Here is a 144,179-nt window from a genome sequence, read left to right as displayed (position 1 = left end):
TATAAAGCAGATATAATATATATACAGCATACTATGATATTAAAATTCATTGGGGGGAATTCCCTGGCGGTCCAGTGGTTAGGACTCCACGCTTTCACTGCCAAGGGCTGGGGTTCAATCCCTGGTTGGGGAACTGAGATTCCCACAAGCTGTGTGGCGTGGCCAAAAAAATTCATTGGGGCACTATTTAAAAAAAAAAAAAGTTTAAAAGGCTTTGGGGCTGGGGTTGATGAAAAAAAGCTTTAAGAAACACTGAATTAGAAGTCAATCTCTCAGTCACATGCATTTCTTCTCCCCACCATCGCTGTGCTATGTCAAAATACCCTGTGGCATTTTTGGCATTTGGAATTTTCATAAGAACATAATGTCTCTAGGACAATACTCCCAGAATAATTAAGATTAAGAAATTTATCATCAGCTCTAAACACATTTAATTATGGCATCTAAGAGGAGACTTATCCTTAGAAACTGACACCAAGTTAGGAAAATCAATTAACATTTTTCTGATCATAATTACAAGTACAATCTTAACAACTATATTAAGAATTACAGGTTTGAGGTTGGCACTGGCAGCTGAAATTCAAAATTGCCACTTAAAATTCAAAATGAAAATCTGCGAAGTCTTTTTAGATAGCATTCCCTTTCTTTACACTATACTGTCACAGGTTACTTTATCCATTTACTATAATATTGTAGTAAGTAAACACTACTTTGCCATGAAGGAAAAAACTGTGATCAGAGATCATAATGTAGTTCTGGAAGACTATACACTTTCACTATACACAGTATATAATAAGGTGCACTCTGTACTGCAGTAACATGCAATGACTTGGTTGTAGAAACATTAATGTAGTTTCTGCTGCATCAGAATTCTGTGTAGGTGTTTACAGTTTGGGGGTCATAAGGATGAAAAGAGCAATTATTTAATGCTTATATAGTAGAGATGTCTGAATGCATAACATACAGTTACCAGTAGGCGTTAACATGGAAATTACAAAAAAACTAAAAATTAAAAAAGAAGATTAACCTATATAAACCTAAGTGTAAGGATGGACTTTATTTTTTAAAAAAAAGTCTTTTAAGGACTACAAATTACAAAGTAAAAGTAGATCACTATGTAGAAACCTAGTGAATACATTTTGTCTGCGCATGAAAGCTTTATCAGTCATTCATTTAACAATTTCACCCCCTTCGCAACGGTATCAGTTATAATGCTCTTCTTCATAAGGTTATTATACCTTTATTTCAAACTGTATTACACGTTATTCCCTCAAGATAAACTTATAAACACCTGATTTTTTAGCTCCTAAGAATGGTACCTCTGAAAGGGGCAATTCCCACTCAGTCTCTGGTGGCATTATTCCAAGCTCATTTCTTTCACCAATCAAAAAAGCTTTCAAAATGTTCACTTTTAACATGAAATCTTTCCACCAAAACGTGTTGCCACATTTTGTTTTCTAATGACTACATATAAAGATGGTTAGCAGCAAGAAAATTAAGATGGAAATGAAAAGGCAGCCATTAAAATAAATGGATCAACTGTACAGAAGAGATATTTGGCTCATGGCAATTTAAAATATTGGCAACGGGGGTAAATTAATAGGCAGATGCTTGAGTCATACATGAATCTGTGAAGAGAATGAAGCTGGCCCAGTATGACCAAGTAGGATAATCATTATCACTGCACTTCATTCTTTGCAACAAATACTCTAAGCCAACAGGAAATATGAGTTATATTTAGAATCCCAATTAGAACATGCTAACCACTTTTCTTTCAACAATTTTCTGGGTTTAGTACAGTCATTTGCTTTACTTACACTGTTTTATGAGTCCTGTCTTACCAATCTAAGTGTATGACAACTGTAAAATACTTTAAATGACAAGGCTTTTCCAAGGTATATTTGAAAATGGCGGTATGAAAAGAATATTCATTTGTTTTGTCTAGAAAGAAGCAGACTGAATGCAGAGGTTTCTCAATGGGTAAAAGCTCAACTTTTTTCTTCCCACCACCTCTGCCACATACAATTTCCCAACACCTCACTTTCAAGTTTGTTCTCCATGGCTTCATTTTAAGGAATGAAAATCAGAGAGCAAACAATTGAGCTCAAGTACATCTGGGGTTAAAAATGCAAGAAAATATTAACATGCAAGCAGTGGTCCAAATACTCAAGATTCATGTTAATGAATCTAATTATTGTATATGAGATTTTCATTGATGAGCAGGGCTTTGGGCATACCAAAATATCACACAAATCACTGCCTTCTGAGACTTTGGATACTTTTACAGTTTAATTTGCAAACAGAATTTTTATAACAAATTATTTTTAACCAAATCATATCTTGAAAACTGTTTATATAGAAAACCCAGGGAAAAAGTGAACTGTTCATTGTGGAAGGCCTTAAATTACATTATTACAGTAGAAAATACAGGAGGTAGAAGATAACTGAAAAGACTAATGCAACATTAGATTCAAATCTATAGCTCCTGTAGCTACTTAAAACATGGTTTTAGAAACTAAATCCAACATTTCCAGTAACCATAGAAACAGTTAAAATAAAATTTGCCATGAAAGCCCTTATATCATGCTTGATATAGGGAGGTAGGAAGATGTAAGAACCAGGACACATGAGACATGACATTTTATCTACAATTCCTGTTTGCTTTACTGAGGGTGTAGTTTCAAATTCAGTCACCTTCTTCAGCTTCAGACTCAGATTCTAGAAAAGGGGAAAAGTGCAGTCAAGCATTACATGGTATCAGAAAGCAAAACTTCCGTTTTATAAACGGAAATTCCTTTATTTAAGGAATTTTATTAATAATGCTCTACTCATATGAGGGGATATTAAATGCATTCATTTGTAAATCTCAAAATTCATAAATATTAACTATTCTCAAAATTTTCTAATTTCCTAAGAATGACAGTATTATGGCCAAGCCATCAAAATACCTGAAGTCTAGTTTTCCTCACCTACTTTAAAGTAGTAAGTTTTTGCAGGTCTGTCATAAATAAACAAAAATCTGTACTCAGGTACAAAATGGTACCTGAATGAAAGAAGGCAACATGTATGGACATACTCTTGGTCACATTAAAATAAGTTGTCAGGCTTTACCAAAAAAGAAAACCTGCCCAAATGAAAAGACTTACCTTCTTCAGCATTTTTGAGCCACTCTACAAACTTTTTCATTTGCTCAAGGAAGACACTTTTCCCCTTGGCAACATGTGCATCTTTATACCACTTCAGAATGGGTTCTTCACTCAGAACTTCAGCTATAAAGAAGAGAGCAACCTTTACATTCGTGGAGTTTTCATACAGTACTTCTCTAACTAAGGCAGAGTTAGAAACCCCCTAAGGCAGCGGTCCTCAACCTTTTTGGCACCAGGGACCGGTTTCACGGAAGACAGATTTTTCCATGGGGGGTGGGGGTGGGAGACATGGTTCAGGCAGTCACGCGAGCGATGGGGAGCGATGGGGAGCGGCAGATGAAGCTTCGCTCGCTCGCCCACTGCTTACCTCCTGCTGTGCGGCCCGGTTCCTGATGGGCCACAGACCGGTAGCGGTCCGCGGTCTGGGGGTTGGGGACCCCCTGCCCTAAGGTGCAAATGCCTTCATGGTAAAAAAAGATCTTACTGCAAAGCAAATATTTTTGTTGCTTACAAAATAAATCTGTATTCAGAACTCTCTCTTAACTGGTTTCTTCAATGAATTAAAATTTAAAGTAGAAAAGATGAAATGAGAACACTATATTAAGAAACTTTTTAGCAACTTGTGGCCAATGTATGAACCTACAAACAGGAAATCAACCTTATTAAACCAGTGATTCTCTCAACTGAAGGCAGTTTTATCCCTTGGGGACATCGGACAATGTTTACAGACATTCTTGGTTGTTACACTGGGGAGAGGTGCTTCTGGCACCTGTTGGGCTGATGCCAGGGATGCTGTTAAACACTCTACAGTGCACAGGACAGTCACCTACAAAATAGTTATCTGGCCCAAAACAGTAGTACCAAGGTTGAGAAATCTTGTGATAAATGATCAGGGATATTTGATAGATAATTCTTTAATTTTTTTTTTTTTTTTTTTTTGAAAATGGTACTGTGATTTTTAAAAGTCCATGTGTTTTACAGATAAAATTAAAAGTTAATTACTAACTTTTCCAGAATTAAATGAAGATTTCTAAGATTTATTTCTAAACAATCTGAGTGGAGGAAGGGGAGGTATAGATACTTTAAAGAAACCTAACCGCAAGCTGATAATCACTGAAGCACAGGGTACTTGGAGTTCATTACCCTATCCTTTAAAACAAACAAACAAACAAAACCTGGGGACGCAGGTATGCAGGTAGACCTCTAAGTTTAAAATATGGGACGCAACAAAATCATCTGTCTGGGGAAGAGGACTGGGGGAGTATAGGAGGCAAAGTTTGAGGCCTCATCAAGAAGGCTTTAGATTTTAACTTGTTAATAAGCTTTAGAGATGTTTTAAAGATAATGCACTCAAAAGTAACTAATTAAATCAGAGACAACTCAGTCCAGTGATTAGAGTAAAATACTTTAGGGTGCTGATGTTCAGAGAACTACTCATTAGAATTATTTTGAGTTTTCTAGGATATTTGTCAAATGTATTCACAAAATTCAAAATTTAAATTACCTTTATAAAAAAGCACCACTATTTTCTGGAAGGCTTTCATGAAATGAATGTTGTCATAGCAATACTCCTGAATCTTCAGTAACAGAGTCAGCTCAGACTGACCTTGAGTTGTAAAGGCAGCAAGTAGAGGGCTGTATTGCTTTTAAAGGGAAGGGAGAAAAGATTGAGTCATTTAGTACAATGACCATCTATTATAAATTCTTAAGACATAACATAACTCATCTTTTATAATCACTGTGAATTATATTCTATTTAGTGGAAGTTAAAAAAGAGTAAAGCAGAAAAATCAAGCATTTAAATCAAAAAAGCAATACTATGCCAAGGATTCCAGATAACTGTGAATACAATGTTAATATTTTAAAGGGAAAAAAAAGAATCCTCCTGTTTTCCAATATTCTCTCAGAAGCAAAGACCAAATTACAGGTTTAATCTACTTTTAAACATGTATTTCTTTTTAACCTGTGAGCCGAAGAAAGCCCAAATCAGACTTTTTAAAAGGCTGTCATCAGTAGTTAACACGTCCTTTGCCTACTTACCGGTGGCTTATCCCCAGGAAGCACAGGATGTGATGAGTCCCCGTAGACAAGTACACCGGCAGTTCACTTACCCCACTTACAGGACTGACGTTTGATCAGGGCACAGGTCTCGTACCTTCAAGTGCTTGATGGCTTGCTCCGCTACAAGCTCCTCCTTTTTGTTCCATTCCACGGTGCTCATTACACTGGACCATATTATTCCGATGACAACTGGTTCTGGGATGTTGTTTTTTTTCATCTCCTCCTTGACATACAAAATTATCTGCAAAAGAATCCAAATTTAGTACAGAAATAAGTTTGATATGTAGATACTACACACGTGAAACTTAGACCTTTCACAAAAGCATAAACACCTTTCCATGCCACTAGCAATGACCAGGAGACCACATATAATCACAGAACTTTTAGAATGAGAAGGTATGGACTTCTAGTTCAAACCCTGTATTACACATAGGCAAACTACCTAGGAAAAGACCAAGATGGAAACAGAAGGTCTGTCTATTGGCTTGCACCTTACAAAAATCCCCAAGTGTTATGATTTCTGGGTACCCATAAGGCAATGAATATGAAAAAGATTGAGGCAAAGCCCCAGCATAACATTCTATAGCTATTATTAAAACTCACTGGTGAAATACTTTAAAGTTTCTCAAATGAGTAAAAATGTTCTTTGCCAGAAACTTAGCCATATAAAGATAGTTTAAATAAGAGTATCTCACATCCTTAAATGGATCACCACGGGACATCTGTTCTTGAAGTTCTTTCTGGAGTTCCTTACGAGCTCCTATGGTTTGCTGATTCCGAACATACTCTGAAAGTTCTTTCAAGCCTGCCTCAGTAAAATACTTTGTGAAGTGTTCAACGCTTTGTTTATTGGCAGGAAAAAGTTCCTGAAAGGAGAATTTAATCTGGTTAAATGGTCTTCAAATCAGATTAAGAAAAACTTTTTCTCTTTTCACAGATTAAAAATGGGAAAGTTGCCTATTAAGCTTTCAAGACTGTGAAGAATGAAAAGTTACAAACCATCAGTCTGTTATCCATGCTCACTTTCCGAAGACTTGCAGCTACCGCATTGATATCTTTTTCATTTATCCATGATTTAAAGAGCTTTACAGCAAAAGCTGCTGAAACCCCTGCAGAAAAACAGAGCTTACTTAACAGAAGTACCTTCCTGGATTTCAATGACTATCTCCCATTTCCTCCCTCTGAGGTTCCACCACACAGGATTATTCACTTTATCCCCAAGCTTACCCCTGAACTTCCCTCTGCCACTGCTTACCATTGCACTCCAATTTCTCTACTCTACCATTTGCTAGTTGTGTACTGTTAGTCAAGTTAAACTGTTTTCTGATGTGTAAAATGACAGTAACAATTCTTACACTTGACAGGGTTGTTGTGAGAATAAAAATAAGGCATGTTAAATAACTCAGTACTCTAAGCAATAAAAAAAAAAAAGTCAGCTTTTAAATTACTGTACAGAATAATTTAACTATGGAAATCACAAAAGGGAACTTATTTTCTTTTTCAGCTTGCCATTTTCCCCATTTTCTCTATTCAAGATGTTCCCAAGTTTCCCAGTTGGGATTAATATCTCTCTGGGTTTCCACAGCATTTCTATTTTTACTTTACAATCAATCACATTTTGTCTAGACCCTGGATATTTGCTGTATGTCTAAAGAAAGTCGTTAAGCCTAAATGCCAAAGGTATACATTAAATAACTAATGAGTTGAAATGAACCAATTAAATTTAAGGATACTAGTTAAAAAACTAAGACTGTCACACAAGTCCAATCTACATAAACTATATCTTAACTTTCATATCAGTTCATCTTTCAGGCTCTTATCTACCCCACCCTCAGCCAACTAAAGATCATCCTTTACTAAAGGTTGATTACCTTCTTTAACCAAATTCTCATTATAAAGGCTATTAAGAATGGATGCGTTAAGTGTTCCATTAGCCAGAAGAACACCAGTCAACATAGCCAGCTTGTTCCTCTCCGACTCTGAAAAACCCTTTAAGAACAGCAGCAGCTATAAAAGTAAATAGTTAAGGGTTAAATGAGCAAATGCATTATATAAATAGAAGCAGTAAAGCATATTATATTGGTTAAAATTGTGGGCTCTGGGGCCTAACCATCCAAAGTTTATATCTTGGTTATAATACTCACTAGCTGAGTGATCTTGGGCAAGATACTTAACCTCTGTCTCAGTCTTCTCATATGTAAATGTGGGTAATAAAACTTGTTTCACAGGGCTTTTGAGAATATTAAATGAGTTAATAATTAAGACAGTGTCTCATATTCATTAAATGTTACTATTAACCTTACCAAATTTTCTGTGCACCTATATGTAGAATATCTAAGACTCAGAGAGCAAGTATGTTAAATTTCTCTTTGTCAATGTGTTTAGCTCTGATCTGCTACTCTCTGTCTTCTAAACAAACCCCACTTGGATTTTAACCCCTTTGCCACTTGTTTGGATATAGAGCTAAGAAACAGTGTACAGCAAATTACAAAATGATATACCCCCAAACTTCATTTCAAAGACAGCCTACCTAAATATCTAAAATTATCTCAAATCAGTGGCAGAATTAGGATTTAACATTCCCTTCTTTGACCTCAACCTTTTGTTTTCCACAAAGCATACTGCTGGTCATACCTTTTTAACTTCATCTTCAAAACCTTTCTCCAGGTATTTGTAGCGCCTGATTAACTTGTTAAAAACCTGTAAGAATAGTAAAGGAACTGAATGATAACCTCATACGTAAAAATGTCAGATTCCCAAAAGATCTAAGTCAGGGCAACTAAGACCTCTCCACATTATCTCCAGAATAGCAAAGAAGTGAACGTTTCATCAGATGTTTAAACCAGCTTGGGAAGCCTGTCAATTCCCAAATCCTACAATATACCAATACTGTTAACACTTTAACCGCCACCCTGCAATAGATTTTATTGCCAAATATCAAAGCATGGACTAATTATTGCTCAAATACAAGTCATTTACCCATTTGTAGGATTTTAACAAAATAGGATCATAAAATATAGTTCTACTTTCCTAATGACATAGACAACAATCCCTAGGTTAGATGCATTTTAATTCTTTGCTTACAGTAACACAAGCATGACTATGTATGCAACTTTCAAATGAGATTGTGACTGATAAAGAAGCTAATCTGCCTATAACTCATTCACCTTTAAAAAGCTATATGCAGAATAATTTAGTGATGAAAATCACGACAGGGAACTGATTTTCCTTTTTCAGCTTGACTTTTTTTCCTAAAAAATGGATTAATTTTAGAGGGACAAATAGGAAAAGGAGAACTGATTCAATTTTTTTCTATTTTGTTTTCCTCAGCACATTTTTAAGTTCCTAAACCATCACACTGCACACCCAGAACACCTCTAAACCTTCAGCTCAGATTCCTTCAACCTGCTACCAGCAGTCTCTTAAAAAAGCAGACTATTCCTTAAACATTGGTTAGATGGATAACAACTAACTGAAATAATTATGTAAAGTTTAATTTACCTGAGCAAATGCTTGCATGGTCTCTAGGTCTTCTTGTGCTGCGAACACACAGACATCTGTACGCATCATGTCATCTGCCAGTGTACCACCTGGGGCTAAGGTATATTTTACAAAAAATTTGCAATGGCCTTCATTTAAAATTAGTAATTATTTCAATCCTACTTTCCTTTAAACTTTAACTTTTTATTTTTATGTTTCAGGTGTACAACATTATAGTTCAACATCTATATATACTAGTCAATCTTATTTTCTGTAAGGATTCTCATTATAAAATAAACTGATAAAAATTCTGAGATGATTTGAAAGCAAAGTCAATTTCTCAGTAGGAACATGGCTGGTTGGTTCAATATGTGTGAACAAAGTGAAAACAATTTATTGCAATAAATAAAATAACCCTCTTCAGCAACCCAGTGAAACTCACTCACTGCATTAATTCAGCAGTGCCAAATCTGTCACTCAAGTGGAGATGTTCAGAGTTGGTTCTGACTTTCCATACAGAAAACCTTTCATAAACTTCCAAAGAGGCTGGGCTATAAAATCCTGCAACTTAGAGACTTTATCTTTTAGATACATTTGTAAGTATTTATGGATAAAATGATGTCTGACGTACACTTTAAAATACAGGGGAGGGGAGATGAAGTCGGTGGGGTAATAGATGAAGTAAGATCGTTAAAAATTGCTGAAGTTGGGTAGCAGATCCTTAGTTTATTACACTATTCTCTCCAGGATATGTCTGAAAATCTCCTTATTAAAAATGATACTTTAAAAAGAATTTTAAAAAGCGGCTTACTGATAGCAGTATTATGAATAGAAAATAGGTATGTTTCCCATTTCTTACTACAAATGATACAATAAAAGAGATATTCATCTGACTAGGCATTAGAACATATGAACATTTAAGTTCCCGTTCCACCACTGAGCAATTGTTTGATCGCATGCAAGCTACTGAAGCCTCTCTAAGCCTCCATCCTGCATGTATACAAGTAGAGTTCTGATTCTATCAGCTTGGCCGAGGTTCAATACACTGTTACTGTGAAAACATTTTGGAATACTTTAAAGAGCCATGGAAATGAAATTACCAGTATCCTTTGAAAATATATAACTAAGTAGCACATTCTATTAAGATAGTCTGAGCCGTTGAGGGTGGAGGCAGGAGTAAATCAGCAGGGCTATGGATAGAAATATAATGTGAGCACATAATGTAACTTTGAATCTTCTAGTAGCCATATTAAAAATAAAAGGTGAGGGGCTTCCCTGGTGGCGCAGTGGTTAAGAATCCGCCTGCCAATGCAGGGGACATAGGTTCAAGCCCTGGGCCGTGAAGATCCCACATGCCACGGACCAACTAAGCCCATGTGCCACAACTACTGAGCCTGTGCTCTAGAGCCCGCAAGCCACAACTACTGAGGCCCCGAGCCACAACTACTGAAGCCCACGTGCCTAGAGCCCGTGCTCTGCAACAAGAGAAGCCACCGCAATAAGAAGCCTGTGCACCGCAACGAAGAGTAGCCCCTGCTCGCCGCAACTAGAGAAAGCCCGTGCACAGCAACGAAGACCCAACGCAGCCAAAAATAAATAAATAAATTTTAAAAAATAAATAAAAGGTGAAATTATTTTGATATACTTTAACCCAACACATCAAAAATATTGATTTTAACATTTCAGTATTCAAAATATTAGAGATATCTTACATTCTTTTTAGCATTGTCTTTAAAATCCAATGTGTATTTTACATTTTCAGTACCTCTGAATTTGTATTAGTCACATTCTAAGTGATTGATAACCACAAGTGGCTAGTGGCTAATACATAGGAGAGTGCAGGATTAGAGTCTTCAGGTACAGAGTTGTCCTGAACTGGTTCCAGGACCGTTGTGGATACCAGAATCTGCAGATGCTCAAGTCCCTTATATGAAAGGGCATAGTATTTACATATAACCTACGCATATCCTTATGTATACTTTAAACAGTCTCTAGGTTACTTATAAAACAGAATACCATGTAAATGCTACATAGTTACTGGAGTATGGGAAATGCAAGTTTTGCTTTTTGGAACATTCTGGACAATCCCCCACCACCACTCCGGGGAATATTTTTGATCCACAGTTGGCTGAATCCATGGATGCGGAACCCTCGGATACGAGGGTTAAATTTATAAAGTATTTGGTAAGACAGAACAAGAGATAGGGATTTCTTCATTAACTGAGAGTGTACAAACACAGGTTGGAAAAATCACTGATGGAAGACATTGTTGGGACTTAATATGTCAGACAAATCTTCCCCAAATGTTATGGTTCTGTAATGGATTTCAAATATAAAGCTAGACAGAGCAAGGCAATTGGCAAATTTACTATAATTTGAGAAGAAAAAAAAAGGGAAAATCCTAAGGGGGTAAAAAAAAAAAAAAAAAAAAGCCACCCTGATTTGATAGGTTTGTCAAATAGTTCATATTCTGGATTCTACACAATCCCCATACAACACACTTCCCACAAGACCCAGACACTTACCCAGCATTCCACCGGCCACCAGAATGTCAAAGAGTGTTTCTGCATATCGGCGGTAATCAAGTTTTGCTCCAGAAGCATCAAGAAACTTTGCTACTGCTTCCAAATCAGTACCAGTTTCAGTTAAGCCTTGAATAATGCAGTCTTGAAACTGAGTAGGGTCAAACCTCTCTTTTTCATCTGGGGGAAAACCCCAAAACATTTAGTTTTAAAAGGCTTACTCAAATGCCATGAAACCACAACCTTATGAAGCTATAACTACTGAATAAGTTAACCACATTCATCACAATTTCATTTATTTCAATAGCTGGAAAAAACAAACACTACCTAGATTACCCAAGACCTGCAACACAAGCAAACACAACAGGAGACTAAACACACGTGCTTTGCAAGTTGCACCTCTACAAGTGCAAGGCAGGACTGCCTATCATAAGAAGTGTGTGGCTTTTCTCCCACTATTTTTTCACACAAGTATAATACTTAGGAGACTAGGCGTCTCCTAAGTGAGCTAAATGAGCTGGTGTGTTCCTACTGCCAGGTTACAATTTCCACCTGGAATACTCTTCCATTGCCTCTGAGCTTTTCTGACATTTAGGATATCTTCTATACCTCAGGTAAACTTCATTCCTGAGTGAAAGGGAGCTCTTGATTTTCTTTAAAAGTGCCCATAACACTTTCTACTTAAAAAAAAAAAATCACTCATGTAATACTTATTAAGGTAATCTTTAGAAAGTACATTTACTGAGTATCCAATACATGACATGTAGCAGTTATGAGTAAGGGCTCTGGATTCAAACTGCCTGATTCAAATCGAGATCACCGGTTAACTGTCTGAATTTGAGCAATTGGCCCCATTCTTCATGTCTGAATTTCCCTATGGTAAAATGGTGATTAAGAGTAGGACCTATCTCATAAGGTTGTTGTGAATATTAAATGACATAAATAAAATATAAAGCACTCTAAAAAGTGCCTTGGGTACATACCTAGCCTTTACTGTGCTGCTGTCACACACTCCAGGGTAGGGTTTGATTTCCCTATCTAGGTTAGATGATATCTTAATTTCTACACAGCACTAGGGTGACCAACTCTTCCCTGTTTGCCTAGGACTTTTTTGTTTTTACAACTGAAAGGATCCGTGTCCTGGGAACTCTATTCAGTCCCAGGCAAACTGGGATGGTTGTTCACCATACCCAGGACCCAGTCATCAAGAACTAGGAGGCCATGAGTGATCTCAATCTGGAACTGGGGAAGTGACACCTCTTCCTGGTCCTAACAACAATAATAAAACTACTTGATACTATATTTACACAAAGGCGGTATCAGTAATCCACATAACTTGAGAATACAGAGTTTTCCATTACTGCAGAATTGCTCTGGTTCCCAACTTCTATGCCTCCTCTTGAGAAAATTTACTGGCTTAAATCTAAATGAATCTGCAAAGACTAGAATCCAATTACTCCTTGGTCTCCCTGCTGTAAGGGGGCAGGCTACAATCAGAGATCATAAAAGATTCTGTAATATATATTTCAAAGTGTCTGCCACTCAGGATAGAAAAACACAATTTATAATGAGTAGCCTACCCAGTTCTCTATTTCCTAAAAGTTTCCTGTAAAATAAGGTCAATATGTGCTTTTGAGCAACAACACTGAAAAGTGTAGGGGTAAAATATTAAACCCAATACAAAATATATCTGAGACCACATCTCATTTAACTGTGTGTCACTAGTGCAGTGCCTTGCTTCAGAATTCAATATTCATCGAAGTACCTGATAATACACAGAAGTAGTTAATATAATTCTCGTAGTTTTCTTACTAAGTCTGTGAGGGAATAGTTTCAAAAGACACTGCAATGTGAACTCTGTTCCATAATTAACTTCCATGGGTTAAAGTCTGATTTTTCTCCCACAAATGTTCACAAAGTTTGGGTGAAACTAGTAGTCACATTAGGAGCTCTCCTTTTATAAATTAACCTTTTCCCTCAAGCAAAAGTTTCCTTAAATGAAATTTAGCTAGTAAAAATGCAGCCCATACTTTTTTTTTTTTAGAGGCACTTTATCTGTACAACAAAAACATCATTCACTAGCCTGCTTAGATACATATATGTTGATACCAAAAGTCTTAAAGGTAGTAGAAATGTTAAGGGTATATCTGAAATGGCAATGAACTAGAAATTCAAGTTCCTTTCGGTACTTTCTCTTTAGGTTTTAATGCTAAGCAATAGCTTGCCAGAGGAACGAAGACATAAAAGTAACTTTGGAAGTCTGAAGAGAGATATTATCAAAATATAAATATTTACCTCTTTTTCTGGTTTTAAAACGCTGGCCTGATAGCGTTGGCTTTTGCTGCTTTTGATTATTCATAAAAGACACCCTAGGGGGAGAAAAATAAGGCCTTAAAAATATCAGTGCCATAACATCCATTTTAAAAACAAAGCATCAGACCCTGGCCTAGTCACATGTAAACCACATAGGACATACACTTCCAGCCTAGCAAGAGACCTGGGGCACGCACACAGAATTACCTTTGCTTGAATTAAACTTAAGTTCAAAACTTGCATTTCTCCCTACACAAAACCCTTTAAAGATGAAATGTGAAGCACACTTTTAAATGACTTTTCAGCGCCACAGCGACTAGTGGCAAATCACCCACCATAAACAGAGTTTAGTCTCTTCCTCTTTAAATTCGCCTACATCTTCCACCACTCTGAGCACCACAGAGGACTCACAGAGATGACCACCACAGTCAGGAGATATCCAAAATACGCATGTCAACTTAAAGACGCTATCAGAGGGCGAATCCCTTCATCCGAGGGGCCTGGTTATGAGAAGCATTACCCTCCTCTGAAGTCGCACCCGTGTCCGCAGCGTCCGCTTGCACCACTCCAGCCTGAGAAAAGGGCTGAGAGCCGGCCTAGTCTCCTCCGCCCCATACCCTACAATACAAGCCGCCTCCCTGGGCACGTGTCTCCCCATCCAACCCTTCCCGTGCCTCCCGCCCAGCAACGGATAACCCACTCCCGCCCAGGAACCCCTTGGGCACGGCGGGTAGCCGTAGGGGCTGCTCCTCGCCCTCAGCCCCCTCTCTACTGACCCCGTTGTTGGCGGTGGCGGCCGCTGCAGCGAGCGGACCACAGGCGCCGAGGCACTTCGCGCCTGGGGCCCAGCCGCCCCGTACATCCGCCCTCCCTCCCGCGAAAGCAGAGGCGGCGGAGGCGGCCGCAGTGGTGGTGGCTGCTCCTCCGCCCCGCCCGCCGAAACCCCCCACGCGTACATCACCCAACAGAGGCCGCGGCCGCTTTGTTACCCAAGCCGGACAGGGCCGCAGGGGGACCTGCCCAGCCCACTGCCTCCGCCTGTGGCGCCGCGGGGCACACTCGGGCCTCACGTTCCGGCCCGGGCAGCCGCCCCTCGGCCTCCCTGCTGAAGCAGCGGCCCCGACCTCTGAATCCCGGCGCCGGATCTGATCCGGCCTCATGCGGCGGCCTCCGCCCGGGCCCATCCAAACCGGGCCGCACAGGACCTGCCGCCTCCCTCATCCTCTGCGCAACGACTACGGGCCGCAACCTCGGCCCGAGACGAGCGGGCCCCGCGCCTCACCGAATTTAAGGCGAAGAGAAAAGAGCCAGAAATCCCGGAGGTGGCGGCAACTGCAGCAGTGTCTCCTCTGCGACCGGAACTAACGAGAGGAGGGGAGGAGGAGGGAAGAGGTGCTACCCCCGCCCGGCCGGTCTCCTATCGCGAGATTTCTTCCTCTGCTGTTCGGTCCGCCCGTCCCTGATGGCCGCTTCGGGGCGTGGGGTGGGAAAGGAGGCAAAGGAAGCGAAGAGGATTTTCAAAGATTCTTTATTCCTCTATTGAATTCCAGATTTCCGGGACACTTAGCCTAGACTAGCCCATCTTTCTTCCATCGCCGTGTCCTCCGGTCTCTTACTTAGTACATGGAGGGGTTAGGAGAACGAATATCCCCCACCACCCCTGCCGGTGTCGAGGAAGTTGGACACGTCCGGCCTGAGTCCCTTCCCCACCGAGCCCCCCCACCCCTCACGCCCCACTAGCGCCGGAAGTCGAAGCCCGAGGGCTGGGGGCGCCCGGGCCCTTCGTGGGCGGAGGCCGAGTTTGTTAAGGGGTCCATACGTGGTCTCTACTCCGGCTGGGCTTGGCAGCATTTGCTCAGGTTAGGTCCGAAGCGGGGCAACATTGCTCTGCGGTGCTGGCTGGGTGGGGTTGTGCACTGCCCCTCTTAGGAGCGAGGAAAATCCAGGTAGGGGTCGGAAGGAAGTTCGGCCCTCCGACTGCGGCCGCCATCCTTGTAGTGGTCTTGGTAGTTCCGTCCTGAGTATGATGGTTGTGGGAACTTGGAGATCATCAGAATCCTCTGGAGGACTTGTTAAAACACCTTGCTGAGCTTCGCCTGAATTAGGTGGATTTGGTGTGGGACCCAAGAATGTGCATTTCTAACAAATTCCCTGTGATGCTTGATGCTGCCAGTCTAGGGACCTCATGTGTGAATCACTGAATTAGAGGATGTATCATTAGAGAGCTGGGGGACGGAAAGTGCGAAAAGCACTGTGGACGTTATAAACCTGTACAAATAACGATGCACAGTGTCTCCAGGATCTAGCCTCATATTTTTGTTCCGTTTGTACCTTAGTTGTTTGCCTCTCCATCTGCTTCCTTACTCTCCTACTACCAGAGAAGCCCTAAAAACAGGGTTTGTCCCTAAAATCACCTTTCTTGGACCCTGCTTCTCCTGCTTATCAAACATTTGGTAAATTAGTTTAATTGATTTATTTTTCCTTAACAATCTGATCTTTGCCCCATGCTCCTCCCAACTTCATGGAAAATTACTTTCTCAGAGTTCTTTCCCAGAATTATTGCCAAATCCAGTGATTCTTTCAATCTTGAGCATTTAGGGTGTTACCCATCTCCTTAAAACTTCACTCCAACTCTCCTGGTTACCTCTGCATAGGCCTTTGTATTTGCTGGCTCATCTTTTTTTTTTTTTTTTTAACATCTTTTTTGGAGTATAATTGCTTTACAATGGTGTGTTAGTTTCTGCTTTATAACAAAGTGAATCGGCTATACATATACATACATCCCCATATCTCCTCCCTCTTGTGTCTCCCTCTCATCCTCCCTATCCCACCCCTCTAGGCGGTCACAAAGCACCCAGCTGATCCCCCTGTGCTATGCGGCTGCTTCCCACTAGCTATCTATTTTACGTTTGGTAGTGTATATAAGTCCATGCCACTCTCTCACTTCGTCCCAGCTTACCCTTCCCCCTCCCCGTGTCCTCAAGTCCATTCTCTACGTCTGCGTCTTTATTCCTGTCCTGCCCCTAGGTTGTTCATAACCAATTTTTTTTCTTAGATTTTTTTTCCTTATGTGTTAGCATACAGTATTTGTTTTTCTCTTTCTGACTTACTTGGCTCATCTTTTTTGTAGTCACACCTTTTATCATCTTTCCTCAGATTTTCTTACGTGGCAGCGTCATACATTCTCAGGGATTTGACTTTTATCTCCATTTAAAAGAGTTCCAAATTTATCTATTGAACAAATATTTGTTGAGTCCAGGCTCTGTGCTCTTTGAGGTTGAGGGAACAGCAGTGGAAAGATCCTGAGGTAGGAGGAAAAACCTGACCTATTGGAGGAACTGACAGGGCTAGTGTGACTGGAGCTTGGTGAGAGATGAGAGAACTGTGGGAGCAGAATGAAGTGGCAAGAGTCAGACCTTTAAGTCTAGCCCCATCCTTTTTCTCAAGCCCCCAATCCACCCTATCTGGTATCTCTCCTGGAATACCAAACTAAACCCTTAATACTATTGATTACTCTTCCCCCAAAATTGCGTTTCTCCCTTCTGAAGTTCTGTTAAAGATATAATGTTTCACTAATAAAAATAATAGCTACTTTAATATAGCAGGTATGTATCATGCATTCTTTTAAGCACTTTCCATATTAACCTCATTTAATCCTCAAAACTACACTATGATCTAGAAACTATTATTAGCCCCATTTTATAGATGGGAAGACTGAGCCATAGAGAGGTCAAGTAACTTGCCCAAGTTTATTGAACTAGTAAGTAAAGAGCTTGTTTGGAGCCCAAGCAGTCTGGCTCCACCATTATAATATACTGCCTTGCCACCAAGATCTTATTTATTTACCCATTCAACAAATATTTATTGAATTAGAGACTTCTAGAGATACAGAAGTCATAACTTAGACCTGTGCACTCACAAAGCTTATCTTCTATATTTGTCACATTTCTTATTTCCATCCTCCTTTCCTGGTACTATCTTGATTTGGGCCTCTATTACCTCTAACTAACTGGGACTTTTGCAATAACTTCCTAACTGTGCTATCTCTTTCTCCACACTTCCAGAGTAATTTTCCCAAATGCAACCAGAATCATTTCTCTTCACAGTTTAAATACCTTGGTTTGTACTTGAGGCCACCTGAGGATAGCTCTGACCAATGTTTTCCACCACTATTTCCCATCACATTGGTGGTTCCTAACTTATTACCATCCATTATGTGGTGTGTAGCAAGCAATTCTTGACAAAAAACTTTATTAAAGTTAGCAAATTATTTTCTTTAAAAATTAAAGCAGATCGAAAGTCATCTATTATAAGATCATTATCATTCATTTGCATTCTGATATATGTTCTTGGAAGTGAGAGAGGGAGTGGGGTTACTAGGAGTTGTATATGGCAAGCAGCCTATTTTATCTATGCTTTTGGGTGCATCCATGGGAGTAGGTGCAGTGGGCTGGCATGGAAAATGGTTATAAACTGCTGTCATGGCAGAGAAAGCTCTTAAACAACTGAACTCTATGTTTTAGTCAGACTGGACACACTGTGTCTTCCCTCTTCTTCAGATGTCCTTTCCTCACTTTCTATTGTCAAAATCCTACTTATTGTTTCAAGCTGTATCTTAAATACTGCCCTTTCCTGTAAGCCTTTCTTAGCCATTGCATCTGATGTGAACACATTCCTTTATTGAACGTTGCACCTTGTACTTTCTTCCTGATATTTGGTCTACTTTTGCATGTGCAATTGTCTTATCTTTTCTCTTAAACTGAAATTCTTGATGGCAATGGCAATTTCTCACTCATTTTAGTGCTGCCTCAATGTATGGCAAGCAACATGCTTTAATATGTATGGAATGAATTTGATAAAGCCAGTACTTATATCACAATCATAGACTTCACTATGGAGGAGAAAGGGTAACAAGCAAGTTCAAGCTGGTTTACTTACAGGAATGCTGGAAGATAGACAAAGGAGGATCTAGTCCCTGGCTATTTTTGTGATTTCACATGAGTCACTTAAGCGCTTTGTAAAATGTGAGTACCAAAGCTTTACATGATAGTTAAGACTCTTCTAACTCTCATAATTGGGGTTCCAGATCTCTTTGTATCCTCATTATTGGTATCCTTGAACTGGTTGGATTTCCTAGCAATATATTCTGCTCCTACTTGATAAATACTGTACTAGTGTAACTGATGACCTTAAGGAGAGGAGGGATAAATCAGATCTTTGAGGAAATGTCTCATAAGACAAGGTCGAGGGCTGCCTCAAATTGGCTTTTGTTTTGTTAGGGCTGCCTCAAATTGGCTTTTGTTTTGTTAGGGCTGCCTCAAATTGGCTTTTGTTTTGTTAGGGCTGCCTCAAATTGGCTTTTGTTTTGTTAGTGCTGTATAAAACTTTGTTATTCAGACTTTCAATGCTCAGTTAAGAATTCTAAACTGGCTAAACTTGCAAACTCCAGCTGTAAATAATAAAGGTTTTGGTAAAATGTTAGCAACATTCGAGACAGTGTTTTTTTTTTTTTAAGTAAGTTTATTTATTTATTTATGGCTGCATTGGGTCTTCGTTGCTGCGTGTGGGCTTTCTCTAGTCGCGGCGAGTGGGGGCTACTCTTCCTTGTGGTGCACCGGCTTCTTGTGTTGCGGAGCGAGGGCTCTAGGCTCGCAGGCTTCAGTAGTTGTGGCTCACGGTCTCAGTAGTTGTGGCGCACGGGCTTAGTTGCTCTGTGGCATGTGGGATCTTCCTGGACCAGGGCTCGAACCCATGTCCCCTGCATTGGCAGGCAGATTCTTAACCCCTGAGCCACCAGGGAAGTCCTTGAGACAGTGTCTTATGATTAAAAGTATTTTGGAACTTTTATCATTGATAGGCCAGATTGGCTTCCCTACTTTGAATTAAGATTTATTTCATGAATGAGCATATTTTATTAATCATTCCTGGCATTCTTCATAATATTTGTATAGGACTGGTATTTCTTTTCAAAATATTTGATAGAATTCATCAGTGAAGCTATATGGACTGGGGCTTTCCTTTATGGGAATATTTTAAATTAATAGTACAATTCCTTTACTTGTTATAGATCTGTTCAGATTTTCTCTTTCTTCATTAGTCAACTTTGGTAATTTGTGTCTTTCTAGGAATTTGTCATTTCATCTAAATTGTCTAATTTGTTGGCATGAAGTTGCTCATAATATTTTATTATAATCATTTTAATATCTGTAAAGGTGGCAGTGAGGTCTCTTGTTTCATTCCTGATTTTGGTAAATTTGTGTCTTCTCTTTTTTTTTCTTGGTCAGTATAGCTAAAGGTTTATCCGTTTGTTGATGTTTTCAAAGAAACAAAAATCTTCTGGTTTCATTGATTTTTCTCTATTTTTTGTTTTATTTCATTCATTTCCACTCTGATCTTTATTCTTTCCTTCCAGACAAGAATGCCACAGAATTCCTGTTCTTATCTGAGGTTTAGCAGTTTTTCATGAATAAACTTCTAAATTTGTTGTTGCCCTTTGGTTGATTTCTAGAGTCCTGAAATGGTAGTTTTGGACAATTCTACCCAGTTTTCTAGTTTTTTTGGAGAGAGGATTTGCTGACCTCTTTACTCTGCCTTTGCTGTGACATCCCCATAGTACTTTTGGATTAAAAATTTTGACCTATTTAGATGAAAGGTGTTAGTTGCAACATGTGAGCTTGATATTGCTTTTAACTTTGGTGGTGGAAATAGATGCTTCTTTTTCAAAGACAAGTAACAATAGGTCTTTATTCCCATAGCTAGGAAGATGCCAAGGGCCTGTTTCAACAAACACATTGCTTCCCTTGGAAAATGATCTGGGAAAAGTATTTATACTCCTATGCTTTGAATAGAAGATTATGGAACACCTGATGAACCTGGCTTAGATACTGTATCATATATACACACACAATCATAAATACATATGTATGTATGCATATATGTATGTGTGTTCTTGACCTAAAACAGACTGCCAGTTATTTCTCCAGTAAAAATAGGTTTATCTGGGATCAACAGATAATTGCAGTTAGTGGTCTGCAACCATAGTGAGACACATGCGAGTCTTGGCACAGCAAGGAAAGGAGAACTCTTTTATACAGGGGAAAAGGAAGTGGGGAGGGCTATAGCAAACAAAGAGTTAATGGCTTTTCACTGGCTGAGTTGTCGTCAGGAAAAAAGAGTTTTCTTATTGGGCTCTGCTCTTGTCCCAGGCCATGAGTGCTCCCCTGGCTGGTCTCCCAACTCTATTTAATTGAGGTTTCCGTTTGTTAATTTTTTACAGTTCCCCCTTTTGATCAAGATCTTTCTTTGAAAGTACTGCTGATCAAGAGTCAGGTTTTCCAGTTTCAATGGCTTTTTGATCATCAATGCCAGGAAGGATCTTTCCTGGGTGTAGTGTCTCATACTGGGGGAAGGTGCACAGATTGGAAACCTATTGAGGTCACATTTGAGGGAGAACTCTCAAGCACTTTTTATTTAATGTCCATATGTTATCAAGATTATAGAGATTGGAGATTATCTGAAGTATTATGTCATCATCAAAGGTTCAGCAACAGACTTCCAACAGGCCTTTTCTGTATCTTGGGAAAACTGTCTCATTAGATGTCATCTGCTTCAATTCTGGAAAATCTTTACTGTCAGGTCACCAGGTGATTTGCAGTTCCAGTCAGAGTTTGGTTCTTTCTTTAGTGTGTCATATGAATCTAAGAGTCTGTTCCCTGGAGTTTGGTGGCACAAGGGTTGGTTAGTAGTACTTGAAGGGGCCCTCTCCAGCAAGGTCTTCTGGAGGTTTCTTTTCCAAAAGACAAAATCTCCAGGTTTCAAGGTGTGATGCTTAAGGTCTTTGTCTTCCGAGAGTACCTGTGAAAAGATTGTCCTACCAAAACATGGTTATTTTTGATAGAAGCAATTAGGCCTTTGCAATATTGGAGTATCTCTCCTTTTATAAGTTGTGGATCAAAAGAGGCAAAAGCCAATTACATTGGGCGTCCTGTGACTCTCTCAAAGTTTATGAGTTCCAGAAGGCGTGGATCGGAGATTTAGAAGGACCAGCTTCAATGCTTTTGGCCAAGGTATTTGGAGGGCCTCTACGGATTTTGCCAATTGAGTTTTAATAGTGCTATTAGTGTGTCTGACTAAATCAGAGGATTGAGGGTGGTAAATACAGTAAAAGTGTTGTAAGACCAACCAAACAGTGCCGACTTGTCGAAGTATCTGACCAGCGGGACTTCCCTGGCAGTCCAGTGGTTAAGACTCTGAGCTTCCACTGCAGGGGGCACGGGTTTGGTCCCTCATCGGGGAACTATGACCCTGCATGCTGTGCGGCATGGCAAAAAAAAAAAAAAAGAAGTACCTGACCAACAGAATGGTTCCTCAATCACTATGAAGTTCAAGAGGAGTTCTCCAGGTTGGGATAAATTTTTCCAAAACTTTAGCCGTAAAGTTTAAAGAATAAACTTTAGCCATAGAAGAGGCAGTAGCCTGTCTCAAGGGAAGGCTTCAGTTCAGTGTGAAAACAAATGGACTGTGACAAAAACATATTTATATCTATGAGATGAAGCAAGTTGTATGAAATCCATTTGCCAGACCTTGAGTGGTCCATTAAGCAATTTAAAATGTCTAAGAGCCAAAATTAATGCACAGAAATATCTTGCATTCCTATACAGTAATGATGAAAAATCTGAAAGAGAAATTAAGGAAACACTCCCATTTACCACTGCAACAAAAAGAATAAAATACCTAGGAATAAATCTACCTAAGGAGACAAAAGACCTGTATGCAGAAAACTATAAGACACTGATGAAAGAAATTAAAGATGATACCAACAGATGGAGAGATATACCATGTTCTTGGATTGGAAGAATCAACATTGTGAAAATGACTATACTACCCAAAACAATCTACAGATTCAATGCAATCCCTGTCAAACTACCAATGGCATTTTTCACAGAACTAGAACAAAGAATTTCACAATTTGTATGGAAACACAAAAGACCCCAAATAGCCAAAGCAATCTTGAGAAAGAAAAACGGAGCTGGAGGAATCAGGCTCCCTGACTTCAGACTATACTACAAAGCTACAGTAATCAAGACAGTATGGTACTGGCACAAAAACAGAAATATAGATCAATGGAACAGGATAGAAAGCCCAGAGATAAACCCATGCACCTATGGTCACTTAATCTATGACAAAGGAGACAAGGATATGCAATGGAGAAAAGAGGGTCTCTTCAATAAGTGGTGCTGGGAAAACTGGACAGCTACATGTAAAAGAATGAAATTAGAACACTTCCTAACACCACACACAAAAATAAACTCAAAATGGATTAAAGACCCAAATGTAAGTCCAGACACTATAAAACTCTTAGAGGAAAACATAGGCAGAACACTCTATGACATAAATCACAGCAAGATCCTTTTTGACCCACCTCCTAGAGAAATGGAAATACAAACAAAAATAAACAAATGGGACCTAATGAAACTTAAAACCTTTTGCACAGCAAAGGAAACCATAAACAAGAAAAAAAGACAACCCTCAGAATGGGAGAAAATATTTGCAAGTGAAGCAACTGACAAAGGATTAATCTCCAAAATATACAAGCAGCTCATGCAGCTCAATATCAAAAAAACAAACAGCCCAATCCAAAAATGGGCCAAAGACCTAAATCAACATTTCTCCAAAGAAGATATACACATTGCCAACAAACACATGAAAGGATGCTCAACATCACTAATTTCATTGGAGAAATGCAAATCAAAACTTCAATGAGGTGTCACCTCACACCGGTCAGAATGACCATCATCAAAAAATCTACAAACAATAAATGCTGGAGAGAGTGTGGAGAAAAGGGAACCCTTTTGCACTGTTGGTGGGAATGTAAATTGATACAGCCACTATGAAGAACACTATGGAGGTTCCTTAAAAAACTAAAAATAGAACTACCATATGACCCAGCAATCCCACTACTGGGCATATACCCTGAGAAAACCATAATTCAAAAAGAGTCATGTACCACAATGTTCATTGCAGCTCTATTTACAATAGCCAGGACATGGAAGCAACCTAAGTGTCCATCGACAGATGAATGGGTAAAGAAGGTGTGGCACACATATACAATGGAATATTTGCCATAAAAAGAAACAAAATTGAGTTACTTGTAGTGAGGTGGATGGAGTTAGAGTCTGTCATACAGAGTGAAGTAAGTCAGAAAGAGAAAAACAAATACCGTATGCTTACACATATATGGAATCTAAAAAAAAAAAAGTTCAGGAATAAAGACGCAGATGTAGAGAATGGACTTGAGGACACGAGGGTGGGGTAAGGGTAAGCTGGGCCGAAGTGAGAGAGTGGCATGGACATATATACACTACCAAATGTAAAATAGATAGCTAGTGGGAAGCAGCCGCATAGTACAGGGAGATCAGCTCGGTTCTTTGTGTCCACCTAGAGGGGTGGGATAGGGAGGGTGAGAGGGAGACGCAAGAGGGAAGAGATATGGGGATATATGTACACGTATAGCTGATTCACTTTGTTGTACAGCAGCAACTAACACAACATTGTGAAGCAATTATACTCCAATAAAGATGTTAAAAAAAAAATGGGTGCAATATGGACAAGAATCCCTGGGTTGTATTTCAGACAAGTGGGACAAGTGAGATAGGCACTTTTTGCAGCTTTGGTGTTTCCCCACCAATACTGATTGATGAATGCTATCACTTTGTCAGTAGACTAATGGTTTAGTGCATGTACAATGGTGAGCAGTGGGAATTTTAGTCTTCGGTAGACCTGGGGTGTTATTTCATCCAAATGAGAGTTTTCTCTTTATCAAACCAACAATTGTTGAATTTTAAATCTCGTCTTTCTTTTTTTTTTTGAGGCTGGCTAACTTCTCTAGCCAGTTTTTCTAAGTTATCATTTGGGGAAGTATCCCTTTGAACCATGACAGAGGTTTGGCTGCTGTTGGTTCCTTTAAGAGCAACATTCCTTGTGGAAATGTCAGCAAGATGATTTCCCTTAGCTTCCAGAGAGTCAAGTTTAGAATGCCTCGGAATCTTAATAATAGGTAAAGAGGCAGGTAAATGTATTGCATCCAATAATGCCTGAACATAGGGGTCATTCTAAATTTCATTTTTGCAGAAATAAGGAAGCCATGTTGCTTCCACAACATTCCAAAATCATGAAAGTGCTTCAAAAGTATATCTAATATCAGTATGAGTATTGGCATTTTTGCCCTTGGCTAAAGTGCAAGCCCGTGTAAGAGTGTATAATTCAGCCTCTTGGCTGAAGTAGTCATGGGTAAAGATACTGCCTCAACAACATCAAAAGGGGTTGCAGTAGCATACCCAGCACATTTGCCATTGTCACCTTTTTTTTTCACTATACATTGTTTAATATAGCAAATATAGAAAATTAGGAAAAAAAGAGAGGCTATGAAAAGCACTATTAACAATCTAAATTTAATGGGCATATGGATTCTCAGAGTCAACAAACTGAAAATCCACAATCTCCTCAAAAATACGTAGAACATTTACAAAAACTGGCCATTGTCACCTTTTAAATAAGAGCCATCATTGGACCGTGAGATGTCAGCGTTACGCAAACGTATTTCCTGCAGATCATCATAGGGAGTCTGGAGGTGACCTGTCAGAATTAAGTAGTGGTGAGGGACTTTGTCAGTGATGGAGGGGAGAAGAGTAGCAGGGTTAAGGTTATTACAAAATAAAAGAACTATGTGAAGAGCAGTTAACAAAAGGATTTCACAGGTGAGGCAGCTGACTGAAAAATGTTGAGTGTGATGAGAATTGAGGAGATCTTCTACTGTATGGGGTATAAAAATGGATAAAGGGGATCCCACAATTATTTTCTTGGTGACCTTAACCAAAAGGCTGTAACAGCTCTAAGGCAAGGGGGTATTCCAGTGCCACACGGTTCTGTTTCTGGTTATAATACCCTATGGGTTAACAGAGGCCCCTGTGTTTTGGGGTGAGTACCCCAAGGACCTTGCCTTCCTTTTCATATACAAAAGGGAATCTGATAATTGGGATGCCCAAAGGGCAGGTGGGCTCATCAAACTCTCCTTTAAGGACTTAAAAGCTATGTTGTCTGATTCTTCCCATAAAATTGGGTCGGGGTTGATGTTCTTTAGTAAAATATACAGAAGTTTGGCCATAAAAGAGAAATTTGGAATTCAATTTCAGCAGTAACCAGCTAGCCTGAGAAAAACCTCACAGTTGGTGCTTAGTTGGGGGTCTGGGAAACTTAGGACATCATGAAGTCTGTTTGGATCTAGATGTAGCCCTTATTCTGATATCTGATGCCCTAAATATCAAACCTGGGTTTGGGCAAACTGCAATTTTTCCTTGGTGACCTTATGTCCCTTTAAGGCTAAAAGCTTTAGCAAGTAGATGCTGTCTTCCTGTGAGGAGGCTTGAGAAGGAGAGCAAAGAAGCAAATCATCCACATATTGCAACAAAGTAGAACCTCAAGGGAACTTTATATCATCCAGAACAGCCTTCAGGATTTGTGAGACTTAGGACTCCGAGTAAAAACCCTGAGGCATTAGTGTCCAGGTGAATTGTTTTTCTTCTCACGTGAAGACAAAATGGTATTGGCTAGCTTCATCAATCAGAATACTAAAGAGTTCGCTGCCTGAATCAATTACCATAAAGAATTTACTCTGGTGGGAATGGGTATTAGTAATGTGTAAGGGTTAGGGACAACAGTGTGTCAAGGGAGAACAATTTTGTTTATTGCTTGGAGGCCCTGGACAAACCTCCACCGTCAGCCCTTGGGTTTTCTCACCAGTAAAATTGGGGTATTACAGGGACTAGTACAAAGGATACTGAGGCCTTGAGCCTTGTAGTCTTTTATTATGGGCTCTGTGCATTGAAGGGCTTCTTTACTTATAGGGTATTGATGAATTCTGTGAGGAGGTTTTGAAGGATCTATTTGAATCTTGATGGGACGTGTGCTGTGAATTTTGCCAATATCGGTTGGAGATTTTGCCCATAAGGAGGATGGTAGCTCCTAATTCAATAGGGACAAATGATCAGTGTTTCCACAATCATTTCTAGTGCCATGAGAGATGGAGCAAATAAAAGACATCATAGGGTCATTTGATTCACCTTGTTGGCTGCTGTGATGACTCAAATTCTAGAATTATTCCCCCTTTTGGGAGCAAGAAATTCTGCCATGATACTTCTCTAAGAAGTTTCAGCCTAATAAATGGATAGAAGAGGAGGAACTAAGGAGAAAAGGGTGTGTATGTCTCAAAGGGTCTGAATGAAAGGGAATCGGTTCAGAGACAGGAATCTCTTTTGGCTTATTAGAGCTTCCCACTATTTGAACTGTTTTAGTACTCCGAAGCAGGGGCTGCTTTATAGTAGTGCGGTTGAGCACTGAGAGTGCGGCTCTGATGTCTGTTAGGACTGGAAGAGATTCATCCCCAACCTGGAGAAATATTTCTCTAAGCCAATTAAGAGGGAGGATTGGGAAGAGCCCCTTTAGTTCCTTGGCAGCCCATCATTGAGAATTGGGAGGCTGCTGGAAAGGCTGGTTGAAGGGCTAAAGGCACCTGAAGTGCTTGAATCTGTAAAATCTCTTTTCCAGTGTCCTAGCTCTTTGTAGTAGTAGCAGAAACTAGGAGAGTTCTGGTCTTATTTAGGGACCTTCAATTGCTGGAGTTGAAGATTAAGAATTTTGGCCGTCTTCCTTATAGGCGAGTGATCTAGAGTGTGAGAGCGCTGGTTTGCCAGATTCACTAAATCTGGAGTGGAAATAATTTTGCATTCCATTCTGGCCTTTTTTACTTGAAGGGAAAGGTGCCAGTTCAGCCCACTAATAAACATAGAGCTAAAACCCACCTGGGTGGAATCAACATCTGAAGGAAAATCAGAATTTTCTTTAAAAATTATCTGAAGTCAACTGTAACAGTCATGAACAGTTTCATCAGATTTTTGTGTGCAAGCCTGAATTTTGTTCCAGTCAACAGGCTTTGGAAAAGCCCTAGGAATTGCTCAGTGAAGTCCCGTAGCGATTGCCCAAGCCTGATAATATAACAAGGTAGTGGGCTGGTTTCCTGTTTGTAATTTTAGAAACCTTTTAGGATTTTTTCAATTAGCAGTTTTCATCCAATAGTGGGCAGACCTTCACTGACAAGCGTATGAACTAGCTGATATAAGTCAGAGAAACCAGATTGATAACTTTGAATGACTATAGTAAATTCCTCAGCAAATCTGTGAGAATCTTTGGTTACTTTGGGAAAATATTTGACTATGGCTCACAGTTCAGCTTTAGTCTAGGGAATATAAGAAGTTAAGGGTTTAGCCCCTGGATCCTCAGCAGGCTTAATTAAAAAAATTTTTTTTTCTTTTAATTAATTAATTATTTTATTTTTGGCTGCATTGGGTCTTCGTTTCTGTGCGAGGGCTTTTTCGACTTGCAGCGTGCGGGGACCACTCTTCACAGGCTCCAGACGCGCAGGCTCAGCAGCTGTGGCCCACGGGCCTAGTTGCTCCCCGGCATGTGGGATCCTCCCAGACCAGGGCTCGAACCCGTGTCCCCTGCACTGGCAGGCAGACTCTCAACCACTGCGCCACCAGGGAAGCCCAAGTAGGCTTAATTTTAAAGGGACAGGTTCTGATAAGTTCAGAGGAAAAGGAGTGGGGAGAGTTTCAGAGAAAAAGGTAAGTTCAGAGAGAGAATAGTATGGAGGAACTGAGGGCATTGAAGGAAGGGAGGAAGATGGCACTGGAGGTGGAGCCTGAGACAAAGACGCTGAGGAAGAAGAGCCTGAGGCTTTGGGAACCATTTTTCTTTTAATTATTTGTTTATTTCCCTCAGTTAATCTTAAAATCTTATTTTGCAGAGAGGTAATTTTACATTCAGAAACCTCAAAATAACAATCAAAATAGGCATTCCATTCAGTTCTGGAAGTTTTAGAGCTATTGTAATATAAATTCGTTTTAAGAAAATTAAGTTTGGGGATTTCAAAAGTTCCCCATAATGGCCATTGATATTCTATTTTTTATTTTTGGCTTCACGAGTGGCTTTCGGCATCCTAGTTCCCTGACCAGGGATCGAATCTGGGCCCTGGCAGTGAGAGCGCAGAGTCCTAACCACTGGACTGCCAGGGAATTACCATTATTTTAAATTGCCTTTGGTCAAGTCAGTCCATTTAGTCAGAAATGTGCATGAGGAAGAACAATGGGTTTTAAACATGAAATCAGCCGGAGTCCCTCTCTAGGGTGCGGCATCCTCAAAATATTTGATAACTGGGGTATCATTTCTCAGAGGTTTTTCTCCAGAGTAAAATAATAATTTTTAAAAAAATTTATTATATTTAATAATATATATATATTTATTGAAGTATAGTTGATTTACAATGTTGTGCTAATTTCTGCTGTACAGCAAAGTGATTCAGTTATACATACACATATATTCTTTTTTATATTCTTTTCCATTATGGTTTATCACAGGATATTGTATATAGTTCCCTGTGCTATACAGTAGGACCTTGTTGTTTATCCATTCTATATATAATAGTTTGCATCTGCTAACCCTAAATTCCCACTCCATCCCTCCTTCATCCCCCTACCCTTTGGCAATCACAAGTCTGTTCTCTATGTCTGTGAGTCTGTTTCTGTTTCATAGATAAGTTCATTTGTGTCATATTTTAGATTCCACATATAAGTGATATATGGTATTTGTCTTTCTCCTTCTGACTTATTTCACTTAGTATGATAATCTCTACATCCGTCCATGTTGCTGCAAATGGCATTATTTCATTCTTTTTTATGGCTGAGTAGTATTCCATTGTCTATATGTACCACATCTTCTTTATCCATTCATCTATTGATGGACATTTAGGTTGTGTCCATGCCTTGGCTATTGTAAATAGTGCTACTATGAACACTGGGGTGTATGTATCTTTTTGATTATGGTTTTGTCTGGATATATGCCCAGAAATGGGATTGCTGGATCATATGGCAACTCTATTTTTAGTTTTTTTTTTTTTTAAATAGCTACTTTATTTATTTATTTATTTATTTATTTATTTATTTATTTTTGACTGTGTTGGGTCTTCGTTTCGTGTGAGGGCTTTCTCTAGTTGCGGCGAGTGGGGGCCACTCTTCATCGTGGTGTGGGGGCCACTCTTCGTCGCGGTGCGTGGGCCTTTCACTATCGCGGCCCCTCCCGTTGTGGGGCACAGGCTCCAGACGCGCAGGCTCAGTAGTTGTGGCTCACGGGCCCAGTTGCTCCGTGGCATGTGGGATCTTCCCAGACCAGGGCTCGAACCCGTGTCCCCTGCATTAGTAGGCAGATTCTCAACCACTGCGCCACCAGGAAAGCCACTATTTTTAGTTTTTTGATGAACATCTATACTGTTTTCTACAGTGGCTGCACCAACTTACATTCCTACCAATAGCATTTCCCATACCCTCTCCAGCATTTGTTATTTGTAGACTTTTAAATGATGGCCATTCTGACCAGTGTGAGGTGGTACCTCATTATAGTTTCAATTTGCATTTCTCTAATAATTAGCAAAGTTGAGCATCTTCTCATGTGCCTATTGGCCATCTGTATGTCTTCTTTGGAGTAATGTCTATTTAGATCTTCTGCCCATTTTTTGATTGGGTTGTTTTTTGTTGTTGTTGAGTTATATGAACGGTTTGTATATTTCAGAAATTAAGCCCTTGTCAGTTGCATCATTTGCAAATATTTTCTCCTATTCCATAGGTTGTCTTTTCATTTTGTTTATAGTTTCCTTTGCCGTGCAAAAGTTTGTAAGTTTTGGGGTTTTTTTGGCTGCACTGCATGGCTGTGGGATCTCAGTTCCCTGACCAGGGATTGAACCCAGGCCATGGCAGTGAAAGCCTGGAATCCTAACCACTAGGCCACCAGGGAACTCCCCATTTGTTTAGTTTTGCTTTTATTTCTATTGCCTTGGGAGACTGACCTAAGAAAAAATTGGTACGATTTATGTCAGAGAATGTTTTGCCTACTTCTAGGAGTTTTATGGTGTCATGTCTTATATTTAGGTCTTTAAGCCATTTTGAGTTTATTTTTCTGTATGGTGTTGAGGGTGTGTTCTAACTTCATTGTTTTACATGTGGCTGTCCAACTTTCCCAATACCACTTGCTGAAGAGACTGTCTTTTCCCCATTGTATATTCTTGCCTCCTTTGTCGAAGATTAATTGACTTTAGGTGTGTGGGTTTATTTCTGGGCTCTCTATTCTGTTCCATTGATCCATACGTCTGTTTTTGTGCCAATATCATGCTGTTTTGATTACTGAAGCTTTGTAGAATTGTCTGAAGTCTGGGAGGGTTATGCCTCCTGCTTTGTTCTTTTTCCTCAGGATTGCTTTGGCAATTCTGGGTCTTTTATGATTCCATATACATTTTGGGATTATTTGTTCTAGTTCTGTGAGAAATGTCATGGATAATTTGATAGGGATTGCATTAAATCTGTAGATTGCTTTGGGTTGTAGGACCATTTAAACACTATTAATTCTTCCAATCCAAGAGCGTGGGATATCTTTCCATTTCTAAAAGAATATTTTTCAACAGCTCAAACAACTCAATTCAAATAGCTTAAACAGTCAGATATCTCAAACAACTTATAGCTCAAACAGCCTTCAGGCCTAATACCAGTCAGTTCTAAGGAAACAGCTTGATCCCTGAGGAGCCAGGCTGAAGACTTCTCAGCCAGTTCCCATAGAACAGCCCCTATTCCAATGGAATAGGTAGACAGCTGAATTGACACAGTTTCAGTGAAACAGCTCCTGTTGCAGTAGTAATGGGCCAAAGGCTTCTCAGCCAGCTTCAGTTGAAACAGTCTGATCTCAGACTCAGAATAAAGTGCCAAATGAGTACTCACATACAGAACAAGGCCTTAACCAGAAAGGACAAAACCTTAAAATAGATCCTGAATAAGTCCTGGAGAGCTTCTAGTGCAAAGAGGCTGGAAGCCTGAGTCCAAGAGAAAGACATACCTTCAAACTTCAGGGTCAGCAAGAAAAGCAGTGAGCTCACTGGGCTTAATTGTGGTTACTGCACCTGTTGGCTCATCTGCCCCAGAGCCATCGAGGATCTTCTCTGGCCCCCATATGGGTTACCAAAATATTGACCTAAAGCAAATAGACTGGCAGGTATTTCTCCAGCGAAAATGGGTTTATTCAGGATCAGCAAACACACTCTATTATTTAGATTTTTTTTTTTTTTTTTTTTAAATGGGAATTATTTATTTATTTATTTATTTATTTTGGCTGTGTTGGGTCTTCATTTCTGTGCGAGGGCTTTCTCTAGTTGCGGCAAGTGGGGGCCACTCTTCATCGCGGTGCACGGGCCTCTCACTATCGCGGCCTCTCTTCTTGCGGAGCACAGGCTCCAGACGCGCAGGCTCAGTAATTGTGGCTCACGGGCCTAGTTGCTCCGCGGCATATGGGATCCTCCCAGACCAGGGCTCGAACCCGTGTCCCCTGCATTAGCAGGCGGACTCTCAACCACTGCGCCACCAGGGAAGCCCTATTTAGATTTTTGAGGCTTAGGGATTCAAGAAACCTGGCATTCAATCTCTCCACATAGGACTGATGATAGGTTAAGGTGGAAACTCTTTGTTCTTGTAAACTGTTTATTCAGAAAGTAGTTTGAGGTGACTTGCTAAGTAAGTAATATTATGGATGACCACAATATCTACATTCTAAGTTATATAACATTCAAGGTGTTTATTAATAAAACAAAAAAGAACCTAACAAAGTTAACTGTGATAGCATATGGTATAATTGTTAGCTATAGGATTATTTAGGAAGGACTGTTTATTGCTTATTAATTCATATCCTTTGGTATATTAAAATGCAAAGGAAATCTTTTCCTTGTTCCTAAAGAACAAAAAATCTTACTGATAACCCAGATTTAAATGTTTCTGTGTTAGAAAATTATCTCAAATGTATGTTGAACTGTTGCTTGACATATTTACATGGCCGTCTTTCTTTGATGTCTTTTTATAAACCAAATTTTACTTTATGGAGGCCTCTGTGTGATGTAAAGTTATTTACCAAAAATAAAAAGGCAACTAAGCTAAATAGAACTGCTTTATTATTATTATTATTATTATTCAAAGTAGTAGTAGTAGCAGCAGCAGCAGTGTACTACTACTCTTACTAGTAGTAGTCACTACTACTACTGCTACGAATTGGTGTGTTCTACTACTATTAATATTAATACACTGGTCATAGTAGACCTTACATTTATAGAGGATGTTAAAGTTTACAAAATATTTTCACATGCATTTAATTTTATTTTTTATTTATTTTTAAAATATTTATCGATTTATTTATTTATTTATTTATTTATTTATTTATTTATTTATTTAGGCTGTGCCGGGTCTTAGCTGTGGCACGCAGGATCTTTTAGTTTTGGCGGGATCTAGTTCCCGGACCAGGGATCGAACCCAGGCCCCCTGTATTGGGAGCTTGGAGTCTTACCCACTGGACCACCAGGGAAATCCCTCACATGCATTTTATAACTTTCCACAGAAACTTTCTGAGTAAGAAGGACTGCTTTACTTTCAAAGTAAGCTGACAATGATTGTTATTCTTCCGAAAGAAGGCCATGGACTACTGTTAAGTAAATTTAATATCAATTTAGCTGGTGAGAAAAAAGTAGAACCTTTTTTCTTAAGATGCGTTTCAGGTTCTACTCTTAAAATGCAGTATTAAAACTGTCTTGGAGGATTTCCCAGGTCTTTCTGGTATAAGAGTAGTTTTCTTTTAAAACATAGCTTACTTTTTCAGAACCTGACCAGTTGCAGGAGCTGTAGCCTCAGGGGACATTATACAATAAGGCTTACCCACAACAGAGACTCTTAGCACTAGGTGACTTGTTATAGGAAATGTTAAAGTGAAATTCTCCATCAGTTCTCTATACCTATTTCTTAGCATTCAGTTCACATTTTAAAATACAAAAATGCCATGAAGAATTTTCAGAAGCCAAGTAAAAAGGTTAAATAACATTAAGAACTTTGGTGTTTTCTAATTCAGAAAGACAAATGCACCCCAATGTTCACTGCAGCATTATTTACAATCACCAAGGTATGGAAGCAACCTAAGTATCCATCAATAGGTGAATGGATAAAGAAGATGTGAGATATAGATATATATGTATATATATATATATATATATATACACACACACACACACACATGGAATATTACTCAGCCATAAAAAAGAATGAAATTCTGCCATTTGCAACAACATGGTTGAAACTAGAGGGTATTATGCTTAGTGAAATAAGGCAGACAGAAAGACAAATACTGTATGTTATCACTCATATGTGGAATCTAAAAAGAAAACAAATGAATGACTATAACAAAACAGAAACAAACTCACAGATGTAGAGAGCAAAGCAGTGGTTACCAGTTGGGAGAGTGAAGTGGTGGGGAGGGGCAGGATAGGGGTAGGGGGCTAGAAGATACAAACTAAATATGTATAAAATAAATAAGCAACAAGGATATATTGTACAGTACAGGGAAATATGGCCATTATTTTATGATAACATTTTTTTAATAAATTTATTTTATTTATGTATTTATTTTGGCTGCTTTGGGTCTTCGTTGCTGTGTGAGGTCTTTCTCTAGTTGTGGCGAGTGGGGGCCACCCCTCGCCACAATGTGCGGGCTCCTCACTGCAGTGGCCTCTCTTGTTGCAGAGCACGGGCTCTAGGCATGCGGGCTTCAGTAGTTGCGGCACGTGGGCTCAGTAGTTGTGGCTCGTGGGCTCTAGAGTGCAGGCTCAGCAGTTGTGGCGCACGGACCTAGCCGCTCTGCAGCATGTGGGATCTTCCCAGACTAGGGCTCAAACCCGTGTCCCCTGCATTGGCAGGCAGACCCCCAACCACTGCGCCACCAGGGAAGTCCCTTTATGATAACTTTAAATAGAATATAACCTGGGACTTCGCTGGTGGTCCAGTGGTTAAGAATCTGCCTTCCAATGCAGGGGACGCAGATTCAATCCCTGGTCGGGGAACTAAGATCCCACAAGCCACAGGGCAACTAAGCCCACACACCACAACTACTGAGCCTTCGCGCCACAACTAGAGAGAAGCCTGCGTGCTGCAATGAAGAGCCCCCATGCCGCAACAAAAGATCCCGCATGCTGCGGTGAAGATCCTGTGTGCTGCAACTAAGACCTGATGCAGCCAAAAATAAATAAATAAAATAAAAAATTTTTAAAAAGAGCTATGGACAGATAATTAGAAAAAAAGTAGAGTATAACCTATAAAAATATCAAATCACTATGTTGTACACATGAAACTAAGGTAATATTGTAAAATCAACTATACTTCAATTTTAAAAATTCACATTAAAGTGAAAAAAAAGGAACTTTGGTGTTTTATGGCATTTTGAGAATCAGTTGCCTAGAAAGAAAAAAAAACAAAACAAAAACAAGCAACAGATTTGTCTTTGAGAAATGCATTCGCTGAGAACACATTAGGAAGCTCTCTGCTTTTTCTAGGCAGAAAAGAGGTAACAACAAAATGTTCTAAGCCCTCCATTTTTATTTCCTGATTCAATAAATATCCAGTAAATACTAATTGTATGTCTGGTGTGCTGTAATGGAGAGCTGAAGACAGTAAATCATGGTACTTATGATTTGCGTTGTCCAGTGAGGGACATAGTAAGGACAAGCACAATACCATTGTGAATGTGCAGATGTAGAGGTTTGTACTGGATGCCATTGGAATGTGGAGGAGGGAGTGACCAAATCCACCGTTGGGAAGGAAGGGATTCCCAAAGAATCCTGAGTAGGAGATATTTGAGGTGGGTCTTGAAGGAAGAGAAGAGGTTGGTTTGATGGAGAAATAGAGCCAAGAAGCAGCACGTGGAAAAGCCTGAAATGTGATGATAGCTGCCAGATTCTAAGAGCAGGAAGCAGCTTGGTGTGTCTAGTGTAGAGTGTGCGTGTATCTGTGTCTGTGTATGTAGGATGAAGGGTGACAGAGATGAGGTGGGATTGAGAAGGACCTAGGAGGCTATGCTAAAGAGTTTGGTCTTAATCTGTGTTCCATTTTCTGTGTAGTAATTTACTTTAAAATACTTTAGAAATTTAGTATAAACTATATGATGTATTTAAACATAAATTAACTTTTATCTATACCCTAGATATAGTCAACTTGTGTAGTAAATTTGCATTTGAAGAATCCAAATCATGAATTTGCGCTTCAAAACTGGTTCCCTAAACATTTCAGGGCTTCCTTGGTGGCACAGTGGTTAAGAATCCACCTGCCAATGCAGGAGACACGGGTTCGAGCCCTTGTCCGGGAAGATCCCACATGCCATGGAGCAACTAAGCCCGTGCGCCACAACTACTGAGCCTGTGCTCTAGAACCCCGAGCCACAACTAATGAAGCCCGCGTGCCTAGAGCTCGTGCTCCGCTACAAGAGAGGCCACCGCAGTGAGAAGCCCACGCACTGCAATGAAGAGTAGCCCCCGCTCACTGCAACTAGAGAAAGCCTGTGCACAGCAACGAAGATCCAATGCAGCCAAAACTAAAAAATAAATTTAAATAAATAAATAAATAAATTTATATTAAAAAAAATTTCAAATAATTTTCTAAAACTCCATCTTAAGGTTTTGTTAACTGGCATAGGGGATGATAGAAATAAGATAACATAGTTGTTTAGAAAGATAACCTGGCCCTATGACCCTTATCTGAAGAAGGTGGAGGGATCCAGCAGGCAGTGCTGGGGTCCCTATTGGTTCTGAGTGCCTTCTTCCCAGAGGATGCTGTCACTTGTCCAACTGGAAGGTTAGATGATTCTGCCATCAGAGTGTTGTGCCCACTCAAAGTGAACCTGCCATGTGAGACGTTTGACCTAACCCTTAACTGGTGGAGTCAGCCAATATTTATTAAAAGAATCTGTCGATTGTTGTATTTGTCAATTGCCCAATTGCTTTAGATCAGTTTGTGACAATCTGGTCAACTGTGGAGACCACTGGAGATTATCAAAGTAAGCCACAAGCAGACCGTTAACATTTTAGAAAGATCACTCTGGGGGAAGGGAGGTGTGGTGGGCTAGGAGGTGACACCCCATAGTATTCTATTTTAACTAGGGCGATATATACCTCTTACAATGTGTTTTGTATAATTGCTTCTCTATAGATTTTTAAGCTACCTAGATTCTGGCAATACCACTTTGGGGTGGTGTATCAGGATAGGGTAGGGGTGGGCAGCCAGATAGCGTAATTTTGAAAAAGCTCTTTACATAGTTCTGATATGTTCACCCTTGCTTCTTCCAGGTGCTTAAGGGAGTGGGGAGAAGAGCCTCAGGGCAGGAGAGGGGACAGAGTTTTGTTGTTGCTGTGGTTTTGTTTGTATGTACATTGTATCTCCTCAATGTTTATACATTGTGAGCAACTTGAGAATAGGATGTTGAAATATTAAGCCCCTAAACTTTGATTCATCTAGTCTTTGGTTAAAAATATAAATAAACTATTGTCACAATGGTGTTTGACAGGCCTGAGGAGGAAAAAATCAAGTACTTTGCATTTTCAATATACTGATTTGGATAAGCCTTGGAGAACATTTATATGCCAGCAATTTCTTGAGCACGAGGAACTAAGATACTGAACAAGTGGAAAAAGGTCTTGCTGGTATTGGTACAGGCTCTGCTCTTGTAATATTTGCTAAAAAAAGGAAGAAGTTCCTCCTTAGTTATACTTTTTTTTTTAAATTAATTAATTAATTTATTTATTTTTGGCTGTGTTGGGTCTTCGTTTCTGTGCGAGGGCTTTCTCTAGTTGCAACGAGCGGGGGCCACTCTTCATCGCGGTGCGCGGGCCTCTCACTGTCGCAGCCTCTCTTGTTGCGGAGCACAGGCTCCAGACGCGCAGGCTCAGTAGTTGTGGCTCACGGGCGTAGTTGCTCCGCGGCATGTGGGATCTTCCCAGACCAGGGCTCGAACCCGTGTCCCGTGCATTGGCAGGCAGATTCTCAACCACTGCGCCACCAGGGAAACCCCTTAGTTGTACATTTAATGTTAATTACATTGGGCTTGTTCAAAGTTAAGACAAAGTTCCGTGCATCTTCTCTCTGGAACGTAATTGTCTACTGGTTACATTTAGTCAATAAATTATATTTGTTGTAGGATATGAAATTTATTCATTTAAATTGTAAATGAACTGTGTTCATCAATTTCATCACTATATAAATTGTGTAGCCTCTTCTGACATACAGCAAAATCTCAGAGTCCTGCGTCTGTTTGCTTTTCCTTGCTAGCCGTGTATCAGTGTCTAACTTTAAAAATATTAAACCATGACTCATATAATGTACAGTGAGCAAGGTCAAAGATATAGTCAATGAGGGAGCCAAGATGAAAACACAAGTTCAAAGGAAGATATGAGAAACTGATACAGAAGAAAAGAATGCCAGAATAAGATTACACAGTTAGACCAAAACAAAACAAAACAAAAACAAACAAACAAAAACAAAACAAAAAACAAAACAAAAAACCAAAACCAAAAATCAAAACAAAACTGGTGAATGTCCTACAGGGCAAAAAAACCCCTGAAACCTTTGGGGTTATCTTTTCCACTATACAGAAATCATTTGCTGTTTGTCAATGTTCTACAAGTTAACACCTGTATTAGTTTGCTATTGCTGCTGTAATAAATCACCACACACCTGGTGGCTTAAAATAATACAGATTTATTATCTTACAGTTTTGGAGGTCATATGTCCAAAATGGGTCACACTGGGCTAAAATCAAAGTGTCAGCAATGCTGTGTTCCTTCTGGAGAGTCTAGGGGCGAACCCATTTCCTTGCCTTTTCCAGCTTCTAGAGACAGCCTACCTCAAGCTGTATCTTTTCAGAGGATGAACCCTAATAAATAGTAGATACATAAAGTTCCATTTCCCTAGAGCAGTACTGTCCAATATAACTTTCTGGGATGACGAATATGGTCTCCTCTATGCTGTTCAATATTGTACCCACCAGCCACTCATGGCTATTGAGTACTTGAAAGGTGGCTAGGGTAACTAGGGAACTGATTTTTTTATTTAATTAATTAAAATTAAAATCTAAATAAGCCACATGTGGCTTACGGCCACCATATTGGACAGGGCATCCCTAGAGCATCAGATTACTCATTAATGGGTTTATTAGTTCTGGAGTATGACCTTGAAACCTCCCACAGGATTTTTTCCCCTTATTTCCAAGTTTTGGAAAAATTTTTAACATGTGCAAGTAACATAAATAGTGACTCCAACAGATTAAAATCAATAACAATGTAGCCTGATTTCTCTGTTAAAGAACTAGTTTCTTTATTTTTACCTTCCTTAGATCTCCTGGCTCATGAATACCTGAGTTACACAGTATAGGTTTCACAACTATGGAAACTTTCTGTTTGAATAGAGCATATTTGTTTGCTCTTCCTTAGTCAAACATGTGTTAAGTATCAGTTTGAGATAGACCCTGTGGTAAAGGATGAGTAAAATACAGTCCCTGCCACCACAGTGGACCCATTGTCTAGAAAGGGAGGATACACGTGTAGACAAATAGTTGGTGGGAGAGAAAGAAGAACCAGGTACAATAGGGCATAAAGGAGGAAAGGTCACATCCACCCCAAACTGTACCTGTTAGCCTCAGCAAGAAGGCTTATTGGCATGGTGGGTTGAATAGTGTCACCCCAAATTCATGTCTACCTGGAACCTCAGAATGTGACTTTGTTTGGAAATAGGGTCTTTGCAAATGTAATTAGTTAAGATTAGAGGTCATACTGGATTAGGGTTGTCCCAAATCCAATGATTGCTGTTTTAATAAGAGAAAGAGAGAGAGAGTTGGACACAGACACACAGGGAAGAAGGCCATATGATGATGGAGGAAGAGATTGGAGTGATGCAGCTACAAGCCAAGGAAGACCAGGAGCCTCCAGAAGAGGCAAGGAGGGATTCTTCCCTAGAACCCATGGCCTTGCCAACACCTTGATTTCAGACTTCTAGCTTCCAGAACTGTGAGGAAATAAATAGTTAAGCCATTCAGTTTGTGGTCATTTGCTACAACAACCCTAGGAAAGTAATACTTTTTTTTTTTTTTTGGCTGCGCCGTGCAACTTGTGGGATCTTAGTTCCCTGATCAGGGATTGAACCCGATCAGGGAAAGCGCCGAGTCCTAATCACTGGATCACCAGGGAATTCCTTTTTTTTTTTTTTTAAGGAGAGTAATACAATTGGAAAGATACTCTGTAGCTCACAGAACTGAGTGCTGAGCTGAAGAAGCCAGGCTTCAGATGTGTAGGAACGGGGGCACCTCCGAGGATCTCAGCTGCAGAGCTCGTGTGCTCTCCATGCCTGGCCCGGCCATCCAGGCAATCTGCGCCAGGGGCCTTTTAACCTTGTGTACCTCACTCGAGAGTCTGACTCTCATCAGAGAAACTCTGATCTGGCTTATCCAGCCCTCCTGGAACACATGGAGTGGAGGACAGGTAACTTCTCAAAGGAAAAGACCCCAGTCAGATAAAATGACAGATGACCACTATGCCAATGTTAGCACCATCCTTTTTGGAAGAAGAAACTGTCCTGTTGGATGCTACTCATTTAGCCAGGGAAGGGTGGGTGGTTACAGATGTTGAGAAAGATTATCCTGGCAGCTCTGTGCAGAACGGTTTGCAGCAAGAGCAGCTAGACAGCTGGTGACGTAAGCCAGAGTGAAGTTAAGGGAGCATGGGGGCGTCTCCTGCTGCCACGTCTGTGCCAAGGAAAGAACGCTCTCGTTTTGCAATCTGTGGTTTCTTAACATTGACTCATTCAGTGTTGTGTAGGGAGGCTGAGAGATGCCTTTATTTTCTATCGCCAATTATTTCTGCCTATTGTTTTACTTCTTTTTGGTATCTTGAAAGTCAGAAAGCCTACCTTTTTGCTACTTGTCTACCCAGTTATATGAGATGATCAAGTGTTTTTACTGTTCCAGGGTGGAGCTCAGAGCGGATTGTTTTTCCTTTACGTGAGAGAAAACCCACCCAGAGAAGCCAGGCTCCGAAGGCAAGTGTACAAATGCCTCCTGTGCACCCAAGACCCAAGGGGGAAGAACATAGAGCCCAGATGAGTGTCAAGGGTTACAATTTCTCACTATTATGGGCACCAAGGTACTGCTGACATGGAAAAGGGGGAGGAATTGTCTAGACGGAGAAAGGGGGAACAGCATCTCGCTCAGTGGGTCCAGCAGGTGTAAAAGGCAGGAACCACGTGCTTGTCCTGCTGCCTTAGACTCCCCCTGACGTGCTGACATTTGGCCTTTGTGTCCCATTGATCTGTGGGGCTAGTCGGGAGTAGCTCTAATCTTGACAACAGTGACTGGGCATTCTGGGACCAGCTATTCCTGAAGGAAAGAAAAAAGTAAAAAGTAGCTAATAAAAGTGGTTATACTCTGTGCTTGTGTAAGAATTGGCTGGATGGGATGGTGGTATGAGAGTCTTTACACTGTATAACTTTTCATATTTTTTTAACTGTGTGAATGTATTACTTATTTAAAAAATTTAGTAAGTTTTATTCTTTAACAAGGCTTATAGAGCCCAAAGAACTGGTTTTTAGTATGTGGCTTCAAATACGTCTTTTTGAAAAAGTATTTTATTCATATCCATGCTATCCTGATCTTAGTGCATCAACTCACATGAATAATTTTTATTCAGACCCCTCTGTTCTTAGTGCTTTATAGTTCTCAACCGTGACAAACGGAAAATCAACACCCAGTAACCATCCTTAGCCCTAATGCACCAAATTAAAATAAAAATTATATTCACCATCATTTAAAATGATACAAACGATAAAAACACACAAATTTCTCACATTCATATTAGATTACACAGTTAAGGATTTTTTTTAAAGAGCCAAAACATTTTTTCTTTATGACTTTCAACTTCTTTTACCCTGGCTACTCCCACTCAGTTCCCCAGTTCTTCGGCTCTTGTGTGCAAAAATCTTGTGTAATTTTTTGTCCTGCCCGTGACCCTCCTGCTTCTGTCTCCTTGCTCTTTGTGCTCCTGCCCCACTTCCTCCCGTGGACCCCTGTGGCCCGGTGAGGCCTCCAGTCAGCCTGTGGACGGCTATGTCCCGGTCGCTTCAGTCAGACACACTCATGGCCTTCAGCAGGCCCTCAGCCTCCTCCAGACTGACTACATGCCCAGTCTCTGCCTTCCTCCCCAGTCACCCGGTGCTCCCAGCTCGGCCTCACCTCCTCTGTGCACTCATTCCGGGAGTCACTGCAGATGAGGCTTGGTGAGCCCGATAGTGTGGATTCTGGCTGACAGGGTGTCATTTTCCCCTCTCACTTTCCGGTCAAATAAGGCCTAATTCATATGCTGGTTTCTACTTCTCTGAAGGTCTCTAAAATGCAGATTAGTAGAATTTGATGGATCCTGCATGTTTGTTGTTTTTTTAATGATAAGTATTTTTTAAAGTTTTTTATTTATTAAAAAAATTTTTTTTGGCTGCATTGGATCTTTGTTGCTGCACGCGGGCTTTCTCTAGTTGCAGCGAGCGGGGCTACTCTTGGTTGCGGTGCACATGCTTCTCATTGCGGAGGCTTCTCTTGTTGCGGAGCACGGGCTCTAGGAGAGCAGGCTTCAGTAGTTGTGGCACATGGGCTTCAGTAGTTGTAGCACGCAGGCTTCAGTAGGTGTGGCTCACGGGCTCTAGAGTGCAGGCTCAGTAGCTGTGGCTCACAGGCTTAGTTGCTCCGCGGCACGTGGGATCTTCCTGGACCAGGGCTCGAACCCGTGTCCCCTGCATTGGCAGGCAGATTCTTAACCACTGCGCCACCAGGGAAGTCCCAAACCTGCATGTTTTAACTACAACACAAAGGTGATTACAATTTAGAATTCTTTTGCTCCATGTTACCCACTTCAGTATGTGGGAAAATGAGCAATTATGTATTTCTGAAACTGATACCAGATTGTATGTTTTTCATAAACAAATTTTAAAAAATAAAATGTTTTGTGATAATGTTATGAAAACGTTTTTACATTGCTTTTCCCCTCCAAATTCCAAAAGAATGTTAACCAGTTGAATAGCTGACCTACATGAGGAAAATACTCCTTTGCTGTCAGATGCAATGCACGGACCCATAGCTACTCCACAGTAAAAACAAAACAATACACAGACCCACAGCTACTCCACAGTAAAAACAAAACAATACAAAACCTTTAGAACTGTTGTCATGTCCTTACTTGTGGCCACTGAATCAAACACAGCCCTGGGAAAAGTAATCACATGTTCATCTACTGAGAAGTATCTTTCATTCTAGGATTGTAATCTGTATTCCTAGTTCAGTTAGATTGTATGGATACACAAAGGAAAATTTTGCTTTCACAGCAATATTTACATGATATCTTCAGAAATAAATCAGCATTACATTCCTTGCTGTGACTATCACAGTATTTGGTGGCCTCTAGGCTAGAAAGTCTAAGTAAGTAATTTGTAAATTTGTAGATAACGATTCATTTTGTCAATATAATCAGACCTGAATAATGTTTCTGGATTTTGTGTCATTTTCTTTCCTCTCCACAATGTAAGAATATCAGTTTGGAGTCCAGTTAGGATTAACAAGCCATCTTTTCACTTGTGAAAAACTGAAACGCCTGGGAAAAAAGGAAAAGATAATTATAAAAGTGTACAAATCTCTAAACTTTTGTGTGTGAGAACAATAAATAGTTGAAAAAATGGATTGCAAGCTTTACAGATTTGAATAAGTACATTTAGGTAGTTACTTATTCTCCCTTGCCTTCCATGTCTTCATTTATAAAATAAGAATCAGAGAGATCATATAAAATGAGATCAGAGGTTTTTACACTTTTTTAGCAGAGGTTTAAAATGTTATGGGGAACAACAAACATATATGATTTTAGTGTGGAATAAATTTAATAAGGGCAATGTTTAACACTAGCTTATAAAGCAAATACATAAGAAAGTTATGCTACTTTGAAGAGTGCAAAAATTGGAAATTGCAGGTAAAGGATGACAGTTAAAGACTCAGAACGCAATTTCTATTTGCATTTTTAAAAAAAAATTTTTAAATTTATTTATATATTTATGGCTGTGTTGGGTCTTCGTTTCTGTGCGAGGGCTTTCTCCAGTTGCGGCAAGCGGGGGCCACTCCTCATCACGGTGCGCGGGACTCTCACTGTCGCGGCCTCTCTTGTTGCGGAGCACAGGCTCCAGACGCGCAGGCTCAGTAATTGTGGCTCATGGGCCCAGTTGCTCCGCGGCACGTGGGATCTTCCCAGACCAGGGCTCGAACCCGTGTCCCCTGCATTGGCAGGCAGATTCTCAACCACTGCGCCACCAGGGAAGCCCTGCATTTTGTTTTAATTGCATAGCACGGAGAAAATTCTGACACATAGAAATAGTTGTAAGTGGTAAAGTGGCAAGAGGTTTTTTTTTGGGGGGGGGTTTGTTTCATTTCATTTTTTTTTTATATTTGTCTTGCAATCTGAGGATGGTCTTTATTTTAAAGTCTGTACAAAAACTCAACAACCTGTTCATTCATTAGTGGTCTCTGATTTGTTAAAATATGGCATTTAGCACATCTGAGTGTGTGTGTGTGTGTGTGTAGCTGTCCTTTATTGAGTACTAGTGTCAGGCATAATACTTGCACTTCATATACCTTGCTTTATGTAGGAATTAGAGTGGACTCGCCATCACATCCATACCTGGGTGTATGTTGTTAAATTACTATTTTATAATAATTTAAAACAAAATTTTAAACGTTGCCTATTTTGATTTTTGTGGTTGGTATTGTGAGAGGAGAAACAAAAGTCTCATTTATTTAGTCTGATTTAGCAAAACTATCAATACAAGTTCTCATCTGACAAAGCACAATGGAATTAAACATACATATGTTAGCCCACAACTTGTGGGTTGTTTTAGACATTTAATTGGAAAACTAGTGTTTGATGAAAAAACTTTGTTTTCTTTGAATCTATAATGTTGTTCTCTTTTGCTTTCAGTTTTTCTAATGTTGCCCATTAAGTGTGCAGAAAAGCAGAAGTTTAATTTTCTAACAACGAAAATACTTGTTCCTTTTTATCAGCATATATTTCCCAGGTAGTTTTGGTGGCCACTCTCCAAAGTCCTCAATGCTTTGTATTTTGTGCTAAGCAGCAGTACAAAATTGTAGCAGTTGAACTCAATGAATACAAATAGACAACTCTTCCAAATAGCACTGGTTAATTACAAGTGCAGTAATCAATAGATTTTAATTTGATGTTTTGCACTCAAGTTGTAAGTGACTCTCGAAAGAATCAGGGAGTAGGATCTTTAAAATATCTTAATCCACAGCATTTCCATTTAAAATTTTATTTTAAAATAAAAAGAAAAACTGAATGTTGGGTAAAACACCCTGACTTTCCTTTGTCAGCATCCAAAGCCATTCACATTTAGTGCTGAAGGATTGAAATGTTGGATAAGATTTGAAAAGGAAACTTGATTTACACAGTTGTGCAATCCTAAGATTCCACAGAGCACAGCTTGAAAGCCACTGGACTAGCTGATCTTGTCATTTTGAGTAATAATCTTTCAGCTTATTGATCTTACCTTTTAGGAAATGACTGCAGTGTTATGCTATAGCAATAGACCAGGGTTTAAATGTCTTAGGATCGTTTCTTGGGATCTAAGAAAGAAAGCAAATTAAATACTTAATATTGTAATACGATTGCAATATTTCACCAGGAAAATGATATCAAATCCGTAGGTTTTGAAAAATTTTTCTGATGGGAGGTGGCAGGATTTTCCTGGGGAACGGGACTGTACCACTCCTTTCAAGTGACAACTCTGAAAAGACAGTGGGTCAGTGTTGTCATCTCTGCTACCGGTAATGTTGCTAATTAAGAGCGCACTTGGATTCGTTACCTATCTTCTCTGCTTCTCAGATGTGAATCCCAAAGAGAATTATAAATCCTATGAAAACGTTTGGGGGAGGAGAACAGGAAGGGGAATGTGGTTAGGCTGAGTGTTGCTTGGAGCCTTTAAACCCAGACTCCTTTGCAGTGATCCGAGAACAGCCCTGTCTACACATTTAGCCAACTGATTTGTGTGGTACACACAAATCTTCCTTGTGGTCCTCAACTCCTGTCTCTGCTGGGAATTCTCCCTCTAAGGTTTGGCCGAAAAGCAGAACACGCAGGAGGTACATTCCCCGCCTCTGCTGCTGTCACGTTTTTTGCTTGCAGAGTTGACTTTTAGTTACAAAGGTGTTAAAAACATAAAAAAACTTCCCATAAATAATGAAAAGTTATGAAGATTCCGGAAAGCTTGTCTCCTGATATTTAGTTCACAAAAATACAAAAAGACGACAACAAACACAAATAAAAACACAGCCCGACCCCCAGGATACCTTTACAAGTTTTATTCTTACTGTCTGCTCTTAATCTGTATTGAAACGTAAATGGAGGGCTAGTTTGCCCTCCTCAAAGGGACTTCCCTTATTCTCTACCTAACTGCTTCGTTGGGAGTTACTTGGCTCTCTTTATTGAGAATCAGCCTGTTCCACCTGGGCTGGGCTGGATGCAGGACAAAGCTCCTCAGTCTCATCTGAGGTAGATTCAGGTCAACTCTTCTGCTAAAGGTGATGGCAATTTTTAGTCTCTTCTAAAACCTGCTTCCTATTCTTCTCACTAGACCTGGTTTCCTGGGGTACCCTTCTACTTTGGGACTCAGATCAATACTTATTCTCTAGCTACCCCAGCCTTCTTGGGTCTCATCCACTCCCTAGCTCCTTGAGTGAGGACACAACTTTCCTTTTTCTCAAGGATCCCAGCTCTGGGACTTAAACTGCTCTTCACTGGCCCTGGCTGATGTTCCCTTTAACTTCTCCCTTGTTTGGGGCCATCATTCCCTTCCTCCTTCCTCCTCTTTCTCCCTGGTTGGTTCCTTTTTTTTTTTTTTTTTAAATAAATAAATAAATAAATAAATAAATAAATATATATATATATATGTATGTATGTATGTAAATTTATTTATTTATTTTTGGCTGTGTTGGGTCTTCGTTGCTGCGCGTGGGATTTCTCTCTAGTTGCAGCAAGCGGGGGCTACTCTTCATTGCATTGCGTGGGCTTCTCATTGCGGTGGCTTCTCTTGTTGCGGAGCACAGGCTCTAGGTGCGCAGGCTTCAGTAGTTGTGGCATGCGGGCTCAGTAGTTCTGGCTCGCGGGCTCTCAGAGCACAGGCTCAGTAGTTGTGGCGCATGGGCTTAGTTGCTCTGCGGCATGTGGGATCTTCCTTGACCAGGGATCGAACCTGTGTCCCCTGCATTGGCAGGCGGATTCTTAACTGCTGCGCCACTAGGAAAGTCTCATCCTGGTTGGTTCTTGATAGCTATGATTAAGGCAATATATCACTATGGCTGTCAAGACTGATTCCACTTTTAGTTAAATCTTCTGAGATACATCTGTGCCCAGTCTCACTGGTTTCAAGGCCTAGTGTCATCAATCCAGGATTGTTAATCATCCTCATTGTGCAGTAAAGGATGAATTCAGGAGGCTCCATTGTCCCAACTCTGCACATTCCTAAGAAAGGGTTAGCCCTTGACCAGCTCATGGGAGATAACACCTCAGCCCTCAAAATATCCTGCCTTATGGGAGTGTCTTTGTTTACCTGAGGCCTTGGGCCATGTGATATCACTTGACCTCTGGAAGGCCTGGACACTGAATGACTAAGGTCAGCTATGCAGGTGACCTCTGTCTATGTGACTGATCACTAATAAAACTCCTGGACACCAAGGCTCAGCTGAGCTTCCCTGGCTGGCAATACTTTGTGTATCTTCTCCCACATTGTTGCTGGGAAAAGTAGGTGCTATCTGTGTGACTCCACTGGAAGAAGACAACTGGAAGCCTCACCTGGTCTCTCCTGGACTTTGCCCTATGTGCCTTTGCCTTTGCTGATGTTAATCTGTATCCTTTCACTGTAATAAGCCATCACCATGAATATAACAGCTTTCTGAGTTCTGTGAGTCCATCATTGAAACATCGAAACTGAAGATAGCCTTGGGGACTTCTGACTCAATCATCATCATCATCAATGTATATTGACCATTTACTATGTGTGACAACTGCTAAATGCTTTTCATGGTTCTTATTCAAACCTTATAACAATGCTGTAAAGAAACTAGAATTATTCTCTCCACAAACGTCTCCCCTCATTTTATAAAGAAACTAAATGATCAGAGAGGTTAAATAAATCATCAAAGGTAGGGCTGGGATTGCAACCCAGGTCCCTTTGGCTCCAGGGCCATGTCTTAATCACAAAGCTAAAAAAGTGTGTCATAACTCCTTTCCCTGACCTGATAAGATGGCTACCTTTTTCCTTTTTCCCATTCCGCATCACTTATTCCCTCCCTGGTTCCACATTAAATATGTTTATTCCAGGATGCCTCCAGCTTTACCAGACTAAAGGAGTAACCTTCCAGAGACCAGGTAGGAGAATTTTTAGATGCAAAAATATACATTCGCTGGGACTCCCCTGGTGGCGCAGTGGTTAAGACTCCGAGCTCCCAAGGCAGGCGGCCTGGGTTCGATTCCTGGTCAGGGAACTAGATCCCACATGCATGCCACAACTAAGGAGTCCGCCTACTGCAACTAAGACCCAGCACAACCAAATACAAATAAATAAATAAATAAATATTTAAAAAAAAAAATATATATATATACATTCACTAACAGTATCAGATAATCCCCTTCAGTAGTAAGAAAGGTCACTGTGTGAGCTGTCACCACATATTGCATCCTGGAATAAGCATGTTCAACGTGAGACCAGTTTCACAACAAAACCTCTTACAAGACAGTGTGAGAGGTAGGAGGAGGATGTGGTGAAGAATGGGCGAGTGCACACCTGAGTGTGTGTGCATGTAGGTGTATGTAGGTGTGTGTGCATGTGTGTCCCACCCGTCTGCGTGTGTGTGCATCTCATGGGAGCAGGACCACAGGCTCGGTGTTCTGAGGAAGGCGCTGCAGCAGCCTCCGCTCTGAGTCTCCTGAGTCTGTGCTGCATCTCACAGAATCCATGTGACTGAGGTACGTTCGTGCTGCCTTAAGGGCCTGCCAATTGTCTGTGGCTCAGCTTTCAGCAGAACAGGCTGGAGACTGCGTGTTTCTGCACGTTATCGGGGTAGGTTCCAAAACCGTAAGGAAAAAGGATGCAGGCTTGTAGGACTGTCAGGACATCTCCCCCTGCCCGGAGGAATGCAAGGCTGTGTATGCACAGGATATGGGGTTGGGGACGAGTGTTTGGGGTCAAACCAGCCAAGGACAGTGCAGGTAAAGCAGGCTGGCCACAGCACAGGAAATGTTCACATGCCTTTCCTCTTTCATCTGGCAGGAAGGGCTTCCTTTACTGCACTGAACAGGTGGCACTTTGAATGCTGCCAGCTCTCAGAGTCTGTGTACCTAGAAATGCAAAAGAGGCAGGGAGGGAAAATGAGACATGGGTGCTAGTGATGTAGAGGGAGGAGAGCAGGTGGAAGGAGGCTGTTTTAGGGTTTTCCTTTTTTTTTAGTTTTTTTTTTAATTGAAGTATAAATTGATTTACAATGTTTTATTAGTTTCAGGTGTACAACATAGTGACTCAATATTTTTATAGATTATACTCCATTTAAGGTTATTACAAAATAGTGGCTATATTTCCCTGTACCGTATAATATATTCTTGTTGCTTATTTATTTTATACATAGTAGTTTGTGTCTCTTAATCTTAATGCCCCTCCCCCAGGCCCTCTCCCCATTGGTAGGTTTTAGGTTTTCAAAGTGGGGAAGGTAAATGTCTTTAGAAACAAGACACTCGCCAACATTATAGAATAACAGGGCAGAACAAGTTCTCCAAAGCAGTATTTTTCTAATTTTTAAGGTTGTGGAACCCTTCATGTCTCTGAATCCTAAAGATTTTTAAAAAAATGAAATCCTTGTTTCTAAGGAAGGTCCTAATTTGAAAGTGTTAATTAGGCATTTTCTGTATACCTTTAAAGGAAATTTCATTTTTATTCTTGTGGAATTTTAAATGACTACACAAAATACATTTTCCAGTAAATACATTTTTCTTTCTCCCATCACCAAAAAGGAAATTTTGTATAGAAATGATATTTCTTGTGGTATCTGTTTAAGCCAGGCTGCTCTGTTGGGCTCAGAGCAGAAACTATCACCAGCAACACTGTTCTGACCAAGAGTTAACCACCTAAGAAAGGGATTAGAGCAAAAATCAACAACTCTGATCAAGGTTACCAAAGCCACACTGGTAAAAAAAAACAAACAACTTTTGATATGATTATTCAAACTGCAGGAATTTTTATAACAAAAATGCTCCAGCCTGCTTACATATGTCTGCTTTTCCTTGATGCTTAAAGTCAATTACCCGTGAAAAAGAGGCTGCTAAATCTTAAGGGCTGTTTCTTCTGCCCTCAGCAGTTCAACTTGATTTAATGTGGAAAATTCTTTTTAAGCCTTTGGGAGAGGCATATTTTGAAAAACGTCATTAACAGTTACAGGTATTAGGTGGAGACCTTAACTGTAATATTTACATGGTGACTTGTATTTACACAGTATTTTTACATGCATTATTTTACTTAATTCCAAAGGAAAAATACTGAACGTCTGACCCTGATTTCTGTTTAAGAAGTAGCTATATGCTGGTTTTTATTTACCTTATGATTATAAGAAGCTTGTTATAAGAGGAGGTTTGGGACTTTCCAATGCTCATGTTCTAGTACACAGACCTGACCGTCTCACCTTCTTACTTGTCAGAACAAATTCTTTTGACAAAAGTATTCAAAGGCCAAATACAAATAGTGTTAGTATCTATATTTCTCAAAAAAAATTTTTTTTTCATAGTACAATATTGTATGCCAGTGTGAAGCATTATATATCTCAACTAAAAAACCACATTGGAGTTCGACCAAATGTAAATGCTAATACAGGCTCAGATTTGCTCCAAGGTGCTTTAAAGAAACTGGTCTGTGTCAAGAGCCAGGCTATAACAATTTCAGGAGGCCTGTTGTGTGAATGAACTGTAGTTTCGAAAGATCTGAAGCAGTAGACCTGCACTGTGATAGGGGCTAGTTGCCAGGAAACTGCTGATTGGATAAGGACTATCCGGGTTTCACCCTGATGATGTGAAGATAAAGTTGCTTGACCACATATTTCTACTTCATTTATCTCTCTGCCACGGAGAACAACAACTGCAGCCTTTCAGTTACAAGTTTTTTTCCACCAGGGAGTCAAGATCAGAAACTTATGAAGAAGGCCATTTTTGAGGACTACTTAGTCCCAGGCTACTTTGAATCCATTGAAACTGCCACAGGGCCTTTGCACTAGCTGTTCTCTGCCTGGAACACACCATTACCAGCTTTAGGCTTGCTCCCCCACTTCATACAGGCCTCGGCTCAAATGTAAATACTCCAGAGAAAACTTCTCTAATAATCTAAAATAATCTTTCTATCACAAGCTAGCCCCCTACTCTTCTATTTTGCTTCACAGTATTTATCACCACCTGAAATTGTGTGTTTCTTTATTTGTTTACTGTCTGGTTTCCCCAACAGAATGTAGGTTCCATATGGCAGAGATTGACTATCTCACTATTTTTTTAGTTACCAGCAGTGCCTGGTACATGGAAAGGGCTGAATAAGTATGCTAGATGAATGAATAATCGCATGATAAATGATCAAAGCTGGGGCCACATCTCATACCCCTTTGACTGTAAGAAAAGGTTAAGTTAGAACAGTTTGTTCTATTGACACACAGGGATAACCCACAGTTAGGCAAGCGCTTATAATTTACAGTAATTGTTTGTCTTCCCCCTCTGCTATACCATAAACAACTAGAGAGAAGGCGCCTTTGAGTCTAGTTCACCACTATACTCTTCGTACCTCAAACTATGCGAGAAGGAAAGTATCATTTAATTTGATTTGATTAAGATATGAATTTGATTGAAGATATGAAATTTGATTAAGATATGAAAGGTGAGTAGGGGGTTAGCCAGATGAGGAAAAGCAAGAAAATGGTTCCACGCAGTGGGAAGGGCTGGTGGAGGCCTCTGTCCTTGACATGAGGAACAGATAGAAAGCAAACGTAACGAATGTGGAGAGACAGGGTGGGGTAGGGAACCCCGTGTGGCTGGAGAAGTGGGTGGGGGCCGGCCATGCTGGACTTCGCAGGTTTATAGGTTTGGCAGGGCGATGTAAACAGGTTTATCTTTATCCCAAGATCAATGGGAACATTTTCGCCTGTGTACATGCTAGAGTGACATGATCATATTTGTCACACCACGTTGCAGTGGATGTAAGGAGACCAGTTAGGAGGCTGCTTTGACACAGGCTAGAGAGATGGTAGTTGGACTTAGAGTCTCTAGAAAATAAGCTTCTTGAAGGTAGAGATCACTCTCTGTTTCATTCACTGCTGTATTCCCAGCACCCAGATCAATTCCTGGCACCTATTAGATACTCAGCAAATGTTTGTTTAATGAATGAGTGACATAGTGGTTAGAAATGGAGGAAATAGACTGGTGGAAAAGATTGTTAGGGGCATGGTGAAGGACTAGCTACTGAGTATGAGGGAGAGAAATGTCAGGCCAAGTCCAGGGTTTCTGGTTTGTGTTACTATATGGATGAAGGAGTATTGACATTTCCTGTGACAGGAAGTGGCAGAAGAATCTATGTTTTGTGTGTTTCTGGTTCTCTCTGTTAAACTAAGAGTCAGGACTTCCTCCTCTTTGTCTCTCTTGGGAGGCCCCACTCAAGGCTGGCTTCTGGCTGTCCTCTCCTCTCTTGGTGTACAGCTGAGGAGAGGGGATCTGCAGGCCAGAACAGAGAAACGCTTGGCTCACTGAAGTCTTGTCAAGGATTTGAAGAAGCCTATATTCTCATTGATTCAAATATATGTGAGGTCAGTGGAATGGCTAGGAATATTGTGGGTCAGGATGAGAATGAAAGATAAATGGTCTTTCTCAACATGTTCTAAGTAACCTTAATAACAAGAGGCTTATTATTAAGAAGTTAAAACTTCTGCCCTGCTCTTGCCTCCAAAACTTATTCCAGTGGCTATAAATAAAGATTATGAGTTTTGGGGATAAACAGCTTTGGCCAGGTATTTTCTTTTTGGGTTTAAGCAACTATATTTTTGAGTGATATTGCATGGGAAAATTATCTTCTCAATCCAGACTTCCTGTGGATGAAGGCTCAACTGAGTAACTCCCAATTAAACTGTTCAAATCTTTTTAAACATTTATGTCAGGGATATCCCAATTTTGTAAAATGAATACATAAAGAAGATATTTTGTACATATAAACCTGTAAGAATTAAAATATGGTTAAAAATGTGTTTATGTGTGTGTGTGTATGTATGTGTATATATATATCACCAAAAATGGTTATGGCCATTTCTGGTGAGTGGGATTATGGGTGATTTTAACTCTCATCTTATTCTTTTCAGCGTTTTCTAATTTTTCCATAATGGACATGTGTGACTTTTATGAAGATAAAAAATACTTGTTACAAAAATGAGGTTTATAATATGAAATATAGATTATAACATAAGAGGTGATATTTAGAGGCCATGCATCCATTTATGAGTATTTTAGAAAATGGTAGATTACTCTCACATTGACTCTGAGCATTTGATTGGTGGGTGTACAAATTAGTAGATGATTTATATCCATGAAGACATTTAACTAATCTTATCAAGAAACCATCAGACTGGGGAGAAAATATGGCCTCGTTACATGGACCAGGTAGCCGATAGGCTGAGTTTCAAACAGTGAATGAAATCAAAGTGATTCACTTCTTATCGTTGCATGTGACAGAGTGACTTTGCCAGACCGTTGGACTATGAAAAATGGCCTGAAATCTTGGAAACAAAGGAATTAATTTTCTGAAAGCAGGGACAACTGAGGACTGAAAAATGTTGAGCCCAGGCAAGAAAGGAAGAGTAGAAGTATCTTTCTGTTGTGTTGTGTTTTTTGGGTTCCCTAACCTGCCCCATTCCAGAAAAGGATATTTATTACTGCCAAAGACAATCAAGAACTTTTGTTTAAAGGTCAGAAGTGCTTGTGCTTTTGGGGGTGAAGATCACACGATTCTGCAGTTACCATGTCACTGGTGCTGCTGGGAATAGGCAGACATGGCTCTCCAGGCCAAAATCAGCCCAGAGAAGGAGCTCCGGAGTGGAGGAAGGCTGATTCCCTGGTCTTGGCCATCTGAGGAGGGACTGGCCCAAGGCAGGTGATGGGGATTCTTTCTGTGGTCAGTGCAATCAGCTGAGCGTCAGCCTGAGGGGACAGAGAAAAATCCTGGGTGCTCAGTATTACTGGAGTCCAAGAAATGCTGAGTCAGATCTGGAGATGGGAAGAGGACCGGACCATGTAGGGGAAGGAAATGAGTAATTATGACATATTCCTTTAAGCAATATTCCTAAATCCTGGGTCACTTGATTCTTTCACTCTACGGCTGGCTGTTTTGAAGAGGTCAGTTAAGTATTTGGGCTTCTTTTAATATAGATATGAAAATACACATTTCTTTTAAGAAGTAGAGAATCAATTCTTTTCTCTCTAGGAGGCAATATACTTCTACTGGAGCCAGACGGTCTGGGCTTGAATCTTGACCTTGGGTAAATTACTATACCTTAGTTTCCTCAATAGTAAAATGAAGAAAATCATCATAGTTACCTGATAAGAGTTGTAGGAATGAGTAATGAGATAATCTGTAAAATATTGAGTGCAGTGCTCAGTCAATGCAAACTACTGTTATTGTTGATATTAAGAAGCTATGAAGGAATCCACACAGGGTGGGCTCAGTGACCTACCCAACGCTGTGTGTCTGCCACGGTCAGCAGGTTGGCGTTGCTGTGTGCATGTGTATCTAGCAGATGGCTCCTGAGTCCTCGCCCCCAGGCTGGGAGGCACTGTCATGAAATGGAATGAAGTAGAAAAGCAGCAGCGGGTCATGAGATAACATGTTTCCTAAATGAAGGACAGACTGTGTGTACTCTATATTTGTATAGGAAACATGGAAAGTGGCATTATCAAATACTTCTCCATGATCTGGGTTATTTTTTGTGTTTGTTTTTGTTGAAGAATTGGATAGATTAGGTAGGACAGAGGGAGGGAATGCTTAGAACAGTTTTGTGAAATCAGTCAGTTATTTCACATTTAGCTATTAGTTTTTGAGGCATCATAAATTATCCTACTACAGGATTGCCCAGATGATCAAATTACATAACAGATAGGGAAATGCTTTTTATAAAGTTAAAATTACGACATGTACTAAAGGTATTTGTGTGATTTATTTTTATCATCTTGTACTTTGATTAGCTTATATCTTATAATGTGCTCTTATAATTTGATTAGACACACATGAGTTTTTAAATTTACCTGAGTGGTCTAAGGAGCAGGAAGTAGAAAAATCACCTTTTAGGAAAATAAACAGTAATTCCATACCATCTCTGTGAACCTATCTGCACAGGCCATTCGAACCCATTCTGGGGTCGCTGGGCTCTTCACTGTGAAGTCCTCAGCTATGTCTCCTTCTCTGTGTGCTGAGCCACAGCGTCAGTGATGGTGAAGAACACCGATGACCCCAGGAACACCCCAGACACTCCCAGACGCTGCAAAAAAACACATTTGTTTTAGAAGCTTCTATTACTAAACCACAAGCCACTGTAGGTGAGGGACAGATCTTTTTCACCATTGTATCCCCAACTCCTAGCACAGTGTCTTGCACACAGTAATTTCCAATAATTGTTTGTTGACTGACTGACTGACTGACTGAATGAAGCTTGAGTACTCAAAAATCCTAGTATTGCCTGAACTTCCCTTTTCAAAAATCCTGTGTGGGTTAAATCTTCGTTCTATAGGAAAGGGGTGTGTGTGTGTGTGTTGGGTGAGGGGAGGATACCCTATTTTAAAAAGCACATTCAGTGGACTGAACTGGACAACTTCATGAGCCGCATTATGACTCCAGGGTCAGCGGAGGCAAGGTACTCTAGAGGAAAGAGTACACACTTTGGTACCAGATGATGAGTTGCAGGCTTAGCATCTGTAAGGAACAGTAAGGTAATGTAAATGAATGATGTGGGCAGATGAAGGACAATAAGGAATAGTGGGAATTGTGGTGTAGTAGTGATAACTCTGTGGCCTGTCTAAAGGGGCAGCTGTTCTTCAGCTCTAGCTAATTGTTGTTTTTCAGGAATGTAGTCCAAATTACCAGAACATCCAATTTTTCAAGAGAATTTAGAAATTCGTATTTTAGTGTGTGATTCCCTGACCTTTGAAAACACTGCAGGCTAGATTCTACCAGTGGGCCCCCAATCTGCAACCCCTGAGCTGGAGAGATGGAGTCTGTATCCTGGCCCTTACTCCCTGTGTTTCTCTGGGTGAGATCACCTCTCTGAGCCCCTGTTCCTTTATCAGTGAAATTTAGGCAATGATACCTACTTTACAGGGTGTCATGAGGTTCAGGAAGTGCAAAAGCACCTAGCACAGTGCCTGGTACCTGGTAGGTTCCTCTTATTATTACACAGTGCACTCCATGAAGGCACCTGCAAACCCATGGTTTCCCTGAATGCCTGCCTGTAAGTGACTGGCCACAAACACAGGGACTCAAGGACCTGCTTATTACTTTCGTCGAACTGAAAGCTGGGCTCTGAGCTTCCTTTTGCCTTTTCCCTTTTGAGTGATTTCCAACCCAGCGAGGATCCGAAAGTGCTGCTGATTGTTTTTCCTTTCAAATTTGTGCCCCACCCCCATACCTTCACCCTCATTACCATATGCCCAGAGGCAGTTTCTGGGCTGAAAGTGGGATCCAGTTTGGAAATGGTAAAATTCCAGCAGATATATGTGAACTCATTTTTAAAAAGCTATCAATTTGCTACCCCTAGTAAGAAGTCACCCAAAAGATTTTAAAGAAAAATTTAACAATGCATCTCAAACCTAAATGAAGTTTCTACTCCAAGGGTAGTTTTCACATAATCTGCATACAGCAGTGAAAACAAATTCTGACCTTTAATTCGCAATTTCACTACTTTAGCAATTACTCAGGGTTGGTGTCTTTGTTTCCTGGCAGTATTGACATTTTGGGCCAGATAATTTCTTGTTGGGTACTGTCTGGTGCATCGAAGGCCGTTTAGCAGCATTCCTGGCCTCTACCCACTAGTAGTAATATTTTCCCCCAGTTGTGACAACCAGAAATGTCTCCAGACATTTGCTAGATGTTCCCTGTGGGAGCCAAATATCCCCCCTCCCCCAGTTGAGAAACGCTGCTTTAGATCCATTTCTCAGTATGACTGAGGACTCTGGGCCCCTCAGAGGTGAGTGGTTTGCTTAACATCATAGGGAATTGGTAGAGCTGGGCAGGAATCCAGGTCTTCTGAGCCCTCAGTCCGGGATTCTGTCCATGTTGCCGCTGCTTTCTAAGATTTCTGTAGCATCCTGCCTTCAATCCCATTTAATATTTCAGTCTTCAGGTTCTTAAGTAAGAATGGCTTAAGTGAAAATGTTATTCTATCAAATCAAAGCTTCTTGCTGAATTTTAGAGTTTTCAGTGAAGAAGAATATTAATAAATAAAATCCCAGGATTGCCATTGGGCAGATCATTTATCTTCTCTGAATCTCACTTTTCTCTAGGTGATTCATCTCCAAATTGTAACAGTTTATCGGGATTGGGTCCTGATAACCGTTGACCTTTATCTTGTATTTCATCCACCTGCGCTCATTTACCAAGCTACCTGATCCATCACATTGCGCAGTAGTAGGTTTGGATGCTTACCTTGGATGAATAGATGGTTAGTGGGGTTTGTGATGATGGCAACAAGGAGACATTAAACTCCTCTGGGACATCGCTGATGGTTGGAATTCTGTACTCATCTGGGCCTCGAGAGTACAGGACACCTTCTGGGGGATATTTCACCTCTTCAGTGGTATAAAGGCCCATTCCCTGAATAAATGAACCTTCAATCTGAAGGGAAAATGTCAAGCTCTGTGACATTGTGTGGTTTTTAGAAGGCCTTTACATACCCCACAATGGCTCTCAGGAAGCGGCACCCATCTTGGTGGGCCAGCACCTACCTGCCCAATATCAGTGGCCGGATTTAGACTGCAACATGCATCCATGACGATGTCTGTTCTGATTTTCTGCCAAAGTTAAAAATTACCTGACCATGAGAACTTGAATTAAAAATACTATTTTAATGTTTATTCAAATGGTCCCAATTTATTCCAGGACTCGGGCTGGTTAATTAGTACTGCATTGAACCCCATCAACATTACAGGCGACAAGACATCTGCTAAGCTCTTCAAATTTAGTGCTAGGACTGTCAATGACCCCAGAAGGTCTTCTGCATTCGTGGTTTTGATTCCTCTCAAGTGACTCCAAAGCCACGGCATGTTGATGTGTTTGAGCATCTCTTAGTAAATAATTGAGCCTGATTGTTCATCTGATTCTTAGCCTGGATTTGTTCTAATATAATCATGAGCTCATCTAGTTCTCATAATGGTTCACTGTAGGTGGTACTATTGCCGTTTTATTGAGGAAATCAGGTAGCCACAGCGGCTTGTATGAATTTGGGGATTTGCAAGATCTTGGGTGTATTAAGGGCGAATGTTGAGACCAATTTACTTCCTTCCCTGAGAAAAATCACACTAATCTGGCCCTTCTGTTGTGTCACTGGGCATGTGCATGCAGGCTGTGAAGGAGCCACAGAAAGCCCTATATGCCTGTGGTCTATCTCAGGAATATCTCTGGGCTTTCCTTCTCCCCAACGTCCGGTGCTTGTTCCAACATCATCATTCACTGTTTAGGCCCAATACCTGGGCTCCTACTTTCTAGCTCTTTGAATGGGAAATTCTCTTTTGATTCAACCATTGGCCTCTCAGACAACCTACTATGGGCACTGAGACCAGCCTTCGTCCATTCTCAACCTGGATAGGGCACGAGATTAGACACACCCCAGAGTGAGTTTTCAACTTATTTCCATGTTGAAACCTGGTGTATGTTGCATTATAGGTATTGGAAAATGGGAAGAGATGGCTGTGCACTAGCTGAATCTTCAGATGGTTTAGTTCAACAACCACAAATAGCCATCAGCAATAAGGCCTGTCATTTTATTTCTCTGATTCCTCTTTAAAATAAGTTTTGGGCTTCCCTGGTGGCGCAGTGGTTGAGAATCTGCCTGCCAATGTAGGGGACACGGGTTCGAGCCCTGGGCTGGGAAGATCCCACATGCCGCGGAGCAGCTGGGCCCGTGAGCCACAACTACTGAGCCTGCGCGTCTGGAGCTTGTGCTCCGCAACGGGAGGGGCCGCGATAGTGAGAGGCCCGCGCACCGCAATGAGGAGTGGCCCCCGCTCGCCGCACTAAAGAAAGCCCTTGCACAGAAACGAAGACCCAACACAGCCAAAAATAAATAAATAACAAATAAAAATAAAGGAATTCCTTTAAAGAAAAAAAATAAGTTTTGCCTCTTCAAAGAATAAACTATTTCAAGGGACCAAAGTGATACTGAAATGACTGAACCTTAAGCCATAATAAGGAAGGCACAGGGAAGACCAAATCTTAACTTTTCTGGCACCCCAAATTCTGGAAGATCTCCATGAGGTTCATTTCTTCCGGGATTTCTACCAGGACCCTCAGGTGGAATTGCCAGATAAAATAAGTATGTCCCATATAGTGCATGGAGCATATTTATACCAGAAAATGGTTTGTTGTTTATCTGGAATTCAAATTTAACTGGGAGTCCTATATTTTTATTTGCTAAATCTGGCAACATCCCCTTTAAGGTGGAGGATCAGACAGCTAGTTGATTTCTAAAAACAGCTTCCCACCTAGTGTAGAGCCTCAAATGGGTTACAGGGGTGCCAAGATACTGACACAGGCTTTCGGAGGTCCTGGGGCAGGGCACCCAGGCTGGTCGCCTGCCAACATGGCTTCCTTGTTTGCAACAGTATGCTGTGCAAATATTATCATTGTCTATGTGTGCCAGGATGTGAAAAACATCCAGAAACACAAGTTTTAAAATAATCATGTGAGTAATCTGTGATCCTAATTTCATGAGTTTACTTCTTCACAATGATCTAGAATGAAGATGGAGACATAATATTAATGTGTCCTAAGGATAAACTTGAGTGGAATGTGAGGGCAGCTGCTCTCCAGACATCCCTTCATTTATTGTATTTTTATCTTATTTATGTAATATTTAAGCAGTGGGCAAGTTAACCAACAATGGGGCAATAAAAGACATTTTGATAAAATTTATAGGTCAGTATTTGCAAAGTCCTTCCCATTTTTACATGAACTGACCATTTCTATTTTGGGGCAAGATGGTTCAAGGTGATGTTAGAATAATTAGTGTATGGAATTTAGATGTGTCATCGGTCCATCCTGTAAATTTCCTATACTTTGGATTATACTATATTCTATTTAAGGTTTCTGTAATCTCTCTGTTTCTAGAATGGTACCTGGGGTTTATCCTTTATGGTGGAAGTTATTAGTTTTTGGTTAAATATGACTCCCTATCTCCAATAAGGTTTTTTTTTTTTGGATGCTCAATTAAATAGTAAACACAAAAATTATTTTAATTACCTGCCCTTCCCTCTCCCCCAGTCTATTTCTTTAGGACCAGTAGTACCTTTGGGATAATTGACTTTGGGGGGATATCACATTGCTATGTGCTTTCAAAACTTTTACTCAAGACAATTTACTAAATTACCTAGTCAGATAGATAACTTGACCTTCCTTTAGGAATAGACCCATTTTTTGAAAAAAAAAAAAAAAAACTTTGGAAAGTAATTTTGTCTGAAATGGAATAAAAAATTTAATGCATTTTAGGCTGTCATGAGCAATTCCTTCTGTACTTCTTTCTGAGTGGAAATTCAGGATAAAGCTGAATTTCTAGACATTCCCATGGAATTGAAAGAATCTTGTCCTTATTGTACAAGTATTACATAATGAAATTGGGCTATTAGTGTAAACATAATTTTGTTGCTGTTGTTTTTACTTGCTAAGAGGAAAGTTGTCAAATGACTTACCTTGTGAGCTCCTGTCAGGCGGTCAGTTTCAACCTCGGAACAGGCTGCTTCATAGACATAGTAGGAAAAAGGGTCTCCTTTTCCTTTCTCCCAGTCCACGAAGGCCTTGTAGCCCCTGATGGAAGAAATAAAGCCCTTTAGCTTGGGAGGGGGGCGCAAACAATGTTGATTTGTTTTAAATTTACCAAAGTTTTAATGACAGCATTTGATTTGATTGATGTTCATTGCGACTGCTTTTAAGTTACCCATATTTACAGTCTAGCTCCTTACAGCAACACTAACACTTGCCTCCATTTTTAAAGAGGATATGCTTTGTGCTGCAGTTAGGATGCCAAAAAGAGAGAAGCCAACAATCTGTTCCGGTCCAGACCTCACAGGGTGTCTGCATCTTGAGGGTTTAAGGTTTGACTTTTAGATCTGCACGTTGAAAACCTCAATTGATTTTTATTAGGGTTCCCAGAGGGACCCCCTAGATTGTGCTAACCAAACTCATAGGGGACTGATGGTAATTCAGGGCTGGTGAGAAAGGGCCGGTAATTCGATGTGTTTATTAATGGAAGATGGACCCAGCTAGAGGGCTGATTTGCCCTCTTCTTGGATAACTGAACTCAAGTATTTGGAACTTATTACGTGCAGGGCACTGGGCTGGCCATTACCTCCTTTCTTCATAAGGATTTTCTATACGTGTGTTTGTGTGTGTGTGTGTGTGGGTGGGTGTGTGGTTTGTTGGATTGTTTCATTTGATTGTAAAACTAATGTCATACACTTCCTGCGTTTGACAATCAGCTCCCCTCTTTGTGCCTCATTTAATTAACGTGCATCTACTGAGGGCCTCCCACTGCCTGGCACTGCACCCAGGATGCCTGGTGATGACCGTCCTATCCATCCTATCCATCCCTCCATCTCTTTTGCTTTGTTACCAACAATAGAACCCATTCTAATATTTTTTTCTCCTCAGCTAATACACTAACAATTTCCTTCTGACTGAGTTCAGAAGTCTAAATTAAGCATCCTATCCATCTCTCTTGCCCAGCAAGGAGCTTCAAAATAGAAAAGTTTTATGGTAAAGAGAGGGAGATGTGTAAAATTGAGTTGCAACTTATTTCTAATGATATTACTACTCATAGTAAAGAATAGTAAATAACGATTAGACGTATCGTAAGTCATGTTTATTTATTTTTTTACCAAATAGGGGTATTTTTATTATTTAATATTTCTTTGGACATAGCTCAAAGGCCTATTCAAAGTCATGGAATTTGGGGGCCCAGAAGGAACCTTAAGGATCACATAATAAAAACTTATTTTACGGGCTTCCCTGGTGGCGCAGTGGTTAAGAGTCCGCCTGCCAAGGGGACACGGGTTCGAGCCCTGGTCCAGGAAGATCCCACATGCCGCGGAGCAACTAAGCCCGTGCGCCACAACTACTGAGCCTGTGCTCTAGAGCCCACGAGCCACAACTACTGAGCCCATGAGTCACACTACTGAAGCCCGCGCGCCTAGAGCCCGTGCTCCGCAACAAGAGAAGCCACCGCAATAAGAAGCCTGCACACCGGAACAAAGAGTAGCACCCACTCATTGCAACTAGAGAAAGCCCGTGCACAGCAACAAAGACCCAACACAGCCAAAAATAGTAAATAAATAAAAATAAAATTTATAAAAAAAAAAAACCAACTTATTTTACAAATGAAGGAACTGAGGCCCAGAGTGATTTGATGGCCTCATAATTTCTTAGCCAAGTCAAGGCATTATTGTAATTTTTACCTGGAGGATCCAGTGGCTGAAAGACTGACTCTTTGTTCAAAAGCAGTTTCTATGTGCAGAATGGGCATATTTAGTCAGAATAAAATAAACATACCATCTGATAGGTGAGAAGGAAAATATTCTGTGTATCAGAATTGACATCTGACAATTGTTACTGGTGCTTTGTTACCAATAATAGAACCTATCCTAATATTTTTTTCTCCTCAGCTAGTGCACTAACAGTTTCCTTCGATTGAGTTCAGAAATCTAAATTAAGCAAGTAAAATAGAATCTTGCTGCACATCTGTGATGTAGGGGCTTAGTTCACAAGATATTTGGAGCTTCATTTCTAAGTGTTAGAACTCTGGTAAGTGTGTGTGCAAGTGTGAGATAATTGTTCTAATGAAATAAGATATAGGACATTGTAAAGTTGGATTAAACAAGTCTTTTCCCTTGAGATATATTCAGTAGCAATTAGGCATTTTAGTTTTCTTCCTCCCTCCCCAAATATCACATTTTTATGGCTTAGGAAGGCTCAGTCTTTTCTTTCTTATTTAAGAAAGAAAAGAGGTAAGGCCTCTGGTAATTCTTCATACACTTCTGTTCCTCCTCTCAGCGATGCGGTTCCCTGTGCTCTCTCTCCACTCATACCTGGGACACATCATGGAGCAGCTGTATCAACCTGGTGATCCTGCCGTTTCACAGAAATCCACTCCTAGGTCTGACTCTACGTGGTGCGTGTGTGCACTACCACGGCGCTCTCAGCACAGGTTTGGATTGCTTTCTCGTTTGTAGTAACAGACAGAGTGGAACACTTACCCAGTCTTTGCAGGTACCTTCTGGATTTTTCTTAATGATGGGCTCAAGGTGTTTCAGAAGAATCTGACAAGCATTCTTGAAGGAGTAAAGAAGTGAATCCTCATTAGAGAAGAGCGTGGTGGTTAGGATTTGAAAGAATATTGGTTGACAATTGATCAGTTCAGTGAATGCTTTTGGGGTGCCTGATACTGACACATTGGGAATGCAGAGGCGATACCAACACAGCCCCTGATCATGAGGAGAGTATCAGTTATAGAGGGTGTTTTCTCTTCCTCACTCACTTCCTGTGAAACTATGGGCTCAGCTGAATTTCTACTCTCAGATCCCCTTTCTAAGAATATTCATGTTCTTAATTCCTTCTTCTTTTTTTTTCTACATTTTGGATTTATACCTTCTTTTGTATTTTCCAGCCATTAAGATCTATGGAACAAAACATCCTATTTTCATTCAAGTTTGTGCTCTTTAGTCTGTAACAATGACACGCCAGTATCCCTCTGGGTCTGAAATATTGTTCAACTGTCTGTCCAGTCTTTTGTCTGTTCATCCATCTGTCATCAAACTACTGCAGTGAAGGCCTTGGCTTTGAGTGTGAAGTGAGAAAATAATTAAATTTGTTTCTGTAATAACCTAGATCCACAAAGTTTATGATCCTTTTTTTTTAAGATTTTTTTAAAAAATTTATTATTTATTTATTTATGGCTGTGTTGGGTCTTCGTTTCTGTGCGAGGGCTTTCTCCAGTTGCGACGAGCGGGGGCCACTCTTCATCGCAGTGCGCGGGCCTCTCACCGTCGCGGCCTCTCTTGTTGCAGAGCACAGGCTCCAGACGCGCAGGCTCAGTAATTGTGGCTCACGGGCCTAGTTGCTCCGCGGCATGTGGGATCTTCCCAGACCAGGGCTTGAACCCGTGTCCCCTGCATTGGCAGGCAGATTCTCAACCACTGCACCACCAGGGAAGCACACGAGTTTATGATCCTTGATATAGAAACCCCAAACCCTAGAAGATGGATTAATGCCTAGTCTGGGCTGACAACTTCCATACACACAGAGCAGTTCCTATTTTGTGTTTGATTCTACCTAAAATTGGACCTCATGAATTTGAGGTTTCCCACCTTGTTCTGAGCAAAAACAGTCTGTTTTTTGAGCCCCTAGGAGGTGTCTCCACAAAGATAAGATGGATTTGAAAGTGGTTCCTCTTGGTAGCATATAAGTGCAGTGTCCTGGGAGTGAGGCTGTATGCCTCCCAAGAATGTCCCAGTGGAAAAAGTGGACAGTTTATAACAGAAACATGACAAATAGATATTACTTCAAAAGTACATGCAGTCAGATCTTTGAATTAGGAATATGAAGTCATGGTTCTATTTTGAACTAGTGAAAATTTAGCAGTCTTTTTTTACATTAGTTAGAAAAATAAGTACAAAGAAAAAGGATGAGTACTCTGGTAGAACTCTACTAATGCAGACACTTTAATTGCACCATACCTACCTGGCTGGGGTTCTGTCTGCCTACCTGCCTGAAAGAACTTGTTTGTGTCAAGGGAAACTTGCACAGGTCTGCATTACTTGGTACCCAGATTTCTTTGTTCTGTGTCTACCAGGGACACAGAAAATTTGTTCACCAAAATCCATTCCCCCCTTCTTCCATAGTAGCTGGGCCATGGTTTCCCACTGCTCTACATTCCCCCAACCTCCCCTGTTGTTGGACATGGCCTGAGACTGGTTCTGCTAATGGCTGATGAGGGGAAGTGACTTGCATCCCTCCCAAGTCTGGCCTCCATGTTCTTTCCCTTCAGATCACCCAAGTGATGATGCTTAGGGCAACCTTGAAAGCCATGTGTTGAAGATGAAGGAATTGCCATCACACTCTGGATGCTCGAATGACTGAATATTCCCTCTGGATTGTGTGCAAGAAAGAACTTTTGTTGTGTTGGAGCCATTATAGTCTGGGTCTATTTGTCACCTCAGTTTAGCCTACTCCAACTAACACCCTCTCCTGGCATTTTGGTGATCCCAAGCCTATGTTCAGTGACACAGATAACTTCTCTGAAGCCAACCACTGTGACTATATCCAGCTCAGAAAACCAGAGATGTGGAGAAAGCACCCAGGGAAAGACAGACAGGAGGAAGCACCTGCACGGCTCTGCCATTGACATCTGAGCCGATGGATGCTGCTGTAGCAATTGTATTAGGTACCATGGCTGTACTTGTTTCACAGATGTGCATGTACGACATGGGTATTTTTAATTCACGGCTGCCCACCTATGAGAAAAAGAAATAATTTCAAGTCTGGTAAGGACTTCTATGAAGACTTGAGTCATTATTTTTCTTAATTAAAATATTACTATTTTTATTACATCCACAATATCCTTTAAAGCCTAAAATAATGTGTCTTTTAAGAATTAAAACTACTTTTTAGTAGGGCCTCATGCTAATTTTTAAAGTGTTTTCTTGGTAATATCCCACAGCAGTTCTTCTATTCAAAGTTAGTGCATTTAGGATGTTAAGGATTTCCTTTTTTCTAAATTTTACATGTGTAGAGAATAGGCCAAGTTGAGATTATTCCCATTTACTTAGTGGCAGTGGCAGGAAGAGAGACAGAGATTAGATTGACTGACTCAGTTTGGTCTTAAGTCTGTTGGTATTGGTTATCAGATGAACTTGGAAGGACACTGAGGGCCTGTCTTCTTTCTTGCCCTCATTCCCACCTTAATTTTAGCTTCTTCCCTCTTTTCTTCTATTTGTTCCCACTTGCTTATACTCCTCTAGTATGTGCTATTCACTTTTTCCTTTTCTGTGCTTTTCCTTCCATTTCTCTAGCAGACACATGTGGAAATTAAGATATTTAATCAAGAAAAAATGAAAAAGAAAGAAAGGGAGAGAAGGAAGGAAAAGAAAAAAGCACTGTTTTGGCCGATACTGTGTTTTAGTTTTTGCAAAAACACTTTCTCTAGATGTTTGCAGGTATGTACCTGTTCATACTTGCCAATCTTCAGACTAATACGGTTCAGTGATTAAGTTTCTCCAGAAAGATGCAAAATGAGAAAAAAAGGACAATTTGATGAATTCTTGGTGATGAAAATCCAAAAGGAATTTATTGGTCCACATAACTGGGAAGGATGGAGGAGCTAGTATCACATATATCTGTATCTAGGGGCTTTGTGGTCTCATCTGGATTCTCCCACAGCCTCTCATATTTGCTTTTCTTTCTACGATGGCCATGTCATTTTCAACCGTAGACAGATTTCATCCATGGCACAGAATTGCCTCTGACAACCACTGGCCTATAGCATAGTAGCTAAACTACCATAAGGGAAAAATAGTTCCTTTCTCCTAACATCTACACATCAGTTCCAGGAAAGGACGTTGATTGGCCTTGCTTGGCCATGTGTCTTCTTCCTGGACCAATCCCTGCAGCCAGCAGGGTTCAGGAACTCTGATTGGCCAGACCAGAGTCCTGTGCCTATATATCTGTGGCAGGCATTGGGGCCAGGAGGGGGATGAGGTTAAAAGGTACCAGAATTGAGGAGTCCTTCAGAACTATATGGAATGTGGGAGGGGTATTCCAAAGGAGCTAAGGGTCTGGATAGTAAAAAGCTGCAGATGTGCACTGTAACAATTAGTAAATTAGTAATTAGTAAATTACTAGTAAATTAGTCATAAAGTTACATTTATTCAATTTAAAGGATTATTCTTTTTTTTTATCCTGGGATTATATCTTCCTACTTTGGGTATATGTGTGTGTGTTAAGATATCCTTTAAAAATTATAGGATGATGACAGTTGATGAAATACTTGTCCTTGCTTCTCAAAACAATACATTAGCCACCTGACATTATTGTCCAAACTTTAAAAATTATACATACTGGTCTCAAAATAGAAAAGTTGAGAAACCCCTACTCTAGGTAAGCCTGCACGGTGTACCCACCACAGTGTTCTGGGGACACATCAATGGTGTTTTCACTAAGAACCATCTCCGTCCATAAACCTGGGCCAAGCTCCAGGAGTATCTGCACACGTGTAGGATTTCCACTACCTCAGCCATTCTATTTCATATGTAAGAAGATTTTCCAACTAAATAGTCAAGATCTTAGGGTTTGCATACAGGGAGTCATCACTGACTCTAAAATTAGTGCCAAATGTCTGTCATGTCAACAGTGTATAGAGAGATGAATTTTATTTGTCTCACCTGTAGCATTTTGGTGTGAATAACTTGTCCCAGTTCGTTGACTCCGTGTGTGACCAATATGGACCCGTCGGTGTAGATATGAACCAGTGCAGCTGCCTAGAGAAACAACCCGGAGGGCACAGCTTAGTGCAAGTCAGCGTTTAGGGAGGTTCAGTGTCAGAAATGAGGTGGTGCAACACCAGTTGCATGGAGCGGGGAGGGGCAGACAGGCAAGCTTTCCTGGTAGGATTCTGAAGCTTAGCTCTGTTTTGTGCTAAAGTTGCCTATAAAGAATATTCCTACTTAGGAAACTGGCTTCAGTAGGAGCCCCTTTGGGTACCTCGGGAGTTGTGCGTATTGGTTCCAACTATTTGAAAGTCATCCCTCTGCTTAAATTCTCTGGCTGACCACTCAACCAGCTCCTTAAACATTTGTAAGTGCTTGCACAGGTTATGTGGCAACCTGTGCTCAGCTCGACATGTAAAGAGGAATAAGACGTGGTTCTTCCTCAAATAGCTCACAGCATAGTGGGGGGAGCAGGCTGGAGAGCAAGTCATTATTGTGTGGAATGTTCCGTGAGATAATGGATGTGGCGGAAGGGGCCCTGAGAGAACAGATCCAGCTGCTTCTGGGGAGCCCGGGAAGCGTTCCCCCAAATGACCACTGAATGGAATCATGGAGGGAAGAAGGGTTCACCACTGGGCAAGGTGGGTGAAAACTCCCTATTGTCTGTAAGGGAAAGCCCGGCTCCTTACCGCAATACGAGGCCCTTTGGGATTTGGTCTCTTGAACTTTCCCAGATTCATCCCTGTCTTTTCCCTCCTTGCTTCCAAGTCTGGCCTGACAGCTGCTCCTTCCTGACCTGTGCTCTTGCTGATGCTGTTCTCTCTTCCTGGCCTGCTCCCCAGCCTTCAGACCCACACCCCCAGTCTCTATTCTGTGAAAATTTCCTTGAATGCTTCTCATGCCCCTCTGGGAAGGATCAATGACCCCTTCCTCTGCACTTCCTCTTACAGGGGTGTACTGGGTTGAATAGTGTCCCCTCCTACACCCCAAATTCATGTCCACCTAGAACCTCAGAACGTAACTTTATTTGGAAATGGAGTCTTTGCAGGTGTAATTAGTTAAGATGAGGTCATCGTGGATTAGGGCGGGCCCACTAGGACATTGGCTAGCGTCCTTATAAGAAGGTCACGTGAAGATGGAGGCCACCGTAAGCTGGAAGAGGCAAGGAAGTATTCTTCCCAGGAGACTTCAGAAGGAACATGGCCTTGCTGACACCTGTAGTTTGAACTTCTAGCCTCCAGAACTGTGAGGGAATAAATCTGTTGTTTTAAGCCACCAAGCTTGTGGTACTTTGTTACAGCAGCCATAGGAAAGAAATACTGGGGTGACAGGCTCTCCTGTGAGTCTCTCAGAGGAGGGGCCCCTGGTCTTGTTCATCTCTGAGTCCTGCAGAGAACTTTGAGCAGGTCTGAATCACAGAGACACTAAATACATGTTTGTTGAATTGGACAAATGGAACTGTGGTATTTTTCTTTCCAGGAGGAGGAGGAGGAATTGGGACTTTATTCGTGTCTGGAGATGCCCGGAAGCCCAGGGTGGCTTGGAGGCACTCCGGGGCATCAAGGCTTGTAGGTGCGAATAATAGTATTTATTCACTGTGGGCCTTTGGCTCCCTCTGAGGAGAGTACTTCTCATACCAAATTTAGAGAGTAGGTGTTCCAGCTTTGTGAGTCATTGGCTGACCTGGAATAACACACTTCAACTCCCAGCCAGATGATTCTTGGGTGTGTCAATTTAGAACTCTGTGGGGAAGCTGGAGGCCTTTCAAATGGAGACAAAGTCAGCCCTTGATTTAAAGATTTTTTTTTTTTTTTTTTTTGGTGCAAGATGAGAAGCTGTCTCCCATGGATGATGGTAGAGAGTAGGCTATGGTTTAGGTGAAAGGTGGCCATGCAAGTGAGGGGAGATGTGGTATAATAAAAAGTAAATGTGTGGCACAAGGATATATTATACAATATGGGGAATATAGCCAATATTTTATAGTAACTAAAAATGGTTTATAACCTTTAAAATTGTGAATCACTACATTGTATACCTGTAACTTATATAATATTGTGCAGCAACCATACGTCAATAAAAAAATAATAAAACCCAAAAAAGATGTGGTCTTTGGCCCTGGTTCTTGGCACAGAACTCCCAAAACTCTTGGAATTTACTGTCTTCTGTATGCTAATGGGATGGTTCATGGAGGGAGCCTAGATAACTTCAGGATGGGTGCTCATTACTAGAACAACAAAGTACATGGTCAGAGGGTGCCATCTTTCAGCCCTATCTCCCAGTCTCCAGGGAGGGGAGAGCAGTTCAATCACCAATGGTCAATAATGTAATCAACGACACCTATATAATGAAGTCCATTGTCAACCCCCACCCCCCACCCCCACCCCAAGTGACAAGGTTCTGGGAGCTTCTGGGTTGGTGAACACATCCACAAGCTGGAGGCAGCATGCCTGGATGAAGAGGGCATTGGAAGCTCGGCTCCCCTTCTCCCATCCCTTGCCCTGCGCATCTCTTCCATTTGGCTCTTCTTGGGTTGTAGCCTTTGTAATAAACTGGTAATAATCATAGTAAAGTGCTTTCCTGAGTTCTGTGAGCTGTTCTATGGCATTATCAAACCTGAGGATGGGTAGTGGAAACCCCTGAATTTGTATTTGTCTGGGCAGAAGTGTACATAGTATGGGTACCCTGTTTGCACTGGCATCTGAAGTGGGGACCATCCCATAGGACTCAGTCCTTGATCTGTGGGTTCTGCGCCAACTCTGGGTAGTTAGTGCCGGAACTGAATTGTTGGACACCCAGTTGGTGTTGGGGAATTGGTGGAGGACAGACAGAACTTGGTGTCAGAGAGGAAAACCACACTGGCAGCTATCCAGGATCTCTTATACCCCGGCTGTTGATTCAGTCCAGACTTGTAGACGTGACGGTTAACCTCCTTGTGTCTCTTTATAAAATGGGCACTCTGGACCCAAACAGGAATGTGATCCAGGAGTCCAGGGAGTCCTACCCACCAGAGGAGCCACAGCCCTGAGAGATGTGTCTGAGATCTCCTGTGGAGGGGCTTAGGGCTGCCCTGGATAGCACACAGCGTTCCAGGAACGCTGCCAAATCCTACATTCAGCATCTCATTGAATCCTCGTCAGTCCTAGGAGAAAGGGTTATTATTCTCATTTTATAATTGGGGAAGCTGAGGCTCGGAGAGCTTGAATAACCTGCTTAGTATCACACAGCTAATAAGTGGCAGGGCCAAGGATTTCTCAGGTCCATCTGGCTCCAGTTGATTAGGGATTTGGGGCAACTGCTTTATTCCCTAAGAGGGATTCCCTTTGACAGGGCAGCTTTTGTGTTTGTGTGTGTGTGTGTGTGTGTGTGTGTGTGTGTGTTTGTGTGTGTGCTGGCTGCCAGTAGCTGAGTATAAGTGGAAGAATGCTTTCAGTGATACGCACAAGGGAGATCTAATGCACTTTCAGATTTGGAGTTTAGATTTAGATCTAGATCTAATGCAGGTAAGATTTTCCAGTTGCTGAGTTTCTGCTTTTGGTGGACAGCAATGGGGAGGCAGCAGCCTTTCCCAGTTTTCTCACATCCTTCCTGTATATGACCCATTGGGATTGCTGGGAAACTCGTCTGTACCAGTCTTTGTGCTGTTCAAAGGTCCCATCCCTATGCCGCCCTTCCTCCTCCCTTCTGGATGGGCCTCTGAATGACTTGCCTCTTCTTTCACAAATCTACCTGGGAGGATATTTGGACCCTCCCACCCCCATTCCACCCCCGCAGAATTGACACAGATTCCCAGGAGAGGTGGCTAGGAGAACAGCCAGCCTGTCAACGGCAAGATGGAATGACTTCTCCGCCACAGACTTAGGGGCATGGAAGAGTGCTGCAGGGTCTGGGGCACAGAGCAGGCGAAGCCCATTCTTGCCCAAGCCGTGAGACCTCCAAGCTCAGAAAGCATGGCACCATGGGCCTCGTGGGCTCCTGTCCCCTTTTGGAACAGCGGGGGTTCAGTAGGGGTCAACGCTCCATCATGGCAGTTTTGCTTCTGTGGATCTCATGCTTGCTGATGCCGTTTTCTGCCATTGAGGTGTTTTTCTACTGCCCTGTGTTGAAAGTGCTTGCAGATGGGGGACTGCTCAGGAGAGTTCTGTACACTTCTCCCAGGGGCTGGGGGAGGGGGCTCAGTACCCTGGGAAATGTGACATTCTTCCCAAGTCGGAGAGCCGCAGTGTGTCTGAACGAGGGTTACTTCCCACACATACAAGACTTACCTGATGATATCTTGTTGCAGCAAATCCGACTTAAAACTTCATGGGGATCATAGCAATGCCTCTCTTCTTCCAGTAATTCTTCTTAGTGAATTCTTCTTATTGCATTCTTCTGTTGTGAAAGACATTGTGAAATGTCTTGTCCAGACATTCATTCCAACATCTTATCAGTGTTTCAGGGTTGAATGCTTGTTTGTAGATGGTTTTATCAACTGTTCTGCCTATGCTTTTCTCCCTAATCTGAAGTGGGTGGGAAATTGAGTCAATAGTTATGATAAGACAGAAAATGATTGCAAAATAGAGACTTGTAAAGCCTCCCCACTAAAGCATAAACTTCAGTGGGGAGAAGACAGGGTCTTTCTTCTTTTTCTCTGAATAGCATGTGTTTTTGCAGAAATAATTGGGGGGGGGGTGGTATTTCTCCTGTCTTCTTCAACGCACCAATCGGGGTCTCTCTCTCCTGGAAGTGGAAGATAGAGGTAGTAACTGATCTTTGAAGGGCAGTGGGATGAAGGGGCTGAAGGGGGCAGATTTTCCTTTTTTTCCTACAAGGTTCAGAGGGGGGAGCAGTGTTGGTAGACGGGATATGAAAGCAAGGATTTATTGTCATAACTGAAGACTTGTTTTGCTAGAGAGGAAGAGCACTGCAGTTAGTGACAAATAGCAGATCTTCTCTAAGCCTTCCAATTGCCTTTGGAATGTGTGGTCAAATCTTTTAAAAAATGTATTTAAATATAGGTGTGTCATGTCCTAGAAACTTGCAATATCTGACAAAGAAGAAGGGGAGCCCGCTGAGATATGCTCAGGGTTTTTCATCATCCGCAACCACTCTGATGACAATAAAGGAATTAGGATTATCAGCAGTTACACTGGCATACTACTACCTAGTTTATGAAACCAAATATTAACAAATTTATTTAATTCTTGCGGAAACTCTGTGAGGTGAGTCATATTGTCCTCATTTTGTAGATAAAGAAACTGAGCCACAAAGAGGCTGCCTCTCATTGTTCAAGTGTTCCACTGGCCCAGATTACCTTTCCATTCCCTGTGCTATTATTCTTCAAGGCCTACCCCAGTGCCATCTTCTCCAGAAAGTTCTGCTTGACTCCCCTCCCCCAAGCCAATGTGATGTTTTTCTCCTTTGTACCCATAGAACACTTTATGTGACTTCTCTTAGGATAACTACCGTCTTCCTTGTTCAATATTTAGGTGTTCCCCTGTGTGTAGGAAGTACCCCAACAATCACAATTCACAGACCTGGTGGTCCTCCCTGTTGAATTTAAGGACAAAGGGGTTCGAAGACATGGAGAGTCTTTGCTGGAGCAGAAGGTCTATACTGGGGAAACAGGGGATAGAAGTGGAAAAAGCAGGCTGGGATTTGCTTGGAATGTGTGAGGAGTGGAAGAGTGTTATCAACAATTATCTCAGTTGCCAGTGGCTGCCTCTCTTTGGTCTGGCATATCGTACATACTGTGTACCTTCTAGGATCTAGCATAAAATAATATTTTTGGAGGGCATTCTTTTGGCAATACCTCTCAAAAGTTTTCAAGTGCACCAGCAATTCCACTTCTGTAAGTTTATCCTACAGATATGCACAATAGAGCAAAGATACAACCTTGGTACCTCTGTACCAATACCATTTTAATAGCAAAAAATGGGTAACAACCTGAATGTGTATCAATAGTGGAGTGGCTAAATAAATTATGGTACATTCATATTACACAGAAGTATTCAGTCATGAAAATGAATGAAGTAGATCATTTTACTGACATGGGAAGATGGCCATGGCATATTAAGTAGAAAAAGTAGGTGCACAATTACGTGTTTATTATGGTCTCATTTTGGTAAATAAGCACATATGTGCACGTTTGCATCATATGTCAGCGTTTATGTAATTGTGTATGAATACAGATGGGTGGGTAAACATAGAGAAAGGGCTAGAACAATAAACATGGAACTGTTAACAATGGTTACCCTCAACCAATATGGATGGGGGATGAAAGGATGTTCACTTTTTACTTTTTTTTTAATAAATTTATTTATTTATTTTTGGCTGTGTTGGGTCTTCGTTTCTGTGCAAGGGCTTTCTCCAGTTGCGGCGAGTGGGGGCCGCTCTTCATCGCGGTGCGCGGGCCTCTCACTGTCGCGGAGCACAGGCTCCAGACGCGCAGGTTCAGTAGTTGTGGCTCACGGGCTTAGTTGCTCCGTGGCACGTGGGATCCTCCCAGACCAGGGCTCGAACCCGTGTCCCCTGCATTGGCAGGCAGATTCTTAACCACTGCGCCACCAGGGAAGCCCCACTTTTTACTTTAATAACTTCAGTATGGTTTGAATTTTAAAAAGAGTAATTCCTTTCGTACAAATTAAAAAAAGAAAGAAAAGGAGAAATCGTTGCATAAGGAAGGAGACCAATAGGCGGAGGTGAGTTCTTTTAGGTAGCCCCTAATTTATCTTGAATTCTGAGCCAGGGCTAATTTGTACGGTTCTTCTGGGGTGTTTCCTTGGGTAGCTGGTTTCACACCTCATCTGATTCTTCAACAACCTTGGTTATGACTTCGATTACAACCTTACCTTCTCTGGCGGAAGGCCACATTTGGCTGCCACAGCTGTGATGCAAGATTCCGCTACCAGGGTTCCCTGTGGGAAGCCAAATCCGCGAAAGGCCATGTCAGATGGTAAATTTGTCAGGCATGCATGGCCCTGGAACCTGAGGTTGGGGATTTTATATATGCATTTTTCAGCTTCAGTATAAGAAATTCTATTACCTAAAGTAAAAGGAGATATTCACATAATACTGGACAACATTTTTTTTTTTTCTTTTCTCTAAAAGTCAAGTACAGAGTTGAACCGCTTGTGGAACTAGGTAAGTACTTGAAGAAAGTGCTCCACAAAGACTCATATAGAAATTCTGGGGCTTCCCTGGTGGCACAGTGGTTAAGAATCCGCCTGCCAATGCAGGGGACACGGGTTCGAGCCCTGGTCCAGGAAGATCCCACATGCCGCAGAGCAACTAAGCCCATGTGCCACAACTACTGAGCCTGTGCTCTAGAGCCTGCGAGCCACAACTACTGAGCCCGCGTGCTACAACTACTGAAGCCTGCGCGCCTAGAACCCGTGCTCCACAACAAGAGAAGCCACCACAATGAGAAGCCCACGCACCGCAATGAAGAGTAGTCCCTGCTCGCCACAACTAGAGAAAGCCCATGCACAGCAACAAAGACCCAATGCAGCCAAAATAAATAAATAAATAAATAAATAAATAAATAAATAAATAAATAAATAAATAAATAAATAAATAAAAAAGAAAGAAAGAAATTCTGCATTCTGTTTACAAACCAGGATGGTGCTGGTTTCTGATGCACATACCTGCTCCGAGTCATCCAGCGTGCACCCTCCATGAATGAAGCACTCAATGTCTAGAGCTTTGATTCGCCCGTTGTTCATGAATCCCACCTGTCACCAAATGATGGACATTTTACGATATGTTTAGAATTTAATGCTAAGCTTGAGCCGCAGCCCAGCTCCTCCACGGGCAGGACTGAAGACAGACCACCCCCGTTTACTCTGTGATGGACCACATCTGGACATTCTCTTGTTTTTCAGTGCTTGGCTGACAAAGACCTCCTCTGACCTGAATTTTGCTGAGCCCTTTCCTTTCAACGTGTAATTTTCTGGCTTCACAGTCAGTATGGAATTCTAAAGTTCTTACTTGTCTCCCAGCATATAATTGCTACCCTCTTCCTCCTTGTTCTTGGAAGATTTTCCTTCACTTTTTACTGGTTTTCCTTCTAATTTAGTCTGTGGTTTTCCCCCTTGCGGAAAAGTCTCTGGGATTCCAGAGTGCATTGGAATGAATCACAGTGCATCTTTTTACAGGAAAGCCTCTGAGGTCGGGGAATGGACATGGGAATGACTGCTCTCATTTAACTGAGCTAGTGAAGCACTTTGTCACTGATGAAGCATGTAACAAATGTGAGCTCGTGCTGCTGTTACTACCGGGCAGCTTGCATTTTTCTCAAGTTGCCATTCCCCTCCCGCCCACCTGGATCGTTTTGTCTGCACAGCCCAGGTTGAAAAGAAAAATTCCCACTCCCTAGTGTAGTTCTACCAAAAAAGAATTGGCCTTGGTCCCTTTGCCTTTCTGAAATCAGGGATAAATACATTGATGGAACCATTTACCTATATGGTTATCATCTACTCCAAGGGAACTGTTGGATAGTAAATCAGAGAAGTTAGGAAATGGAGCAAAATGTACAAATTTAAAATTTATGGTAATTCCAAAATCCTTGAAAGGTTTATATCGAACAGCTTAAGAATCTCTCTGCTCCCTCATTTATGGTACTATTTTGCTGAGCAAACCTTTCTTCATGAAAACTTCAGCCTAGCATTTGTCAAAATTACCAAATGACAAAATCAGACAGAAAATCTAGCTATGTGTATGCTATAAGCAATTCCCAAATGAAGCATGTTTGATATAGAAGCATTACATCAGAACTGTCCTAACACTCAATCACAAATTTGAAAAGTAGTATTGTTGTCAACCAGATCCCAGCAATTATTTTTAATAGTGTTTACGCTATAGTTGCATAAAAATGCAATGAATGTGGTTTGAGACAATTTAAGTTATTTCACTAGTTAGTTGATTCTTTTTTCCTATTTGCAAAAAGCTTTTGTGGCGCTTTCATAACCATTCGGTGGAAACACTTGTAAAAAATAATTTTGCAGTTAAAACGGTCAAATTGTTTCCAAACAGTTTCTACTGCAAAATAATATTTTTACAGTCAAGAAGTTTTGGTACAACAATGTCTGTAGTTTCTTTCTTTCTTTCTTTCTCTTTGTCTTTGAGGAGCCACTAACATAAATCCCATTCCTTCAATAGTGGTTTTTTTTTATTTTTATAAATTTATTTATTTATTTTTGGCTGTGTTAGGTCTTCGTTTCTGTGCGAGGGCTTTCTCTAGTTGCGGCGAGCGGGGGCCACTCTTCATCGCGGTGCGCGGGCCTCTCACTGTCGCGGCCTCTCTTGTTGTGGAGCACAGGCTCCAGACGTGCAGGCTCAGTAGTTGTGGCTCACGGGCCCAGTTGCTCCGCGGCATGTGGGATCTTCCCAGACCAGGGCTCGAAACTGTGTCCCCTGTATTGGCAGGCAGATTCTCAACCACTGCACCACCAGGGAAGCCCCAATAGTGTTTTTTTTTTTTTTTTTTTATCATTATTGGAAATTATTTTTATCATTTAGCTTCTTCATAATTTTACAACAAATTTACTAAAAGTTCCTCATAAAATGTTATTATGAGTATTCAAACACACAGCATCCATTTTAATATTGTAGGTGCTAAGATGATTGTTTTTAGAATTTAGCAAAATCAAAATAATAGAAAAGGATAAACCATTCAAATAAAATGAGGTACTTTAATATTTTCATCTTTAATACTTACTTTATATTTTCCAAATAATGGGTGTCTTCTCCCAGTTATTAACATATCATCTTCACAATCAAGAACAAGACGAATGGGGTGACCAGTTCTAAAGAAACAAATCTTAGATTCTTCATCCATCCCACCCATCCATCCATCCATCCATCCACCCATCTACCATCCACCCACCTATTTATCCATCCCCTCATTTAACTATTTACCCACCCATCCATCTATCCACCTTTCTACCCATCCATCTACCATCCACCCTCCCACCAAAAATCCAACCATTTATTTAACCACCCACCCATCACTTATATATATTCACTGAGTGCATATGATATGCTAGGCACTGATATGAATTGATGTATGGCTAAATTACTATTATCTCTGTGTTCTAGAACTCATTGTTTGACGAACTAGCCAAAAGGGATTAATGTCACATGTCAGTTAACTTGTGTTCTCATGGCTTCAAATTTGACCCTCACCTAGATCCAACCATTTTGCATATCCCCGCCACTAGTTACAGAGGCGAAAGAGTGTGAACAGGTAAATCAAACTTAACAACACAACTGGAAAAACAAGGCCAAGCACACGGCCTAGGAAGTCTGGATTAGAATCTTCATTTTCAGCTATGAATGCTACTATGTTAGCTAAGTTGGGCCCTTGGGTAGTGAGGAAGTCCAGGCTTTCTGTTTCTCTAGGGAAGAGGTTCCCAGACTTTGAAGTGCAGATGAATCATCTGGAGTGCTGGTGAAATGCAGATTCCTGAGCCTTAGCACTAGGACTCTGATTCGATAGGTTGGGAGGAGCCCTAGAATCTGCATTTTCCTCAGTGATTCTGATGCAGGTGTCTTCAGGTACATGTTGAAAACCACGACTCTACCACAGGGTTTTATGGTCCTCTTTAATGATGAGGACCACCTGGAGTATCAGTTAAATGTACAGTTTCCACGTCCATCCCCTGGTGATTCTGATTCAGTGGGTCTGGGATGGGGAGGCAAGAATTTCTATGAGCCCAGGAGACTCTTAGTATCAGCAGTTTGGGAACACTGCTCTGGCATGGCAGGTGTTGTAGCTTAAGGCACTGGTTCCCACACTTGGCTGCACAGTGGAATCACTGGGGAAGTTTTAAAATAGACTGATGCCTGGGTCAATATGGGGAAGCCTAGGTACTGGGATTTAAATGCTCCCAGATGATTCTGATGTGCAGTCGTGTTTGAGAAGTCTTGAATGCACAAAGCTTGGTGGGAATATGATGAATTAATTATCCCTTGCTGACTCCTTGGTGGGTGTGAATACAAAGAGTTTCATTATGGAAAAAACTGGGGATGGATTTCAGATTCCACCTTTTCCCCACCTGTCATTGCAAAATGAGACACATATCTGAGTGCTTTGGGACCCTTGAACTACATGGAAGTTGTCAAAGGAAGCAGGACCTTTGAAATTTGCAGGCTGACTGGGGCTTTGACATAGTAACAAAACAAAACAAAAAACAGCCATAAAAAATGAACGAGGAATAACCATTGTAAAGCAATTATACTCCAATAAAAATGTTACCAAAAAAAAAATGAACGAGGAATAGAAAAGCCAGCGCCATGAACAGCATGAACAGTGAAGGAGCAAGACTTCCGGCTGAGGTCAGCCCAGGAGCTGTCTTTGGGGATGTCATGTGTCCATTGAGCACACATTGGAGAGCAAGCCCTTCCCAGGAGCAGTGAGGGAGAGCGTGGGAGCCTTTTTTTCCTCACCTGACTCTGTCTTCAGCTGAGGGTAGGAAGGAAAATGGGGGAGCAGCCTTCCCCCTTGACACTCCACTTGGGCAGGTGACTTGCCCCACTCCTAAATGGGTCACCTTCCCTGAAGCTCGGGGACGGGGCCGCGTCAGCTCTGGAGGTGTTCAACTTATAATACCACTTTTCCTTTATAGAGCAAATTCGCCTATTCAAAGTTCTATGTGCATTTGACTTTTCCAGTAGCTCTAGGAGGGTGGGTGTTATCTACAATTATAAAGAAAAAGAGACAGGAGGCTGAGTTGCCCAAGGACACTCAGGTGGTTATGACAGCAGCCCAAGTGACTCTCAGGCCACTGATTTGCCCTCAGCTCTGTGCATTTTACGCCCTCCCATGTCCCCAGGCGCACTTACGTGATAGTGCCCACAGCTGCAGTAGCCCCGATACAGCTGGTCCTCCTACCTTCCCGCCTAAACCTCCACCCACTCGTTTTACATGACAGGTGATTCTGTTGATGGGATGTTTAAAGTAGAGGACACTGTCTTCTGTAAAACATAGATAACGGGAAAGGTTTACAAGAGTGAAATGGTAAAGAAGGTTTTTGCTTCCTGAAACATCACAGCAGAATTCATCTACATCTACTGTCAGTAAAAAACAAAGAAAGAAACAACTGAGATAGTCTGAATCTGTCCTTCAGAGCTCTACTGAATTTATAAACATTGTTAATCTCCAGCAGACTTTCCAGCAGAAAAATGGTACTTTCCTAAAGGGAAACTGTCCTGGATTCCTGTCAGAACCTGGATCTTAGACAAACACCTACCCCTAAAGTCCCAGCAAGGTGAAAGCCAGTGAACACATGACAATCTACTAAAGAAGAAGAGATGTTTGCAGCTAAACCCTGGAGCACTTTATGACTGGGGAAATGAAAATGTGCTATGAAGTGATGTGTTTACTCCAAAGGTTACCTGTAGTGATTATTTTAGGGAAAAATCAAGTACGGAAATAATTAAGTGTTGTCATCCAATCACAATCACATTTAAGCACGAAGCCCATGAATGTACACCTCAAACTGAAAATGGCTATGGCAGTTCTTTCATTTACTTGACAAGACCAGAAAACATCAGAAAAGGGTCTGGGGTCTTAGCTGCTCTGCTGATGTCCAATACTTGGATTCTAAGATTCTGCAGGTAAAATGGTGGCCAGCTGTGAGGCTGTGGCGGTGGAAGGCCATGACACAATTAGGAAGCTGGGGGTGATCCTGGACCTCACCTGCACGTGGGCTGGATCCTGTGCTGACACGTAAATGTCCAGTTCTTTGTCCTCTGTCTTTGGAATAACAAGCACTCACTGTGTTTCCATGTAAAAATGTTCCTGTCCTCCAACATGGATTTCTCCTGTCAAGGGCAAGCACAGGGAAATGCCTGAAGTTGTATGCTGGTTGGGGAATTCAAAAGCAAGTGAGACGTGCACCGGCCAGCTGGATTTGTCCTGACCAAGGCATTGATGGATCAGGCATTTGTCCTGTGACAACTGAGGCCATCTGTTTCAGAGACTGCGGCTCTGGATAACAAGTTGAAAGTGTCTGCTTCCGTTCTTCACTCTGTCCTTGACTAATCAAAGTCTTAGGAATTTTTCTTCTGTTTATTCTATTGCTCCCTACCCCCAACCCCCAAAGCAACACATAAGCCAATTTGAAAGGAAGCGAGAGAAGAGAACTTCGGCAAAATGCCAAGACTTTAGAAGATGGTCTTTCTGAGAGGAAATCACATGTTCTCAATGTCTGCTTCAGAAGAACGTTGTGCAAAGATTCTGTGAAACATCCTGAGGCACTTACCTTCAACAATTTGATCGACTTTTTCAAATGTCTCCTCAATGTTTCCTTGTTCAAGTTTTTTTTTCAGGGCACAAGAATGAGTTGTGTTTTATGGCATCCTGAGTGACAGGAAGAAAAAGAGCTAATTCTTTTGACTGTTTTCTTCCAATGGCAATTTGTTCTTACCCAAAAGCCAGTAAACTCCCGAAAATCACCATCTGCTAAGACACACAAAGGAGTCAGGGAAGCAAGAGAGCACATACTAGAGTAGCAGACTCCCCGCAGAGACGAGATGTCAGAGGAAATACCTTCTAAATTGCAGAAAAAACCAACAAGGATTAGAGAAACGTTTAGAATTGAGATCTGGGGACACCGTGATGGTCCAGGATGATAAGTTCTCATTTCTCATTTTCAGTGTAGATCTCCAGGGAACAGGTGATAGATCCAAATGCAGTAAGAGTGAGGCTCAGGGCCCTCCCTTTTTCCCCTCTTCTGGAAGAAAAATACTCGTGTCAGACGTAGGGAGCTCACATATAGGATGGAGACCATGTTAATGGGGGAGGACTCAAGTCCTAACACATCTCTTGGGCAAGAAAGCCCAACAGACACAGTAGGCAGTTTGTTCATTTCTCTGTGTATTTGGCGTATCTCATAAGGGCCTTTCTAGCCCTTTGCTCTAGGGGTGTTTTTTGGACGATTACATGAACTGACTCACACATGAAGACTGGAAGCCATTCTGTCCTGTGGTTCTGTGGGTTGACCTAGGACAGCTGATCCTTGCTTAACCTTTAGATCCAGGTGTTTTCCACACTTGACAATGGCCCCTGACTCCTGCATTCTCACTTGCCAATGGCCTTAAGTCCATCGCCTTTCTTGCTAATGACGATAATGGGAATAATGAAAGCAGCTAATATTTATTGAGTGCGTGTTTTGTGTCAAACACTGTACAATATACAGTGTATTTACATGTATTCTCACATGAATTCTATTATTCTCTCCATTTTCCAGATGAAGAAACTGGGCTTAAGGAGGTTAAAATAACTTTCTCAAAGTCACGCTTCAAATAAGTGATAGAGGCAGCTTTCAAGCCTGGCTTAATTTTCAGAAGCATCTTGCCTAATAATGAATCCTGGATTTCTCAAAGCAGCAGAAAATGAAGAATATAGTTGAAATTTTCATTTTTTGCTAAACCGAGATCTCAATATGTCACCGTAGTACATGTGGAAGTATGTTTATTGCCGTCCCATAAATGTGTCCTAGGGTAGTATAATCTTATTATAATATATGCTATATTTATCAAGTACTAACTATCAACATGTGCCAGGCACTGTTCTAAGTGCTTTGCACATATTAACTCATTTAGTCTTACAACAACTCGATGAGGTAGGTATTATTATTATTACCTTCATTTTACAAATGAGGAAACCATGGCACAGACAGGTTAAGAAACTTGCCCAAGGTCACACAGTTAGGAAGTGGTGTAGCCAGGATTCAAACTTGGCAGTTTGGTTTTAGAACCTGTGCTTTTAACTAGTACCCTATACTGCCTCTCATATATATAGTCACGTTAATGAATGAATGGATTAATGAGTATTGGTATATATGACTGTTCTTTTAGCTACTTTTCTTTTTTTTTAATTAATTAATTTTTTATTTTATTTACTTAGTTTTGGCTGTGTTGGGTCTTCGTTGCTGCACGTGGGCTTTCTCTAGTTGTGGCGAGCGGGGGCTACTCTTTGTTGCTGTGCGCAGGCTTCTCATTGCGGTGGCTTTTCTCTTGTTGCGGACCACGAGATCTAGGCATGCGGGCTTCAGTAGTTGTGGCTCTTGGGCTCTAGAGGGCAGGCTCAGTAGTTGTGGCGCATGGGCTTAGTTGCTCCGTGGCATGTGGGATCTTCCCAGACCAGGGATCAAACCCATGTTCCCTGCGTTGGCAGGCGGATTCTTAACCACTGTGCCACCAGGGAAGTCCTACCTACTTTTCTTCGCAAAAGAATTTTTTTGCTGATGGTGGACAGTCCTAATCGGAGGGAACTCTAGATCTCTAAACATTCCAAGTCCCAGGATATTTCATGAGTGTGTCCTTTGGGTGTCATTTCCCCCTTGAGGAAATGGGATTGGAATTAAAATTTCATGAAACCCTTGTTAGGATCCTAGTACAACCCTAGGAAGGGGGGTGAGCCAAGAACAATGGCTTGGACTTCTTGCAAACTTGACGAAATGGGAATTTGGAACAGAGTTGATTTGGTTTAGAAAGAACAAGAAACATGACCTCCTTAACACTTTGAATATTGAGCAAGTTGTACCTTCTAGGCACATTTTAAAAATGTTCAAATGGTTCACTAGGGCCTTTGAAAAAATTTTATTTTCTTTCACCAGCAAAGAAATAAATAAGCTTTTCTCAACTTAATTGCTATGATCTTATCTTTCATTGAATTAGGACATGCAAACCCCTGTCCACATCTCACTTTTCTAATCTAAATTCATTATTTTTGCTGGAAGTAGCATTTTCATTCCATCATCTAGACCCAGAAATGAGAGTGGAAATTTCTGTGGAATTTCATCATGAAAGTCCCACTGCTTTTGGGCTCTACCTTGAAAAGATTATTGTTCCCAATATCCATTCTCACTATTTTCAAGTAATAGAATCCCCAATTTCTAGTGAATACCTGGCCACCTAGAATACAGTCTACATTTCCCAGATCCCCTTTCTAGGTATGTTGGTGTGGCATGTGACTAGTTTCTACCCAAGGAGAGGTAGGAAGGTTATGTGCAGCTTCTGGAAGGGTCCTTAAGGGGAGGGGATATGCTCTTCTTCATCACCTCATTCTCTCTGCTGACTGAAATGTGGACTCAATGGCCAGAGTTCAGTAGCCATTGTGGACCAAAGTGTGATCTGGAGAATGGAAACCACACAGGACGGAGCGACTATATACAAGGAGGCCAGACCCCTGACACTTAGAAACACATATAAGCCCGGGACTGGCCATTTCTAGATTTTCTGAATGTGAGAGAGAAAGAAACTTCTATTTTTCTCCTGTTTCTTGGAGCCAAAGCTAATTTTAATTCATATAAGTAATATCTTCCAGAGAAAGCTGATTTTTCCAGAGCAAGCCAGTGACAAAAAAAAAAAAAAAAAAAAAAAAAAAGTAGAGCCCTGAATTAGTCTCACATTGAGAAGTTTGCAAAGGAACTTTTGATTCTACAACCTTACAGGAGAGATCAGGCAGCCTGCTTACCTCAGTGGTGAAGATTATGGGCTCCAGTTCTTCACAGGTTACCTTTATCTTTTTGTGTGCTTTGCCTGTACATCTGTCTCTGCAACCACAGCACAGATGATCTGGCCCAGGCAGAGTACCTGCGGAAAGTACATCCATGAAGCAGGTGGAAAATTCTGGGTAGAAGTACTGTTAGTGCAAGCTTACCAATGGCTGGTGTTTTAGTTATCATTGTTGACCAATAATAACCACATGTGACTACATGTGCTTGGCTAAAAAAAATTTCTTTTAAATTTTAATTTAAAAATTAATTAAAATCATACAGATGCTTCTACTGGCCATTTTACTCAGTGAATGTAAGGCCCAGAGTGGATGTGAGATTGGCTGTGACCTGAATCTGCTGCATCCTCTGTCAAGGGTCGTCCGCGAGTGTTGCCTTCATGGAGTCATTTTAGAGTTTAAAGATAAGGAGAGTATTTTTTGTACAATGTGATTCCTGTGCTTCCCCCCACCCCACAACCCCAAAATTCATATGTTGAGGGGCTGACCCCCAAGGTGACTGTATTGGAGATAAGGCCTTTAAAGAGGTAACGAAGGTGAAATGAGGTCCTAAGGGTGGAGCTCTAATCCAATATGACTGGTGTCCTTATAAGAAGAGGTAGGGACAAAAAAAAAAAAAGAAGAAGAAGAAGAAGAGGTAGGGACACCAGGGAGGCTCATACACAGAGAAAAGGCCATGTGAGGACAAGGAGAAGGTGGCCATCTGCAAGCTGGGAAGAGTGGCCTCAGGAGAAACCTGCCAACACCTTGATCTTAGACTTCTAGCCTCTAGAACTGTGAGAAGACACATTTCACTTTTTTAAGCTATCCAGTCTGTGGTGCTGGGTGGACCAAAAGGTTCGTTCAGTTTTTTTCCGTAAGATGGCTCTAGTAGTGCTTAGCTGTCTTTAACTTCATTTGAAACAATTTTGTTAGAGTCTATGTGACAGCCATTGAAAGTTCTTTATCCAGCATGGGGATGTCATCACAAAATACGGCTTCATCTGTGGCATGTTTAAGGCCTGGTAGGTGCATGATGGGGCGTCCGACTGGATCTTGGAGGGGTTGGTGAGAATCCACACTCTACAGAGAAAGACAAGAGTTTCCCTGGAAAACTTTAATCTTCAGAAGTGACCTGGCCGATTACCAACACTCCTGATTCAGGATTGAGAAATCAGACGGTCACCCTCAGGCAACAAACACTGGAGTGGGTCAGATGAGCGTGGCAATTTAATGTTGTAACTAGACTGGGGAATTGTCATTTCAGTTATGCGGCAATACTTTAGACAGGGCCAATGTTTTGACAAAATTGTGAAGTAGGTGAATGGGCACTCTGGCTTCCCCTTTTGGCATGTTCTTTTCCCAAGTGGTGTCCCGTACCCCTTTATTCTGGAATTCAGAGGGTCTCCCTGTCCTGCTTTCTTACTTTTCCAATGATCAGTGTGTTTACACATTAAGTGACCATGATGATGAGGCCTAGAGTGCTATAATTCCTAAGGATGCGGGACCAAAATCTAAGCCAAAAGCCTGCTTATCGGCAGGAGCAGGGCCTCTGGTGGGAGACTGGGGGCACATGGCAATGGAGTCTATCCAGATCTGGTCTAAGGTGCCTCGGCTGCCCTTGTGATATTTTTGTGCACAAAAATATCACTGGCAGTATAAGTAAATGGATGAATTGGGAAATTGGGATTGACATATATACACTATTGATACTATGTATAAAATAGATAACTAATGAGAAGCTACAGTGTATAGCACAGGGAACTCTACTCAGTGCTCTGTGGTGACCTAAATGGGAAGGAAATCCAAAAAAGAGGGGATATATCTATATGTATAGCTGATTCACTTTGCTGTACTGTAGAAACTAACACAACATTGTAAAGCAACTATACTCTAATAAAAACTAAAAAGTAAAGGGAGCAAGTGTTTATTCTGGAACTCTTCTCAGGGAAGATCTATGTGTGGACTATGTGTGGAGATCGGGTGGCAGGAGGCGCTGTGCTCTAACAGATAAGAATAGATACTTTCTAAATTGTTCTTCAAGAAGAGGGGGTTCCGTTACTTGCAGGGCTCTTGTTTTGCTGACTGGAGATTAAACATTTGCAATCAGGGCTGGAGGCTGAACCTTGCTACTGTCCTGCTCTGTCCTTCCCCCCGCTCCTGGCTTAGCTGCTCTTCAAAGAAATGCCCAAAGAACAGCAGTTTGAAGACACTCTCAATTATTAGTCAGATGGTCAAACTGTTTCAGGTGGGTTTGGCCCTGAGCGCATCCAGCGGTAGCTCAGGCCTGATCTTAGATCCAGCCTCTCCCTGGATCGGCCTGAACAAAGGGCCAATGTGCTAGCAAAAACTAGAAAGTTAGAAGGGAAAATCACAACTTTGAAGCACTTGCTTGTTCACACAGCTACAGCTGTCTCTTAGTTTCTCTCGGTTTCCATTAAATTAAACTCACTGACCTGGTACCTTTGGACTCCCTGGGGTACTGTGACCGGGAAGTCTTCTAGAGCACTTAGGAATCAGTGTGAAATTTCAGGATAACGGCGTCTGTTCTGAAAGACGATTCAAAACAATAAAGATAAGCTGATTAGTCTATGATTAAACTGGGCTTTGAAAGTGACTTGGCTTAAGTAGCCAAGAAACCGTAAGGTTCGGGTAGCCTGGGTGACGCAAATCCACATCACCTCCCAGGATCCACTTCTGTGAATGTTCCTTGCCCTCCCTCCCTTTCCACATAAGGAAGACCTGGACTGACTGTTTGAATCTGATCCTCAAGTCAGTCTAAGGAGAGAGAGGCCTGTCAGCAAGCTGGGCAGAGGCAGGAGGAGAAGCAGGAAAATCTGGGGTTGGAAAAGCCATTCTAGAATGAGCTGGGGTGGTTCATTGTACACAAAAGAGCCCAAATCCTGCTTATTTTCCTCAGCAACTCAGTTTTTCCGGGAGAGCAGCAAAACTGGGAAGGCTCTCTGGGTGTCACTGAAACACATCAAGGGTCTTGATTAAGAAATTCAATGGCAGCAAGAGTTATTCTAGTCACCTTTCTTTTCTTTCTTTTTTTATTTTGGCCGCGCTGCACAGCTTGCGGATCTTCATTCCCCAACCAGGGATCAAACCCGGGCCCCCTGCAGTGAAAGCACAGAGTCTTAACCACTGGACCGCCAGGGGAGTCCTGTGAGGGTCTTCATCTGAATGAATGAAAACCAGACAGTTTAGGAACACTGGGCTGTTGGCGTGGGGTGTGACTGGGGAACAGGGGTGCAAGTTAGGGTGAGAGTTGTAGTCACAGGGGAGGAAAGATAGATTCGAAAGAGAGAGGGGGGAGGGGGAGAGAGAGAGGGAGAAAGAGAGTGAAAATATTTTGCTTTGGTAACTTATTCCAGAAGTTTATAACGAGAAATTCTGAAAAGAAGCTACTTAAATATTAGCATATAAACCTTTTTGGGTTTTTTTTTTGAATTTAGTTTTATTTATTTTTTTATACAGCAGGTTCTTATTAGTCATCCATTTTATACACATCAGTGTATACGTGTCAATCCCAATCTCCCAATTCATCCCACCACCACCCAACCTTTTAGTTTTTTTGAAAAATAAAATTTTGTTTTACATTTCATATTGAATATAAAATTCTAGAATAGGCAAAACTAATCTATAGTGTCACAAAGCAGATCAGGGGTTGCCTGGGGGCAGGGGTGGGAGGATTGACAGCAGAGGGGCAAAAGGGCACTTTTTGGGGCGATGGAAATACCCTATCTCTTGTTTGAGGTGGTGGTGACGCCAGTTTACACAATTGTCAAAACTCTCTGAGTTTAAATAGGTGCATTTTGTTCTATGTAATTATACTTCAATAAAGTTGATTTTAAAAAAATTGCACATAGGAGGTAGGGGCCCCGTCATGTTTCCCAGCTCAGGGCATGTGGTAAACACCTGTGCACTGAAGACAGTCTGGCATCCTGAGCCTCACGCAGTAGCCCTTCAGGGCTGAGTTCCGGAAGAAGGGATGGCTGGGAACTGACAGGCTGCCCACAACACAGTTTGCAAAAGTAGTGGGGAAGGCGGGAGCTTACGCTGCCAGGAGCACGTAAAAGCCAGAGCACTTACAGGCACAGAGAACAGCTCTACTAGCTTCTCCTGTTCCTGCAGAACTTGTAGGTAGAATTTGAAGAAGAAGCTGGCCACCAGAGTCCTCTTGAACGCCACCCTCCCACCTGGAGCCCAGCCTGGGAGGGAGACTTCGTCCAGGAGCAGCCTGCAGGCCTCATCCAGCAGCAGCTCACCCCAGCGCCTGGAGAAGGGCAGCCTCAGTGACTACTGGCACGTGCTAGATGTTGGATGGTGGTGGCGGTTCAGACGCCCCAGAGTCTCATTTTATGAGTTGGATGGGCACTTAGAAATCACCTAAACAAGCCATTCAGGAAAACTGAGGCCTGGGAGGCTGCACTGAGTAGTAGCCTGAACATGCTGGAACCAGGCATTAAATAAATAGACCATTAGGGTCAATTCCATTATGAACTGGACAGGACTCAGACTTGGACACTGCCTTTACTGAGGAAGAAATAGAGTGCCCCCGAGCAGTGGGAGTGGTAGGTACCACTTGGATGCTGCCTTGTGTGGGTTTGCTGGAATGTTGATGTGCACAAGAGCACTGGGGCTGAACACAGTCCTGGGCCATATTTGTTGTATTCCTCACCCAAAGAGTGGCACCTAATTAATCAAAGTCAAATAAGGTTGGATCCATTTAGCAAAATTACAGAAAGAACAAGCAATGATTCTACATATAGGAGTTTCCATCTTCCCACTTGTTTTTTTTTTTTTTTTTGATGTCAAGCTTCACCATCAGTGTCCAGGGTTTGTTGCTTACCTCCCTAGGAGCTGCTGGCAGGATTTTTGTACACTGACTGTGGCAGCCCCGACCCCTGCGTAGGCGATGCTCAGGTCCTCGACGGTGTCTGTGCCCTCTTTGAAGAGGACTCGCCTGCCAGCATTCACATGGGCCAAGGCATTTTGCTGGCACTGAGCCTGTCAGAAGGCTGACACAAATTCCCACTGTGGAGACAAAAGCCATTTGGAGTTATTTGATATGTTAAAGCTAAGAGCAAGTTTTCTGCTTCTTGGTGCCACTAATTAATCACTTAGACTCAATCTAAATGGACACAAAGGACGCTTGGCACAATTTGAGGACAATTTGGCTGCCTGTTCGTTCAAAGAGAGAATGATGTCCTCCCAAAGGTCCATCTCCAACCCCCCATACCCTCAATGAACAGGGATCACTGCACACTTTCCCCCTGAGGCCAGAATGCCTCTGCACAAAATGCCTGGAGCATTTCCACATGCTCTTATTTCCGGGCGCCATTAACTCCAGTCTCCAGTTCCCTTTGTCCCCTGTGAGGATGGAGGAGGCTTCTCAACACAGGTGCTTTTAAATGTGACGTGCTGCAAGTGTGAAAGAGACCCACCGAATTTCTTGGTTTGTAGATGCCATCACTTTTCCATTTTGCAAAGTTCATAAAGGCGTTGAATAGAACTTTCCAACAGTGGACTAGGGACTCTTCTATCTGAGACAAGAGTCAGGATGGTGATAGCTGCCCCCCTTACCCTTGGCACCATGACCACTGGTGTGCTGACATAGGGTTAACGGAGATGGCCGGTGCCTCGAGTGTGTTTCCATCTGTGTGGCCACTGAGGGTGCTGTGTTTGGTCAGCTTGTTTTTCTGTCTGGGGCCCTTACCCAGATGCACACTGGCTCGGGAACAGATCTCAAAGTTTCCATTCCCAAGGAAAAATAAATGAAGGTCATATGTGGCTCAAAGCATGACTTAATATAAGACTTCCTAAATGACCAAGGTGACTCCTGGCTTGGGATCACTGTGTGTGTGTATGAAGTATTGCCCCTCTTGGCAAGACTGTCCTCTGGGATTCAGGTACAGTTTGGGGGAGAAACACGGGGAACAGGGAGTGAGGACAGAGGGCCCCTTCGGTAGCTGGCTGGGTGACCACATCTCCCCCAGGGCTGGTGCGTGAGGCACTCCTGTTTCTCTGAACTGTTGGGGTCAGCTCCACGGGGGTGGGGGAGCGCGGAGGTCCGGCCGCAGCCTCTGCCTCCTTTGGGTCAGGTGGAGAAGCTCATTCTGCAGCAGCAGAACTTGAATTTCCGCCTCCCAGCGTTGATATTAGACACGAGGGGGCGTGGAAGCACCTCCGCGGGCCGGGCAGGCGCCACCCCACAGCTGAAGCAACGACCGCAGGGGCTCACCCGGAGCTGAAAGGGTTGCTGGAAGCCTTGGTGCCGCATCAGGCTACAGAGGACAGGAAATAGGTTCTCAGAGCAACCTTAGTTTCCTTCCATCTGTTCTGAAATTTCTACAGATGACTGGACTCAGTTATGCAAAGAGAAAAACAACTCTCAAAAGTGACCAGCAGAATTCTTACCTTTTGAGAGTGGGGAATATACGCAGACTCCGAAATTCCCTCCGGCTCCAGGTCTGCACTTGCCAGCCCAGCAAGAAAATGTTCGCTTAGAGCAATCTGTTGAGGAACATGACATTTCTGCACAGGTGCAACAGGAATGCGAGATTATTCTGTACTCTTAAATGTCAGCAGCGGAGAAGAAAAGGTCACCTTTCTCTGCGAGGAGCAGCGCAGGGATCTGAGCGCGCGGTGGACCAGGGCCCCTTGTCCCTTCCACAGGGAGGGGTGGCAGCAGCTGCATGACATTTACTCTTGTTAGTGCACGTGCCGTGTGAACTGGGTCTCTTCCTGTCCCCAAGGCCTGTCAGGCCTGTTTTCATCTTTCAGCAGAGGCTGGTTAACTAAATCTAGCTCGTTCAATACTGTGATCAAGGTAAGGGCGTAACTTAAGCTGAGATGTGGTTCGTTTCCATTATTAACAGAGCTCAAATCATTGGATTTGCCTTTTGTTCTTGCCACCGCTGTTGGCCTCTAAGCGGGATACCCACACCTTGAAAGCAAAGTGAACAATTGACAAAACCTCCTTTCAGCCCCATTGTCACCACATGGTGGTCAGAGAAGTCCCCTCTGGCTTTAAAAAGTGGTTGTGGCTCCACAGAGGAGATGTGGTGAGGAGATCGGGCGGCAGTGCACGGAATCTGACGTGGGTTCCGCGCCAGGCGCAGCAGCGGTGTGCTGATTGGAAGGCAGGCAGCAGGGGGACCCCAAAGGAGCCCCTGTGGACCTTTCCCTCCCTGCTACTGGCCTCACCGGAGCGGGCTGAGCTCGGGCTGGAGGTGGCTTTGGCAGAGCTGGGAAAGCAGAGACCTTAAGCCAAAGGTAACGACCAACACGCCAGCAGAACACAGCTAGTCCTAGTCCTAGCGTAGAAGGCCCCATGGGGGCCGGGCCATCCTTGCTATCCTGATGCCCCAGAGCCTGCTTCTCCCTTAGTCTTTGGGGGTTGAGCTAAGGTCGTCCTGGACTGCAGGCCTGGAGGACTCAGCAAAGCAGTTGACTGGGCCAGGCAGGGGTGAGGCCTTTCCTCTCCTCTCCCCTGGGTGGGTCCCACACAAAGCTGAATGAGGGCATGAGAGCTTGTCCTCTGCCAGTAGGTCTCTCCCAACACTTCTCAGTTCCCACCCACCAGGGACAGCATTGTGTTAGCCAGCAATCCCCTGGGGAGGGTTACAATGCCTGTAATATAAGTCCTGGTTGGCCACACCCCGAAGTCCACAAGGGGCAGTGTGAGTGCTCCCCTGCACCCAGTGCCTGGGCCCATGTGACAGCCGGTAGGAGGGTATTTGATGGGTGAGGGAGGGGGAGGAACAAGGGAAGCGGGGAGTTAGAAGCCCTGGGGAGGCACTGATGGAGAAGAGACAAGCATGCCCATTTGGAAATCAGGCAGACTGGGTTTCCATCCCATGCCCACCTCTATAAGCGACCTCTGCTGGGTGGTTGGACACATTAGACGTGACGTGTGTAAAGTATCCAGCAGAGCCTGGCACAAAGTCAGCACCCAGTAAACGGGAGTGCTAACATCCTTGTAGCAGTGGAGGCAGTGTGAAGGCTGAGCACTTCGGTGGAGACAAGTGTGGTATAGCACGGAGCGCCCCAAGGGAGCGTCCCTCTCAGCCAGCATGTAAAATTAGTCATCGCCTTCCTCCTGCTCCCAGGGGCCCCACGATGTCCCCAGCGTGTCCTCACTAGATCTGTGGCTTCTCACACAGCAACTGGCGGGGGGGGGGGGGCGGTGGGCATGAAGAGAAGGAGGTACTGGTCCTCAGGCCACAGAGAGCCCTCACGTCAGCCTCCGATACCGCCCCAGGCTGACGCGGGCTAACTGAGCTGTGGTCCAGGCTGGGTGCTGTGTGTGTGTGGCAGGTGGTGCAGAAGGAAGCGTCAGCCACCGCTTGCATCAGTGTGCCTCCTGCCAGGAGCCTGAGCTTCCCATGGTGGATGGAGAGCCAGAGACCTAGGCTCTGATATAGCAATTCTTTAAAAAGAGACAAAAACTTTTCAGGTGCTGTTCAGAGTGTTCTGGGGTAGCTTACCTTCTGATATCAGATTGAGGGTAGTGTTGCCCACAGCCAGAATTGGATTCAGATCTGAATAGCAATGCCGGCTTATAATGTGTCCCCCTAAGGACTAAGGAGAGAGAGTTACAGCCTCGTCATTCGATCCTTCAAATCCGAGAGCCATAGGCACCTGCTTATGGTCTTCTCTGGTAGTGAAAGGGTCAAGGGGAGTCTCAGTGTGCCCTGCAGATGGGACTCAGTTCAGACCACGTGGGAGGCTCCCACCCACCTGCGACTTTGGATCGGGTGAGGAATGGATGGTAACAAACACTCCACGGCATTTGGTATGTTCCACCTGTTGTCTAACCCCTTCACACGTATTTACCCGATCCTCACAACAACCCAGTGAGATGATGCAATTATCCCCCCTTTACAGATGAAGACACTGGGGCACAGAGAAATGATGAAACTTGATCAAGGTCTCCCAGCTAGGAAGGGGCAGGACTGGGATTCACGTGAGCGAGGCTCAGCAGCCAATTCTGAACCACCCCTACTTAGCTGGTGCAGGTGGCCACAGTGCTGGCCACAGAGGTGCCGTCCTGCCTTGGGATCGCAGCCTCATCTCACGGCCTCTGAACTTGCTGGACTTCCCGTGGGCTGCGTTGAGGTGCTGGGCATCCACATCACTGAGGGACAGTTGCCCTTTTCCTCTTGGGAGATTCCGCTTGGATCTGGTTGAGGCTGTAGCATCTCAGAACGCGGCAGGGAAATGACTGGCCCGTCCACTCAACGCTCTCCTTCCCGTGTAGTGATGGAATCTACAGGGACAACCTGGGCTGTGTAGACCCGGGCTGGAACATGGGTGAGGACAGGGAACCCCAGCTCCTCTATGAACAGCTCAGTTTTAAAGTTCTTGTTTCCACTGAGTGGAAATCTGCATTCCTGGATTCTCACCTATTGGTCATACTTCTACCCTTTGTGATCATATGAAATACGTCACGCGTCTCCTTGGGAGTCTAGAAATATTTGAAGGCAGCTCTCATGGTCCCTCTGATTGTCCCCACCCCCGCCATTCCTCTTTCTGATGTGGTTTTCAACCCCCCAACTCTCCTGCCACCATCTCCTTGCCAGGCTCCAGGGTTTGAGTCAGAGTTCTTGACAGTGAGTGGGAACACTTTGGAATCACTTGAAGAGATTTTTCAAAGGAAACATGTTCTCCCTCCATTCCCTGTATCCCAAGGATTTCTAATACACCATTTGGGGTACGTAAGGGAAGGAGCGTGTGTACTTTGAAAACTTACTTCAGCTTTCTTCTGAGGTCAAAGACAACCAGACCTTGAAGTGTGATTCCCTGATCTGAGCATTATTCTTCAGCTGTGATCTGAACAGTCTGAGGTAGAGGAGACTACCCTCCTTATTTTAGGTATTATACTTCTGTTAACGCAGCCTAAGACTAAATTAGCTTCTTTGAAGGTCTTATCACAGAATTAGCACTCGTATTCCTACTTGGCTTATTCTGTTGAACTTGACTTAGAGTCTTCTTTGAAATATGTTATTAAATAATGTTTGTTAAATATTGAATATTTATTTATTGTGCCTGTCGTTTCAATCTGCTGAGACCCTGTTGCACACTGATTCTGCCAATGCCTATTTCAACATTTCGGTGAGGTTAAGAAATAGGTGCAGTGGGCCTCGTGATTGGCCTGGAGGACTTACGGCCATATTCCAGATCTGCTGGCCCGCCAGGCTCTTCAGGTGCTTCAGGAATGCTTGGCATATCTAGGTCTTCTCCGGGAACTCGGATACCCTTTCAGCCCAGATGTTCTTGACCCGGGCCAGACTGCAGGCAGCACCTATTGTCAGTCCTGGAAAGCACATTGTTTTTACAGGTGATGTGGGAGGAGCAGCTGGATTGTAATCATGGCTCCAGGGCCTTGGTGTCCAGCTTGTGCGGTGGCTCTCGACACTGGCTGCTCAGAGAATCACCAGAACTCAAACAGCACAGATGCCCCACTCCCACGTCAATCAAATCAGAATCTCTGGGTGCAGGGCTTTATCAAAGTCTCCCCAGGGAGTTCTCCTGGGCAGCCAGGGTTGGGAACCCCTGGGTTGGTCTACACACGTTGAATGAACGCAAGAAAACAGAGGCTAGAGAGAAGGGATGACAGTAAAAACTAGCAGGTGGCAGACTCTACTAGAACTTTCCGTGACCCCCTCCTGACTGACCACAGTGAAGCTATGCAAAGCTGTTTTGTGATTAAGGAGGATAAATATGATGGCATGAAAACAATCAAAGGTCTTTCAATTTCCTAGGTCATTGTCTAAAATCAATAATGCTTTTACTGTTGACTTGCACCTCTACAGGTAGCCTTGATATTCAAAACCGTCAACAACCAGTTCCAGGAGGGGCACCGGCCAATCAGAATGAACACAGCTCATGCAAGGAGCTGCCCTAGGTATTATGTTGGTTGTTGTTAGGTGTGGGGATGTTGGGGGTTCCCAGGGAGGGGCTTGGGGGGCAGGAGCAATGGAAGAGCATCCATCTAGGGGGATCAGGACAATGCTATTTGCTGGCTGGCAAGGAAGTAATTCAGAATTTAAAAACCGTTGCAGCCATACTCATGAGTATTGGCAGGATATTAGCACTGGCTTTGGGCTTCTCTGTAGTAGGGATGTAAAGGGTTCAGATCAATCTTTGAAAATGAAGAAGTCACCCAAACCATCAGGAGGTGACTTAGCTGGACTTTAAAAATTAATCTCTCTGGGGTTTGTAGAATGAATCACTAACACGTAGAGTCTGATTTGACATCATTTCCAAGGCTGGGTTCTAACCACAGTTAGTCTGTTTTTTAACAGGTTGTGGGCTGGGCTTTGATTTTTCTCTTGTGGATTAATCGTGGAGAATATTTCACCCTCCCACATAACTTTATTTTCATCAATATTAACAATGTACTTGGCACAATACTTCCCCCACCCCTGCCAACATACACGCACAACACCCCCTGCTGCTTCAATGATCATAGCTAACCTAATTGATTAGGGGAACCACTAGTTGCTCCTTATTATCTGTATGCTAAGCAAATCTTGCCTAAAAGTAACTAAACTTCTCCTCTGCCCTGGAGCGTCTCTCAACTTAGAGTCCTCACCCTGTTTCTGCTTCAGCATCTCATACAAGGCACTCCGTAACACGGGATCCCATCCCAGACCCACCAGGGGTGGTCTATTGCTTCCCATCACTATAAGTTCCAATAAAGCTTGGTCTTTAACTTCTGCAAAATCCTGCCTTCCCTTTGCCTGCAGGAGCACTGGGAAGACCAAGCTTGTTTCCTATCATACAGTTCCTCCTACCCTATAGACCCAGAGCCTTATTCGTAGGGAAGAAATCAGAGACAAAGACATTATTATTATTATTATTAATATCTTTTTAAGGTCAGGAGCATCACACAGACCAGTATGATCATCCCTTATTTGACATAGAATAGGGCAGTTCAGCCCTAGGGGAGAGTAAAATGCCAGCTGTTGCTACTGCCTGGGTTCTCAGAAGTATGGATTTCAAACTCAGGCTGAGGCCAGACAATCCATTTTGGGGCTTTAGTTTGGCTCTTTCCATCGCTCACATTACCCCCTCACTTTGTGCCAGGCATGACATAGCTGTACCGAGGAAATTCTATTTACTGTATTTCCATTCATATTTTATTCCATCTTTGGTCACAAAACCTAGCCTATATTTCAACAGAGTTGAAAAGAGCCTTATCTTTGTTTGAGTCTCAGAACATGGATTTTGTTTGAACTCCATGCTTCTCAGAGTTTGTGGGTCTATGGGTTAAAGGTGCAGCGACTTTCTGGAGCACTTATTATACTAAAGATTTTGAGGAAAAAGAAGTGTACAGAGCCAAGCGTGTATGTGACTTGGATTAGCACACAAAATTTAAACAAACATAAGCTGTCACAGAAACTGATTTCCTGGGAGATTGCTGGTGGTGGTGGAGGGTACATCTGACTCCCACGTATCCCTCCCCCCACCAGTGTCCTTCATTCTTCTGGGCCTTAGAAAAAGTTTGGGAATCCTGGGAAAGGTCCCTGGAGGCCACTAGAGATTACTCACACTTAAAGTTTAAGGGGCCCCCAAGGAAAGTGCACTGTTTGTTTCCTCAGATTTTAGAATCTGGCTCTACATTGCCTGCAGAGTCCAAACTGATAAATAGCCAACTGGACAGGCCGTGGGGTGGGCCTGGGGGCCAGGGAATGGCAGTAAAGACAAGAGTTCTGGATTGGAAGTGGGAGATGTGTGGCTTGGTGACCCGCCACTAGCCAGTCTGGGGACCTTGGGCAAGTTCACTTTCCTTGAGTCCTGGCCCTGGCGGAGGTAGATATAGGGGCTCAGTGGGATGGAGAAAGTCTTCCCCCTTCTTCAAACAGAGCAACTTATTTTCATTTACTAAGATTTGTTTGAGGACAGGGTTGTGGTGCTGAAGACAAGTTTGAAAACCGTGGGCTAAACGATGCCTGGGGTGAAGATGAGGGGAAGGGTTTTCGGGTCTTGACCGTCTGCTTAAGCTACCTGACTGTACTCCAAAACCACCCATTTTACTATTCCCTCTTTCTCTTCTCTCCAACCCCAAGATTTCAGATAAATCTAATCACGTTCTCCTCCTCTTCTGAGTGGTATGCAGGTGTGCTACCTGAGTTGTCCCAAGGCCGAAGCTGTGAAGCTGTGGTGCTGGGCAAAACCAGGAAGGGTCCCTTTCCTAGCAAGTGGGTGGGGTGAGGCCAGGGAAGGGCAGGCTTGCTGGTCTGCAGCACGGTCGAAGTCTGGCTGATGATGGTTGAGGCCGGGAAGGTAGGACTCCTGGATGGCAGTGATACAGCCGAGGTGGGTCCCCTCCCCTGCCCACCACCAACCTCCAAAAACATACGGTGGCCTGCCAGTCAGTCTGGACTAAAGCTTTCAGTTCAGTCAACCTCCCTGTTGCCTGAGTTAAGGAAGTCATTATTACCACTGCCTCCCAAATTCAAGTTTCTGACCCACTCGTTTGTTCGTTTTTTGCATTAAGTTATTTGTCAGTAACTTAGCACATATATGCATGTATCTGGGACAGGCACATATATGCTAGGAGATCTGGGGGATGAGGGAAGGACTAAAATAAGGTTCCTTTTGCCAAAGGGTTTGCAGTGCATCTTGAAGGCAAAGTCTTGCATGTTTCCTTCCTACTCTGTGGGTGCCAGCTTGCCTGATGCAGTATCTGTACATAAGGGGCCCTTAAGGATGTTGCAAGTGACTGGGGGTGTTTTCCCGGGCAGGTTTTTGTCTCACTTGGCCTTTTGCCGTTGTCCCCATGAGACAAGTAGCATTTGAGCGCCAGACACTACATCGCCTACTTTCCTCCTGCGAACACCCTCCCTCCCTGGAATTGACCATCCAACCATTGGAGAGTGCCAGTTCTCTCTTGCTGTCTTCCCATTAAAGTGACACTGCAAGACTGTGGCTTTTTTTTTAATTTATTTTTTTGGCTGTGTTGGGTCTTTGTTGCTGCGCACGGGCTTCTCATTGCGGTGGCTTCTCTTGTTGCGGAGCATGGGCTCTAGGCGCGCAGGGTTCAGTAGTTGCAGCACGCGGGCTCAGTAGTTGTGGCTCACGGGCTCTAGAGCACAGCCTCAATAGTTGTGGCGCATGGGCTTAGTTGCTCTGCGGCATGTAGGATCTTCCCGGACCAGGGCTCAAACCCGTGTCCCCTGCATTGGCAGGCGGATTCTCAACCACTGTGCCACCAGGGAAGTCCCAAGACCATGGCTTTTTATAGGCAAGAATCCTGCAGCTGACTGCAAGGTCTTGAATGACGTTATCCAAGTACCTCATATTCTGTGCAAAGCTTTTGACAGTAAAGTTTCATGGTGGGGATGTCATATCACATCAGAAAAATGATGAAGAATTAGAAACAGGCCAGACAAGATAAATGTATGAGGAGGTTCTAAAGTATATAGCAAGTGTTAAGTTTAGTGCAGGAATCGGTTCATTGATATTTTATGAAGGACACCTGGAACTCACCATCCCTTGTTTTAGACACCATAATCAGCTCAGAAATCCTAGCAGGAGAGAGGAGAACTGGGTGAAAATGTCCTTGGGATTTCAATGCAGGTCCTGAAAGTAAATGCATTATATACTCTAGAGAGAGTTAGGAAAGAGAAAATGCAGTTTTTTGGCATTGAGAGTTTCTCATAAAAATATTCAGATGCTAATTTTAAAAACTGGCAATAAATGTGTATAGATGTGAAGGCAGTGGTCATACACCCTGCCAAGCAATTTTATAGCACAGGCCCTCCTGGTATATGTGTTTATTTATACTCTCTACATGTGTATCAAAATAGGAAATAAAATGGATGAGAGGTTCTTAGAAAACCCTTGCGTGTGGGCACCAGGAGACACATACAAAGACATTTGTAATAGCAGAAACTTGGAGAACACTCCACCTCCTTGAGCAATAGAATGGATGAGCAAATTGTGCCCTGGACACACGATGGAATCCAGCACAGTTACACGCACCAACGTGGGCGAATCTCAGCTCAAGAATGTTGAACGCACAAAGCAAATTGCAGAAGAATAATACCATGTCGGTCTATTTATGTGAAGTTCAAAAATATGCAAAACTAAGGGACGTGGTGCTTAGTTACTCAAATATATGGGGTAAAATTGTAAAAATGAGGAAGAGACTGACCGACATCATATTCAGGCTAATGAGTGCCTCCGAGAAGAAGGCGAGGGGAGGGCCTGTGGTTTGGGAGGGCCCACGGGGCATTCAAAGTTCTTGGTAAAGCTCTGGTTCTTAAACGGGGTGTGGTGATAACTGGTTGTGCATTGTTAATATATCCATACCTATTTTATAAAATTCTATTTTATTTAACAAAAACAAAGTTAAAAAGGACAAAGTAAATTAAATGATAAACAGTCCTCTAATACATTTTTTCCCACACCTCAAGAGGTTACACTGCATACTCCCAGGGTATATGTACCTCCAATTTTGGAGACCATTTTACTATAATAATATGATATTTGTATTATACTTTAATATTGTATATATAATTTATATATGAGTCTATATAGCACATATATGCTAGTATACAAAAATATATAGTAGATATAAAAATACTATGTTATATAAATAATTATTATATAATATACCATATAGTAGTACATTTTATGATACATTATTATAACATTTTTATTTAAAAAATGAGGTTTTTATCCTTAAAAAGTAGTGTTTGTAGACTGTGAGCAGAGTGGAGGACAGGAAGTCCAGCTCGGCACAAATGGTGGAGTGAGAAGCGTTGCAATCACTCACCCAGTGAGGTGTTGCCCAGGATGAGAGGGCCTTCCAGGTGTTTTGCTTTCAGCTCCAGGAGGTCCTTGAGGGTCCCAGGGGAGATCCAGGTGACGCTCTTTCCATGAAAGGCCAGGGTTCGTTTTTCTGGGTTCTCTGCCATTCTCTACGTGCAAATAACAAGGTGTGTGCACCTGTGCACACCTGTATTCCTGGGTTATGATAGATCCTAGGTGGAGGTATGTTCCTCTAGAGAGATTTCAGAAGCTCTGGGGTCCCCTTGACCAAAAAGACACTCACTACACCCATTGGCTAAGGCCTGAATTTCCATAATTAGATATTTACTCCTTTAGCTTAAGCCTTGATAATGTGTAGTTCTTTGGAGGAAAACGACAATATGAGCTGGCATCTGTCACTGACCCTTCAGTGTAGATTAATTCAACATAATTTAGTATCATGGCCTTAAAAATCATAATTATACTAATACTCCTAAATTAGAATCTTCGGCTTTTCCTCTGAAATCCTGAACGAGTACTCAGTGTCTCTCCTTAGATGTGTAATAGGCATCTTAAATTTAACGTGTCCAAAACTGAGCTCCTCATGTCCCATCCCCCTCCAAGCCCCGGAAAAGGATCCCCCAAAGGCAAAAGGCCCTGCTCCTCCGGAGGTCTTCCCCTTCTCCCCTTCTCCACTCCCCTTTCCAGCTGCCCAAAGCCCTGGAGTCAGCAGTGACTCCTCTCTCTCTCGCACACTCTACAGCAGCGGTCCCCAACCTTTCTGGCACCAGGGACTGGTTTCATGGAAGACAACTTTTCCACGGACAAGGTGGTGGGGGGATGCTTCAGGCGGTAATGCAATGCGAGAGACGGTTCAGACAGTAATGTGAGCGATGGGGAGCAATGGGGAGCGGCAGGTGAAGCTTGCTTGCCCGCCGCTTACCTTCTGCTGTGCTGCCCTGTGCCTAACAGGCTGCGGCCCGGTATCTGTCCACGGCCGGGGGGGTTGGGGACCGCTCCCCTACATCACATTCATCAGGAAATCTTGTTGGCTCTTCTTCCAAAATGTATCCAGAATCCACTCCCTCCTCACCACCTGCATGCTGGCCGCCTGGTCCAGCACCACCATCCTCAGGATGACATTAGTGCCCTGATGGGCTCACTGCTCCTTCCCTCGCCCCCTCCGCAGGCTATTCCCATCCCAGCATCCAAAACGACCCCGGATCCCATTACAAGGTTAATAGGAGCGTACCCCTCTTCTGTCCAACCTCTCTGATAGCTTCTCATCTCAGGCAGAGTAAAAGCCAAGTAGTCTAAGTTCAGCATGGCCTGCCCACCGCCCGCCCCGCCGCTTTCTGATCTCCCTGGTTCAGGGCGCTCCAGCCAGGCTGGCCCCTGCTCCGTCCCTTGGTCAGGCCAGGAGTTCTCCCCTCCTTGACACCTTTGCACTTGCTGCCCCACTGCCTGGACTGCTCTTCCCCCATGTATCCTCGTGGCCTGTTCCCTCCCCTCTTTCAGGACTTTCTTCAAATGTTACCTTCTCAGAGAAGATTTCTCTGGCCGGATATTTAAAGTTGCAACCCCCTGCATCATCCTATCCCCTTTCTCTGTTTTATTTTGTTCTCCTTCTCACTTGCTAACACACTCTATAACTTATCTATTACCTTGCTCATTGTCTGTCTTTGCCACCAGATTACAAACTCCTTGGGGTCAGGTCTGTGCGAGTTTTGTTCCCTGTTGTGTATTCAGTACCCCAAACAGTGCCTGGCACATTGCTGAATGATGAATATTTGTTGAATGCATGAGTAAACACATCAGAGTCTTTCAGAAATAGGCATTTTATGGAATGGGACCACTGGATATTAGAGAGGAAAGATAGAGATGCTGACAGAGGGAAGGCTGAGGTATCAGGAGGCCCTGGAAGTGCCCCTTGAGGTCAACATCTGGAAAAAGACTGGAAAGGCCAAGTTAGAAGCTGAGAAAAACTGGATTGCTTGGGACAGTCAATAGGGACACACTGCAGATGACAATGATGGGAGTCATGATGAAATCGCTTTAAAAAGTAGCCTCAGCTGAGGCTTCGGGGAAAGTGTGCAGGGCAACAGGCAGGGCTTGGTGAGCAGGACAGGGACAGGCATACTGATCTGATCAAGCATTTCCACAATTTGATAATTTCACAGGACGGAAAGTGTGGTTTTAGAAAACTGAGCTTATAACCAGTGGCATTGAAACAAGCACATAAAACACCCAACTCATCTTACCAAGAGTTCTGGGGGAAATATGAGCTCCTGGGTAGGGTCCAAGGGCTGGAACTCCTCTTTTGCAAACAGCTCCATGCAAATCTTTATAAAGGGCAGAAGAAGATGGTTCTGTCAGCCCTGCTCAACTGGAAACAGCATTGTAATTCTTCACATTAATTAGGCAAAATGAACGTAGTAATAACTATCTGATTCTCCTTGTATGGGAAAATAGTTCAAACCAAATAGTTTTAAATAAGAATCTTGTTGTAAGAGAAATACTGATTTGACACTGATGTGATGTTAAAGAAAAGAGTATTCTATTAAATAGTTCAAACAGTACCCTGCGAAACACCAAGACAGCCTATGAAAAACAATCACAGGTCAAATAAGTTTGGGAAACCCTCTCCACTGTGCCCCAACCTCTATCCCCTCACCTGTCAAGTCAGGATTCAAAACTCTGAGAAGTCCTATTGTTTAAGTAAAAAAATGACTCTAAACATACAGACCCATGTGTAAACACACACACACACACACATACCACTTGCTTTAATAACAATAGTTAACATTTATGGGGTGCTTATGTTCCAAGTACTTTTACACGTATTAATAATTTACTTAATCCTCACAACAATTGTACAAAGAAAGTAAATTATCAACTCCACTTTACCTATTAGGAAACTAAAGCACAGTGAAAAGTTACCCAAACTGGTATCTTGTCTGAGTCAAACATATTTTAGCTTTGGAAACACTTATTCCCAGGAAACCTTCCTAAAGAGAAAGACAAATTGGGAGGGAACTGTGGGATGCAGGGCTAGAGGGCTGTGTAGTGGGGAAGAGCATGGGAGATAGATAGGGAGACAGACAGGTCTAGGTTCCTTCTCAGTTCTGCCATGACTTGGCTCTCTGACCTTCTCAATGGAAAGATACTTAACCTCTCTGAAGATTAAATAGAAATAATGCCTATTTTGAAGGGTAATTGTGACAAGTAAGTGAAACGACCTGACATTTGTCCAATACTCCCCTGCCTTTTTTCCTGTCTCTCTAAAGTCTTCCCAGGTTGCAGAAGGAAAACTTGCAGTTGTTCCTTGTGTAGGTTAGGACCTCAGACTGAAGCATAACCGGCCAACATCTGAAGGATCAGTTTTTGTGTAAGTTGGAATTAGAAGTGTAGGCAGTACCTGAGGTCAATAATGTGGTGTATATCTAAAGCCTAGAAGCAAGATAGTGTCTGAGAATTAAAATGTAAAACAAACAAAATGAATCAGAGCTGAGGAATTAAAGTTCCCCTAAACAGGGACCAGGCCAAGACTTTACACTTACCCCATGGAAGATATTAACATAGCTTCAAGAGAAGGGAGTGTCATGGGGCAGACACCTGCCATCCAGCAGGTCTACCTGATGGATGGAGGGGCATCTTCTATGATGTTACCCTTAAGATTATCCAACTGCTCTGCATCCATGGTCACCAAGCCACCTTCCCCTTATAATGTGGCTTCCTGTGTGTCTTTTCGTATAGGGAAAGGACATGTGGCTCAGTGATCATAAGATCCACCTTAAAATTGTGTTTCTCTTTATAAGGAATATTGGGGCACAGTCCAGTTTAAATATGTTCTTCTGCATTTGGTTAACGTGATCCAGGTGGACCCCAGAGCGCAATCATTGCCCAGATTGAATTCCCGGGGTGTTAAGGATAGAAACAGATACGGCAGGGAATGACGGGCTCAGTTTTGTCTAAGGCCAACTGTGTTCTCTTAGTTTTCCGTGTCTACAGGGAGGAGACGCTATTTTTCCTATATTCGAAGTAGGAATTCTCTCTAAGTAATTCCTTTAAGAGCTTGGCCGTGGGTCTTTTTTGGAAACTAGCATCTCTCAGAGAGCAAAGCCGGAGACTGGGGTGTTTCAGGCTGGACTTCGCAGCTGTGGGAGCCATGAACTCGCCATGTATCTTGGACAGGCTCCTCAGCCTTCCTGACGTTGCAGTGCCCTCCCTCTGCAAAGGAGCAGATGGTGATAGAGGCCAGCTCTGCACGAGTAGGGCCAGGCAAGGCTGGGACTCATCATAGCTGGGCTAGGTCTTTTTTCTCTTGTCTGAGTGGGTTTATATTTTATTGTTTCAGCCTTCCAGAGAGTGAAGGGGGAAATCAGAGCGTGGGCTTTGAATCACCACTTTACTCAGATCCCAAATGAAAAGTGCCTTATTCGTGCCTGCACTTTGGACGTTTGTAAGTAAAGCGGAGAGTGACCATCAAAACTCACAAGCACAGTTGCAGCACTAGCCGACATTAAGCGATACTCTCAGGAAGAGGACAAACAAAGGGGCTCACGTCACTTTTCCTGTCGAGCGAGGAAGAATCTTTTTCCCCCTGATCCAGGCAGCATTTTCCTGTTCCTTTCTGTTGACAGCCATTTGACTCCTAGGATAGTGAAATGCCTTGAGATGAAAAACTTTTTTTTTTTTTTTTTAAACATCTTTATTGAAGTATAATTGCCTTACAATGGTGTGTTAGCTTCTGCTTTATAACAAAGTGAATCAGTTATACATATACAATATGTTCCCATTTCTCTTCCCTCTTGCATCTCCCTCCCTCCCACCCTCCCCATCCCACCCCTCTAGGTGGTCACAAAGCACCGAGCTGATCTCCCTGTGCTATGCGGCTGCTTCCCACTAGTTATCTATTTTACATTTGGTAGTGTATATATGTCCATGACACTCTCTTACCCTGTCACATCTCACCCCACCCCCTCCCCATAGCCTCAAGTCCATTCTCTAGTAGGTCTGTGTCTTTATTCGAGATGAAAAACTTTTTAACATGTAAATGGGTGTGTGCCTTGAAGGGTTTGACAATTTAAATGAGGCTCCAAACTTTTAAAGTCACTTTTGGTGGTTTCTACTGGAATAGGCATAATCACAAGATCTTTCATTTTTTTAACTTTTTTTAAAAATACAGTGATACAGATAAATATATAGAGTATATAATACACACACAGTATATATTATATAGCTTAAAAAATAATAAAGAATATGGAGAACCATAAAAGAAATAAACTATCATTACTCTATTCCACTGATAATATTTTTATGTAATATATATTTGTACTATAGTTATAGTACAATATACTTTTTACTTTGGCTTTTAGTTCATTTATTTGCCTATCATTAAAAAGCCTTTAAAATATAATTTTGCTGATTGCATAATAGTCCATCTTCTGGCTATTCCATAATATAGTTGTAAAATTTGCTATTGATGTATACTTAGTGGTTTTTTTTTTTACATTTTATAATTACAAATAACATAATGAACATTTCTGTTCATTACATGTACAGCTTTGTGTACATCTCTGAATTTTTTCTTAGGTCAATTCCTAGTTGTAGAATCAATTGATAAGATGCTTTTCACAGCAATAATAGTTTATCCATTCTCTAGTACATACAAGACTCAACAACATTGAGTATTATCATTTATAAAGGGACCTTAAAAAGAAAAAAAAAGAAAGACAAAAAAAAAGAAAAAAGAAAACCATTTTGGAACCAGATCTCCCCAACATTTGCGATCTGCATGGGACTGACTGGGAATGAATGGACAGTCAATGAATTTTAAAGCAGGTTTCCACTTGCTGGTTCTTTCATTTCCCATTTTCTCCAAGCTTACCTCTTGTACCTTCCTCCTCAAATAGTCTCTCCTAAGTCTCTAGTAAAATACTTTCTTCCAGATACTTCAGTTCTCTGTCTCTGCACAAATGTCTCAGGCTGGCATTTGTGCAGAGGCAGCTTCTTCTCTGTCCAAGAAGCAAAACCAGCTGAGCGAAGCCAGTAGCGCTTCCTCTCTCACTCAGAACTCTGAGCGCCCTCACGATGGACCATGAGTGAATGATAACAGAAGAAGCCAGTCTTCTCTTGCCTAGCAGATAGGAGCCTTGGGTATTCCCACCGGGGCTAGGTTCCTTTCACTCATTAAGGTCCCTGGGGCCAGTTGGCTGCAGGGTGGGTCTTTGACTGTATTTTTGCTTTTATCCCCAGAGTCTGTGCCTGGAAGGATAGATAACATCCACATTCCAGAGGGAGAGAAGTTGCCTTTAACTTCCTTTATTTGTATTTCACAAGTGTTTTCCTATTCACACCAGCAATTTGATGGGTTTACAAGATATTCATTTTCTCAGCTTGTCACCTGCTGGCTCCCTCATGTGGCAGTAGAAGATGGGACACTCACTGGGGACCTGGCTGGCTCTGGAGAGTGGGACACACCTGCTGGTCCATTTCCAGGCCCTCATCCACTGTTTGTGGAGTTGAGGCAAGAATATAAATGGAGGCCCCCGGCCTGTGGCCTGCTGCCCTTCCCTCCCCACCCTGGCTCTGTTCTGTACCGTGAAGGGCCTCACACACTTGTGAGCCAGCCTGCATGTCCAAGCTCTGTCTACTCGCTCCCCAAACAGCTAGTCTTTGGCCTCAGGGTGCACATGCTGGCTGTTATGATCTTCCCGAGGAAGATGGACTTGGGGAAGAGACTTGTGCCTGGGAATGGGGTCAAGAATGTATCTGGAGCACAGTCTAGCAAAGGATGAAGGCTCGAGGCCAACAAGTCACTTTGGCCACGTGGCCTCCTGAGATTGGCTGGAGGAGGACCAGAGAGGGGCTCTCCAAAGTTTGGCATCCCCCTTGCTTGGGTCTAAGGGCAGTACTGCCCACATCCATCCTGCCCTCTGTAGAGGGTGATCAGATGTACTTGTCTGGTTTCCCTGGCAAACACTATTCATAGTGTGGAAAGCATCCTCAATACAGTAGTAACTATTTGCTGAGTTCTTACTAAGTGCCAAGGAAGACTTTGTTATGAGCCTGCAATTTCTCATTTGATTTTCACAGCAGCCTAGTGTGATATCGCTATCTGGTGGGGGAAACTCCCTGCACTCTGGTACTTGGGGTGAATTTTGGATTCCACTCTAGATTTTTGGCTTCTTTATCTGCTCACACTTTCCCAGCTGGTCTGGATTCTTGGAACTAACCTTGCCTCCCCAAAGCAAATTCCATGTCTTTGCTTGTCTCCTTGGGTTTCCTTGAGCCCTCCTACATGTCCTGTCCTGAGGCCTTGCTGAACTAGCCACGGAAGATGTCTGGCTGGCTGGCTAGACCACCGAGCTTCCCAGTGGTGTGATGTAGAGCATCAAAGTTGGTGTAGCGTTCACCCTTCTCTCAACAAAGAGCTCAAACTCCCGTGAGTTAGTTGGAGCTAACTCAGTTGGTCTTCCTTATGGTCTTTTTAGATGGTCTAAAAAACTCACCTCCTGTGCTCCCAGCCTGGACCAGCTGTCACTGTCACTCTTGCTCTGTAGGTTGCCCCCATAGTCCCCTACTCACCAAACAAAAGGTCCCTCCACTTGCAAGAACTGGCCGATACCCAGTGCAGTGGCATAGATTACCTAATCAGAGAAGAAGAAAAGTTATCAGTATTCTTTATTTTTACTGATTTTTAATTTATTTTTCTTTAGAAAATTGAAACAAACACAGGTGTTTTGTTTTGTTTTTGAGAAAATTTAAATAGCCACTAGGCTGTTCACTGCTTTTTTTCTTCTTCTTAGATAATTATCCATCCCACGACCTCAATTCCAGTTTTATTCTCTGTTCTAAAGAACGTGATAGTCTATATGGTGAGCTCAGTTGCATCCATCTATTAAATTATTCATTCATTCAACATGTATCTATTGACAGCAACTGTATTTCAGATACCATGTAAGATGCAAGAGATCCCAAAACAAGAAAATGTGGCCATTTCTAAGGCACCATACGAGTGAAGTGTCATGCCTTGGACAGGTTGTTAGTAGTGCCCCTCAGTGGATTTTAGGTCACTGCATCAGAATTTCTGCTATTTGTTTAAAATGCAGCTCTCTGGCCTTTCTCCAATTCTCCTAAATCAGAATGTCTGGGTCCCAGTGGAGGAATCTGCATTTAAGAGGTCTGCGGGTAATTCTATTGCATGGTAAAGTGTAAGAAACCCAGGTTTCCAAGGATGAAGGCATGGGGGAGGGTGGGATGGAGGAGGGTCAGTGTGGAATCGAGTTCATCGGGGGAGACTTCACAAAGAAGCTTGGGTTGAAGGATGAGAAAGCAATGGATTGGTGGAGAGCAGGGGAGGGGTATTCGGGGTTCACAGCGCAGCACAAGTAAAGGTGCAGAAGTGGAAACATGCGGAGGATTGAGGGTTGAGAGGAGACTGGCCAGCAGGGACTCATGTAGCTGAGGAGGAAGAATGAGCTTGGGAGGGCAGCTGTTGGACTTCTCTGAATGCCGGGTGAAGGAGGGTAGGCGTGGCCACATGAGGGGTAAGGAGCTGCTGAAGGACCTCAAATAGTGGAAGGACCTAAGGAAGGCAGGGTTTTAGGTGACTTGATCTGATTTTCTGCAACGGAGCAGAGAGAGTAAAGGAAGTCCACCGGCAACTGGCAGATTAGGAGAGTGTGTGATGCTCACCCTTCAGGCCTCAATCTAAGGACTTGTATATCTATTGTGTAACAGATGTCTGGTTTAGGGATTGTTGACACCTGAACGTGAGCTTTATTGATCCTGCAAAAGGGATATGTTTATGAACTCCTCTTTATTTATTTATTTGGCTGTGCTGCGCCGCTTGTGGGATCTTAGTTGCCCAACCAGGGATTGAACCCAGACCCTCAGCAGTGAATGCAGAGTCCTAACCACTGGACCGCCAAGGAATTCCCATGAACTCTTTAGTAACTTAAACCCATTGCAAATTTTAAAGGATCACTTCGATAGGTGAAGGGCTGTGTTATGGGTGAATCGTGTCCCCCCCCAAAAGATACGTTGACGTTCTAACCTCTGGAACCTGTGACTGTGACCTTATTTGGAAATCTGCTGTGATGCAGATGTAATCAAGATAAGATGAGGTCCTACTGGATTAGGGTAGGCCTTAATCCAGTGACTGGATTGTAAGAAGAGGGAAATTTGGACACAGTCACACAGGGGAGAAGGCCGCGAGAAGATGGAGGCAGAGACGGGAGTGATGAATCTCTAAGTCAAGGAACGCCAGGACTGCTGTCCACCACCAGGAGCTACGAAGAGGCAAGGAAGAGTCCTCTTCTAGAGCCTTGATTTCAGACTCTTCACCTCCAGAACTGCAAGAGAAGGAATTCCTGCTGTTTTAACACCCCCAGTTTGAGGTGCTCTGTTATGACAGCCCGAATGAAGGCAGCCACATAAGTCACTGGGTAGAAAGGCAGGGTGTCAAGATGCGGGTGTGGGCCACGCGTGCTCTTTAGTTCTGTGCAGCAAGTGCTCTGATAAGCAGATACACTTTGACATTCTTCTCTGCTCCTGGGTGAAAGCAGCTACTTCGGAAACAGCCGAGGGGTCCCTGAACGGGGCTGGGGTGGCATTGTGGGTGGGGAGGAGCAGGCTGACGCATGACCCCACCTGGCTTTGGCGGGCAGTGGGCTTGTTCAAGTCAGACCTCCCCCCCAGGGCTGCCAGCAGCTGCTCCTCTGAAGGCTGCGGGTGGCTCTTGAGCAGCGTGTACATGGGCATCACCATCCCTGGGGTGCAGATCCTGCACCGGGTGCCATGGCTCTTGGCAATCCTCTCCTGGAAGGACACAGGCATGGTCACAGGCCCTGCCTTCCTGCTGCCACTGCCTCCTGCCAGGGTCCACATCCTGTGTCTCTCTTGTCATGGTGGAACCCTCTCCCTGAGCAGTGCACCCTCCCCTTGGGCAGAGTGGGCCGGCATCCCCTTTCCTTCTGGAGGAGGTGACCTGGAAGCCGTGTTCTAGCATTACGATTACTTCTCAAGCGCGAATGCCCAGATCCTTCTAATTGGGAATTAACACGCAACCTCCATTCCCAGAGTGAGTAGAATTCTCCAGAAATCAGTAATTATAAGGAAAGCGTGTGTAATTTCAAAAACAGTTTTCTTGAGCACCCCCATATCTTTCCCAGCCTGGTTCTGAGCATGGGGTCACCTCTTTCTGATTAACTTGGAGACTCTCCACTGTGGACCTCATGTTGCTTTCTTTAAATTCTTCTGGTGTGGCTCAAAAGGAGTTCTGCTTTCAAAGGTCCACGATTTTGGTCTGTGTTCTAGATCCTTGCTATTTAAAGTGCAGTCCGTGTACCAGTGGTGTTGGTTCCACCTGCGGTCTTTTAGGAAATGCAGAACCTCAGGCCTCTGCTCCAAACTTCTTGACTCATAATCTGCATTTTTAACAAGCTCCCAGCTGATTGATTCTTGAGCACATTAAAGCCTTGCTCTGGATTCAGAATGTAGTATAATTCCAGGATTTGGGCTTATTGGCCTTGGGGAGAACATCCTCTCTGACTTTCTCAGAGACTCTAGTAAACTCTGCTGGGTCTTTTGCCTTTGTTGACCTTCCTGGAATTGACTCTTATGTGGTTAAATCCAGACTCCTTCTTCCTGGAAGGCCTTGCAGTGTTAATGGGTCTGGACCTATAACTCTCCAAACCCCCGTGACAATGACAGAGGAACTGGTGTGTTTATACCAGTGCATGTCACAGTACTCTTAAAACTCCACGCCAGAGGGAATAATCCTGAATTTTACCCTGTTATCCTCAGAGATGTTTTATTCTATGCACAATGCTCTTTGTGCAATATTTATTTTGCCTCACAGTCTAATTGGCATTAATCAATGTTTTGATCATGCTGTTATTGTTCAAGCAGAAAAAGTAAGAAGAAAGATGATCAGCTAATGAAATGTAGATGGATTTCTAGCTTTCTTTTAAATCACTTAACAGATATTATTATCTTGACCAATATGCATCCAAAGCTTCTACTTACTGGACCACAACCTAGAAGCCCCAGGAGGCACAGTCAACACAGCGTTGATTACAAAGATAGAGTTAAGAAATAAGAAATTTAAGATGTGCTTTTACCTGCACGGGGTGAAGCCTCATTTTGATGCTTCCAACACCTTTCACAGTGGTGACAGCAGCCCCATACAGAGAGCAGATGGGCGCCAGGCACACGGTGACAGGGAAGCGTCTTATATGAGAAGCACAAGGAAAATCCAAAGGAGCAACACAGTTCTGCCCTGTGGGGAATGTGGGAACCAAGAAGGGCAGCAGACACCACCCCCTCTCCCTGTCACTCAGCCTAGAGCATGGGGACCTGGAGGAGTGACTGGGAGGGAGAGTTTAGAGTCCTCTCTGCCGACTCTGTATTATCTATAAGAATTGGGATCCTTAGGGGGAATGTGGGCATTCTGAACCTCAGAAACACTTTCCAAGCCTAGAACAGACCCACCTGGGTCTGGTCTCAGTGGGAATGGACTCGTGTCATCAGGAACACGGTTGGATGTCAACTAGTGAACATTAGCACATTGATCCCTTAACAGGTAAAAGGCGCACCTTTGTCTTTTAACCGTATTTGATAATTTTTTTGCTTGTTCATTTTAAACTCTCTGTATAAGGTCATTCAGCAGAGTTGGAAGGCCTGTGTCCTGAGGCCATTTCTTGATTTCTTGGGCCAGTGGATTTGGGAGCAGCCCAAGTCCTGGAATCTGGCCCTTAATGAAAGGCTGGAATCATGGCCCAGATCCAGCCCAACAGTAGAAAGAGCATTAGTGTCAGAGCCAGAAAACATGGGCTCAAGTTGTTGTTCTACATACTAGTTGCATGACCTTGAACAAGTCACTTCATCCTTCTGACATCAGTTTCCTCATCTGTAAAATGAATGCTTGGCCTAAATTGCGGTTTCTTTCTTTCTTTCTTTCTTTCTTTGGCCGCACCGTGCGCATGCGGGATCTGCGGTATGTGGGATCTGCAGTATGCAGGATCTTCCCTGACCAGGGGTCAAACCCACGCTCCTGCAGTGGAAGCACAGAGTCTTAACCTCTGGACCACCAGGGAGGTCCCTTAATTGGGGATTCTTAACCTGGGATGCATCGATGGGCCTTGGGAGGTCCACGATCTCCCGGAAATTGTGTGCAAAACGTTATTAGTTTTTTAAAAGCTCATAGATTTTTGTCAGCTTCTCAGAGGGGTCTAAGACCTAGAGAGGGTTAGATTCACAAAGCTGGAAGGTCTTTGAGATCTTCGTCAGCTGTGAGATGAGGGTGCAAGCCTGGCCTCTGGGCATCTGGGCAGATACCTTATCTCCTGGGACGCGGGGTCTCGCTTAGACACTATCACGGTGCAGGCACCACAGCCTCCTCTTCCGCAGGCATACTTGGTTCCTATCAGGTGCACTGGGAAGGGTGGTCAAGGAAAGACTCCCAGGTGGACACGTCGCCTCCATTAGAGCTGCCTTCCTAGGGTGTCACTAACGAGGAAAGTCTCCTTTGTGGGGTGAGGTGCAGATCTGAGAAGACATTCGCCTGCCCGCAGGCCTCAGTCAAGGCCACTCTGTATCTTCCTAGCTTTGTGACACTGGACATAGGAACCTCTCCCTGCCTGTTTCCTCGCTTGCAAAGAGGGAAAGGCAATACCTACTTTATCTTCGCAGGCTTAGCATAAGCATCTTGTAGGATAACAGAAGTAAAAGCCCTTGGAAAAATCCTAGTTCATTATAGGTATTCTTCTGGGTTCCAATCATGTAATTGGAAGAGAAACACTTATTTTAGCAGTTTAATGTATTGCTAGTTTTGCCCAGTAGTTTGTACTGCATTTGAAACCAAGTCAGTGAGCCTTCAGAGGAAACTCCCGTCCTTATTTTCCTATCCCACCTGGAGTGTCCCTCTGCTCCTGCTTGGTCCAGGTCCAATGCCAAGGCTCAGCCTCCGCTCCTCTCTTTAGTCATACTTCTCCCTGATTGTGGCCCATTTCCACACAGTTTATGGATTGGACGTAATTAACTAGACTGGCTAAGAAGGCTTTGGAATCTTTGGCTTTTTTTTTTTTTAAAGCCATATGGCTTGCTCATCTAAATTAAGTCATAACCATAAATGCTTATCAGAGAGGTGTGTGAATGAGTGGAGTGGGCTGGGTGTCACTGGAGAGCTTGTGCCCCATTTTAGACGGAGGATGACAGACAGGTCCCACTCAGCTCTAAGCAAGACTGCTGCCAGGCAGGAAGGACTATCTTCCCATTTTTCATGAGAAATTCCTATTTTTTTTAAAAAAAATGAGATTTCCTAATCTTCAAACATTGACAACGAATTAAAAACTATGTGGGCTTTTAAACAAAACTTGTAATTTCTGTCTTTTTTTTTTTTTTTGGCTTCTCTGAGAGATCCATTAGATTTACCAATTAAAATATGTTTGCCATTATGAAGACCTAAATTTCAGAATATAGAATGGTGGGGAAAATCTGTTGTGAGAAAACAGATGTAGAGAAAGGTAATCTTCTCCTATGACATGTGCTCTTCCTGAATCTGGAGAATTTCGTTTTCTTCCAGGGAAGAGTACATGCAGCACAAACCTCTATTATATAACCACCCTCTTGGGGATCTGGAAGGCATTTAAAGGAATAATTAGTGCTGAAAGAAAGAGCTTAGCTTCTATTTCATGGCTATTAAATCAAGATATAAGAAGCTCTGGGGAAACTTTATCCTCTCCAAATAGCTCAATTAACTTAATATCCTTAGAACCATTGCCAAAAGCAAGTAGAGAGCAAGGGCCACGTGACCTGGCTGTGTGGGGATGGAGAGGTTTGATTATTTCTCATAATTGTAGCTGGCCTATGTTTTAAGGGAAACACAGACACGGCCAAGACTTTGATCAAAAGGGTCCAGTTCTTTCATAGGAAAGTCAGCAGGGTGACTTCTGGGTCCACATTCCTCTCAATTACCTGCATTGGAAACAGAAAAGAGAATATTATGGGAATTGAATGGGTGACCCAGAGGAATGCCTGTCATGGCCTGCTTGGTTTATGGACTGGGGTATATTAGGCCTGATTTCATTTGCCTCTTTTTTTGTGCTCTACAGGCAAACAACTTTTACACACATTTATGGAGTACAAGACACACCAAGCATCTGTGGCAACAGTGCTCTTATATGTGATTAGAGTTGGGAACTACCACTGTGTAAAGATGCCCCTGTGTTTTCCTTTAAGAGTTTTATAGTGTCTCATCTTACATTTAGGTCTTTAGTCCATTTGGAGTTTATATTTGTATATGGTGTTAGGGAGTGTTCTAATTTCATTCTTTTACATGTAGCTGTCCAGTTTTCCCAGCACCACTTATTGAAGAAGTTTTCTTTTCTCCATTGTATGTTCTTGCCTCCTTTGTTGTAAATTAGGTGACCATAGGTGCGTGGGTTTATCTCTGGGCTTTCTATCCTGTACCATTGATCTATATTTCTGTTTTTGTGCCAGTACCATACTGTCTTGATTACTGTAGCTTTGTAGTATAGTTTGAAGTCAGGGAGCCTGATTCCTTCAGCTCTGTTTTTCTTTCTCAAGATTGCTTTGGCTATTCAGGGTCTTTTGTGTTTCTATACGAATTGTAAAATTTTTTGTTCTAGTTCTATGAAGAATGCCATTGGTAGTTTGATAGGGATTGCAATGAATCTGTAGATTGCTTTGGTTAGCTAGTGGGAAGCAGCAGCATAGCACAGGGAAATCAGCTTGGTGCTTTGTGATGACCTAGAGGGGTGGGATAGGGTGGGTGGGAGGGAGGCTCAGAAGGGAGGGGATATGGGGATATAGGTATGTGTATGGCTGATTCACTTGTTGTACAACAGAAACTAACACAGCTTTGTGAAGCAATTATACTCCAATAGAGAGCTATTAAAAAAAAAAATGCCCCTGGCACTTAAATTCTTCACGTTTGCTCCACTATCTAATTTTGTGGAGTCTTTGAACCCAGTCTTTTGTACTCTTGAAATACTTCAAATTGGGGAAGGACTTGGATGCTCTGTGTGTGTGTGTGTGTGTGTGTGTGTGTGTGTGTGTGTGTGTGTATGTAAGTGTGAAGGGTCCTTGAGGGAAGAAGGTTTCTATTCTGGCACCTCTGAGACACCTCCTGTGGGGCGTATGTTTGATAACATCAGGGATCCTAAGACTTGGTGGCAGAAAGGGGAGGTGAGGGAGTTGCTACCATCCTGGAGCAGTCCCTGAATGTGCCACTAGCAGCGTGGCCAATGGTGAACCTTGTGGCCCGAGCTCAGGACCCAGGGAGGCTCTGGGGGAACACTAGAATTCCTCCCTCCCTCACCTTGAAAAGTGCGGGATTTGGCACTCTAAAGCCATGGAGGGAGCTTCTTTGCTGCTTCTTTCCCATTTGCTTATTTCCTTTCACTTTTTCTTTGGGTGTCCTGTAAACACCTCCAGCCATTTTGTTGCAACAGAGGAAAGGAAGCTACAGTGGGCCATTCATGTTTGGTTCTTCTTTCTCCCCAGAAGAAAAACATGAACTTGTGTAGACCTCAAAGAATAAAATAGTACAGGAAGATGCTTCCAAGTTGAGATATTACAATTCAAGAGCTTTCTGGATCTCTAGGGGCTGCTATCAATGAAAGAAGCAGCCCTCATCTGCCTGCCCTTACTTTCATCCCAGGTCTTTTGAATATTTATTTATTTATTTGGTTGCACAGGGTCTTAGTGGTGGCATCCAGGCTCCTTAGTTGCGGCATGCATGTGGGATCTATTTCCCTGACCAGGGATTGAACCCTGTCCCCCAGCATTGGGAGCGTGCAGTCTTAACCACTGTGCCACCAGGGAAGTCCCCCAGGTCTTTTGAAAGCACTTAATGAGAAAGTGGTTGGATAATATTTTTATAATCTAGCTGATTCCACCCCTACCACACAACCTGTGTTTCCTCTAACCCTTGACTTATTCCCTGTCCGGGCTGCAGCCACTTTATTCTGGGCTCATGACTCAGAAGGGATGCGGGACAGAAAATAGAGGAAGGAGCCTCCAAAGCCCAGGCCAGTGGAACAAGTGAGTAAGGACTCAGCTTGTAAGTGAGAGTTTTGGAAGAATGTTTGGTGGCTGCTGGCGGTGGAGACTGGCTACAGGAGAGAGAGTTAAAAAGAAAGTCATGAGAAGGTAGAGGCCCTGCTCTGTCTCCTTCCTTGGGCCAAGCCCCCACGTGGGGCAGGTGTGGAGGTACCTGACCAAATTCCAGCTAAGCTCATGGGATGGGAAGGTGGAGGGGCCCTGGAGGAGAGGTGGCAAGACCCCAGAGAAGCTGCATGCCTTGGAGCACAGAATGGTCCCTTGAGAGACGCATGAGAGGAACAGGCCTGGCAGAAGGCACTGAGGGTTAACTAGTGGCCTGTGTGGACTGATGGTGAGGCCTGGAGGGGTGGCTGCCAAGGAAAAGTGTTGTAGAGTTTCCTCCTACAATTCAACTGCAACTCAGGGAAAGAGGGGGCCTGGAAATTGACTGCAATTACACGTCAACTAATTCTGTATAATGGAGACTCAACAGAAAAATTAAGTTCAAAAAAAAAAAAAAAAAAGAGCGCTCCATTCTTATCCTCCTGAGTTTGAGAATCGGTATATGCTGCTAGAATAGAGGGCCTCCGGTTTATCAGGCCCAGTGCTAAGGGCCTCGTATAAGAAGTTAAGAGGTTCCTAATCAATGAAAGAAGCATCTCTCTCTTAATCTTTACAATAGCCCTAAAGACGGGCACCCTGAGGCTCAGGGAGGTGAAGTAACTTGTAGAAGCTTGTCCAGTAAAAGGCAGAGCTGACTTGGAACCAAAGCTGTCTGACACCGAGGCATGTGCCATTATCCCCAGTGCTTTACTGCCTCCCCACATTCCCAGAGGCCGAGCCTGGGCGGACTGGATAACAGGCCAAATTAGCCTGGTTCCCAGCCTCTGGCTTCTTGTCCCTGATTGGAGCGGTCTCAACCCAAACAGGCCACAAGTGCTCCCCTCACATTAGAAGTTTCCTGTTGTCTCTGCAAACTATGGTAGTGACACCCAACCCTTACCTTCCACCCATTCACAAAGAAAACCAACTCATCCGATCTCGATGGGCAAGGCATTGCACCCGTAGATAAAGGTTCACCTTACAGCTCCAAATGGGAATGCTCTTTGGCACCAGCTGCAGAAATGAGCAGAAAGGATTTAGGTCCAAGCAACTGAAATCTCTCCCTGTGTGGAAGCAGACAGCCTGGAGCCCCAGAGAGCAGGGCAGGTGGTGGAGACTCCCTTGCTTTGTGGCCTTTTAAGTCAAGGTCACCTGTGTGGCCCTGCCTCCTAGCTCATGCCTCACTTTGCCTTCCACCAATCCTGGCTTTGAAGCTTGCTCGTGAATAGCCCACACCTCTTTGTGCTTCCTCGGAAGTTGGAGGGCTTCAGTGTGAAAACCGTAAACAACTGTCTAAACTTAAACCCACTCTACATGCTGCTTCCGCCCCAGGGGCGTGTCCTGGATGGACTTCCTCCTTCTCATGGAGAGCTAGCAGTGGGCCTTCAGAGACCTCCCACTTGCCCCAACGTTTTTCTTATTCTAGCTGCAGAAATGTCTCCTCATAGGAAATTGCATGGACAAGTCCAATCTGTGCCCTGAAGTGGAGGTGTAGGGTGTTGCATCCACTCAGCACCTTGACGCCCTTCCTCCTTCCTCCTGGCCCACAGGATTATTCCACTGGAAAATAGTGATCCAGTCTAGGTAACCACTCAACAGATAAATAAACTGGGACCCACCTCTCTGAGCGCAGCTTCACCTCTTTCTCCCTTGGTTGTCGTCTCTGCCACACTGGCCTTTCCCTGCTTCTTGAATGTGCTGAGTTCGTTCCTGTCCTAGGCCTTGGTGCATGTTACCCGTTCCGCCTTGACTTCTCTTCTCTCAGATGCTGGCATGCCTGTGCCTTCTGGATACTTGGGTCTGAGCTCTTCCCTGACCACCCCGTCTGAAGGAGCATGTCCATCACTCTCCTAACAGCTCTGTTTCGTTCTCTTCATGGCACTCAGTCCTACCTGACATGGATGCTTCTTCACCTGTTATTTGCTTTCTCCACTAGAATGTAAGCTCCCTGAGGGCAGCACTGTATCCCAGGCCTGGAATGGTGCCGAGCACAGAATAGATGCCCAAAGAGTACCTGTTAAGTGACCAAAGAAGGCTCTTCCATACTGAAGTGATAGCAACCCTGTTCCTGTCCGGCTGTGGTTGTTTGTCCTTGTATCTTCCCTCCTTCTCTATTTACCATAAAAAAGCAGCATCAAACCTCCCTTCACTGCTCTCTCTCATTCCAAAAGCATCTGCAGATCCAACCAATTGCTTCTTTACTTTCTACTTAATAAACCAGGAAACCAGTCTCTAATCTGCTACTAATAGTTGTTGGCTTATCAATGTTCGTATCTCATTTTCCCAATTAGGTAATAAGCTCCTGGAGGTTAAGCAGCTGGTTGTTTCCCCCACCATGAAGCAGTAAATGTTGAGTCAGATTTTAAAGAAAGGACAGACATTGGCCAAGAAAGGAAGGACATTTTAAGCAGCAAAATTGAAAATAGCAGGGAAAGGAGATACAGAATCTAATTCCTTGTGTAGCCTTGAGAAAAAGCATAGAAGCTAAACCAAGCAAGGTATGTGTGGGTGACAGTGGGTAACATCAACTGGCTTTAGCAGACTTTATCTTTACAAGTAATAAAAATATATAGTTATTGAAAAGAAGGGAGATATATGCATAATACATACATCTACATGCATAAACAGATCAAAAAACAAAAAACCCTACCCACCGATCTGGAACATCTGAATTCCTTGGGGTGTTTCTATGGTGAAGTCTTCTAGAGCACTCATGAACTGGAAACAACCTAAATGTCCAAAAATAAGATATAGATCAAATAACAGCACAACTATCTATAAACATGCCATGCAACCATTATGTCATGATGTCACTGGAGAATATTTAATGACATTGAAAGATGTTTATGTTACTAAGCGAAATAAGCAAGCAATACTAAACGCACACGTACCTGTACATAAAGAAGGGTTTAGAAGGATACACAGTAAAATATTAATAATGGTTATGTATAGGCGATGGGATTACAGATGATTTTCTCTTCCTTTTTGTCTTATTTATATTTTCAAAATATTAAAGTAGGTCTTATTTTAATAAGAAAATTTTCTTTGAAATAGAAAAAGGGGGCTTCCCTGGTGGCGCAGTGGTTGAGAATCTGCCTGCCAGTGCAGGGGACACGGGTTCGAGCCCTGGTCCAGGAAGATCCCACATGCCGCAGAGCAACTAGGCCCGTGCGCCACAACTACTGAGCCTGCGTGTCTGGAGCCTGTGCTCCGCAACAAGAGAGGCCACGATAGTGAGAGGCCTGCGCACCGCGATGAAGAGTGGCCCCCGCTTGCCGCAACTAGAGAAAGCCCTAGCACAGGAACGAAGACCCAACATAGCAATCAATCAATCAATCCATCAATCTTTAAAAAAAAAATGTGAAGAAATAGAAAAAGATATAATTTACTTACTGAAGGCTCTTCACTACTATAAATCAATTTGATGTTGCATATTAGCATTTGTCACACAAATTATAAGGCAAATGGAGTAACAAGGCTGTCCCCTTCTCAGCTCAGGAGTGAAGGAGGGCGAGGGAAGGAGAGAGACAAGAAGGGCCAGGAGAAAGCCGTTGGAGGCCGGGAAGTGTCACCCTTTATGCCCCACACTCGACACTCTCTGTGTATTATCAAAACTAGGCTGGGGAGGTCCTTCATGTGCAGCCTCATGCCCAGAACGCCAAGGCATCCAGAGACCCAGAGAAGTCAGTTACCACTTTATTCAGTCCTTGCCTCACTTTGAGGTAGAATTTTAAGAGTAAGCTGATGATGAGGGCTCGCCTATATTCTACCAGGCCACCCTCAGCTGCTGGTGGGATGTAAATCTCATCCAGGACCGCTCGGCAAGCATCACTCAGCATTCGTTTGTCCCATTGCCACTACTAGTAGGAAAGACTGTAAACATTTCACAGAAGAAGCAGAGACAGACACTAATCTAATAGAGCAAGAAGAGATAGAGGGCAATCTGTATCCATCTTTGAAGTCTACACAAAATATCCTCAAATATCTCAATAGCTTTCTTTAGAATCTGATGCAGTGGTTCCCAAATTTTCCTACCAAGTCCTCCTTTTTTAATATTTTTTTTAAAAATTTAATTTTTTTTTTTTTTTTTTTTTGAGTTTTTTTTTTTTTTTTTATTCACACACACACACACTGTATTTTATTTTTACAAGACATAAATAGACTGACACCAAGCATTGTACATGGATGACCACAACAAAAGCAACAATGATTGCAATTACCAAACATGAAACACACTCATACTATGTCATAATATTGACATTCAGTCCAGTAATCCTCCACTGTAACAGCTCCTTTACTTTGCAGTGAAAATTGATTTGTATATTCTTTGCCTCTGAGTCCTTGTGGGATTTTTTTTTTTTTTAATTCAGACAGAAAGTCACAAAAATTATACTCATCCTCATCAGTTCACTCAGTCCCATGTAATTAATTTTTTTTTCATCTTGATCTTTTGTTAGCACTTTTATGAGTTCATCAGTTTTTCATTAGAGTTCTGAAAATGCTTATTCATTCAGTTCAGCAGTACAGTCAGTTACCAGAAACCTGTACTTGTCAGAGTCTTTTCCATGAATTTCTTGAAGATGAAACCCTTTTATAGGAACATATTTGCAAAATCATCAGAGTACACCCAGAACTGTCTGTAAATGACAAAAGACTTAAAAATGACCACAGTTAAAGATTTGATGAAAGTTCATAATAATGCAGTTGACAAGAAAATTAGTTATTTCTGAGATATACATTTTAAAGTAATAACTAGGATTATTACTTATAACATTATACCAGAACATATAAGATTTTTAGAAATTTCATGTAATGTCTGAAACATTTATATTAACATATTTCCATACATATTTCCATACAAATACAAATATAAGATTTTTAGAAATTTCATGTAATGTCTGAAACATTTATATTAACATATTTCCATACATATTTCCATACAAATACAAATATAAGATTTTTAGAAATTTCATGTAATGTCTGAAACCTTTATATTAACATATTTCCATACAAATAACCCAATGAAAGTTTAGTATTAGTTGTTTTGTTTGTTTTTTTATACTGCAGGTTCTTATTAGGCATCAGTTTCATACACATCAGTGTATACATGTCAATCCCAATTGCCCAATCCAGCACACCACCATCCCCACCTCACCGCAGTTTTCCCCCCTTGGTGTCCATATGACCATTCTCTACATTTGTGTCTCAATAAAATTTTAATTTTTAATTGAGATGTAACTGACATATAACATTACATTAATTTCAGGCATATAATGTAATGATGTGATATTTGTATATATTGTGAAATGATCACCACAGTAAGTCTAGTTAATATCCGTCACCACGCATTGTTACTAAATTTCTTTTCCTGTGATGAGAACTTTTAAGATCTAGTTTTTCAGCAACTTTCAAAAATACAGTACTGTATTATTAAGTATAGTCACCATGCTCTACACTACATCCCTGTAACATTTATTTTATAGCTGGAAGTGTGTACTTGTTTAACGCCCTCCACTCATTTTGCACTCCATCTTCCACCCCACCCCACCCCACCTATGGAACCACCAATCTGTTCTCTGTATGAATGAGCTCAGTTTTGGTTTTGTTTTGTTTTAGATTCCAAATGTAAGTGAGACCATACAGTATCTGTTTTTCTCTGCATCATACTTAGCATAATGCCTTCAAGGTCCATCCATGTTGCCACAAATGGCAAGATTTCCTTCTTTTATTATGGCTGAATAATATTCCATTATCCATATATATTTCCTTTATACATTCATCCATCAATGGACACTTAGGTTGCTTCCGTTATCTTGGCTATTGTAAATAACGGTGCAATCAACATGGGATTGCTTATGTCTTTTGAGTCAGTGTTTTCATCTTCTTTGGATAAATACCCAGAAGTGGAACTGTTGGATCATATGGTAGTTCTATTTTTAATTTTTTGAGGAACAACTATACTGTTTTCCAAAGTGGCTGCACCAGTTTATATTCCCACCAAACAGTGTATAAGGGTTTCCTTTTCTCCACTCATGTTATTTCTTGTCTTTCTGATAATAGTTATTCTAACATGTGAGGTGATAGCTCATTGTGGTTTTGACATGCATTGTGATTAGTGATGTTGAGCATCTTTTCATGCACTTGTTGGCCATCTATATGTTTTCTTTGGAAAAGTGTCAATTCAAATCCTCTTCCCATTTTTAAATTGGATTTTTTTTTTTATTATTTTTAATGTCATGGCCTGGGAATGTTGATTTACCTCAAATAGCTTGGATGAGAAAAACTACTAAAATCTGGGACTTTGTCTTGTTCACTGCTATATCTCCAGCAACTAGACCACACCTGGCACATACACTACACAGGTAATGACTGGTAAATGACTGAATTATTGATGATATTTGCAACATTTTTCACGAATGAAAGTTTCTATATAAATGCTTTGAAAGCATTTATTTTACTTATTTTAGTATCTGAGAAAAAACTTGCACTAAGTTCTAATTGTTGACAATGAATATGATGGGTGGATAAAAATTACTGTAAAAGCACTAGTTAGAAGAACTTCAAAAACTTACCGTCCAAATGCTGGAAATAATGAGAATGACAGGAGGAAGGCCAATTAACCTTTTGGAATATTTCATCTTCTTTAAGCTCTTTAAGGACATCTTTAGCTCTCTTAGGACACAGTATTGGAAACATTTACTTATTTTTCAGGTTAATTAAAAGTGGAATTTTGAAGATAATATCTACTTATATTATCTTAGATTAATTTGTGCATTAATCTTATTATAGAAACTGCAACAAAAGAATCATTATATCTTGAAGGAGGTGGGTTTTTGGGCGATTTTTATTTTCTTTGTACTTTTTTGCAGTGCTTAAATTTTCTGCCATCTCTCCACTGATCTATGCTGATCTCAACTGCCTACCCTCACCTTTAACAACACCAGGGTGGGGCTCTCCCCGTCACCAGAACTACTCCAGCTTTTTGTCCACTCATTTCCTGTCTGACATGATTAGTTTTTTCCTATTTCAAGCCCTTCCTCTTAGATGTAGAGACCTTTGAAGACCGGACGCTGTATCTTTTAAATCCTTGGTAGTCTTTGGAGTTTAGCACTGTGCCTGGCATGTAGAGTGGTAGGTAGTTAATAAATAAATAATTGTATTTAAAATATTTGGTTAATAAATATTGGTTGACTAGGAAGTATCTTTATGGTAACGAACTTTCAGTTTACCAGAAACTTGCTGTAGATGATGTTGACTATAGTTTTACTCAATCTTGGCTAAGTTGCATCTTTGTCTGAAACCCCAAATTCAACTCTTCACACAAAGGGCTCTCCTTTTGCAGGGCTAATGTACCCTTTAGGCAGAGAGATAAGGCTCATGGAAATGTGTTCATTTCTTTTAAAAATCAAAAGAAAAAAGTGGGTATAATAATAATGCATATATAACACTTAAGGCAGCCTGGATTATATTTATCCTTATACTGACACAGTCATTTATATTTTTTACTTTATTTTATCTTTTACGGAGGAAGGGACTCACGAAGCAAAGTGCCTAGGGCCCACGAAGTCATACCATGGCCCTGATATGAAAGCAAATCCGATGGTCACCTGGGAATGCACCCCTTCCTATGAGCAGTCCCAGAGGGCTTTCTGCAGCAGCTGGTTGGATATGGAGAGGACACCTCTCCCTTGGAAGCCTGTCTGCAACCCACCGCTCAGGGCGAGCTGGGCTTCCCTGTGGTGGGCGGCAGGTTAGGGAGCACTTATCTGAGTAGAGTGTGGAATATACACAGATAATACAACCTCTTCCGACTTGAGGCTGACTTCAGGTGATTTCTTGAGGAAATGGCTGTCTAAAGGAATCTGCCGTTCTCCTTCTATTAGAGAAAATGACCTTGATTAGGATGAATTTATCAAATTGGAGAATATTCCGCAAGGGACAGACGTAAAGAGAGAGTGCAGCTGGGAGCCAGAGATGTGGGTTCTCGGTCCCACTCCCAGGCTGGGTTGGCTGATGCAGGTTATGGAAACTCTGGGGCTTCCGGTTCCTCTTGCAGAATGGTAAGGTTGGACCCAATACGCTGACAATCTTTTCTGGTTCTTATCGCCCATTATACACCACACAACATTTTGGCTTCAAAGAACTTTAAAGCTATTTGGAAACAACCTAGTACAATGTAGATTCACAAATAGGAAATGGGTACAATGGTTACAGTGTATTTCACAAACCAGAAAACTGAGGCCCAGAGTCCAGAGAGGTTAGGCGACCTGTCCAAAGAGCTAGATATGGGACGAATGGCAGAGGTAGGATGCCTGATATATAGCTTTTTTTCCCCTTAAACAGTTTACCATGCTCTCTTTTTTGATCCACCATAATTTTTAAAATTTGATTTTAATCAAAGAGAGGGTAGCATATCAATAGACCCATGAGTGATATGCATTTGTCTTTATTTCTTTAAGTTTAAATCATTTTCCCTTGGCAAAGCTCAAGTTATCTTTGACTAAAGAGAGAAGTAATGAGTAATAAGCCCCACAAACTTGATTTTGTTTAAAATGAAAAGTACTATAAGGAAAATTTTCACCTTTATGAAGCTCCAAAATGAAATATGCCATAAGACTTTAAAATCACATATATACATCTCATTAAATTTTCCTTTAACTGCTTTGATACTAAAATTTGGACTGTGCATAAATGTGGCCAAATAGTTCAGAAAAATTTTCAGGTGCAGTAACTTATCTGATCTACAAGATAGAGAACATCTGGAGAACAGGATGATTGATCTCGGTTTTATCCTTACATTTGAGGTAATGTGGATATAGCCTATACATATTTGGTGAGTCTAAGTTAGATATATTTGGGTTCCTAGTTCCTAGTTTGTAGAAGGAGCTACATAAGTGATATGATGATTATAAAATAAAATGCCGAAAGCTTGGTCTCTTACCTTTAGATATCAGATTGATGGTAGCATTTCCTGCTGCTGAAATGGGATTTAGGTCAGAAGATTTAGGCCTGCTCACCACATGTCCTAAAGTCTAAATAAATATTGCAGTGATAATATGATATCATTGCATTTTTTAAGCTACACTTAGTTATTTGACAAATAAGGAATTATGTATATAGAGATCTTGTGTAAGTTTTAAAAATTCCCTTCTTTGCTTCGTAGAAAGATCTGGCAAACTTTGGGGGCAGCTAAATATAGTTAGATAACACATTGTGCAAGATTCCGACCCCCCTGACCCCAGTTCAAACTTATTGCTTGAGAAAATATTGGTTTTCCATGTGCAACGAGGAGAAAAATTTCTTTGAGAGCTGACCCTAGCATGAGTGTCCAATAACATGGGGGAGAGTGGAGATTGGAGCCCGAGGAAACTCTAAAGACCCGGGATATGTAGATTCACATTCAGATGTGTGCTGTGCTGCTGTGCAATGCAATTCTTCTTGTTGTCACAAACTGTCAATAAAGCTGCTTTGATACAGCCTTGAATGAGGACCTTTGAGGGGAGTTAAGGGGGTAAGGCTATGTCAAAAGGAACAATGTGGTGCAGAAAAAGGGACAAAAGATGCAGAAGGGGAAAACATATGAGGACCTTTGAGGGGAGTTAAGGGGGTAAGGCTATGTCAAAAGGAACAATGTGGTGCAGAAAAAGGGACAAAAGATGCAGAAGGGGAAAACATATGATCGAAAGTTACTTAAGCCCTTTGATTCTATATCTTCTGAAAATTGACAGAAACAGGGCCAGAGACAATCAGGAGAAATGCCCTCCACCAAATCCTGCTGAACTATCCACCCTGCGTGGAATGGGTAGGAGTTCCCACCAATTACTCTTAAATCTTAAAAAATGAGGAAACCTCACCAAGTTAGAAAACTGGGGCACGTCCAAATTAGACACCCAAGATACACATGTTTGGAAACTGACCTCAGTGCAAAGGTCTAAAAGGAGAACTAGCAAAAAAAAAGAGTATTTAGGAAATGTAGGCTCTTATTTACTATACCTTGGCTAAGACATATTTCATAGACTGTCAGAGCTGCACACAGTCTTAGAGATGGTCCATTTAGTTGAACCTTAATTCTTAAAATGAAGAAAGAGTGGCTTAAAGAGGTCAAGTGGCTTTTCGAAGATCATGGCACTCATAGATGACAGGCTGGGATTAGAATTTAGGCACAGTCAGACTCCAGTACCATAATCTGGTGATATAATATGCCACTTCTCACTTTGGACACACACGTACACACAGTGTGATACCTCTCACTTTGGGCACATACACACACACTCATACCCATCTTGTAGAGGCTTGTTTGATATTAACTTGAGATTCTTCTTCAGAGTAATGTTTGCTAGCCTGAACAGAACTGTATGCCTGTGTATAAATGTGGCTTATTTCATATAACACTAGAGAATATACCGCCATGCTCCTAATCTGGGCTCCAGCAAGCGTTCTCAGGTGCTGCAGGGGAGCATGGTAGGTCTTTGTCTTCTCCTTTGGTTGCTCAGAAACAATAAAATGTAAGGCATCATTCAACTGAGCCAGGCTGTATCCTACACCTATTGTCACCCCTGAAAGTAAGGTCGTGGAATATAAACTTAAAGTGGATGGTAACGAGATGCATGGGCTGCTTGGAAACACTCTTTCAAATATATCTTCTCTTTTCATATTAACTTAGAAAGACAGAAAACAAAGATAAAGATATTTTTGGCAATTTGCTTTATTCTCAAATATTAAGTACCCGGCTTGGTACTTAATATTTTTCTCAGTCATGTAAACAGTTATATATGCCTTACATTTTAGCACAACTCAACCACAGATATCTGAAATTCATTACATTGTTTATTCCCAATTTAGTGCTTTCCTGAATAAATTGATCAAACGTGAAATTTTCAGCCAAGGTCCTATAAGACTTTTAAAAGATCATTACACCTAAATGGGAGTTGACCTGCAAATCTGCATTACCCATTTGCCCTTTTTCCGTAGTCATGTCTTCCTATTGTTTCCTTATCAGAACAAGAACAGACAGCTGTCCGAACCTTGGGTCGGTTTCATTTGCCCGTGTGCTTACAGGGAGTGCTTTGAGTAGTGATGTCATCTAGCTCATGCATCATCAATGGGGGCAATACTGACCCCGAGGTGGTGAAAAAAGTCTTACTCTTTTTATGTATAAAGCCCTGATACACATACAGATATACAGTCTATCTGTGGTGTTAAAATTTCATGGAGGGATGATTAGAGAAAAAATGTCTGTCACTCCTTAGAGAGGCAATAATTAAAAGGTAGAGAAATACTGATCTAGTTCTGCAGGCTCTACCTGCCCAGTCCCTCCACCTCTACCCCACCCTAACCAAGTCCCTTCCTTCCAGCCCTCCCCTGTTCAGCCTGGCCTCCCCTTGCTCCACTTATTCCTGTGGGTCCATTGATACTGACTTCCCAACAGGCAAAAAAAAAAAAAAAAAAAAAAGAATGGGCAGACTGAGATTGGCAGATCAGAGGGGAAAGCAAAAAATTCTCCATTTGATTTCTGTTTACTTATTTGAGATTTACTCAGATGTAGGATTTTTAGCTTCTATAACGTGTTATCCATTCACATGCTGAGTTTGGGTAGTGGACAGTGGGATACGTGTCTCAGACAGCCTTACTGAGTGCGTGACAAGGAAGGAATACTTGACTAGGCATAAGAAGACTTAGGATCTAGTCCTGACTTGACTATGTATTAGCTGTGTGAAGTTGGGAAGTTACTTAAGCCCTTTGATTCTATATCTTCTTTGGGAGAATGGAGATTCCAAGGCTACCTGCTATGTCTACCTTCCAGGGTTGTCGTGAGGATCAAAAGAAACAAGAAATGTGAAAGCACTTGGTAAATTGTGAAAAGAGTATAAAAATAAATAAGGTTGTTGTTTACAGTTAAATTTTCAAATCTTGTGGCCCATATCTTTTCTCTTTTTGGTGAATATGTATGTGTATAGGCTAAGCCTCAAGCAAATTTGTGAATCAGGGAGTAATATCAGGCAAGAACCTTTCCTACAGGCCAGCCAATGTCTTAAGTCTTCTTATTCGGTCAATCTCTCCATACATGACTGAGCTATGTGCCATCTTCCCATCATTACGGCTTCTATGACACTGTAGCACATAGTGACACAGCTGAGTGGGTCAGTTTGAAAAAGCTCATAGAAGACACATATAGGTGCTCAATAAATACTTTTGAATGAATAAATGAGGTCAGATATTCTATGAAGTTCTCAGATTAGCCCAGTGCATGTAATTGATCATTAACAGCCCACTAGCAGCCAATGGTTACAACTTATTTGAAAAAAAAAAAAGGTGCATACCATCATCTGTGCTGTCCACAAAACATAGTTCTGGAAGCCCAACTGGAGATATAAAAACTGGATGGAATTCATCTTTGAATTTAATGCTGGGTCCTTAAAAGGAGAAAAGCATTTAAAGCAATCAGAAAAGAAAGACAATGGGTGCTAATATATGTTGCTGGCTGATAATTCAGAGTGAAAATTACAAGGCATCTCATTTGCAAAAGAAAACAACAAAACATTCTAAAGGATCACAGGTATCCACTAATAAAAATGAACCTCATTTATGAAGAGTTTAAAAAGAGACACAGATGTTTGGGTTATCTAATCTAGGCTAAAAAACATGCCTAACAACCACCTACCCGCTGCAGTGTTCCCCCATGACGAGGGGGGCTTTGGGGAAATTGGTTTTCCGCTCCAGAAGATCATTCGAGTTTATAGGGATGATCCAGGTTGTCCTCTCCCCTTGAACATTAGCCTTCTTTTGTTTGGATCTTCTGCCATTCTCTACAGGGAAGCAAAGCCAATAGGCTTTCAAGTAAGGCTGTTGAACTACATGGCGTGAATATATCCACTTCTCTGGGCGTCCAAGCGGCCTGCTCGTCATTTTAGCTTTCTGAGGTAACCTAACTTCTAGGTATCAGGAAAGGGTGGCCTTGTTTGAAACTACCTAGATTGATAAGATCTGTGTTAGCATCATTGAATAAACGTCATAATAGGTGTCTGTCCATCAACAGCTGCACATAGAACAGGGCAAACTCCGTATTTGTGAAGTGAGTGCCCTGAGAGGAGGCAGCATGGTCGTGTGAAGTTGTCTTAGCTTGGAATGAAAGGGCCAGACTTCTTGTTCTAGTTCTGCCCTAACAGTGGCTCAGGGGGGCCTCTCCTTTGGGGATTAGATGTTTTGGTAGGACAGAAATTGCTTATAGGCAAAATTGTCCTTGAAAAAAAAATCTCTTAAATCATTCACCTGGTAGAGTGTAAATGAATATTTTTACAACTCTGTTATATATATATAATACATATTAATATATATTTATATATTAACATATATAAACATTAAAATGTATGTCTTATCTACATATTCATATCTATATATAATCTTTAAATACTAGGTGTGTCCAAGTTCTCACGCTCTGAGGGGTGTGTAGGTGAGACAGGCTGGGACCTGGGACCCTTTGCTGCAGTGCTGCAATGCCTGCACCTGGACAAACCTCTCCTTGAGCAACAAAATACAAGGAAACTATATGGGACTAAAAATAACTGTGTGCATGCACGGTTGGGGCAAATTCTGGACAAAAGATACAAAGAGACCAAAAACCCAACTGCCTCTTTTGAAGAGCTGGGAGCAAAAGCAGGGTGCTGTGCATGCCCCCGGCACACAGCACCACCTAATGGGTGGGCAGACCACCTAAGCCACACCCCTCCCCAACCGAGCCGACCCCTGGACACCCCCCTGCCCTGACCCCATAAAAGGAACAAGCTCGCCCTCCCTCAGGGAGCGAGCAAGCAAGGGAAGCTGTTGTTTGTTCTCGCTCCCCTCTGCTGCAGCAGGGGCCCCAATAAAGCCTTGCCTCAATTTCTTGTCTGGCTTCCGATCAATTCGATTGATTAAGGAGGCCAAGAACCCTGGCTGGTAACACAGGGACTGAGACATTCTGAGAAGCCGGTAGAATCATATCTCTCATCTCATGCTGTCTCCAGAGCATAGTCATGGAATAGAATGATGGGCCTACCACACTATTTGTATTATTCTCTCTTCCTCCCCACTGAGTTGAGGTCACAGAGGTTTATAGTAGGAATAATGAAATTCCATTATGATAAGTATCATCCGATTTTTACTTTACTAGTTTTACAAAATGCCTTTGACACATCTCACAGTGTAGCTGCGTGACCTTGGTTAAGTCAGCTACACTCTCTGAGCTCAGGATCTTCAATGGAGGGGGTAGATCAAAGCACCTCTGTGGTCCTGGCAGCACCACTCTCCTAGGCTGTCTGTTTTATATTATTCACAGTGGAGCTGAACACGTTTCTAAAAATGGGTTATCGTGTTGGACACACTTCCAACTTTTAATATCTAAAGCTCAGTAGTCTCATAGTGTAATACAAAAAGGCTTATACCACATCATGTTATAAGACAACAAAAGTATCTTACTATCAGTTCAGGAGGGAATAGAGGTTCCTGGGTTGGATCCAAGGGCTGGAATTCGTCTTCACTGTACATATCTCAGCAAAACAAAACAAAATACAAATGGAACTTCAGAGATGCTGAGAGATGTATAGGAGTCTCTAAGTGTGAGACGTCAGAGTCAGAGCCTACACCTCTGACATTCTGGATATAAAATGCAGGCGCCAGAGCCACAGGGCAGCTCTGGTGGAATTCTTCCCACCCTCAGAGGACCCTGATGCTTTCCCTGGCAGATTTGCTGGGCCCTGGGCTTCCTCTTTTGGCATCAGGAATTGGGATTTAAGCTTCTGTGCTGGGTCTCAGGTATCACAGACAGAAGTTTATTTGCCGTGAGCATGAAGATGCATCACTGCCTTCATCCCCTTCAGTGGGATGAGAGAGTTGGGGGAGACTTCTTGTTCTCCCCCAACTAGTTGGGGGAGAGAGTGGGGGTAAACCCAGATTAAGGCACAGAAAGTTGTAATGCTTCTGAAGGAAAACAGCCTTCTGTGGTGACTGGCCTCGTGAAAGTCATGGGCGTGCTAATTTGGGGGGCTTTTAAAGGCTGCTTATGCCCTGAGTTCACTTACTTTATACTTTACTCACTGAAAAGCATAGAAAGCTTGAATAAATTTGGATTGTTGTGGGCATTTTTCAGTCAATCCCAACTGAATTAGAATATCAGGTACTTACTTCTTCCTGTCTATTCGCAAAAGACTTCTCTTCTTAGTCCCTGCAACATTTTCCTGATCCTTTCGTTTGACAAACAGTTGATTCCTTAGGAAGTAATACAATTTATAACAAATCCATTGGTCGATTCTTTAAACGCCAAGCCGAGTACCCGGAACTACCCAGGCCCTACAGGAGCTATGGAAGAAGTAACAGAGCTCATCCTTGCCCTCAAGGACTCTGTAATGGGGTGGGACAGAGTACAAGCTATTCCATCACTGAAGGATCAGGGAAAATACAGGGAGTGTGCAACCATGCTCCTGAGAGGGCCTTGTAAATGGTGCCACTCAAGTCTCAGGAGAAGACAAAGGGGTTAGAGGGGGGTGGGTCAGCCAGCTAAGGCTGCCTACTCGAAGCGAGGTAAGTGGAGTATAGTTATAAGGTGGTAATTAGAAAGCCAAAAAGCTGGCTCTTCATCATAAGGGTGATACATGTGTATCTTTTTTTTTTTTTTTTTTTAGACATGCCTAGTTTTTTTTTTGTTGTTTTTTTAAAAATTAATTTATTGTTTTATTTTTGTCTGCGTTGGGTCTTCGTTTCTGTGCGAGGGCTTTTCTCTAGTTGCGGCAAGCGGGGCCCACTCTTCATCGCAGTGCGCGGGCCTCTCACTGTCGCGGCCTCTCTTGTTGCGGAGCACAGGCTCCAGACGCGCAGGCTCAGTAGTTGTGGCTCACGGGCCCAGTTGCTCCGCGGCATGTGGGATCTTCCCAGACCAGGGCTCGAACCCGTGTCCCCTGCATTGGCAGGCAGATCCTCAACCACTGCGCCACCAGGGAAGCCCACATGTATATCTTTAATGAAGTCCTGGGAGGACAAACTGCCTTTAAGATTTCCCGTACACAGTTTGCAAGGCAGAAATAGAGACACAGATGTAGAGAACAAACGTATGGACACCAAGGAGGGAAAGCGGGGGGCGGGGGTGGTGGTGGGATGAACTGGGAGATTGGGATTGACATGTATACACTGATATGTATAAAATAGATGACTAATAAGAACCTGCTGTATAAAAATAAACAAAATAAAATTCAAAAATTCAAAAAAAAAAAAAAAAAGATTTCCAGTACACAAATATAAATAGACTGAAAACCTGAGTTTATTTGGATGTTTTTGGAGCTATTCTGAAGTATTGGAGGAATAAAGTCCCATAACATTTTGCCTTAATTTTCAGGATATTTCATGCCGACCCAAAGTCGTGTTTTTGGCCTGAATTCACTGTCAGTTCCTGCAACCCTCAGATAATTTATCATTCTTGTTTGCCCTGTTCATGTGCAGACATAGCCTAAGGGTCTGTGGCAGTTTGGAGACCTATGGTTTGGTTTATACACAGAGTCAAGGAGACCTGGGTTCTAGTTCCCACTTTAACACATACTGGCTGGGTTGAATTTGTTAAATTAGGAAAATAAAACCCATCCCAAAAAGGTTTGTTAGATTTAAATATGTGACAGGTACGCACAGTATCTGACACATAGGAAGTGCTGCAGAAGTGGTGGTGGATATTTTTACTCGTAAGGTAACTGTCCACAGAGTTAAGAAGAGATTTGGACTGAGACAACATTACACACAATAAAGGGACTAACAAGTGGCTGAACGTGGGGACCCAGAGTGAGTGTCACAAAAATATCTATCATTCTACAGATTTTGTCTCCAGGAAAATAGTAATAGGTTGAATCGTATGGAATTGCTGTTTTTGTGAGTCAAAATGGTGGAATATTGGCCATGCATATCGTGCAACATAAATAGTATGTTACCCAGGATTTAAAATAAACTAGTCTGAAGTTTGTAAAGCTTTTTGAAATTGTTCATTCCTGGCTTAAAAGCAGATTTTTTTTCAAACACTTTTTAGTATTTGGAATTAACTTGTACACTTTGAATTGTTTTTGGTCAACCAAAATTATGTAAAACTAATTTTTACCATAAAAAAGGGGTGATGAAAAGCACCTTAACTGAAAACTTGTCTTGAGGATGTCTCCTCTTGATATTTAACTTTCTGAAAACTAAATCTATCTCAAAACAACGCCCCACCCCCCGCCATATATTAAAGCATTCTTTTCCAGCTCCCTTCATCCTATCTGATTCCTTGATCTCTCAGCTTTGAAGGTGATTTGGATTTCTTTCTCACTGCATCCTTTTTCATCTAGAGGTTATGATTCTGGCAATCCCCTTCCCAAAAGTTATCTTTCTGGGCCCATATCTACCACACTGGTCTAGGTTCTCATTCCCTCACACGTGGGATACTGCACTAGTCCGTACCCTCATCCCCACCCTCTCTTTCCAGGCTTATTCTTCTTATAGGCAGGTGCCAAGAATTTTCCTTTTGAAATATTGTTCTTGTGTGACTGCTAGGTTGAGAACAGATAATGACTATATATTAGGTGTCAGCCTTAAGCCTAAATTCTTTAACCCCATCAATTTCTTAGTTGAACCTTGGACATCTTTCTTTTCCCTACTTCCATACATTTTCTTACTGGGAATTTTCTATTGGCCTCTCTTCACCCATCCGTTTATATCACTTCCTTTAAGACCTAGCTCAAAACTCTCCTTCTCCAGTAAGTCTCCTCTGTGTCTTCCCTTCCCACTCATTAATTCTCTTTAATCCATGTTCCTCTAAGACTTATTTACATGGTAGAGAGGATATATTGAGCTTTTAATAACTTGCTTTTCAATTATGTGTTTATTGTGTTTTAGTCTTTGTTTCATTTTCTTCAATAGACTTTGCATTTCTTGAAGTCATGGACCATATACTTTACTTCTAATGATACTGCCTAATTTAGGGCTATAAACAAGATAGATGCTAAAGGTTTATTTTAAAAAATACCAACAGTGGCATTTAACAACTTTTAGTGGTTAGAAAGGTCAACATGGGGTTATTTTAGAGACAATTGACTGCAAGAGATAACTTTATGCAAAGGTTTATTAACATGTTAAATCAACTGAAAAAATATTTTTTATTATAACAACACACAGAAAGTTTTTCCACTTTCTACAATTGGTCGGTATCCAGTAAAGCGGCACAAATTACCTGATTAAGAAGAAATCAATTTTTAAGGACTGATATAGAGATATATTGCATATGTGTGCTTCTTTTCAGTGGAACAGCTATATTAGTAGTTTTTTACTTTTTACTTTTTGTTTCCCAAACCAGCAAAATGGCTCTTTGAAACAGAGATGTTCTTCAAAAATAGATTGCACTTGTGATTACATTTTCTTCCTGAAATATCACAAAGATGTCTATAGTTTTTCCCAATCAGCTCTTCCTGCCTTATTTCCCACCCCTGCCCTAACTCACATAACCTGAGCCTCCCCCCCCCTCCCCATAACATCTCATGTGTGGCCTTTTGTTAAGCTTCTCTCATGTAGTTTCAAATGTCCTCCTGGGGAGAATGTGTCCATTTGTCAGGGCTGCAGCCCGCCTTCTCCATGGGGGCTGCTCGAACACCCCAGCCAGGGCTGTACACTCATTGCCTGGATCCTTCTGCAGGCCCGTCGCTGACTGTGTTGGAATAGGGTCATTTACACACATGCCTCATCTCTCTCATTGGCTCTTAAGCTCATGGAGAAAGCAAGGATCGTCTTAGATGTTCTTGAATCATCCTCCCAGTACAGCAAACTGGGTGTTCAATAAGTACCTGGCATTGTTTTAATTAGTCAACATTTCAAAGTATGGTGGAAAGGATGATGAAACCACTGTCTTTTAAAAAAGTACATTCAAATTTTGAAGCCAGTATAGATGATATTTATGAAGAGGTTTTAATAACATGGGTAAATTCTTATGTTATACAGTTAAAATTGTATACATAATATAACATTGTATACATAATTGTCCCAAGTATTTAAAATAAGCCAACAAAAACTATGCAGAGAAAAGACTGAAAGAAAATAGAAGTATCTAATGTGGTTGTCTTCTAGTGGCAGAAATATGAATGAGTTTTTTCCTTGTCTTTTACTTTTTTTTTTTCCTTTTTCATAATAGGAATGCATTATTTTTATGCTAAAAATAAATTTAAGATTATTATGTCCAAATACAATTTAAAAATTTCAGAAGCAATGTATATGTGTGGACTGGGCAGGTTTAGTCAGCTAGAAGTAAAGTGTTGTGTGGAAACTTGATGCTGGTGAGTCATGTGGAAAAACCGGCTAACAGGTTTACTCCTTTTTTTTATTCGAACAACAATTGTTTAGAAAGAAACTACATGCACAAGAATTTGGATTCAGATTCCATATTTTATCTTTCCTTTTGCTAAGAAGAAAGAATATAGAAGTGTGTGAATTAAAAATGTCTCTTTGGAGTAGAGAAAAGGAGCTGAAATATCTAGAACGTAACTACATGGCATGAAATTGAAGTATTTAAGAGGCAATGAACACCTTCTCATTGATAAACTACAAAAAACTTTAAAGGTTAGAGAGAGCTAGTATCAGAGTTTTTTGGTTTTGTTCTTTGCCACGTACTCAGTGCTAAGTCTGAAAGCCCTAGTAAAGGCCCACCAAGGGAAACTAATAGCACCCATTGCAGAAATTCTTCTGATTCTAAGGGAGAAAAACATGGAAATTCAAAAGTTTTCTTTCTTTAGTCTTGAAGGGAAAGACAAGATTAAATGAAGTGGTGATTTATATCAGCTGATCATTTTAGAAGGTACGTGCCATACCTAATTGCATTTCTTTGAATTTTATTTTATTTTATTGTTTTTCTTAAAATATGAACATAAAGGTTATCAGTGTGGCTAGCATTTATAATTCTAGAAAGAAATCAAGTAAATGGAGTGTGAACCAAAATATACTCTCCAAGTTATCCACACCTAGAATAAGTTATCTATGTAATTTAGCCAGACTTTACAATGCCATCTCCTGGTGGTTGTTATATGAGTTATAGGCATAGAATCTGGGAGAAAATAATTCATCTCTATAAGACTATCTGTGCATATGCAAAGAAACATACAAAAAGTAAGGCAAATCACAAGATCTTTGCTTTTCAAAGCTCTAAATATCTCATTAGTGTGGAGTATTTTATTAAACAAAGATTACCTACTGTTCAAATCTCATCAGGTTTAGTTAAAATTATGATTGAAACCATAGGCCAAAGTTTTCATAGTACTTAATGAAAAACTGAAAAATTTTGAGTGTAAAAGTTGATGAGAGATAAGGGAAAATATTAGCAAATATTTATATTCTAGTTACAATGAAATTTAAGTTGAAATTTTACTTTGTTTTAGTCTGTATCTTTTCATCATAAAACTGAATTTCTCTGTAGGTTTGCTTATTGAAAGGGACAAAGAGCTTTCTTATAATGTATAGAGCTTTGCTTTCACGGCTTTCTTCTAAGAACTAGTAACCAGTTACCTTGAACCTAGTATGTTTGTTACAGAAAACTACATTTGTTAGCATGCTTTTTTTCGGTAGTAAATTGTGTTTGTTCATTTAAATTTGATAGCTATTTTGTCATAGGAGATTGAGTTGCTCACCAAGCTTATCTGTGATAACTAATTGCTGTCTATGGCCTCCTTGATCTTATAATGAACCCAACCAGAACATAAAAAAGGTAAAGTATCTGAAATCTATCCTCTTTGTAAAATTAATTTTAGTAAGTAGAGTTAATGAATGATTCTAACAGATTAACTTTAAAAATAAACCAAAAAATCTCATTCTTCTACTCTACCCAAATTTCTACTTTTGGAAAATATTGTATTAAAAGTGTTAGAAACAGCCTATATGAATGCCTTTGCAGAGTGACAACAGGCTCCATTAAGGGAGAAAGGTTTGTAATGAAACCAGTATTGCTCAGTTCTTGGCATCAATGTTGACAAAATGAGGGTAGCCCTTCCTAGAAAGGACTTGGGTCAAGGTAGGGGCTAAAGAGGCCTACATGTTGGCCAGGTGCCTGGAAACCCAAAGCTGTGCCACAGCTTCTCTCCGCGGCTGGGGCCTCCCTCCCTCATTACTTGGGCACTTTCCACTGGCGGTCCTGCCGGTTAAGGCAGAGAAGCCTCACCTCCAAGAGCTTCAGTTATCTGCTCAGGGGTCGGCTCTGGGTGGTTCCTCAGCAGCGTGTAGACGGACATCACCATCCCTGGGCTGCAGAAGCCACATTATGTACAGTGACACTTGGCAAGTCTTTCCTGGAAAAAAATGGTGCATGACTTATACTTTAAACCTCTTGTTTCCCTACGTTGGACACCTTGGAGCAAAGCTTACATATTTAGCTTTCCAGAGATAACTGCAGGGTGAAGGATGCCACTTTGGAAGAATAATATTTCTATTTCTTGAAATCATATGCTCCCCCCCACCCAAGAAAAGCTTACTGGCAGGTATTAGTTAAGTCACTTTATTCTCTAGACTCTGGTTTCTTTACTTGTGAAATAGGAAGTATAGTTTAAGGAACAAGTAAAATGCTTTGGAGTCATGCTCTTGTGAGATTTGGTCCTTACTGTACCTCATTAATTGTGGGATCTTGGATGATTTACTTGACTTTTCTTCATCTTTAAAATTAGAATAATAATGGTGTCTATTGTACAGGATGGTTGTGAGAATAAATGAATGAGTATATATGAATCATTTAACAGTCTCTGGCAAGTAAATTTCATCCTCTTCATTATCTATATTATAGAATTTTTGATGGAGTAAATGACAAAAATCTATATAAATGCTTTGAAAATTGTTTAGTGTAATTTAGTGGTGTTGTGCCATTTATATATTTAATTTATGCACATTTGACTTTATGCATTTAAACACAACAAAACAATGAAAAAAGAGAGTGAGAAATAGAATGAGAAATGACAATTTACTTTGACCATTCTATGCAAAGACTCAGTCCATGAATAGATGGGAAACATGACTCTGTGGGTCCCACCATGTGTATCTGTCCCATGTATCTCTCCATGAGTTGAGGATGCTCAACTCGCTGGTCTGAGTGTGATTCAAATGTTTTTAAATAAACATTTTTCAAACAGCATGACCCTTAAGATGAAAGCCAAATACTTCACCTGTGGCTCAACTGAAAGGAAAGACATTGTTCTAATGCTGGAGGAAAATATGGCTGTGTTGGATTTACTGCAGGGGGCAAGTTGTTTCAGATGTGTCATATAGACATGGCTGTACATGTGCTGGTAAATGTTTTAACAACTGGTTCTCTGGAAAGAGTCCTTATTTGTAGCTTTTACCATTTTTAGTCATATACATACTTCCATGGAGGCTGATATCAAGCTTCCAATGTGATGTCACTGAATGTGGATCTGGAAGAGAAGCGCAGGGGGATACCTTTACATGGTATTTCCATGGTGTAGCTACAATAGAAATAAATGGCCTCAAGAGCATAGGTAATAGAAAAATGTAGTAAAATAATTAGGCGATGATAAATGTTGCTATTTATTAACTTTGTTTTTAATATTGTTTACTTACTTTTAAGTTTGTATTATTTTTAATAACGGCTGTGCTTAAAGAGAAGCTCATAAAATCCCTGAACATTTAACAAGCAGCTCTCACATGCCAGTACGAGCCTGCTCCAGGACACTACTGAACTATCAAGTACCATCAGGATTTGAGAGGAAGAACTCTGGTCAGCTGCAGCATTAGGTTGCTTCCATAACTGTTAAGGTGATGAGCCAAGTGTGGAGTAAGATCTTAATAAGATCAGAAAGTCATTAAGTTTATGGTTGAAAGACATGCACCATCACCAAGTGCCCATCAATGCAACACATTGTCAGAGGAACATTGTCTGAGCCTCCATGTTCTAAACACAACCTTCTAGGGAAGGAATTTCAAGGGAGATTTTGGCGATCCATAATTTTCTTTCTATACCCTGCTTTTAAAACTTAACCTCTGAAGAAACTCTTATCCTAGTATATAAAAATAACATTGCAATTTCTTTAAAAAGGCCTCTAAGCTTTAGTAAATGCTTTGTCATTTTAGTTGTGCTTTATTGTAGCATGGTGTTCAGCTACTCATGAGACATTTGGGGAGCATTTGGGGAGTATTTGTATGCACAATTAGCCTCTTATAAATAGTTCGGTAATTTTGAAATGTGGTAGACAACCAGTCTATAAACTTCTAGTTTCCTATCTCTTTTTCTTCTCTTATCAGACTGGACTGTCCTTGTTTTAGTTTAGGGCAAGGATGACACTGAGAAGTTAAGATATATTTTAAAAAATGAAGGAATCTTGGTTTACACACCAATCTCTCTCACTCTTTTTTTTTTTGGCCACGCGGCAGCCACGTGGGATCTTAGTTCCCTGACCAGGGATCGAGCCTGAGCCCCCTGCAGTAGAAGCGTGGAGTCTTAACCACTGGACGGCCAGGGAAGTCCTTATACACCAATCTCTGAAAAGATCCCTAGCTATGAAGCAGTAAATCTCACAAAATGAGAATTTAAAAGCACAAAAGATTTCAAAGTTGGTGATCTAATTGAAGTACATTAGATTATGTAGGATGCCTATATCAACATCTGGTCCCAATCACATTGCGCTCTTACCTGCACGGGGTGAATCCTGGTTTTGATGCTTCCTACACCTTCCACTGTGGTGACAGCAGCCCCATACAGACAGCAGATGGGCACCAGGCATGCTGTAACTGGATAATGGCTGTGATGGGATTTTGTAAAGAGAACACATAGGAATCACAGGGAGTGGGTAACATAATTCAGGGAGTAATTTCAGTCTAGGAAGAGTCATGAGACTGTATTTCCCTGAGAATACAGAGAACACTAGATATAAAACCATAACTTTTTGGAAGTGTTCAAGAAAGGACTTACATATGGCTGGAGTAGAATGGTAGAGAGAAATGGAAAAAAAGAACAATGAGTTTTGCGTAGGACCTCCAAGAGACACTCACTCTCCATTTATTTTTCTCATTTCAGAGAAAGAAAGCTTTCTACTCATCATAAGATGATATACTGACTTATGTAAACCACCACGGGGTAGTTTACCCCAGTGATTCTCAACTGTGTGAAGTTTTTAAAAATACAAATACTCTGGTTGCACGCTAGCCTAATTAAACCAGAATCCCTGGGATGCAATCACTACATCACTTTTCAAAACTCCTCAGCTGATTCAAATGTATGGCCAAGTTTGGAAGCTATGGGTTTATGCCCTTGTCTTGACCATCTCTCCCACACTAGAGTCTGTATTGATGACACGGCAGATGTGTTAGCACTAGATTCTCATCTCACTGGTTGGGAATGGGGTCCAGGCTTCATTAGTCCAATTTAGTCTCTTGGAAGAGTGCTTGGTGTACAGAGCAAGAGTGGACCCTGGGTTCACTGTGCAGTTTTGTTTTTTGTGTCCTCCAGTCCCCCTCCCCCATTAAGCTTACTTCCTCTTAATGTTATCTCCCTCTCCTTTTTTCTCTCAACTTTTCCAGTGTTCATTGCTCTCCTGTCTTACCCTTATGCCTCTTCCAGGAAATAGAGGCAAGAGTTCCCTTCACCGCCCAGCCCACCCCTACTCATCTATAGCTGCAGTCAGCCTCATCCCCATTCCAGGCCGGGAGGGTGAGGAATCCCCGCACGTCCTCCCCTGTGCTCTGGATCCCATCTATTCTTGTCTCCCCATGGACTTGCTCCATTATCAATTGCCTTCCTAACCTCTTCCTTTCTAGGGTCTCATTTCTCTAAATTCCCTTGAATTTAGAAGTAAGTTCAAGTGTTTGTTGTGCTAAAAATAATCCCCAAATCATTGTCTCTCTTCAGCTAATAGCCCATCTTTCTCCCCTTCTTAGTCAAGTTTCTTCAAAAGCTGTCCAAGACTTCCTGGCCCTCCAGTCACTCCTGTCTGTACCTCACCATCTGTACCTCGCCTTCTAGCCCCGCGTCCCTGCTGATAATGCTCTGGGAGCAATCTAATGGCTCTGGGCCACTCCCTGGTGTTTCATACTATTGCACTTCTACCATCTTGGAACTTTCTCTTCTAGATGCTCCTCTTCAACTCTGGCTACTCCCTCTTGGTCTCCTTTGTGAGGGTGTCTTTCTTTGCCCATTTCCCTGTCTGTTGTTCTACAGTGTCCTGCACTTAGAAGCTCTTCTCTGGTTCCTGCTACATTCCAGACAAGCAGGGCTGAAAACTTGCTTTCGCTGCTAACTGGCCCTCATGACACTGACAAGTTATTTAACCCTCTTGCCTCCGTTTCTGCTTTTTTCAGTATGAGTGATACTCAAGCCTATCTCAGTGTTGTTTTGGGGACTGAATATGATAACATATGTAAACTGCTTTGAACAGTGCCTCACATTCAATAAGTGTTAGCTATTTATATTATCATGGTTAGTATTTATGTTGATAAAGTTGAATAAACTATAGCTCCGGATGAGAACTCTCCTCTGAATAACAGACCTGTCGACATAGATACCTGTGGACAATCCCTCTCAGGTGTCCCATAATTACTGCAATGCAATGCGTCCAAAGCTAAACTCACCCCTTTTCCCTCCTCCGCTTCTCCTCTTCCTAATCTGTGAACAGTATCACCCAGGGACCTAACACAAAAACTTGGGAATCATGCTGGACAACTCCCCCACCACATTCAATTGGTGAGCAAATTTACATTTTAAGTCAAGGTGACCTAAAATGCTCAATCATGTAGCATGATTTGAGGTCTCACTCAGCCCTTCCAGGGGAATAACTCTTCTAGTGTATGTTGACCTAACTCTTCTGCCAGGACAATGTATCACCTCTTTGTGTTTAAGCCATTCTTGCCTGGCCCCCACTCTGAGATCTCCTGCTCAAAAGCAAAGGAAGTAGCTGTACAGCAATAGAGAGCGTGGCCCTGAGAGATTGGCACACAGGACAGATATACTCTGATGGGAAGAAAGTCCATGGGAAAGATCTGGAGCTTGGGAAGTTGCAGGAGAGCAGGTCTGGAGGCCGTGTGAGCGCGACGGACGCCTGGAGAGAGGAGAGGGGACATATGGACAGGAAGTGGAGGCCCTGCATTCTTTCCAGAAGTGCTGGGGCCAACACAAAGGATACTGGATCTTCTTGGTCTCGGGGTTGTATCTTGACACCATGACGGTGCAGGCACCGCAGCCTCCTCCCCTGCAACCATACTTCATGCCTGTGAGGTAGACCGGAAGGAAGGGAGTCAAAGAAAAGAGGGGCCCAGGCCGCTCTGCTTTCCACAGTTTTCTTCTTCGGATACTGCTAACAAGTCGTTTTCTGGAGTCTCCCACCAAGATTTCCTGCTTAGAGAGTTGTTCTACTTTTTTGCATATAAATGAGCTAACTGATGAAAGGGGAGAAGAAATCCCTACAGACCCACACTACAGTGCTTTATCTGAAAACCCCGATGCATTTCTGAATGCAACATTTTCTGGATTTTAGAAAGATAGTACAATCGCCCTCCAGGTAGGGCTAGTGTTTGCAATCAAACACTAATGTTTCTGCAGTGAGTCATATGTATACTCACACTGAGTGGGACACGTGAAGACTACAAAGAGCCTCATGCCAGTTAGATCAGAGTATGCATCCCAATGAGTATGAAAAAGCCTGTTGAATTCAGGGTTATGGACAATGGATTCTGGACTCGTGTTATATTATTGCTGTGAAAGTGCTGGGAGATGGTGTGTGTGTAAAACTCAGAAACCCTCATCGGGAAGTTAAACTTTCCCTGCTTCAGCAATGTAATGCTTTTACTTTCTTATGGGATTAGAGAATATTCATTGAATAATCTTGGCTCCTGAACCAGTAATGTCAACAGCCTCTGTGTTCCCCTTCCCTGTAAGACGCTGGCATATTTTCACAAAGAAACAACAAACAATATATGTAAATCCCCTGCTATAGGTTCTATTAGAATCTACTGGAATTTGCTTGGGACCTTTTCTGGGTGAGGTTTAAAAAGGACTTCATGGGGGCTTCCCTGGTGGCGCAGTGGTAGAGAATCTGCCTGCCAATGCAGGGGACACGGGTTTGAGCCCTGGTCTGGGAGGATCCCACATGCCGCGGAGCAACTAGGCCCGTGAGCCACAATTACTAAGCCTGGGCGTCTGGAGCCTGTGCTCCGCAACAAGAGAGGCCGCGATAGTGAGAGGCCCGCGCACCGCGATGAAGAGTGGCCCCCGCCTGCCACAACTAGAGAAAGCCCTCACACAGAAATGAAGACCCAACACAGCCATAAATAAATAAATAATTAATTAATTAATTAAAAAAAAAAAAAAAAAGGACTTCATGGGTGCAGATTATATTTGGCTTGGGTGAAGGTTGAGACTGATTTCGTCTTGGAAGTTGCTGCCCATGAAGAGGTAATACCAGATCAGGACGCCTTGGAATAAAGAGCTGAGATTCTTTGCGATGGTTCAGATGGGCTGCACACCCATTGCCTCTGTTCTTTGGTCCTCAGTCTAAGCCAGCTCAGGAAAGTCAAGCTTTCCGCCTTCAGGCAGAGTCATGTGGGTGATACCTTAGTGAGAGTGCACCGTTGACCGGAACAGAAAAGGCAGAGAAATCCTTTCTCTTTGCCTTTGGTGTCCTGACATTTCCAAGCAAAGGAATCCAGGAGCCGTCTGGCTCAAAGATGGAGGCAAATTTTCACTTTTCACTCTGTCAGACCTTAAAACAGCTCTGTGCTGCACATGTTAACATTGCCTTGAGTGAAAAGTAAAAAGTTGATTCAACTGGCTGCTTTACCCTCTGGTCACCAAACAACTCATTTGATGCCACTCCCACCAGAAGTGTCTGACTCAAGCAGTTTCTTCCATATTCTGTTGACTCATCCTAAAGCTCGTCATTAGGTAGGGTTGCCAGATAAAATATAGGACACCCAGTTAAATCTGAATTTCAGATAAAAAACAAATTATATTTTAGTGTATGTCCCATGCATTCAAATTCAAATTTACCTGGGCATACTGTATTTTTATTTATTTATTTTTTTTTTATTTTTTTTTATATTTTATTTTTGGCTGTGTTGGGTCTTCGTTTCTGTGCGAGGGCTTTCTCCAGTTGCGGTGAGCGGGGTCCACTCTTCATCGCGGTGCGCAGGCCTCTCACTATCGTGGCCTCTCTTGTTGCGGAGCACAGGCTCCAGACGCGCAGGCTCAGTAGTTGTGGCTCACGGGCCTAGTTGCTCCGCGGCATGTGGGATCTTCCCAGACCAGGGCTCGAACCCGTGTCCCCTGCATTGGGAGGCAGATTCTCAACCACTGCGCCACCAGGGAAGCCCATACTGTATTTTTATATGCTAAAGCTGGCAACCCTACATAAGTCAAATACAAACAATAATATATCAGAAGTTTATTTTTTGGT

The 144,179-nt window shown here is 42.1% G+C and overlaps 1 protein-coding gene and 1 pseudogene across 2 annotated transcripts in view; both read right to left on the bottom strand.

Moving 5' to 3' along the window:
• The window catches only part of BZW1 (basic leucine zipper and W2 domains 1), a 16,795-nt gene extending 1,857 nt beyond the window's left edge, over positions 1-14,938 (bottom strand). The window contains exons 1-12 of one of the 2 annotated variants that reach the window (XM_036857399.1): positions 14,805-14,938; positions 13,505-13,578; positions 11,213-11,389; positions 8,709-8,803; positions 7,842-7,907; positions 7,079-7,214; positions 6,207-6,316; positions 5,903-6,073; positions 5,302-5,448; positions 4,651-4,789; positions 3,147-3,269; positions 1-2,718 (exon numbers count right to left, since the gene is read on the bottom strand). The exon at positions 1-2,718 is cut by the window's left edge and continues 1,857 nt beyond it. In XM_036857399.1, the coding sequence (XP_036713294.1) occupies positions 2,687-2,718; positions 3,147-3,269; positions 4,651-4,789; positions 5,302-5,448; positions 5,903-6,073; positions 6,207-6,316; positions 7,079-7,214; positions 7,842-7,907; positions 8,709-8,803; positions 11,213-11,389; positions 13,505-13,568 (1,260 nt within the window). In that variant the 5' untranslated portion in view covers positions 13,569-13,578; positions 14,805-14,938 and the 3' untranslated portion in view covers positions 1-2,686. Of the gene's footprint in view, positions 2,719-3,146; positions 3,270-4,650; positions 4,790-5,301; positions 5,449-5,902; positions 6,074-6,206; positions 6,317-7,078; positions 7,215-7,841; positions 7,908-8,708; positions 8,804-11,206; positions 11,390-13,504; positions 13,579-14,804 lie in introns of those variants that run through there. The other variant, XM_036857400.1, reaches the window with a different exon arrangement.
• A 30,186-nt stretch (positions 14,939-45,124) lies between these two features.
• On the bottom strand, positions 45,125-116,728 carry LOC118897973 (annotated as a pseudogene).
• Between the last annotated feature and the right edge of the window lie 27,451 nt (positions 116,729-144,179).

Source organism: Balaenoptera musculus, chromosome 7, assembly GCF_009873245.2.
Source record: "Balaenoptera musculus isolate JJ_BM4_2016_0621 chromosome 7, mBalMus1.pri.v3, whole genome shotgun sequence".
Lineage (NCBI taxonomy): Eukaryota > Metazoa > Chordata > Mammalia > Artiodactyla > Balaenopteridae > Balaenoptera > Balaenoptera musculus.
This window is presented reverse-complemented; position numbering and strand designations above follow the sequence as displayed.